This window comes from Thermobia domestica, chromosome 2 (assembly GCF_964235325.1).
Source record: "Thermobia domestica chromosome 2, izTheDome1.hap1.1, whole genome shotgun sequence".
NCBI classification, from domain to species: Eukaryota; Metazoa; Arthropoda; class Insecta; order Zygentoma; family Lepismatidae; genus Thermobia; species Thermobia domestica.
This window is the reverse complement of record NC_137455.1, coordinates 360917420-361058445: the sequence shown is the minus strand read 5'-3', so window position 1 is coordinate 361058445 and position 141026 is coordinate 360917420. Positions and strand designations below refer to the sequence as shown.

The following is a 141026-nucleotide window of genomic DNA, read 5'->3' as shown; positions in this document are numbered from 1 at the left end:
TGGACTTTCTGAACAAGGTTCCAAGCATTTGTAATGCTTGCTTTCATGGACATACTACATGTCCGCATCCAGAGAATTCATCGTACAGCATATTAAACATTTAACATGAGCTTTCACCCTCTACAGTTAAATGGGAATGTGGAAGGACATGGTGACTTTGTGCTAGAACTGTGTACGTGAATGGTTAGTCAGCTACGCGAACAGTGCAGCGAACATACAAGATATATATGATCAATTTAACTTCGCTTTTTTTATTATCTTCATTTAACATGTTGCCAAAAATGATATTTTGATTGATAGTATTTTCTCCTCTCTGAGACTGACAGAGACTATGAACTCATCAACTGAAGAGTAAAGAAATTTGTATAAAATGTTCTTCTATTTTTTTCTAAGGTCAACCAGACCTTAAATAATAAGTTTTCGTCCTCCCTCTTTTAATTTTCTAATATAGTGAAACAAGTGTTGTATATATATATAGCAATATATATCATAGTGTCAGTGTGTTAGTAGTGCACTACATGAGAAGTTTAGTATCAGTGTATTGGCTTTATCATCAACATCCATACTCATATTGATGTTTCATTATCTTGGAAATAAACCGCCATCTCTAAACAGAATTTGTGTTGAAGTCAATTTGCTGCAGGGTGAGTACCTACTGCTAATGAAAATGTTCTGTTTCAGGAGTGTGAGACAAGGAAGCATTTTCCCTTGTTGTGTGTATGTCTGACCAGCTCTCTGAATGAGGCCCAGAGAGAATATTATGCCAAGAGAACCAAACTATCAGTCATGAGTATAGTGAGTTTGTAGTAACAGGCTGCTACCTGTTAATTAAAGTATTTTTTTCCCTTTTGGTATTTCAAAACAACTCACTATAGTAGCATCCTGGCCATGACTGATGTGCAGATAACCCTGAGATCTGTTGTTCTCAATAACTAAAATTTTATGCTCTACCGATTTACTTGTGGCAGTTGCGGCCTTCAGAGGAGAGCACTCTCATCTCCAAGAAGGGAAGTACTTATTCAGATGTTGGTAATTTGCATTTTATGAAATTTTTCGCTGTTATTTTGAATATTCCCAGCAACTCCACCTTATTTACTTAAGTTATTTGTGTTGGTGTTCTTGGTAACCTTGGTTTCGGCTCTGGCTACCTGCACCTCACAATAATTTGTGACGCCCAGCGTGGGGCTGAACTTCACGTGCTGTGTTAGCCACTCACAATATTTGTGGCTACCCAGCTGCAGGGCTTGATATTCAACGCTTTCCTGCCAAGAAACTTGGCGACAGCAGCGTTAAGGGCAATAGAGTATACTTCATATACTCTCTGGTCAGAGTATAATTTAAGTAACTTTTTCGGTATATGTTTTTGTTGTTTCCCTGAAATTTCCAAGAACGACGGTGTCTTGTGTTTTGAATTTATGTTTGTGTTTTGAATGTTCTGTATTACAATTGTATTAGAGAATTCAGGCTCTTGAAGTTAGGGGGGAAATAACCTTTTGTAAAATTATTTTCTTTTGTAAATGGTCGTAACAAGAGCGCAGGCTCGAAAATTAGACAACATGGACCAGCAGTTCGTAAATGAAGATTTCGCTCAGAGAGCTGACAAGCTCTCAGAAGAGTGTAGTATAGTAGAACAGAATGCTAACGAGCGCACGGACAGCGTAGTGGGAGACGCTGACGTGGTGGAAACGGTTCCGCCAGTCACCGGTAGGGAACCGGAAGTGCCGCTGCGGGAGGAAAGGGACGAAGCTACGAAAAATCCGAGTATTGTTAGCCCAGCCGTGAACGAAGGTAGCTCTATGGAAAACATTGGTAGCCTAAATTTAGCAGCCATCCTAAGCGAACTTTTGGAGGGCCAGCGGAAACTAAAGGAAGATTTAGACTTAAAGCTTAAAGAAAATGCGACAAGTTTAGAGAATAAAGTGGTAGAAAATTCAAATAGTTTAGAAAGAAAACTTGAAAGGAAATTTGAGGAAAGCTCTCATAGGCTAGAACAGGCTATAGAGTCAAGCAACGCTCGTCTTGAACTCCAGTTGGAGTCCGTGAGTTCAAGACTTGAGCAGAGTGAGCGGCAGCTAACTGAACGGTTGGAGCTCACCACCGCTGAGTTAAGGGGGGAGATAAATAGTACATGTGAAGAACTGTCTACTCGTGTAGCCGAAACATCAAGTAGGCTAGACGAGGTACAGGAAAATGCGACAAGGATATCCAGACAACTAGAGGAAAATTACACAGATCTTTCTGAAAGTATACAACAGGTCTCGTCTCGTGTCGAACAGACCACTATACAACTTAATAATCAGGTCAGGAGAGTGGAAGTGAGTTTCGCTTCCCAACTAGCCAGGCTCAGGGGGGAAATCGAGCAGGAGATGCCACTTGAGGAAATTCGATCTGAGTGTAACGGTAGCATCCAGCAGATGCAAGATACCGTACAGGATGTATGCACACAACTAGAAAAGAAGATGGAGGAATGGAAGAACTCCATACAGAAGGAAACGAGCGAGGTGATCGAGGGGAGACTCGCAAACATCTCTGTCTCCGCTACCCAAGAACGTCCTCCATCACCGAACAACACCTCGAGTCGCGACTTGCTCGTTTCTCAACCTGGGAACCTCGCTACTGCCCACGAGACAGACCCTGTTCCGTCAACGTCTCGCTCATGTAATCATGAGACGAGGCAAAATATCGCTACTGCATTAGGTCTCATACACAGAGATGTGACTCTATCTGTGTATATGGGAAATGAGACGGAAACCGAGACCTATAATTTTCTTCAAGATCTCGACCGGTACTTCGAGGTCACTGGGGTACCGGACGAGATGAGACTAAGCTTCATTCCTCGAGTTGTCCGGAACACATGTTACCAATGGTTCCAGGTAAAGCGAAGCAAAATTCAAACTTATCTAGATTTTGTCAGTGAATTTAGGAAATGCTACCTAAGTGAAGAGCGGTTGGCTAACTTAAGAGCTAACATTTTAACTTCCCACTTTGACAGCAGAGTGCACAAATCCCCTGCAGAATATCTGTTGGATTTGCTGCACAAAAACAGCATTTTGGAGCCACGCATGTCAGATGCGACGTTATTGAAGGTACTCCCACGGCACTTTCCAAATTGGCTATTTAGGGCAATAGTCTCGTCTCGCCCTAAAACCATTGCTGAACTTTTGAATTTGGTCCAAGAACTGCAGTCGTCGATGACGAATCGTGACCAGTTCTATCAGCAAAACCCGAGGAAAGGGGTCAACATGCTCCAGGTGAGCATAGACAGCGAGGATAATAACCCCTCAGGCCTTAGCGGTAAGCACGGGGCTCGTAAGAAAAACAGAACACGAGATAACCAGCGTCCTTACCAGAGACGTAGACACAACACGAACCAAAACAACCACCAGCGCTCCCCGCCTCGAAATCAGAGCAGCGGAAGTGAGTCAGCTGGCTGGTCACGTGGGGGGAACTCCCACTCCACCCACAACAACGGTCGTGTAGCCCGCGGTAGGAGGGGCGGAATGCGCAGTGCGGATGGACAGCGAGGGAATTCCTTCCATCGAGAAGAGGAGGAAATACAACTTCTCGAACGCTATGACCGTGCGCCCCCTCCTCCCACTCAGAATACAAACAATACCAGGAGTAACCAATCCTCATCTCCTTCTTCAAGGGAATGAGGATTGTCCGCATATACTTGTGACAGCGGTAGGAAGGACACGGTGAGAACTTGTCCAACCGAGTTGACAAAATTACATTCCAAGTATGTGCGACATTTTGAAGATAACGTAGAAAATAAACATGATGATAACTCTTGCGAAACCGCAGTGAAAGAAATTTTTGTAACTGAAGAAGAAAAAGAAGAAGAAGATTGTAATTTATGTTTAGAGATAAAATCAAAGAAGCATTTCAATGAAGGCATGTTTGAAAATAAATTAACCTTACTTAGTAGGAACGGAGAACATATTGATCTAGATAGGGAAATCTATGAAGAAGCGAATGGCATATTTAAGAATTTGTTTGACTCATGTAATGATGCATTACCTGCTAATAACCAGAGATACAAGTGTGTTTGTTTGGAAAAGACGTAAATTGTTTATTGGACACTGGGGCTACTTGCTCTGCAATTTCGAAAGAAATTTGGGACACCGTCTCAAATAGCCACCCCCCACCCGCATTTCTGAGTGCGAAGAATATACGGGTAACGTCCGCTTTTCGTAGTAAATCAGCGACGATCATTGGCCAAACCCTGTTAGTCATTGAGATACAAGGGAAGGAATTTCATACTCTAGGTATTATAATTTCAGGTCTGAACAGATCTTTGATTTTAGGATCCAACTTTTTTACCGAATCTCGTACCGTGTTAGACTATGACACCGGCCTTCTACATCTCAAACATCCTCATGATGTAGAAGTTGCATTTAGATCAGTAGATTGCGAGATTGAGGATCTAGTAGTTCGTTGTTTGGAGTTAAATGGAGAGTGCCAAAAACCATTTAGTATTATGGATGAAGTAGATAATTTTGAGTGTAATTTTTCCCCGTCAGACGAAAGACGGAAGGCCATACGGGTTAGTGCACAGAATGAGCCTAAGACCTGCAGAGATAAGGCAGCTCGTGCCCCAAACTTGGACGATGGAAGATTCCCAAGTGCCCAAGAAATGGCAGTTCACGTATTCCCACCAGAAGAGTGGATGAAAGTGAAAACTCGCGCCTCCATTTCTGAGATAGAGGAGTTTGTATCGAACTACTCAGAGCTCTCAGCCTCCCAAAGAGAGAGTTTGAAAGCTGTGCTTCTCAAGCATCAAGCACTTTTTGATGTCAAGCCAGGTTGCATAGCTAACTACGAGCATGAGATTGGAGTAACGGACGAACGTCCAATCAAGACGAAACTCTATCTTTACCCTAAGAGATTTAGAAACTTAGTATCCAATGAAATTTCAAGATGGGAAGCATGGGGTGTGATTAAGAAACAGCCTACAGCGTATATTAATCCTCTGGTAGTGACACCGAAGAGTGACGGACGTATTCGAGTCTGTATCGATGGCCGAGTTCTGGCCAAAATATCTGGTGATCTTTCTGACAGACCAATGCCACCCCTATCAGTTCTCCAGGACATTTGCGATAATTCTTGGTTTAGCTGCGTCGATGCAACCGAAATGTTTTTACAAATCAAAGTTAAGGAAAGCGACCAAAAATACTTAGGATTCCTACATGAAGGCATATCTTATGTCTTTCAGAAACTTCCGTTTGGGACGAAACAAAGCCTTGCTTCTTGCGTCAGAGCTTTAGATATGCTGATAGGATCTGAAGCTAGAGAGTACTGTGGCGCATATGTTGATGATCTAATTTTGGCCGACAGGAGCTTCAATGATCATATTGTACACCTCGACAGAGTGTTGGGTTTACTCACTGCGGGCGGCCTAACTCTCAGGCTGAAAAGTGCAATTTCGCAAGGAAAAGCTTAAACATACTTGGTTTTTATCTTTCTCAATCCGGTATCGGTAAAGATCCGGAGAAAGTGAAGTCGGTGTTGGATATCAGAACACCCCGGAAAGTAAAGGAACTGCGTTCCTTCATTGGCTACTGCCAGTATTACAGATGCTCCAGCATGAAAACTCAGAAGTTCTCCATCCGTTGTTCCACCTACCGAAGAAGAAGAAGAAATACCGATGCAATAGTGTCACACATTTATGCATCGAACCCCGGACTGGACACATGTGTAAATAGTGTTAGTGCTATTGTGTATTTTAGTGAACTAGTGTATTAGTGTATTTGTGTATGTAGGGGAATTTATGTTGATTCAGGTTTATACAAAGTTAGGGAATCCTGAATTCTCTATATTTAGCTTCGTTTATTGGTATTGCTGTGTATTGTGTTTACTTTTAATTTACCTTGTATGTTTTGTTTTTTTTCCTTTTCACTGTTTTGTGGGATTATTTTTTTCAGGAACAAAAAAATGTGCCCTCTTTATGATCTACGTCCTGTACTAGCAAGTACAGCACCTAGAATCATAGGGGGGAAATACTGTAGAAGGCCAATGCCCTTCTCCATCATCTGCATATCAAAATGCAGATGAGGGGCACATTTACATATCAATATGTAAATAGACCATTTTTGGATACAATTAATTGCTTAAATATTAGCATACTTAGTGAATATTATCTAGGTATTATGAGTAAATTGTGTAAAACACCGAGCGTAGTACAGAAATATTAATACAATATTGTATTATATTGTATTTATTCATTTATGTTTATTTCCTTTATAGGCTAATTATATTGCACTTTTCCGCTTGCATCTAATTACTGGGTCATTGCTTAATGTATAGCATACATGGGGATGAAGGAAGAATGATATAAAATACTCTACGATGGATAAATTAATGGAAGAAATAAGCATATTCTATAGGAATCATGCATTGAGTTTTAGAACCATGAAAGACGGAGCTAGCGCTGACAGAGGATTTTTTCTCTGAGTCTCTCACGACTTCTTGTCGTCTAGTCTTCTATATGTGAGGTCCTCACGACTCACCACTTCAAGAAATCACTAGATGAGGAACTAAATAAGACTCATTATACACAGGAAGGATCCTACGGCCTTCCTTAGTGAATAGACACTGATTTGGAAACAGTGGGTATAGACGCACAACTTCTATTGTGTAAAAAGTTGTAAAATTTTTAGCGTCAACATGTGAGTTTTTGGATTTCTATAGGTGTGATTTTGTGTGCAGCAAACTCTAGCGTCTCTTCCGCCCCCCTCTTCAGCCGGGACCGGTACCGTCAGCGAACGGACCTAGTTTTTTTTCCCAAGATGCAAAGCCAGTTTAAAATGTTTTACTCTATTTTGACTTATTTTTCATGTAAAATATTAATATTAACGTATTACGCTCAATCGTTCTTGGAAATACCGTACAAAATTCCTGATTAATTTTATCAACGTGTATCCCATCCGCACAAGACATTTGGATCTTGTAATTGTCTAAATTAAATATTAACAAAGATGTTTCCTCACTCCCACTCCATACAAACATGGATGCCATTAGTAGCAGACAACTTGAAGGACAGCCGCAGGAAATTGGGCTTATTTTCTGTTACTGGGGAGATGACAGTTTATGTCTACTATATCAACATATTCTATGTATATTTAACTTTATTTCAGTGTATTATAACGTGTAATTTTCCTATTCATAGTGTTGTTATAAGTGAAGATAATTATATTGTTTAAATAACTCTCATAGACTTCTGCTGGGAGCAGAAGGTTCCAAGTTCACCGCAATTTTAAGTACAGCAGCACCTGTCAAAGAGTGCAGGAACAATCTGCAACAAGAAGCGGCTGAACTGGTGGTATTTGCAGAAAGGGCCACCTGGAAGCTCGCCTCAGGCACAAAACCTTTTGTTACAGACTCGAAAGGAAGCGAGTTTCTTCCTTTCTTGGTTTTTGTGCGGTAGATATACTTGTTTTTGGTGGTGAACAAGGAAAGTTCGTTCTCTGATCTGGAAGTGGAAACACGTACAATCATAGTAAGGAAGTCATCTCTACTTCTTTGCTTAACAGTTAGTGATATCCCAGGAACGTGAGGACATTTTCGGTCCCCGTGGATATTCCTGTTGAAATACATCATGTGATGTATTCGGAACTTCGTGTGAGTGATAAACTTTGTCTATACTAATCACTATGGAGTGTGAACTAAAGAACGTGTTCAACAGTGCGCTTATCTAAGCAGTGGAAGCTTAGTCATACAAGTTAACTACAATTTATAATGGAGAGTTACGTTTAATAATAACTAATATTTTTTATCATGCTAACCGTAAACTTGTAGGAGAAGAACTAAAATAGACATCTTGTCTAATACCCGACCTATAGAATGGGGAAACGTTTACACGTCCAGTATGGCAGTGAAAATGTAAAAGTATTATATCTTAGTTGAGATATTTTAAGGCCTGTAACGTCACAAACACAGTGCCCTCCTTGGACTAACTGAACAAGGTTCCAAGCATTTGTAATGCTTGCTTTCATGGACATACCACATGTCCGCATCCAGAGAATTCATCGTACAGCATATCAACATCCATACTCATATTGATGTTTCATTATCTTGGAAATAAACCGCCATCTCTAAACAGAATTTGTGTTGAAGTCAATTTGCTGCAGGGTGAGTACCTACTGCTAATGAAAATGTTCTGTTTCAGGAGTATGAGACAGGGAAGCATTTTCCCTTGTTGTGTGTATGTCTGACCAGCTCTCTGAATGAGGCCCAGAGAGAATATTATTCCAAGAGAACCAAACTATCAGTCATGAGTATAGTGAGTTTGTAGTAACAGGCTGCTACCTGTTAATTAAAGTATTTTTTCCCTTTTGGTATTTCAAAACAACTCACTATAGTAGCATCCTGGCCATGACTGATGTGCAGATAACCATGAGATCTGTTGTTCTCAATAACTAAAATTTTATGCTCTACCGATTTACTTGTGGCAGTTGCGGCCTTCACAGGAGAGCACTCTCATCTCCAAGAAGGGAAGTACTTATTCAGATGTTGGTAATTTGCATTTTATGAAATTTTTCGCTGTTATTTTGAATATTCCCAGGCACTCCACTTTATTTACTTAAGTTATTTGTGTTGGTGTTCTTGGTAACCTTGGTTTCGGCTCTGGCTACCTGCACCTCACAATAATTTGTGGCGCCCAGCGTGGGGCTGAACTTCACGTGCTGTGTTAGCCACTCACAATATTTGTGGCTACCCAGCTGCAGGGCTTGATATTCAACGCTTTTCTGCCAAGAAACTTGGCGACAGCAGCGTTAAGGGCAATAGAGTATACTTCATATACTCTCTGGTCAGAGTATAATTTAAGTAACTTTTTCGGTATATGTTTTTGTTGTTTCCCTGAAATTTCCAAGAACGACGGTGTCTTGTGTTTTGAATTTATGTTTGTGTTTTGAATGTTCTGTATTACAATTGTATTAGAGAATTCAGGCTCTTGAAGTTAGGGGGGAAATAACCTTTTGTAAAATTATTTTCTTTTGTAAATGGTCGTAACAAGAGCGCAGGCTCGAAAATTAGACAACATGGACCAGCAGTTCGTAAATGAAGATTTCGCTCAGAGAGCTGACAAGCTCTCAGAAGAGTGTAGTATAGTAGAACAGAATGCTAACGAGCGCACGGACAGCGTAGTGGGAGACGCTGACGTGGTGGAAACGGTTCCGTCAGTCACCGGTAGGGAACCGGAAGTGCCGCTGCGGGAGGAAAGGGACGAAACTACGAAAAATCCGAGTATTGTTAGCCCAGCCGTGAACGAAGGTAGCTCTATGGAAAACATTGGTAGCCTAAATTTAGCAGCCATCCTAAGCGAACTTTTGGAGGGCCAGCGGAAACTAAAGGAAGATTTAGACTTAAAGCTTAAAGAAAATGCGACAAGTTTAGAGAATAAAGTGGTAGAAAATTCAAATAGTTTAGAAAGAAAACTTGAAAGGAAATTTGAGGAAAGCTCTCATAGGCTAGAACAGGCTATAGAGTCAAGCAACGCTCGTCTTGAACTCCAGTTGGAGTCCGTGAGTTCAAGACTTGAGCAGAGTGAGCGGCAGCTAACTGAACGGTTGGAGCTCACCACCGCTGAGTTAAGGGGGGAGATAAATAGTACATGTGAAGAACTGTCTACTCGTGTAGCCGAAACATCAAGTAGGCTAGACGAGGTACAGGAAAATGCGACAAGGGTATCCAGACAACTAGAGGAAAATTACACAGATCTTTCTGAAAGTATACAACAGGTCTCGTCTCGTGTCGAACAGACCACTATACAACTTAATAATCAGGTCAGGAGAGTGGAAGTGAGTTTCGAGTCCCAACTAGCCAGGCTCAGGGGGGAAATCGAGCAGGAGACGCCACTTGAGGAAATTCGATCTGAGTGTAACGGTAGCATCCAGCAGATGCAAGATACCGTACAGGATGTATGCACACAACTAGAAAAGAAGATGGAGGAATGGAAGAACTCCATACAGAAGGAGACGAGCGAGGTGATCGAGGGGAGACTCGCAAACATCTCTGTCTCCGCTACCCAAGAACGTCCTCCATCACCGAACAACACCTCGAGTCGCGACTTGCTCGTTTCTCAACCTGGGTACCTCGCTACTGCCCACGAGACAGACCCTGTTCCGTCAACGTCTCGCTCATGTAATCATGAGATGAGACAAAATATCGCTACTGCATTAGGTCTCATACACAGAGATGTGACTCTACCTGTGTATATGGGAAATGAGACGGAAACCGAGACCTATAATTTTCTTCAAGATCTCGACCGGTACTTCGAGGTCACTGGGGTACCGGACGAGATGAGACTAAGCTTCATTCCTCGAGCTGTCCGGAACACATGTTACCAATGGTTCCAGGTAAACCGAAGCAAAATTCAAACTTATGAAGATTTTGTCAGTGAATTTAGGAAATGCTACCTAAGTGAAGAGCGGTTGGCTAACTTAAGAGCTAACATTTTAACTTCCCACTTTGACAGCAGAGTGCACAAATTCCCTGCAGAATATCTGTTGGATTTGCTGCACAAAAACAGCATTTTGGAGCCACGCATGTCAGATGCGACGTTATTGAAGGTACTCCCACGGCACTTTCCAAATTGGCTATTTAGGGCAATAGACTCGTCTCGCCCTAAAACCATTGCTGAACTTTTGAATTTGATCCAAGAACTGCAGTCGTCGATGACGAATCGCGACCAGTTCTATCAGCAAAACCCGAGGAAAGGGGTCAACATGCTCCAGGTGAGCATACACAGCGAGGATAATAACCTCTCAGGCCTTAGCGGTAAGCACGGGGCTCGTAAGAAAAACAGAACACGAGATAACCAGCGTCCTTACCAGAGACGTAGACACAACACGAACCAAAACAACCACCAGCGCTCCCCGCCTCGAAATCAGAGCAACGGAAGTGGGTCAGCTGGCTGGTCACGTGGGGGAACTCCCACTCCACCTACAACAACGGTCGTGTAGCCCGCGGTAGGAGGGGCGGAATGCGCAGTGCGGATGGACAGCGAGGGAATTCCTTCCATCGAGAAGAGGAGGAAATACAACTTCTCGAACGCTATGACCGTGCGCCCCCTCCTCCCACTCAGAATACAAACAATACCAGGAGTAACCAATCCTCATCTCCTTCTTCAAGGGAATGAGGATTGTCCGCATATACTTGTGACAGCGGTAGGAAGGACACGGTGAGAACTTGTCCAACCGAGTTGACAAAATTACATTCCAAGTATGTGCGACATTTTGAAGATAACGTAGAAAATAAACATGATGATAACTCTTGCGAAACCGCAGTGAAAGAAATTTTTGTAACTGAAGAAGAAAAAGAAGAAGAAGATTGTAATTTATGTTTAGAGATAAAATCAAAGAAGCATTTCAATGAAGGCATGTTTGAAAATAAATTAACCTTACTTAGTAGGAACGGAGAACATATTGATCTAGATAGGGAAATCTATGAAGAAGCGAATGGCATATTTAAGAATTTGTTTGACTCATGTAATGATGTATTACCTGCTAATAACCAGAGATACAAGTGTGTTTGTTTGGAAAAGACGTAAATTGTTTATTGGACACTGGGGCTACTTGCTCTGCAATTTCGAAAGAAATTTGGGACACCGTCTCAAATAGCCACCCCCCACCCGCATTTCTGAGTGCGAAGAATATACGGGTAACGTCCGCTTTTCGTAGTAAATCAGCGACGATCATTGGCCAAACCCTGTTAGTCATTGAGATACAAGGGAAGGAATTTCATACTCTAGGTATTATAATTTCAGGTCTGAACAGATCTTTGATTTTAGGATCTAACTTTTTTACCGAATCTCGTACCGTGTTAGACTATGACACCGGCCTTCTACATCTCAAACATCCTCATGATGTAGAAGTTGCATTTAGATCAGTAGATTGCGAGATTGAGGATCTAGTAGTTCGTTGTTTGGAGTTAAATGGAGAGTGCCAAAAACCATTTAGTATTATGGATGAAGTAGATAATTTTGAGTGTAATTTTTCCCCGTCAGACGAAAGACGGAAGGCCATACGGGTTAGTGCACAGAATGAGCCTAAGACCTGCAGAGATAAGGCAGCTCGTGCCCCAAACTTGGACGATGGAAGATTCCCAAGTGCCCAAGAAATGGCAGTTCATGTATTCCCACCAGAAGAGTGGATGAAAGTGAAAACTCGCGCCTCCATTTCTGAGATAGAGGAGTTTGTATCGAACTACTCAGAGCTCTCAGCCTCCCAAAGAGAGAGTTTGAAAGCTGTGCTTCTCAAGCATCAAGCACTTTTTGATGTCAAGCCAGGTTGCATAGCTAACTACGAGCATGAGATTGGAGTAACGGACGAACGTCCAATCAAGACAAAACTCTATCCTTACCCTAAGAGATTTAGAAACTTAGTATCCAATGAAATTTCAAGATGGGAAGCATGGGGTGTGATTAAGAAACAGCCTACAGCGTATATTAATCCTCTGGTAGTGACACCGAAGAGTGACGGACGTATTCGAGTCTGTATCGATGGCCGAGCTCTGGCCAAAATATCTGGTGATCTTTCTGACAGACCAATGCCACCCCTATCAGTTCTCCAGGACATTTGCGATAATTCTTGGTTTAGCTGCGTCGATGCAACCGAAATGTTTTTACAAATCAAAGTTAAGGAAAGCGACCAAAAATACTTAGGATTCCTACATGAAGGCATATCTTATGTCTTTCAGAAACTTCCGTTTGGGACGAAACAAAGCCTTGCTTCTTGCGTCAGAGCTTTTGATATGCTGATAGGATCTGAAGCTAGAGAGTACTGCGGCGCATATGTTGATGATCTAATTTTGGCCGACAGGAGCTTCAATGATCATATTGTACACCTCGACAGAGTGTTGGGTTTACTCACTGCGGGCGGCCTAACTCTCAGGCTGAAAAGTGCAATTTCGCAAGGAAAAGCTTAAACATACTTGGTTTTCGTCTTTCTCAATCCGGTATCGGTAAAGATCCGGAGAAAGTGAAGTCGGTGTTTGATTTCAGAACACCCCGGAAAGTAAAGGAACTGCGTTCCTTCATTGGCTACTGCCAGTATTACAGATGCTCCAGCATGAAAACTCAGAAGTTCTCCATCCGTTGTTCCACCTACCGAAGAAGAAGAAGAAATACCGATGCAATAGTGTCACACATTTATGCATCGAACCCCGGACTGGACACATGTGTAAATAGTGTTAGTGCTATTGTGTATTTTAGTGAACTAGTGTATTAGTGTATTTGTGTATGTAGGGGAATTTATGTTGATTCAGGTTTATGCAAAGTTAGGGAATCCTGAATTCTCTATATTTAGCTTCGTTTATTGGTATTGCTGTGTATTGTGTTTACTTTTAATTTACCTTGTATGTTTTGTTTTTTTCCTTTTCACTGTTTTGTGGGATTATTTTTTTCAGGAACAAAAAAATGTGCCCTCTTTATGATCTACGTCCTGTACTAGCAAGTACAGCACCTAGAATCATAGGGGGGAAATACTGTAGAAGGCCAGTGCCGTTCTCCATCATCTGCATATCAAAATGCAGATGAGGGGCATATTTACATATCAATATGTAAATAGACCATTTTTGGATACAATTAATTGCTTAAATATTAGCATACTTAGTGAATATTATCTAGGTATTATGAGTAAATTGTGTAAAACACCGAGCGTAGTACGGAAATATTAATACAATATTGTATTATATTGTATTTATTAATTTATGTTTATTTCCTTTATAGGCTAATTATATTGCACTTTTCCGCTTGCATCTAATTACTGGGTCATTGCTTAATGTATAGCATACATGGGGATGAAGGAAGAATGATATAAAATACTCTACGATGGATAAATTAATGGAAGAAATAAGCATATTCTATAGGAATCATGCATTGAGTTTTAGAACCATGAAAGACGGAGCTAGCGCTGACAGAGGATTTTTTTTCTCTGAGTCTCTCACGACTTCTTGTCGCCTAGTCTTCTATATGTGAGGTCCTCACGACTCACCACTTCAAGAAATCACTAGATGAGGAACTAAATAAGACTCATTATACACAGGAAGGATCCTACGGCCTTCCTTAGTGAATAGACACTGATTTGGAAACAGTGGGTATAGACGCACAACTTCTATTGTGTAAAAAGTTGTAAAATTTTTAGCGTCAACATGTGAGTTTTTGGATTTCTATAGGTGTGATTTTGTGTGCAGCAAGCTCTAGCGTCTCTTCCGCCCCCCTCTTCAGCCGGGACCGGTACCGTCAGCGAACGGACCTAGTTTTTTTCCCAAGATGCAAAGCCAGTTTAAAATGTTTTACTCTATTTTGACTTATTTTTCATGTAAAATATTAATATTAACGTATTACGCTCAATCGTTCTTGGAAATACCGTACAAAATTCCTGATTAATTTTATCAACGTGTATCCCATCCGCACAAGACATTTGGATCTTGTAATTGTCTAAATTAAATATTAACAAAGATGTTTCCTCACTCCCACTCCATACAAACATGGATGCCATTAGTAGCAGACAACTTGAAGGACAGCCGCAGGAAATTGGGCTTATTTTCTGTTACTGGGGAGATGACAGTTTATGTCTACTATATCAACATATTCTATGTATATTTAACTTTATTTCAGTGTATTATAACATGTAATTTTTTTATTCATAGTGTTGTTATAAGTGAAGATAATTATATTGTTTAAATAACTCTCATAGACTTCTGCTGGGAGCAGAAGGTTCCAAGTTCACCGCAATTTTAAGTACAGCAGCACCTGTCAAAGGGTGCAGGAACAATCTGCAACAAGAAGCGGCTGAACTGGTGGTATTTGCAGAAAGGGCCACCCGGAAGCTCGCCTCAGGCACAAAACCTTTTGTTACAGACTCGAAAGGAAGCGAGTTTCTTCCTTTCTTGGTTTTTGTGCGGTAGATATACTTGTTTTTGGTGGTGAACAAGGAAAGTTCGTTCTCTGATCTGGAAGTGGAAACACGTACAATCATAGTAAGGAAGTCATCTCTACTTCTTTGCTTAACAGTTAGTGATATCCCAGGAACGTGAGAACATTTTCGGTCCCCGTGGATATTCCTGTTGAAATACATCATGTGATGTATTCGGAACTTCGTGTGAGTGATAAACTTTGTCTATACTAATCACTATGGAGTGTGAACTAAAGAACGTGTTGAACAGTGCGCTTATCTAAGCAGTGGAAGCTTAGTCATACAAGTTAACTACAATTTATAATGGAGAGTTACGTTTAATAATAACTAATATTTTTTTATCATGCTAACCGTAAACTTGTAGGAGAAGAACTAAAGTAGACATCTTGTCTAATGCCCGACCTATAGATAGGGGAAACGTTTACACGTGCAGTATGGCAGTGAAAATGTAAAAGTATTATATCTCAGTTGAGATATTTTAAGGCCTGTAACGTCACAAACACAGTGCCTTCCTTGGACTTTCTGAACAAGGTTCCAAGCATTTGTAATGCTTGCTTTCATGGACGTGCCACATGTCCGCATCCAGAGAATTCATCGTACAGCATATTAAACATTTAACATGAACTTTCACCCTCTACAGTGAAATGGGAATGTGGAAGGACATGGTGACTTTGTGCTAGAACTGTGTACGTGAATGGTTAGTCAGCTACGCGAACAGTGCAGCGAACATACAAGATATATATGATCAATTTAATTTCGTTTTTTTTATTATCTTCATTTAACATGTTGCCAAAAATGATATTTTGGTTGATAGTATTTTCTCCTCTCTGAGACTGACAGAGACTATGAACTCATCAACTGAGGAGTAAAGAAATTTGTATAAAATGTTCTTCTAATTTTTTCTAAGGTCAACCAGACCTTAAATAATAAGTTTTCGTCCTCCCTCTTTTAATTTTCTAATATAGTGAAACAAGTGTTGTATATATATATATAGCAATATATATCATAGTGTCAGTGTGTTAGTAGTGCACTACATGAGAAGTTTAGTATCAGTGTATTGGAGTTATCATCAACATCCATACTCATATTGATGTTTCATTATCTTGGAAATAAACCGCCATCTCTAAACAGAATTTGTGTTGAAGTCAATTTGCTGCAGGGTGAGTACCTACTGCTAATGAAAATGTTCTGTTTCAGGAGTGTGAGACAAGGAAGCATTTTCCCTTGTTGTGTGTATGTCTGACCAGCTCTCTGAATGAGGCCCAGAGAGAATATTATGCCAAGAGAACCAAACTATCAGTCATGAGTATAGTGAGTTTGTAGTAACAGGCTGCTACCTGTTAATTAAAGTATTTTTTTCCCTTTTGGTATTTCAAAACAACTCACTATAGTAGCATCCTGGCCATGACTGATGTGCAGATAACCCTGAGATCTGTTGTTCTCAATAACTAAAATTTTATGCTCTACCGATTTACTTGTGGCAGTGGCGGCCTTCACAGGAGAGCACTCTCATCTCCAAGAAGGGAAGTACTTATTCAGATGTTGGTAATTTGCATTTTATGAAATTTTTCGCTGTTATTTTGAATATTCCCAGCCACTCCACCTTATTTACTTAAGTTATTTGTGTTGGTGTTCTTGGTAACCTTGGTTTCGGCTCTGGCTACCTGCACCTCACAATAATTTGTCGCGCCCAGCGTGGGGCTGAACATCACGTGCTGTGTTAGCCACTCACAATATTTGTGGCTACCCAGCTGCAGGGCTTGATATTCAACGCTTTTCTGTCAAGAAACTTGGCGACAGCAGCGTTAAGGGCAATAGAGTATACTTCATATACTCTCTGGTCAGAGTATAATTTAAGTAATTTTTCGGTATATGTTTTCGTTGTTTCCCTGAAATTTCCAAGAACGACGGTGTCTTGTGTTTTGAATTTATGTTTGTGTTTTGAATGTTCTGTATTACAATTGTATTAGAGAATTCAGGCTCTTGAAGTTAGAGGGGAAATAACCTTTTGTAAAATTATTTTCTTTTGTAAATGGTCGTAACAAGAGCGCAGGCTCGAAAATTAGACAACATGGACCAGCAGTTCGTAAATGAAGATTTCGCTCAGAGAGCTGACAAGCTCTCAGAAGAGTGTAGTATAGTAGAACAGAATGCTAACGAGCGCACGGACAGCGTAGTGGGAGACGCTGACGTGGTGGAAACGGTTCCGCCAGTCACCGGTAGGGAACCGGAAGTGCCGCTGCGGGAGGAAAGGGACGAAACTACGAAAAATCCGAGTATTGTTAGCCCAGCCGTGAACGAAGGTAGCTCTATGGAAAACATTGGTAGCCTAAATTTAGCAGCCATCCTAAGCGAACTTTTGGAGGGCCAGCGGAAACTAAAGGAAGATTTAGACTTAAAGCTTAAAGAAAATGCGACAAGTTTAGAGAATAAAGTGGTAAAAAATTCAAATAGTTTAGAAAGAAAACTTGAAAGGAAATTTGAGGAAAGCTCTCATAGGCTAGAACAGGCTATAGAGTCAAGCAACGCTCGTCTTGAACTCCAGTTGGAGTCCGTGAGTTCAAGACTTGAGCAGAGTGAGCGGCAGCTAACTGAACGGTTGGAGCTCACCACCGCTGAGTTAAGGGGAGAGATAAATAGTACATGCGAAGAACTGTCTACTCGTGTAGCCGAAACATCAAGTAGGCTAGACGAGGTACAGGAAAATGCGACAAGGGTATCCAGACAACTAGAGGAAAATTAAACAGATCTTTCTGAAAGTGTACAACAGGTCTCGTCTCGTGTCGAACAGACCACTATACAACTTAATAATCAGGTCAGGAGAGTGGAAGTGAGTTTCGCTTCCCAACTAGCCAGGCTCAGGGGGGAAATCGAGCAGGAGACGCCACTTGAGGAAATTCGATCTGAGTGTAACGGTAGCATCCAGCAGATGCAAGATACCGTACAGGATGTATGCACACAACTAGAAAAGAAGATGGAGGAATGGAAGAACTCCATACAGAAGGAGACGAGCGAGGTGATCGAGGGGAGACTCGCAAACATCTCTGTCTCCGCTACCCAAGAACGTCCTCCATCACCGAACAACACCTCGAGTCGCGACTTGCTCGTTTCTCAACCTGGGAACCTCGCTACTGCCCACGAGACAGACCCTGTTCCGTCAACGTCTCGCTCATGTAATCATGAGACGAGACAAAATATCGCTACTGCATTAGGTCTCATACACAGAGATGTGACTCTACCTGTGTATATGGGAAATGAGACGGAAACCGAGACCTATAATTTTCTTCAAGATCTCGACCGGTACTTCGAGGTCACTGGGGTACCGGACGAGATGAGACTAAGCTTCATTCCTCGAGCTGTCCGGAACACATGTTACCAATGGTTCCAGGTAAACCGAAGCAAAATTCAAACTTATGAAGATTTTGTCAGTGAATTTAGGAAATGCTACCTAAGTGAAGAGCGGTTGGCTAACTTAAGAGCTAACATTTTAACTTCCCACTTTGACAGCAGAGTGCACAAATCCCCTGCAGAATATCTGTTGGATTTGCTGCACAAAAACAGCATTTTGGAGCCACGCATGTCAGATGCGACGTTATTGAAGGTACTCCCACGGCACTTTCCAAATTGGCTATTTAGGGCAATAGTCTCGTCTCGCCCTAAAACCATTGCTGAACTTTTGAATTTGGTCCAAGAACTGCAGTCGTCGATGACGAATCGCGACCAGTTCTATCAGCAAAACCCGAGGAAAGGGGTCAACATGCTCCAGGTGAGCATAGACAGCGAGGATAATAACCCCTCAGGCCTTAGCGGTAAGCACGGGGCTCGTAAGAAAAACAGAACACGAGATAACCAGCGTCCTTACCAGAGACGTAGACACAACACGAACCAAAACAACCACCAGCGCTCCCCGCCTCGAAATCAGAGCAACGGAAGTGGGTCAGCTGGCTGGTCACGTGGGGGAACTCCCACTCCACCCACAACAACGGTCGTGTAGCCCGCGGTAGGAGGGGCGGAATGCGCAGTGCGGATGGACAGCGAGGGAATTCCTTCCATCGAGAAGAGGACGAAATACAACTTCTCGAACGCTATGACCGTGCGCCCCCTCCTCCCACTCAGAATACAAACAATACCAGGAGTAACCAATCCTCATCTCCTTCTTCAAGGGAATGAGGATTGTCCGCATATACTTGTGACAGCGGTAGGAAGGACACGGTGAGAACTTGTCCAACCGAGTTGACAAAATTACATTCCAAGTATGTGCGACATTTTGAAGATAACGTAGAAAATAAACATGATGATAACTCTTGCGAAACCGCAGTGAAAGAAATTTTTGTAACTGAAGAAGAAAAAGAAGAAGAAAATTGTAATTTATGTTTAGAGATAAAATCAAAGAAGCATTTCAATGAAGGCATGTTTGAAAATAAATTAACCTTACTTAGTAGGAACGGAGAACATATTGATCTAGATAGGGAAATCTATGAAGAAGCGAATGGCATATTTAAGAATTTGTTTGACTCATGTAATGATGCATTACCTGCTAATAACCAGAGATACAAGTGTGTTTGTTTGGAAAAGACGTAAATTGTTTATTGGACACTGGGGCTACTTGCTCTGCAATTTCGAAAGAAATTTGGGACACCGTCTCAAATAGCCACCCCCCACCCGCATTTCTGAGTGCGAAGAATATACGGGTAACGTCCGCTTTTCGTAGTAAATCAGCGACGATCATTGGCCAAACCCTGTTAGTCATTGAGATACAAGGGAAGGAATTTCATACTCTAGGTATTATAATTTCAGGTCTGAACAGATCTTTGATTTTAGGATCCAACTTTTTTACCGAATCTCGTACCGTGTTAGACTATGACACCGGCCTTCTACATCTCAAACATCCTCATGATGTAGAAGTTGCATTTAGATCAGTAGATTGCGAGATTGAGGATCTAGTAGTTCGTTGTTTGGAGTTAAATGGAGAGTGCCAAAAACCATTTAGTATTATGGATGAAGTAGATAATTTTGAGTGTAATTTTTCCCCGTCAGACGAAAGACGGAAGGCCATACGGGTTAGTGCACAGAATGAGCCTAAGACCTGCAGAGATAAGGCAGCTCGTGCCCCAAACTTGGACGATGGAAGATTCCCAAGTGCCCAAGAAATGGCAGTTCACGTATTCCCACCAGAAGAGTGGATGAAAGTGAAAACTCGCGCCTCCATTTCTGAGATAGAGGAGTTTGTATCGAACTACTCAGAGCTCTCAGCCTCCCAAAGAGAGAGTTTGAAAGCTGTGCTTCTCAAGCATCAAGCACTTTTTGATGTCAAGCCAGGTTGCATAGCTAACTACGAGCATGAGATTGGAGTAACGGACGAACGTCCAATCAAGACAAAACTCTATCCTTACCCTAAGAGATTTAGAAACTTAGTATCCAATGAAATTTCAAGATGGGAAGCATGGGGTGTGATTAAGAAACAGCCTACAGCGTATATTAATCCTCTGGTAGTGACACCGAAGAGTGACGGACGTATTCGAGTCTGTATCGATGGCCGAGCTCTGGCCAAAATATCTGGTGATCTTTCTGACAGACCAATGCCACCCCTATCAGTTCTCCAGGACATTTGCGATAATTCTTGGTTTAGCTGCGTCGATGCAACCGAAATGTTTTTACAAATCAAAGTTAAGGAAAGCGACCAAAAATACTTAGGATTCCTACATGAAGGCATATCTTATGTCTTTCAGAAACTTCCGTTTGGGACGAAACAAAGCCTTGCTTCTTGCGTCAGAGCTTTTGATATGCTGATAGGATCTGAAGCTAGAGAGTACTGCGGCGCATATGTTGATGATCTAATTTTGGCCGACAGGAGCTTCAATGATCATATTGTACACCTCGACAGAGTGTTGGGTTTACTCACTGCGGGCGGCCTAACTCTCAGGCTGAAAAGTGCAATTTCGCAAGGAAAAGCTTAAACATACTTGGTTTTCATCTTTCTCAATCCGGTATCGGTAAAGATCCGGAGAAAGTGAAGTCGGTGTTTGATTTCAGAACACCCCGGAACGTAAAGGAACTGCGTTCCTTCATTGGCTACTGCCAGTATTACAGATGCTCCAGCATGAAAACTCAGAAGTTCTCCATCCGTTGTTCCACCTACCGAAGAAGAAGAAGAAATACCGATGCAATAGTGTCACACATTTATGCATCGAACCCCGGACTGGACACATGTGTAAATAGTGTTAGTGCTATTGTGTATTTTAGTGAACTAGTGTATTAGTGTATTTGTGTATGTAGGGGAATGTATGTTGATTCAGGTTTATATAAAGTTAGGGAATCCTGAATTCTCTATATTTAGCTTCGTTTATTGGTATTGCTGTGTATTGTGTTTACTTTTAATTTACCTTGTATGTTTTGTTTTTTTCCTTTTCACTGTTTTGTGGGATTATTTTTTTTCAGGAACAAAAAAATGTGCCCTCTTTATGATCTACGTCCTGTACTAGCAAGTACAGCACCTAGAATCATAGGGGGGAAATACTATAGAAGGCCAATGCCCTTCTCCATCATCTGCATATCAAAATGCAGATGAGGGGCATATTTACATATCAATATGTAAATAGACCATTTTTGGATACAATTAATTGCTTAAATATTAGCATACTTAGTGAATATTATCTAGGTATTATGAGTAAATTGTGTAAAACACCGAGCGTAGTACGGAAATATTAATACAATATTGTATTATATTGTATTTATTAATTTATGTTTATTTCCTTTATAGGCTAATTATATTGCACTTTTCCGCTTGCATCTAATTACTGGGTCATTGCTTAATGTATAGCATACATGGGGATGAAGGAAGAATGATTTAAAATACTCTACGATGGATAAATTAATGGAAGAAATAAGCATATTCTATAGGAATCATGCATTGAGTTTTAGAACCATGGAAGACGGAGCTAGCGCTGACAGAGGATTTTTTTTCTCTGAGTCTCTCACGACTTCTTGTCGCCTAGTCTTCTATATGTGAGGTCCTCACGACTCACCACTTCAAGAAATCACTAGATGAGGAACTAAATAAGACTCATTATACACAGGAAGGATCCTACGGCCTTCCTTAGTGAATAGACACTGATTTGGAAACAGTGGGTATAGACGCACAACTTCTATTGTGTAAAAAGTTGTAAAATTTTTAGCGTCAACATGTGAGTTTTTGGATTTCTATAGGTGTTATTTTGTGTGCAGCAAGCTCTAGCGTCTCTTCCGCCCCCCTCTTCAGCCGGGACCGGTACCGTCAGCGAACGGACCTAGTTTTTTTCCCAAGATGCAAAGCCAGTTTAAAATGTTTTACTCTATTTTGACTTATTTTTCATGTAAAATATTAATATTAACGTATTACGCTCAATCGTTCTTGGAAATACCGTACAAAATTCCTGATTAATTTTATCAACGTGTATCCCATCCGCACAAGACATTTGGATCTTGTAATTGTCTAAATTAAATATTAACAAAGATGTTTCCTCACTCCCACTCCATACAAACATGGATGCCATTAGTAGCAGACAACTTGAAGGACAGCCGCAGGAAATTGGGCTTATTTTCTGTTACTGGGGAGATGACAGTTTATGTCTACTATATCAACATATTCTATGTATATTTAACTTTATTTCAGTGTATTATAACGTGTAATTTTCCTATTCATAGTGTTGTTATAAGTGAAGATAATTATATTGTTTAAATAACTCTCATAGACTTCTGCTGGGAGCAGAAGGTTCCAAGTTCACCGCAATTTTAAGTACAACAGCACCTGTCAAAGGGTGCAGGAACAATCTGCAACAAGAAGCGGCTGAACTGGTGGTATTTGCAGAAAGGGCCACCCAGAAGCTCGCCTCAGGCACAAAACCTTTTGTTACAGACTCGAAAGGAAGCGAGTTTCTTCCTTTCTTGGTTTTTGTGCGGTAGATATACTTGTTTTTGGTGGTGAACAAGGAAAGTTCGTTCTCTGATCTGGAAGTGGAAACACGTACAATCATAGTAAGGAAGTCATCTCTACTTCTTTGCTTAACAGTTAGTGATATCCCAGGAACATGAGGACATTTTCGGTCCCCGTGGATATTCCTGTTGAAATACATCATGTGATGTATTCGGAACTTCGTGTGAGTGATAAACTTTGTCTATACTAATCACTATGGAGTGTGAACTAAAGAACGTGTTGAACAGTGCGCTTATCTAAGCAGTGGAAGCTTAGTCATACAAGTTAACTACAATTTATAATGGAGAGTTACGTTTAATAATAACTAATATTTTTTTTTATCATGCTAACCGTAAACTTGTAGGAGAAGAACTAAAGTAGACATCTTGTCTAATACCCGACCTATAGAATGGGGAAACGTTTACACGTCCAGTATGGCAGTGAAAATGTAAAAGTATTATATCTCAGTTGAGATATTTTAAGGCCTGTAACGTCACAAACACACTGCCCTCCTTGGACTTTCTGAACAAGGTTCCAAGCATTTGTAATGCTTGCTTTCATGGACATACCACATGTCCGCATCCAGAGAATTCATCGTACAGCATATTAAACATTTAACATGAACTTTCACCCTCTACAGTGAAATGGGAATGTGGAAGGACATGGTGACTTTGTGCTAGAACTGTGTACGTGAATGGTTAGTCAGCTACGCGAACAGTGCAGCGAACATACAAGATATATATGATCAATTTAATTTCGTTTTTTTATTATCTTCATTTAACATGTTGCCAAAAATGATATTTTGGTTGATAGTATTTTCTCCTCTCTGAGACTGACAGAGACTATGAACTCATCAACTGAGGAGTAAAGAAATTTGTATAAAATGTTCTTCTAATTTTTTCTAAGGTCAACCAGACCTTAAATAATAAGTTTTCGTCCTCCCTCTTTTAATTTTCTAATATAGTGAAACAAGTGTTGTATATATATATAACAATATATATCATAGTGTCAGTGTGTTAGTAGTGCACTACATGAGAAGTTTAGTATCAGTGTATTGGAGTTATCATCAACATCCATACTCATATTGATGTTTCATTATCTTGGAAATAAACCGCCATCTCTAAACAGAATTTGTGTTGAAGTCAATTTGCTGCAGGGTGAGTACCTACTGCTAATGAAAATGTTCTGTTTCAGGAGTGTGAGACAAGGAAGCATTTTCCCTTGTTGTGTGTATGTCTGACCAGCTCTCTGAATGAGGCCCAGAGAGAATATTATGCCAAGAGAACCAAACTATCAGTCATGAGTATAGTGAGTTTGTAGTAACAGGCTGCTACCTGTTAATTAAAGTATTTTTTTCCCTTTTGGTATTTCAAAACAACTCACTATAGTAGCATCCTGGCCATGACTGATGTGCAGATAACCCTGAGATCTGTTGTTCTCAATAACTAAAATTTTATGCTCTACCGATTTACTTGTGGCAGTGGCGGCCTTCACAGGAGAGCACTCTCATCTCCAAGAAGGGAAGTACTTATTCAGATGTTGGTAATTTGCATTTTATGAAATTTTTCGCTGTTATTTTGAATATTCCCAGCCACTCCACCTTATTTACTTAAGTTATTTGTGTTGGTGTTCTTGGTAACCTTGGTTTCGGCTCTGGCTACCTGCACCTCACAGTGTCTCCAGGTAAATGGCAACGTTGCATTTTCATTTAACATTGGGTGCATAAAGAGTGTACAGCTCAAGCGGCTCGTCCGATTTATTTTTAGAAAAATCCTTTACTTTAGATTCAAAACATTATATTTGGAGACGGTTTTCCCTGTTACGTTTTGTTGTAACTCTGATTATAACACAGTTACCCTATGTCTGGGGACGTTTGAGACACCCTGTATAGTGTATAACTGAAAAATATTTCATTTTCATGTTTGGGCTACAAATAGTGTAAATCTGTTACTTTTAAAGCTCAACCTCGTTACTTTTTAATCTTCAGATCTGGCAATACTGGTTTGGAGTTTAAATACCTTTTCACTAATAAAGCTATATGAAATGCGAATCTACGTCTTAACGTGAGCTCCGAACCACGTGAGTACAAGTTCCGTGGCAACTATACATTTGAATCGATTAGTATTACAGAAAGAGCCCTAGTCATCAATGAAACAAATCACTAATATTAGAATGAGTAAATTAATTTTATTTTTACATTTATTTATTAACAAACACTACACATAACTAATACATAGGAAATATATCCAGATTCCTTAGTTAACATGTTTATATTCTAGTTACCTTATCCGTAAGTTGCACCATAGTTAAAAATGTTGCACTATTATTTTGGTAAATCATTTTTACAGCATTTTTTAACACACCTGGGCAGTAGTCGCTCTTAACTTGAGAGAAGCCGTGTCTGTAAAAAATTAAATCTTAAACTACAGGCTGAAGTGAGGGGCTTCGGTCAACTTCGGAAAGCTGCGTATACAAGAATGAGAAATACCCTCATGTGTATTTGCGAGCAATATTTTTGAGTTCTCCGTTCTGCACTGTTCATATAGAATTCATATGAACTGGAAATCTTAGAATGCCTAGTATAGCCGAGTAAATTATTCCAGCCTTCTTTTCTTCGATTCTAACTAACTAACTCTATCTCTTATGGAACCCGGAGGTTCAATGCCGCGTTCACAAAAGCTCTCCACTGACTTCTATCCTTAGCTAACTACATCCAGTTTCTACTTTGTACTCCAATCTCTGCGAGATCTATCTTAATATTGTCCTTCCATCTGCACCTAGGTCTTCCTAATGGTCGTTCTCCGATTAGTCTTCCAATCAAGATTTTGAAAGCGTTTCTATTTTCTGCATTCCTAGTTACATGACCTGCACACCTAAGCCTCCTAGACTTGATGACCCTAACAATGTTGGGTAAACCGTATAAATTATGTAGTTTCTGCCATTCCTCCATTCCCGTTCCTCTTGGGTCCGAATATTCGTCTCGAGATCTTGTTCTCAAATACTTTCAGTCTATGTTCTTCACTCAAAGTAAGCGACCATGTTTCGCAACCATACAGAACAACAGACATGATTATTATTTTATATATTTTAAGCTTTCTTCGATTCTAGGTCAAGCATTTAAAAATACTGAAGTACGTGTTGAATTATTTTAAATTAAAAGTGTAAATTCCAAATTTTAAGTCTGGAACCTTAAGGGATTCTGATATATTAGGTATCTATACAACTTTGCTTCCGACGATTTCTATTAGATGGCTTTAGCAATAAGTGGTGGGGGAAAATGAACAGATGTATACGTCATACAATAAGCTTGAGCATTTGTCAACAGAACTCCATCGAAACAATACCGGTAGTCCATTTGTGTCCACATCGTAAAGTTATTCTCGATTTGCAAATGTTAGTTTAAGAGACAAAATCTCGTCATTTGAGAGAAGTTTAAATTTTCTGCTTCAATATGAAGAAATCTGCGGATTCGGAATGAACTTAAGTGGGCGGCTATACAAAGCGTTCCAAAGCGTTTTTATTGCTCATGGTTACGCTTGGAATACGCTGATCATGTATTTAAAAGTGGATGGCTAATCACAGTGCGCTGCAAATGCGAATGCAATAAAAACGAGTAGAAAACGTCATCTGGAGCGTATTTAGTGCGTTTCGGAACAATAGGCAGCCTTCTGTTTAAAAGATGTCTAAAGGAAGGGGAAAAAAGGAGAGACGCGTTACCAGGCAAGGGGATTTTATCAAGAAACAGTTGCTTGGAAGATGCTTTGTGCAGAGTATTGGAACTCTGCTATTATAGACTTAAACCTGCCAAAATAGACCTGGAAACCCTGGCTGGCTCACTGTATAATTTGTAATTCTAGCGAAAGTAAAATTACCGAGTAGCCATCTAGGTTGCGTTCGCTGCGGGGTTGACGCATCAAAAAAGCATTCTCTAGTCTAACCCTAACTCCTGAAGATAATGAAGACTGCGAAGAAATTTGTATTGTAGAACTTTTTCTGCGAAATTGTTGGTTTCTTGTTCTCATTTTTTTTTTACACTGATACATAATAAGATTTGAAACAATAAAATAAAATAAAATAAAATAAAACAAAACCCATTAACGTCGGAATAAATACTAAAAGATTTATTTAAAGTCGAGAAATGAATAAGAAGATTACGTGTTTCTGTTTCATTTAAAAGTTGATACGGCACACACACAAAGGCAAATGATGAAAGCTCGTGTCAACAACATTTCTACGCCATTTTTAAGATAAAGCACGTTGGAATTACAAATACGAGAGACGAGAGATAATGGAAGATTTCACTTCTAAGAACCGTGTTAACAGATTTTTTTTTAAAAAAAAGGAAAAAGAAAGGAAAAGCAGAAAGAAACACAGAGACAAAAAAAAAAAGAGAAAAGGTGTGGAAAAATTCTAATTTAAAATTGTAATGACTTTCGTTAATAAAGAAAGAGAGGGAAACATTATTTTAAGCAGGCTTGCCAACTATTCGACAATTTATTGTGATATTCAATAATTTAAACTTTAATGCTATGCCTACGTATACACTAATGACTTTACGATAATAAGATAATATTAGAACTAGTGGTGGGCACAAAAACCGGTTCTACGGTTTTTCACCGAAACCGGTTTCAGTTTTCTTCAAAACAGGTTCGTTTTTTTTGCCGAAACCAGTTTCGGTTTTTTCCAAAACCGGTTCGGTTTTTTTTTCCAAAATTTGTTCTATTTCTGACTGAATAGTGTTTCGTTGTTCTCGGGAAACCGATTTCGTTTTCACAGAAATAGTTTCATGTGTTTTCCTAAAGTTTAAAGAAAACCTCACCGGTTTTGGTGTAAAACCAAACCGGTTTTCGGGGAAAACTACTGAAACCAGTTTCGATGAAAAACCGAACCGGTTTTGAAGAAAAGCAAAATGTCGGCTTTTCGGGTTTCGGTTTTTCTAGAAACCGGTTTCCGGTTTTTATAAAAACCGGTTTTGCCCATCCCTAGTTAGAACCGACACTTTTCTTCAGCTTTTGAATGTGTAAATAAATTGTAGATGTGAGTTACAGAATTATAAAATACACACTGACACACACTAATTTTTAACAATCATTTCTGCAAAAATAAATCATAATGATTTCAGAATTGGTAAATGGCAATCTTCCATTCATTCCTTAAATTCAATTATATTTTCGAGGAGGTGAAAATATTATTGTTGTTCAGGGTAGTTTTATTAGGGATTGTAAAAAATTGTGAGGACGGTGACGTAAATTTGGAGTTCGAAACTGAAGATTAGGTCTTACTAGATAAGTTTATTATACAGGGTGGCCCAAAAGTAGGTATACAGCCCCGTACTGCTAAACTCATTGCTTTTTATATGATTTCTTATTGTTATCCATCAGGTAGGCTTAGTTTCTTTATCATTTGTTCCCGATGTATTTTTACTTATATCTTAAGCTCGGAACAGCCGAAGCAAATAAACTTATAAGCTAGAATGTTATACGTGATCAATGCAGGGGTGTATACCTACTTTTGGACCACCCTGTATATTATTGCTATTATTAGTAGTATAATATTTGTTTCTACAATTATCGTGTACTTAACGAATATACGATAATTGTTTTATACTACCCGATAATTTTAAAGATGAAAATCGATAATTTGGTTGTTCTAAGGTTGGCAACTCTGATTTTAACACACATCACAAGAATAAGCTACGCATGTCTCCAATGCGAGGGTTATTGTTAATTTCAAACAGGATAAACATCGTGTTTGAGGACTTACTCGGACTTGTCTCGGTTTCTCTTTTTTTACATAATGATTTACTTGGGAAAATGTATAATTTTTCTGTTTTCTCGAGACACGGGTTCGATTCTCCATTTTCTGTCTATGGTGATCAACGTTGAAATCGGAAAGGATTGATTTCTACCACTTTCGGTTTTAGTAGAGTAATACAGGTCGAGCTTGCACCTTTTCTTGAGATGTTGAATTGATTAAAAAGAAAACTCTTATGGCTATCTATTACCGTTTTTGTTCTATGGCGATATCAATGTTAAGACCGGAAACAGTTAATTAGTACTTCTTCAGGTTTGAATAGAGATTTAATAGAGGAAAGGAGACATATTCATGAGACTTTCATTTAATTGTAAAAAAAAAGAAAGAAAAGAAAAAAGAAAAGAAAACTGGTTTTAACCGTTTACTAAACTGTAACAGATAACGCATTTTCATTTCTTAAATATAGCTTATATAGATATAGATAAAGACATAGATAGCAGAAGTCTCAGTTCTTTACATGCGAAGAGTAAGGTTCAATGGGATCTACATTTATGCCCCCCATGTGTGTTGCTGTTTGTAGCATACTTTGAGCACTATCACAGCACTTTCTACACCTGTTTTCTTTCTTTCTATTAAAATATCAAGAAACACTCGATCACGTGTTGAATTAATTTAAATGAAAAGCAGGGCCGTGCCGTGGAAAATCAGCGCCCGGGGCGAGAATATACTACGGCGCCCCCATACATATATTCTAAGCAATTTTCCTACCTTTTTTTCCTTTTTTCTCCCGATAAACCAACTTCGTAACAGCAACTTCTGTGTGAAAGTTGATGCCTAAGGACGTTGAAGGATGATTATATATATATATATATATATATATATATATATATATATATATATCCTATGGCCTATCGAATGGCATGGCCAAAAGAGGTGAGGTATAAAGTAATGTCGTTTCAAGTAATTTTGTTAGTCTCATATCGTTTTACCTCTATGTGCATCAGTATTGGAGCTGGAGGTTGTAGTCAATCTCTTTCACATCTGGTTTTAGTACAGAGATCAGAGCGGAGTTAGAATACATTTTTGGAACGCTTAATTGATTCCAAAGAGTTAATATATCACCTATCGTTTTGGATGTATATAGATCGATGTTGAAACTGGAAAATATAGCGAATTGTATTACTTTAGGTTTTAGTAGAGTTAAAGATGCATGTTTATATGCTTTGCACGCTTAATTGATTGCAGGAAATTGCTTCGAATTATGTATTACTCTTTTTCGCTTTATAGTGATCAACGTTCAACCCTCAAATGGTTGATTTCTATCACTATAGGTTTTAACATCACATTCATCAAGGAACTCAATTGGGCCACGGTGGCTAAGTAGTAGAGTATTTACTTCTGGTGCACCGGGTCCCTGGTTCGAACCCAACCAGCGTCAAGTGAACTTTGTGGTGGACACACACAGTGTGTGTGTGTGTGTGTTTTCTCGAGGTTCTCCCCCAATAGTACTTCGATCTAATCCATATAAAACAAATCAACTTAAAAATATAGGTTCGAATCCAAGAAAGATCATAAGAGATCCCAAATTTACCTATCCATCTTAATAAGAATATCAATCCAAACTGATCATATTTGCGCACAGTGGCGTATTAGCGATTTTGTTGCGAGGGACTATGCTAACTTTATTCCTGGAAATGTGAAAATTTTGTAAGATATTTCACTTATTTACAATAGTAAATAAAATTTCGGGAGGGGGCTTAAGCACAGAACCCTCCCTTAAATATGCCAGTGTTTACACAGAATCTAACCTAGCAACTAACATCCATTTAATACATGCGTCACAATTCCGTAACATTGCGAGTCCGTATCCTTGTAGCCTCATTCCAAAGACAAGCCTCATTCCATACAAGTCTTATTCCCAATATCCACAAGAGGTACTTATTCTCAAGTGAGTCTGCTTAGACGATATTCTAAAAAATAAATAAATAAATAAAAATAAAAATTACTTAATCCCTAATCCTAATCCTAATCCCTAATCCCATCTCGCCTAAAATGGCTGATATTCTTATCTTGGAGACATCAGTGGCTGATAAATCGTTAGACGAGATGGGATGGAACTGTCCTACGAGCGACCGATTCGATCTGTTAACTGCTCTATGAGTCACGATTCGTTCACACTAAGATAATGAAAGAAGATAAGGTTCTCTTTTCAACTTGTTTCATGCTAATGTGATTTAGAACCTAACAAAATATACTGTGAAAAATTTCGCTCCGCCTGAATTTAATACGTGAGAATGCTCTCATTACATTAACAATCTTTTGTACGTTCTTCCTAATATTAGTATATTATATTTTTGAATTAATTTCTGTGAATACACTGACTATATCAAGGGGAGAACCAACTAAATATTTAGAGTAGCTCCGCCTTTGTCTATGATTCTATTATAACTAAAAATTGCATGTTAAAATCATACGGAGCATAAGTTTAGCTTGAATATAAGAAAGAAATCAGAAAGAAGTAGGGGCATCCGAAGAAAATTTTCTAGTGGGGGTCATAGCCTAATCCCATTCCTTCTGCCTAATCTCATATCGCCCAAAATGGCGGTAAGATGCAAGGAGGGAATTTCTGCACTAAAGAGGGAATTTTCTAGTAGCATTTTAATCAGATATTTCATTCAATATTGGAAATCTGTCAACTACAATATAAGTACTATACAACTAGAAAGCACAGCGGGAAGGCAATTTACTGAATTTAGTTCACTTTTGGTTTGTTTTGGGAATACTGGAAGATGATTGGCAGACAGGAGCTAAATCAGAAACAGGGTGTTTCAAAACAACACCACAACTTTTGGGAGCTGATTCCTGACACCAAGTTACGACAAAAAGTATAGACCAACTTGGGTACACAAATGCTTCCTTTTGGCGCTATGGCCAGCCAAAAATATGTTGGAAAATTTTTTAAAAAAGGACACTCATAACTCGAGAACAAAATGTCAAGTCGAAGTCAGGGGTTACGGAATGTCTATTATTTTTAGCCGTAGTTTCCATTAATGCACAACTCGATGTAATACAGGGGCGGCGCAAAGATTTTGAAGAATTCCTTGGATATTTTAACAAACGTTGACTGAGACAAATTAAGGTGGATCACCACCCCGAAATCAGTACATATTTCAGCTCATTCCCTTAACTACTGCGCAATGATACGTTGCACATTATAAATATTGTACTATAAGATAAAGTTATGTTTCAGCTACACCACAAGACACTGATTCATTTGGTTATGTGTCTTGATACCGAAAAATGTAACAAATGAAAGAAAATATTTGATTCGTTTTACAATGAGCACACAAGATGGCACTTACTGTTAGATCTTACTAGAAGTGTTCCGTTTTATGAAATGTTTATTTGAATGTGTAAAGTACTTTAAAAGTAACGACCTTATTGCGAAATAAATATATTGGTTGACCATTTTTCGTATTATGTTTCACATTTTATTTAAATATTAATTTACATTTAAGGAAATGTATTTTGAGAAGAAACTTGCGCAGAACACCATAATGCGTTGTTGCCAAATTTGTACGTTTAATTCCTGGTTTCTAGCGTTGCAGTTCGAGAAGCAGAACTTAGCTGTGAATTGCGGTAAAAATCAAAAACTAATTTCTCCAGTAAGTATCCAAGCAGAATCCCATGATTACTTCTTTTATTATCTGGCACCAGTAGACACTCGACACTACCTGGCAACGCCGCACTATTCAAGCAGTGTTTAGCATAGTACCAAAAACACCTAGTGATCCACCTTAACTTCAATTAAAGGATATTTCAACTAACAAAACTCTTAGAACGGGTCCAAATTATAAGAACATCGTTAGAATTCGAAGAAAGAAAGATACATATATTTGATTGATCTACTTTGTCTCAGTACAGCATTGGCTATCGAGGAAGAATTAAAATTATATGAAGTCCATAATATTTAAATGCCATGCCTTATAGGCTAATGAAGACAGAAAGATCACTCATGGCTGTGTGGGTAGCGTACGCGACTTTGGCATAGGAGACCCAACGGGAGCGCAAGCGGTTTCAGCTCTCACGTTAATCCGTAGCTCCATGTGTCATATAACTTTGCTACCGAAGGGATGCTAAATTCAAATCCGATCCTGGGTTCAAACCCTACTCCTGCCAAGTAAAACTTTGTGGTGGACAAACACCGTGTGCGTGGGTTTTCTCGGGGTTCTCCCGTTTCCTCCCACTTTCTTCATCCCACCATTTCATTCATTACTCATCATCACCGTCTCCTTTAGCCCAGCCGGCATAATCGTGGGACGTAAAAATCAAAAATTTCATTTCATTTTTTCAAATCCGATCCAATAATGAAGACAGATAATAGACGGAAATTAATTATTGGGAAATAATTCGTGAAATGAGAATGTAGCAGAACACCCGGGAAAACAGGATAATCCCGAGAAAACTCGTGGTTACGGTGATATCCAATACAAAACATTTATAGTCTGGAATCGAACGAGGTCCCCGTATCTCTCAGGGATTGTGGGGGGAGGGCATGGTGACTCAGGGGTAAAAAGCTCGCCTCTGGTACGTGGGGGTCCCTGGTTTGATCCCCAACCAAGTAATTTTGTGGTGGACACCATCGTATCGTGTCTGTGGGTGTTCTCGGAATACTCCAATTTCCTTCCACATTCTCATTCTACTATATTTTCCATCATCATTCACTTGCTTTAATCATTGTCTCCCTTACCTAAAGAGTATAATCGTGGATCGTTAAACTGAAATATTTTTATTTCATTTTTGAGAGATTGCTTACAGTACATTGTATTATTGAAATGAAATGAAATTTTGAGTTTTACGTCCCACGGTTATGCCGGTTAGGCTAAAGGAGACGGTGATAATGAGTAATGAATGAAATGGTGGAATGAAGAAAGTGAGAGGAAACGGGAGAACCCCGAGAAAACCCACGCACACGGTGTTTGTCCACCACAAAGTTCACTTGGCGGGAGCAGGGTTTGAACCCGAGACCCCTAGCACCAGAGACATTGTATTATTGTTGCTATTATTTGTAAGGAGGAATGAGTCTATGGCATATGTAAAACACATCTTTGATAAACCTCTTAATGTATAATATGTGAAACATCTCTTTCAATTTTTTTTATATGTGTAACATGTGAATTCCAATTGAGAAATCTTTTGTTTTATAATGTGTAAAATTTCTCTTTGAAAAATATTTTTTTGTTTAACATGTGAAAAATTGCTTTGAGAAGTTCTTTACGTAATAACAGGTGAAACATTTCTTATAATGTTTTATATGCATATCCAGTGGCGTATTTAGGGGGGGAGCTTCCGGGCTTAAGCCCCCCCGAAATCTTACTTACTATAGTAAAGTATATGAAATATCTTGCAGAATTTTCACATTTTCAGGCAAAGCCCCCCCGAAAGTTAGCAAAGCCCCCCCCCCCGAAACAAAATCGTAAATACGCCACTGTGCATATCTATAATATGTAAAGCAAATTCTTTTTGATCTAGGCAATAATGACATAAATTATAATTTGTCAGCGTGTATTTCGAAGACATTACGCCATACACAACAATCATACTGTTCTATCAGTTTATGCCTTTAAGACTTGTGTTCGAAACTTTGAAGCTACTGGTTCTACGCTGAAGAAAAGATATGTGTAGTGTAACAACAGTAGGTATATCTGAAAATATCGCCACCGTAAGAGTGGTATTTGAGCAAAACTCACACTAATCAGGGGGTCGCTATCGTATGTCACTCATCAAATTTTCTGACCATATTATAAATCAAATATTGTACAGTGATCTAAAATTTCACCTCCAAATTTTCGTATCACTCATATACATACCATGTCGAGCCCAAGTTTCAACGGCATGAGGTGATCGAAAAGACATGACTTCGAAACTCACCCTGAGTGATTATGTAATGGTTATCATACTTGAAAAACTCTTCCAGAGGAAAGCCACGTTGTTCTCCAGTCCACTACTCTATTTTGACTAAATGCTTTCGAGTAAACTACAACAACTTGACTGTACCCTGAAGAAAGTGGTGGCAAAATCGCCTGAATTTCTGCCGCACCCTATATGTAATATGTAAAATTTCTCGTTGATAATTCTTTTGTATGTAAAATAGCGGAACATTTCTTAGATGTATGCACTCTAAAGCATGTTTTACGTGTGTTTAGATGTGGTATATGTCCTACCCTTCATAGATCTAGTTTTAAGGCATCTAAATTGCTCTTCCTTGTGTTAGGATTGTGCAGTATACAGGGTGTTTCAAACAACACCGACAACATTTGGGAGGTGATTCCTGACACCAAGATAGGACAAAAAGTATAGACCAACCTAAATGCACAAATGCTTCCTTTCGGATTTATAGGCTGCCGAAAACATGAAAACAATTGAACTTCAAAGGCCCATAGCTCCTAAGCTATGGGACCTACCATACTCAGGTCAAAACTTCACTTAGGAACTAGTATGTGTCCTATTCAAATACCCAAGTTTCAGAATCTTGGGGTACTTCGGCAACAATTTTGATAAAGGTAGTTGGTGAGTACTTCAAATTATATGCCCGTAGCCAAACTCTCTCTATAAAAATTGTTGCGTGAGTACCTTAGGATTTTGAAACATGTATTTTTGGATAACGCACATATTGGTTCCTCAGTGACGTCTTGATCCGACTACGATAGGTCCCATAGTTCTGGAGCTATGGACTTTTATATTTTAATTTTTACATGTTTTCGGCAGCCTATAACTCCGAAAGGAAGCATCTGTGCACCCAGGATGGTCTATACTTTTTGTCTTATTTTGTTGTCAGGAATCATCTTCCAAACGTTGTCGGTGTTGTTTTGAAACACCCTGTATATAGTCACTCTTTTATACATTTCTAGACGAATATAAGCTGCGATATCTCTTAATTTATATTTTAGATGTATAGCATTAATACATACAAGATATTTTTTAAAACTTTTTTTCGGGTTTATGGTGTTAAACATGGCTTTCATATGTTTTTACATCCATTTATATACCTATGCAGGGGCGGATCCAGGATATGATCAAGGGTAGGGCTAAGCCATATTTTGCCGTTTTATCCAGTGTAAAGCAGGATTGAAGCTCATTTTATCCAGTGTATACCTGAGCGTCAAGGGGAGGCTATAGCCCCTATAGCTCCCCTTGGATCCGCCACTGTACCTATGTGTATCTAAAACTACTGTTTCATTTATTCTTTAAATAATACATGATGTCTATCTTCCTTTTACATTTGTAGATATGTGTATTTCAAGTTGTATAATGTTTGAAATATGTTTTAATATACTTTTTAGACGTAGCATCTAAAACTATTAACACGTGTATTTAACGTACAATATCGAAATATAACACATAAATTTCTACAATATAATACCTAAAACATATCATTTATGCATTTTTCTGTATTTAATATACAGAAAACATTTACAAAATAATTTTATCATTTTTTTCACGTATAGTATCTCAGAGGTATGCCTTTAAAATAACTTCTAGAATATACTGTCTAAAATACCAATTTTATACATGTCCCTTTTACGTAATATTTGAAACAATTCTTTTAAACATTGTTTAGATATTTAGTACCTAAAAAATATACTTATGTAAATCTCCTAAACGTACAGGTTTGTTAAATATGTTGTTCTATACACCATAACCCATCCGAAAGGTTTATTGCCTATTCTCTCAAGCGAATTCGGCTTCGATTTCCGACAGGATCATCGCCTCCATTAGCATACAGGACATGAAACTGAAACAATCCGGTATATTGCTGGCCTCTTAATAAATAACTAAATGCATTTAGAGAGAATAGTTGGATCCTGTCCAGCAAGCCAGAGAATACCTCATTTTGTTGTGCCAACTAAAACTTTGAATGCCAAGAAACCTCTTCACGTTCTGACCTTCAACTTTTAAAAGTGGAGTCTTAATAAGTATGGAGGTCAGTAGATAAGGAGAGGTATTTTATATTCTGTTTCTCTGACGTTGGATGTGTGTATAACTCTGTGTGTGTGTGTGTGTTTACATGTGAGGACTACCCAAAGTAGTAGCTGCGAAGCATTAATATGTTAAGAATGTGAACACAGGTAGTGAAGATGTGTTTGTGTGTATTTCAGTCATTAACTCTTAATTTTAGTTCTATCTCGTCATCTTGTTCTTTAATTTGACTGAAACTAACGGACTGCAATTCATCAACTTTCAATTCTGCTTTCTCCATCTCTTATCTTAAGAACTGCATCTGCTCTTCTTTTTCTTTCTTTCTTTTTTAATTCTTTACATTTTTGTTTCTTCTTTTTAACAATTCTGTCAGAGTGAAATTCATTGAGAAACGATGTGTAGTTCCGGAATTAAACAATGTGTTGGCAATGTTACAGATTGACCGACCACCAAGAAAGGGAATAGCAAATGTATGCCAGCACATCTCATGAATGTGTTAAGGAGAAGGCTGGAAGAATATTGTAATGGTGTAGGTTGGATCGTTGGATCGAGATAGCCTTTGCCAAGCACACACACACACACACACAAACTGTAGGTACAATATAAGAAAGAAGCATGTGTATCCGCTACACCCCCATATGCCCACTTCTTCTTTTTCCCGTCTTCCAAATATTTCTCTTTTGAATCATTCATATTCCAAAAACATTTTCTTTCTTCTTCTACATTTTTTTATTCTTCTGATTTCTAGGTCGTATTCGTCTTACCTTCTAAGTTTTCAGGTCAAACGGTAGAATGCAGCAGTATTGACTTAATAATAATATGCCACCAGTAAAAAAACACAAGAAATAGAAAGAATGAAAGAGAAGAAGAATTTATTGACAAATTATGTTTCCTACCAGAACTGGTCAACGGGAAAAGGAACCAGTTTTTATATTTCTTTTTTAAAAAAGTTACAGTCTTCGGATTCGTTTATTGAATTCTTTTGTGATTGCTATAATTCTTCTCCATCACGTTACATATATTGATAGATTACCATTTTTGGTATCCATGAACATCCTCAGACTGCCGCTCATTATAACACCTGTGTATATATTGCCGTAATCCATTCATCCATTGATAATTTCGTGAATGCACTGCTTTGGTTTGTAACTCACAGGGCTCAAAGTGTCTAAACCAGTGTTGAGTAAGTTACTTGTAAAAAATCTAGCGCATTACAAGTCGAGCTTTACTTTCCCTGAAAATATAACTCCGTTATTTGCTTCAGAAAAGTAATTGTTATCCTGCTTTGAAAGTAACGTGTTACTTTTAGGTCCGAAACTTTGAACATGTAAATATATATCGCTACATTGAAATTGACATTGTCTGTTGTTTGTGATCCTATAACGGGAAAATGACTGAACATTCTGAATGAATCTTTGGACACAGTAGCCCTATCTACTTTGACTTACATATTTTTCATTATTTAGTTAAAATTCCGGTAGTTAATATATATATATATATATATATATATATATATATATATATATATATATATATATATATATATAGGTAAAATTCTTAAAAATAGCCTCGTTTGGAGTAGATACTCCGCTACCAACGCAAATTCCTATGCTGCAAAGGCTCCCTGGAAATCAGCTGCCGTGATCTCTTTTAGGAACTCGGCGACAGCCCATTGGATGGCTGGAACACAGGGGCGGATTCAGGACGGACTTCCGGGGAGGGTTGTAGTACTGCTACTTAGAGGTACTTTTAAGAGCTCCAAACTCTGGGATGGGTTTTATTTATATATAAAATAAAAAAAAAAAACGTTCCTCTTCTGGGGGAGGGGATCTCCCCGATATTTTCCCCCTGGATCCGCCACTGCTGGAAGATCGTTGAAACATTGACCATTCAGGCTTCTTTTGAACAAAATAATAATAATAATAATAATAATAATAATAATAATAATAATAATAATAATAATAATAATAATAATAATAATAATAATAATAATAATAAAACTTGTGCGCTCACATCTTTGCTGCAGTAAGGTTGTAACCCCATTTTCGGGTCATGTAGGCGGGCACAACGAAGGGGGTGTGCGGTATGGCTGGAGCGTTGTTGTAGTGAAGCTTGAAGCAATCGGCAGTCTCTAATAGTCATTTCCGTTTGTCTACTCTGTGTAGGTGCGCAAGGACTTCTTTGAAGAAAAGTGCGTTGACAGTTCGACCCGGAGCTGACAAAAACTCAAAAACAGCTTTTGCGCGGTGTCCTCCCACTTGCGACAGTCCTATTAGCGACAGGAACTTATAACGAAATACTTTAGTTTGCATAATATTTACCTGTACCGTGGGCAAAAAGTGTTCATAAATATGTAATATACTTAGTAGAATGTTCATTTTAAATTAACAGAAAAGAAGAATGTTTTTAATATCTGTAAGAGAGATTATTATGGGATAGTTGTGACTACGTACATGTTATGTGTTGACCTAGTCAAGTGAATTTATGTATTTTACGGTCTTAAAAAGAATATTAAGACATATCAAGCAATAAAGGTGAGACTAATAATCTTTAAATATCTGAGTTGATTTTTGCATTGAGAAAAGTAATTATCGCTTCGTAATTTATATGTTACAAAACGAACCAGGTTGACGACGCTTTTCTATAGAGTCGTTATATAAAAATTTGGTTTACCAAACCCGGGACTTTTGAAAATTCAGTTCCCGAAGAAGGAAAGTAGGGCTGAATTTACTTGGATATTACCATTTATGAATACGAACTTAACCGTATTACGAAGCGGTAAGGTCATCAAAAGAAAAATGGATAGTGAAATAGTGCAACAGGAATCTAATACCAGTAATCCAGATGAAATTAGTGCAACGCCAAGTTTGTCATCTGAGGATCGACTTTTGTTAGCTGTGCAACGACAAATTATGCAAATGACGACTGAGATAAAACAAACCATGCAACAGAAGCTCAATGAATCTAACGCAAACATGGAACAAAAGTTCTATGAAGCTAACCAGACCATGGAACAGAAGTTCTATGAAGCTAACCAGACCATGGAACAGAAGTTCTATGAAGCTAACCAGACCATGGAACAGAAGATAGAATTGAAATTCAACGAAGCTAGCAAGGAGTATGAAGAATTAAGTAAACGAATAGAACGGATAGAACTGAAATCAGACGATACGAAACAAACAATCGTCCAGGTGATGAACGACATATCCTCGCAGTTTGAAGAGAAGTTAAAAAGGTTAGCAGATGAATGTCAAGAAAAGCACGATCATCAAAATCATGAAATCTGTGCTGTAAAAAAGGATTTAACGTCAATAGAATCTTCCGTTAAGCATCAAAAGATCCAGTTGGCTACTATGCAGGAAGAAATTAAAATGTTACAGGCTAGAGATAACATTTATTGCAATAATCTGGGCAGTGATCGCTTCGAGTTTCCCCGATCACCGGATATAAATACGCCTTCGCCGGAATCTGAGGAGGATATTATATTAGAGGAAAATTGCCCGAAGATCACTGATGAACGAAATATAAATGGTATCATGACACAGCACGCTACGGACCGGAACAATCACACCACAAGAACAATGAGTGAGAAAAGAAAGGTTAAGTTAAGTGTCAAGATGAGCGAAATCAAAGCCATGAGTAAATTTAGTGGTAAGTGCAATGAAAATGCTAGTTCTTTCTTAGAGAAGTTCCAAGACGAATGTAATATAATGTCTATCGACCGATCACAATACATGAAATTAATACCCCATGTATTACTCCCACCTTGTTCCTTATGGTTTAAGGCAATACGTGATCATATTAGTACATATGAGGAATTTAAAGCGGCATTGATCGCGAATTACGAAAATGACTTTTTGCTGGCAAACAGAGATGCCACTCTTAGAAATCAACATTTCAATCCTCGATTGCACAAATCTATTGTAGAGTTTGTTGTAAATGTCTATAATGAATTAAAGGTTGTTAATCCCTTGCAATCGGAATCAAGAATAATTGCATCGATTCGCAATTTGCTTCCATTTAAATTACAGCAGATCTTATTTTCCACACAGTGTATGAGTTTCAGTCATTTATTAATGCTTGTACAATGCTACGAAACTCAATATCATGCTATGAATCTAACACAACCAGGAATGGGTAAAAATAAGAATAATTCAGATCATTTGGTCCCTATTCGGAATTTGAATATCCGAAGTGTGAATAATAATGAACCGAACCTAAGACGAATATACTCTAGCAATCAAAATGAACAAAATAGACAAGGTTATGTAGGGAATCCGCCTAACCCAATTAATCGTAATAATTCCTATGTTAGACCATATAGTCAAAATAGGTTTAAAAATAGACGAAATATATGGAGAAATTCCACAAACGCAGCGAACTACGTGGATAGAAGTAATGGAAGGATAAGAGATGGCACTTCACATCAAGATCCAGGTATTGAAGTAACTTCTGTACAAAATAACAATACAGGACATAATCATGATTGTGCTGTACAGTGTACCCTATTGGAACCCTACTCGAGTATGAATTTAAACTAATTGCGGCTGATATGGTAGGGGTTAAACCCATGTCAGCTGTAGGTTCTCATGAGCATTTATCTAAAAATTTAAGCGATAATTTCTATGAACATTTATCTTCCAATTTACCGGTTCATGCTAATTATGAAAATGATCTTTCCTATGACGTTTCTGTGAATAACTATTCGGAAATAGCAATTAACAGGTGTCAATATCAATTTATACCTGTTGTAAATCGTTGTTGGTTTGAAGATGATACTGTCAATGATGGTTTTAATATCGAAGAAAATTTTGTATTTTTAAAATCATATAGTACTGCTAAAATACCTATTAAAGTCAATGGATTAAGTACCGAAGCTTTACTCGATACGGGAGCAAACGCCTCTCTATTATCGTATTCATGGTGGAAAGTAATCACTAGTAATTATTCGAATCCTAAGCTACAAAAGGCTGAGAACCTTATTATAGTTGATTTTACCGGTAAACATAAAAAGAGAGTAGCAGGAATTACCCGTGTGTCAATATCTATTCAAGATTTCGAAATATCAATCCCTATTCTGGTTATAAAAGATCTTAACGAGAACTTAATTATGGGCTTAGATTTACTATCCCAATTACGAGTCATGCTTGATTTTAAAAACCAAACATTGACGATACCGGGTATACCTCAGAAAATTGTTCAGAAACTGCTTCCAAAATTAGATAATAGTGCTTGCCAATATAATGATCTGTCTCCTATAGTGAATAATGTTGCTATTAGTGAAAAAGGTGATAAATTAAATGATCAACGATTGGAAAAGACACAAAATTTGATGAATGTAAAGGATGATGTAGTATTTTCTGAACATGTTAAATCTCTCGAAAGCAGCCTTGATTTTGCTGATAATACCGTAATAGCAGACTTTAAGAACATTTTATATAAACATAGAAAGGTCTTTTCAGAACGTCCTGGATGCTGTAAGGATTTTGTTTATTCTTTTAAAGTTAAAACTGATAAACCTATAGTAACCAAGCCTTATATAATTCCATATAGATACAGAGAGAATGTACGTCAACAAATAGCAGATATGTTAAGAGATGGGATCATTAGGCCTTCGAGGAGCGTCCACCTTAATCCATTACATGTTGTTCCAAAGAAAAATGGTTCTCTACGTGTGGTATTAGATTTGAGGCGAACTAACGGTCACATTGATCTGGAACAAGTGAGGTATCCTCCAGTAGAAGAAATACTAGCTTCTTTACAAGGGAACACCGTATTCGGAAATCTAGACCTAGTAATGGCGTATAATCAGGTCGAGTTACACGAAGATTCAAAACCATTTACAGCATTTAGTTTTGAAGGTCACTTGTACGAATACAATCGTGTAGTCTTTGGGCTTATCAATGGTAGTGCAGCATTAGCATCCTGCTTGAACAAAGTTCTAGGTCAAGACTTGCGTAGCAACGTGATAACGTATGCTGATGATATCTTAATCATGGGGAAAAATCCACATGAATATTTGAAGTATTTAGATATAGTTTTAGACAGATTGGAAAGTTCAGGCCTTACTATCAATTTACAGAAATCCAAGTTTTTGCAGAATTCTATAGAATTTCTTGGGTACCAAATTGATGCCTCTGGTTTGCAATTCAGTCAATCTAAAGTTCAAGCCATAGAAGATCTGCCTGCTCCAGTAAATGTGAAACAGACACGACAAATATTAGGACTCTTCAATTGGTTTCGCAAAGCCATCCCGCGATTTGCTGAGATAGCCCAGCCTTTATTTATGATCATAAAGAAGGGTATACCATGGCAATGGGGTCCGATCCAGGAACACAGTTTTAATAAATTGAAGGAGTGCGTAAAACGAAATATCCATTTGAATCACCCCAGATACGACGTTCCTTTTTACGTACAATGTGATGGTTCTCAACTTGGAATCTCTGCAGTACTCTGGCAGCCTAACCCAACTATGCAGGAACCAGCTGTTATACATTGTGCTAGCCGTACTTTAAAGAAAGCTGAAAAGGGATACACTACAACAGAAATTGAACTTTTGGCTGTACGTTTTGCTATACAAAAATTCGCTCCCTATCTGAGCGGATGTCATTTCATAGTACTTACAGACCATAATTCATTGCGATATCTTAATAGCGTACAGGGGTATAATAACAGATTACTTCGCTGGTCGTTAGATCTGCAAGCTTATGATTTCGAAGTGCAACACATTAAAGGAGTGGATAATGGACCCGTAGATACTTTATCACGCCTGTTTCCTGGAGAAGAGCAACATATTTTGTCTATTAATGAATTTAAGATCTTACAAGATGAAATAGCTACCATTTCAATAGAAGATTTAAGAGAACATCAAATGAAGTATCATGAATACCAACAAATCATGGAACATTTATCTTCATGTGGCGATGGATGTAGTTGTCCCAAGCACTGGAATTCCAGATTTAAATTAAATAACGGAATTTTACTCATTAAGGATTTTAAGTTCAAATCTAGGAACAAAATTTGTATTCCACCTACGTTAGCAGCACGCATCTTAAAGGCCTACCATGACGATTTTGGACATTTTGGGTATGTAAAGGTATATGCCTTGATTAATAAATCTTTTTATTGGAAAGGAATGCGGGCTCAGGTCAAAAGTTATATCAATGACTGTATCGAGTGTATGCAAATTAAGCATAATTATCAGGCTATACAAAGACCAATGCTTTCAATAACACCGGAGAGACCACATTCATTCCTATCGATTGATTTATATGGACCGTTACCCAGAGCAGCTACTGGAGAAGTTTATTTGTTAACAACAATGGATATCTTTTCACGATATGTGGTAGCCTACCCCTTGCGCAAAGCAACCTCCGCTGCTATAGTGAATAAAATTCTAAATGTATATATTCCACATTGTGGCCCTATCGAGCATATATTATGCGATAACGGCTCACAATTCAAAAGTGATGTGTTTCTCAAAGCCATGAATAAGGCCAACATTAAAATTCATTTTGTGACTCCGTACCACCCAAGTAGCTCCGTAGTAGAAAATGTACATCGCAATTTCGGTATGTTGTTTCGGCACTTTTGTAAGGATAAACATGCTGAATGGATTAAGCATGTCAACCAAATTACGTACCTTTTGAACCATTCTATATCCGACACTTTAGGTGTGTCTCCTGCTAAGGTACATAATGGCTCTGATGTAATTTTCCCTGTGGAACATCATTTTGGTGTCAAATTAGGAGATTCGACAATTATAGACTCATCCAATTTAGTGAACATGGTTAAGATCCGAAGACACAACAAGTTTTTGAAACGTAATTCGCAAGTAGAGTCTTTACAAGAAGGAAAATATCGGATCAAGGTCAACGATTTAGTTTTCGTTAAACAACATCCGCAGAGTAATATGTTGTTAAAGAAAATCTACAAATTTTGTGACATTTTCTCAGGTCCTTATTTATGTTTTAAGGAGATAAATCCTAAAGTCTTTGAATTGTTAAACGCTAAAACGGGGATGTCAATTGGACTTCGCAACATAGATGAGTTAAAGGTTTGGAAGCCTACTCCGTATACAAAGGAAAAATGGATGCATCTAGTTAAAGAGTTAGTATCACCCAACATTCTTGATCAAATAAATAAGAATGAAAAATAACAATAATAATGAAAAATGTGTTTATTTAATAACAAAAGGGTGTCTTTTGTTTCTGTAAAATAAATTTATTTACTTCCATTTGATTATTCAAACGTAGGTTATGTTTAATTTTTATTCTTTCTTATTAATATGAAGAATCATAATTCAATTTATAATTAGTTAAAGACAAAAATTATTTTATATTAGATTGATTTGTGTTTAATTATCAAAGATTATGTTAAGAATAAGATCCATTCTATAAAATCAATTATTCAATGACTACCTTGAGTGAAATTCTTTTTTCATTTTGGACATCTTAGTGCTACTATGTATACATTGCAATTGCAACATCTAACTTATTTGTTATACAATGCGCCCGAAAAGAACAAATATTATTTGTCATATCATCGTTTGTAATAATGATCGAAACTAGTAATCTTGATAGTTGGTATTTCACCCTCGTTAATTATATTTATAAGCGACGATGTTTTTAATGATAAAGAATAAATAATAATGTAATAAAAGAGAAATATTAATGAAATCAAAGATTTATTGTAAATGTATTTATGTGAATGATAATAACTAATATTTTATATATATATGAGGGTTAACCAAAATGTAATGAAGATATGTACGAGGTGTGATCGAAATATAAAGAACATACGTAATGTACGAACATTAATCTAATCTGACCAGTGGTTCTTGAATATAAAAGCCAAGCCCACTCATGACTTTTATATTCAGTCCCTTTATCGGGCGACATTTTCTATAACGAAATACTTTAGTTTGCATAATATTTACCTGTACCGTGGGCAAAAAGTGTTCATAAATATGTAATATACTTAGTAGAATGTTCATTTTAAATTAACAGAAAAGAAGAATGTTTTTAATATCTGTAAGAGAGATTATTATGGGATAGTTGTGACTACGTACATGTTATGTGTTGACCTAGTCAAGTGAATTTATGTATTTTACGGTCTTAAAAAGAATATTAAGACATATCAAGCAATAAAGGTGAGACTAATAATCTTTAAATATCTGAGTTGATTTTTGCATTGAGAAAAGTAATTATCGCTTCGTAATTTATATGTTACAAAACGAACCAGGTTGACGACGCTTTTCTATAGAGTCGTTATAAACTGTTATCTGTCCTATGAGCGACCGATTCGATCTGTTAACTGCGCTATGAGTCACCGATTCGTTCATACTAAGATAATGGAAGAAGATAAGGTTCTCTCTTCTTTAACTTGTTTCTTCCTAATGTGACTTAGAACCTAACAAAATGTACTATGAAAAATTTCGCTCTACTTGAATTTAATGCGTGAGACTGCTCTCATTACATTAACAATATTTTATACGTTTTTCGCCTATGTCTATGATTCTAATATAATTAAAAAATTCATATTAAAATGATGCGGAGCATAAGTTTAGATTGAATATGTTTATGGCATAAGAAAGAAATCAGAAAGAGATAGGGGCGCCCGAAGAAAATTTTCTAGGGAGGGGCATCTTCATGGTTGCTGTATCACGTCTGGTATATCTGGTATTTAATATACGTGGTTTGCTATATTACGTATACATTTTCGTGAGCCAGGGGAGCGATCCCTGCCTTCCCATCGGGCGCCCATGGAAAGAGGGTGTTCACCACTTGAGGATATCAAAGAAATCTGAAAACACGGTGTATTTGAAGAAATTATTACACAAGTTACAAATCTCTCGCAGGACTTAATAGTTCGTTTATTAATTATAAGGGATTATTTCAGATTGCTATACGACAAGCTTTTATGTATAAGTCAAAACAAGGGAGGAAGACAAATTAAGCAATTAGTTTACGTTTTAGTAGCTTACAATATGGGGGGAAGGTAGTTTAAAGAGTTTGTTTACCTTTTGGATTGTTTAGAGTGAACTGCATCGTAATTGGTGGGATTGGTTGAGAATAGCCAATCAGATGTAAGGGTACTCAAAAGCTGTCTTTTATCATTGACATTTTTTTTTCATTTTATTCACAGTGTCTTAGAAAGTCTAAAAAGTAGATAGTTGGCGAAACAGTTACACGTTTAAGTTTTTCAAAATAAAATATATTACTGTGCTCAGTGAGTAATTATATTTGAATCAAATTAAGTACAGAAAACAGAGCTTTTGAAGAAAGGGGATATTACAACTGGATTTTCAATAATTACATAGGAATACACTTTTCATGGAAATATCCCTGTTGTCTCGTTATTTCATATGTTTTATGTCAAATCTAACTCAAAGTAAGTTTTATTTGCACTCACAGTAGAGGGAAAATATATTTGAGGAACAGTATCACTGGCACGTACATATTTCATACCAAGGTTGTTCGGGCGCTAATAACGCCAGAGGCAAACATATCTTACGAGATGGAATCATATCATCTTCCATCATGTCAATGTAAATGAATCGGTCGCTCATAGGACAGATAACAGTTCCTATCGCTAATAGGACTGTCGCTTCTAGGACTAATTCCTTTTGCGCCACGCGTAATCGTCACTGCGTGAGAGCTCGGACGTGACTGACGTCGAGTACGTTGCTTAGCGTAAACCCTCCACCCCAAATCCCCAGCCGGGGACCACGCTGCTGGCTATAGCCAGCAGAGGCCAATCTTATTATTTTACTGGAATATATATAGATAGATAGATATACAGTAGAACGTCGATAATTCGAACGTCAAAAATCCGAACTCAGTCATTAAAAGCTTTTTACATTTTATCTTAGTGCTAGCGATAATCAAACAATATGGTTGTCCGTCGGCGTTGTGTGAAGTCAGTGTTTTTACAAACACTCATTCATATGTAATTGTTTGTCATACATATTTTTATTTTTATTTTCCCTTTGGCCTATACAAGTTAAGTTTTAAGAGTGAGTTATAAGAACAGGATAATTTAGTGTACGAGCAGGTTCTTCAGAAACATTAAACGTAAGCAGCGATGATATCGTAAATACTGTATGGTACTGTATGACCACGGTATTGACAAAAGAGCATACCGTACAGTATATTTAAGCCGAAATGGCATTTTCTTGGTTATTTTCGAAAATCCGAGCTACTTATGGCCCCAACTAGTTCGGATTTTCTACTTCCTACTCTATATAATATGTTTCACAGTATCGGTCACAAAAATCGAATAACTGAGAGGATTTCTTCGCGAGACCAGTTTTCCAAACGAGTAGCCATTTGTGTTTATTTACAAGAATCGCCGTAGGTGGCAGGTGGCTGAAACTCTGCACAGTTGCCAACTCCATTTATTCACAATCACCACAATAACCGCACACTCCTTATTCCTGAAACATCGGCCTTGTAATCTTAGTTTCTGATTCTCCCTCGTAAAAAGTTTGTAAATTCCATATGTAGTACTGACGGAAGTGTATTGCGAGGAAATATATTGCGGAACTAAATTTATATGACAGTAAGAAAATATCCAAATGTTATTGCATTTTATTTTTGAAGATTTGGTAATGTTAGGCGGACTTGTTCCTTTCATTTCACTTGGAAGTGCTCGTTTTTATAAATGTATTTAAACCACGTGCATTCGTTTATCAGCATCTGGGCATTGTAAATTTTAATCAATGATAGCAAGTATAAAGTCAGTGAGTGGGGTGGCTCAGTGGTAGAGCGTTCACCTCTCATGCCTCGGGTACCTGGTTCGATCCCAGCTTGAGCAAAGTGAACTTTGTATTGGACAAACGTGACGTACTTGAATTTTCTCGCGGTTTTGCCGTTTCCTCCCACGTCATTCATTGCACCATTCCATTCGTTTCTAATTATCACCGTTTCCTTTAGTCTAGCCGACAGAACGTGGGACGTGAAAGAAGCAGATTTCATTTCATTTCATTATAAACTCGGTGGAGGAAATAAGCAAAATCTCGAGAGTAATATAGAAAGACTTTCTTTCATATTTCTGTTTACTTGGGGGAAATCGGTGCTTCCCAATTTTCGGCGTCCACCCGGCGTTGTGAGGCAAAACTGGGGAGTCGCGTGAATAGGGCGAAGCGGCGCAGTTCCACCGTCCAGTAGATTGGACGTAGTTCCACCAATCGCTAACAGATGGCGTGGAGTGGCTCAGGCCCACAAGTCGGTTTTGTTTTGGTTTTGTGATGGTCGTTATAATTAATTTTGATCAGTGCACATCTGGAATTCTTTCCGATTTCTATACATCGAAGAATGTTAACAGCAACTCGTTTGAATATAACTTCTCTGTTTTAAAACGTTCTTTATGGAACAGAAAGGTTATGTAACTCGGGACCTACTGTTTAACGTGGGTTCTGAATCGCGACCGAGTCTTGAACCCGATGCACACAAAGCATGATCTAAGATCAACCCTCATAGTAAATAACATTCCCCACCACAAACTCTCGCCTTCAAGGGAGATCTTTTACCAAGTTCAACCAATAGAATTACCAGCAGCATGTGCGTAACTTATATGTGTGTCTGTTTGGAGAATATGTGTCATAAATAGAAGACAGGTAATAATAGATTCAACCTACTTACAGTGGATTTTTACATAAACTGTACGATTAATAAATCAACAGTCTGTTTCACAGAATAACAACTAATAATTACACTAGTCAACAAGGTTTTTGCCACATGAAAGAAGAATGCTGATCTTTAAGGAACTTTGGCCGCTGAATTCGAATCTGCAATCCGTTTTTCTCTATCACGCACAGTTTTCCCGTGACAGAGGGATTTTCGGGAAATTTCCCCCAAAATTTCCCTTTTTCTTCATTTTTGTACCTCTAGCTCGGGTACCCTTAGGTATATAAACACACAAATTATATTCTAGGTTAGCTTGATTTATACTTAGTAAACCCTGTAAGTTTCATCTGAGTCGCATCATTCTTCATTGAGAAATAAATATATTTCTATAAATATATGCTATGTGTACAGTCCATTTTACCATATACAATAGATGCAGAAAAATCACATGTAACTTCCACGGGAATTACAATATAAGCAAGGTTTATACTTCATTGGATTTTAATGAAACATACTTTACAATGATGTATACACCATGTCCACCATTTTTATAAGAGGGAAATTCTAGAGGGATTTTTCGGGAAATTCCCTAAAAAAGTAGATTTTTTGTCTCATGTCACTGTTCATATAGTGATACAGAAACGGGAATTGCGCCAGATTAATCCTATTGAAAAACTGATCTTTAACTCCAAAAGTATACAAAAAATTTCTTAGTTTCCAAGCCTTTTAAACGTTATTCAAGATAGTAAACAAAAAAAATAATATTGACCTACAAAAACAAATATCAATAACTCACAATGGATCAAATGCACAACTGCTTTACAAAGTATGAAAATAAAACATTTGTACTTACAATTAATTCTTCCTTTTGTAGTGCCAGTCACTTTTTCTAACTAAAAACCAGCAGTAGTCGACCATCATATGAGGATCCCATTTACCTTGATAACGTTGCTCCATTTTTTGAATGTCCTGCTGGAATCGTTCCCCTTGTTCGTCAATTACAGCTCCTAAATTCTCGGGGAAAAATTCCAAGTGGGAATGAAGAAAGTGAATTTTCAGGGACATTCTACATCCTAACCTTTGATAGTTATCCATAAGCTTTTGAACCAATTGACGGTAATTTTCTGCCTTATGATTTCCCAAAAATCCATACACCACTTTACTGAAAGCTCTCCAGGCGGATAGTTCATCATTATTTAACTTTGTCTCAAAGATGTTGTCCTTTAATAGTTTCCGAATTTGGGGCCCGACGAATATCCCCTCTTTTACTTTCGCGTCATTAAGTTTTGGAAACTGACTCCTAAGGTACGCAAATCCTTCTCCATTCTTGTCCATGGCCTTAACAAAGTTTTTCATTAAGCCTAATTTTATATGTAAAGGCGGCAGCAGAATTTTTTTCTGAATTAACTAAGGGAGAATACTTAACATTGTGTTTCCCTGGCATATGTTTCTCTTGGGGGCCATTCTTTTTGAATGTAGTGTGATTCAGTTGCCCTACTGCCCACAAGCAAAGAAAACTTTGGGTTACAAGAGGTATTTTGTAAATCCTCCCCCAAGTCCCAGTAATATAGCAATGACCTTTAAATCACCACAAATTTGCCAACAGTACTTGTTATAATGCATCACAGCTAACAACACAGACAAACTTTCATAAGTTTCCTTCATCTCTACGGAATATGCCATTCGAATTGATGGTTTAGTGTTCCCATTATGTAGCAAAACAGCCTTAAGGCTTGTTTTAGAAGAGTCGATAAACAACCTCCATTCTTCAGGGATGTGTTGGAAACCTAGTGCATCCATTAAACCATCTATATTTGTACATGCAGAGAGGGAATTTTGTATTATATAGTAACCTGAAAATTGTTCATGTCGGTTTCTGAAAGTTGAAATTCTGGTGGTAGGAGCCAGTAAATTCCATTCTTGAAATCTCAATCCGAGCAACTCAGCTTGTTGCTTACTCAGATTTAGATCCCTCAGTAAGTCATTCAGTCTGGACTGGTTAACAAGAAGAGGTGTGTTTTTGGTTGGGCTATAGTTTGGATCAAAGGAAGTTGATGGTTCGGGCAACTCATCTACTTGCTCTTCTGCTGGAGAAGATTCTTCTGACTGTGCGTATGGATCAGGGATTGGGAGTTCAGGTCCATGTGGTATGGGTTTTAGAGCGGATGGAACATTTGGGTACTCAATATTAGATTTTGTTCGTTTAGAATGAATCCAAATTTTTGTTAGACAGAAATAACAGTCTTCAGCATGGTTGGTTGGTTCTCGCCAGACCATTGGCACCGCAAAAGGCATAGCTCGAGTTTTATCGCCACTTTTCCACGTAATAAGAGTAGAATAGCATGTTACACAGCACACATGGGGAGCCCACACTTTGTCTTGATCACCCACATGACACCTAAAATAGCTATAATAAGCTTGTTTTAACGTTTCTGTTAATGCACGGCGCTGACTTTTCACATTATATTTTTCACACACGTAACAGAAAGTGTTCGGTGAGTTTATACACGCACGCCGCGATCTCTTCATAGCGGAAAAAGAAAACACACACGCACACGCACTTACGACCACTTGTCACAGGTAAATCCAAATTAAAACTAAACCTACAATGTGCATGCAGTTATACAACACTTCCTAATCTATTTGCCATGGACCTGACAATTTATCAGTAGAGTCTGATTTTGCGCAGCTTTATTGCATCAGCTAAACACGTGTTGTTGTATAGCTGTATCAATGCAATCACATGCCAGGTGGTAGAAAACCACAGACCTCTTACTCCATGTCGTATATTCTCATTTTTCGTATTTGTGCCTGTATGGGTAAATGAAATTGTGTTTTTTTTTTCTTTCGGTGCAAAGAACGCAACACCACGTCTTAAAATAAGTAGTACAAACTGCATACATGCAGCTATATTTATTTCTCTAGAAATAATAATGCGATTGTTCTGAAACTTGCGAGGTTTCTTAAGTATAAATCAGTTTTATATGGTGTCATTTTTGTATTTATATTTCAAGGGCCAGTGGTATGAACATTTGGAAAAAAGGTATATTTTGAGGGAATTTCTCAGCCCCCTCCCCTTGTTACGCAAAAAACTGTGGGTGATGGAGAAAAACGGATTGCACTTTCGAATTCAGCGACCAAAGTTCCTTTAGGATCAGATGTTTTCTTTCATGTGGCAAAAACCTTGTTTACTAGTGAGCTATTGATTTATTGAATTGATATAAATCTATATTCTGGCGCAATTCCCGCTTCTGTATCACTATATGAACAGTGACATGAGACAAAAAATCTACTTTTTTAGGGAATTTCCCGAAAAATCCCTCTAGAATTTCCCTCTTATAAAAATGGCGGACATGGTGTATACATCACTGTAAAGTATGTTTCATTACAAATGCAATGAAGTATAAACCTTGCTTATATTGTAATTCCCGTGGAAGTTACATGTGATTTTTCTGCATCTATTGTATATGGTAAAATGGACAGTACACATAGCATATATTTATAGAAATATATTTATTTCTCAATGAAGAATGATGCGACTCAGATGAAACTTACAGGGTTTACTAAGTATAAATCAAGCTAACCTAGAATATAACTTGTATGTTTATATGCCTAAGGGTACCCGAGCTAGAGGTACAAAAATGAAGAAAAAGGGAAATTTTGGGGGAAATTTCCCGAAAATCCCTCTGTCACGGGAAAACTGTGCGTGATAAAGAAAAGTGGATTGCAGATTCGAATTCAGCGGTCAAAGTTCCTTTAAGATCAGGTGTTTTCTCTCATGTGGCAGAAAAAAAGTTAAAATTTGTTGACTAGATTACCAAGAAATGCTATACATGAATATCGGAATTCTCCTAGAACAGCTATGTTCGTCCATCTTGATATGAGGGTCGTCCAGAAAGTAAAGAATATTTCGATATGGTTCAGTGGCGGATCCAGGGGAAGGGATTGGGACGATCGCCCCCCCCCCCCCAGCATAGGAAAGTTTTTTTTTTAAATTTTATATATAAATAAACCCCATCCCAGAGTTTGGAGCTCTTTAAAAGTAGCTCCAAGTAACAGTATTACGACCCACCGCTCCCCCAGAAGTCCGTCCTGGATCCGCCCCTGGTATGGTTAAATAAAAAAAAATATTTTTCTATGTAATCGCCATACTTGTCAAGAAACTTATTATAACGTGAAACCAGTGTTTTAATGCCGATGTTATATTCAACTCCCGTCAAAGGTTTGAGCCTGGCTGTCACTGCTTGCTTGAGTTCCTCATCGTTTGTGAACTGTTTTCCATCCAAAAATTTGTGAAAAGATTCGTGTAACGTGCTCAAAGTGAAATGTCTGTTTTCCTAAATTTTTCCTTCGACTTTTTTTTTTTTTTTTTTCAGTTCTTCCGTAACAAGTGATGGCTTCCTACTTTCATCTTCGTCATGCACATTGGTCCTTCCTTGATTAAACATAATGCATCATTTTCTCACTGATTACTCATTCATTGCACTATCACCATAAACATTCTTTATTTGCCTATAAATTTCAATTGGCATAATTTTTTGCGCGTTCAGAAAACGAATGATACTGTGTACTTCACATTTGGCGGGATTTTCGATTGGCGCCGCCAGTTTGAGTCGCTGCAACGTGACCCCACAGCGCACGTTAAGATCGGCTCACACTGAAGTGAAGGAAGGAGCTAATTGCCGCGCACGCCATCGGAGTGGTGCCCCAATGCGTCGCGCGCGGTTGTTCTTTACTTTTTGGATAGCCCTCGCATTATTGCAATCATAACATTCCTTATTCAGTTAACTATATTAGGTTAATTAGCTTCAGTAAGCAATAATTCCTACTAGGTTAGGTGATGATCGAAGTGTCATACCGTCAAACGTAATACACGGAAACAATTTGTTAAACGCGAAATAGTACTTTAGTGATTACTACATAACATGTGGCATACACCATGTGGCGCATCTGTTCCTAGCACAACAAGTATTCGTATCCGAAACATTTTACCATTATTATTGTAATGTTCGCGCAGTGTTGATGCATTAACAAGAACGAATGTCTATCCAACTGTACGTTACCTCATAACTAACAAAACATTCGTTACTATCTTCACAGCCACAGAGTTTTCTTTTTTTTCTTTCTTTCAGCTACTGCCAAATTAATGAAAAACTTTACACCCTATCGTAAACTTCGTATCTCAACACATCTACCAATCAACATGTACCAGGGCAAAAACGTTAAGACATAAAAGGAAATGTTTTTATTTTCCTTTCTTTTTCTTTTTTGGAATCGATTTAGCGTTCCAAGAATTAGTTTCATTTTCTCTGTTAGGACTCTATTCAAACCAGTATAGTAGAAATTAACAATTTTAAGTTTTAACGTTGATTCCTCGCGATAACAGATAACAAGAAACATTTTTTTTTCTATAAGCGAGTAAGTGTCCCAAGAATTTAATTTACCTACATTCTATTCTCTTTTACTAAAATCAGAAAACATCAAAATTTGCTACTATACTTCCGGTTTCAATTAGGGATGGGCAAAACCGCTTTTTAAAAATAAAAACCGAAAACCGGTTTTTAGAAAAACCGAAACCCGAAAACCGACATTTCGATTTTCTCCAAAAACGGTTCGGTTTTCACCGAAACTGGTTTCGGTTAAAATTTTTGGAAAACACTTAAAATTATTTCTGTGGAAACGGATTCGGTTTCCGGAGAACAATGAAACATTATTCTGGTCAGAAGTAGAACAAATTTTGGAAAAAACCGGAACCGGCTTTGAAGAAAACCGAAACCGAACCGGTTTAGGGGAAACCGATAACCGGTTTCGGTTTTTCTAAAAACCAAAAAGCGAATAACCGGTTTTAAGGCCCACCACTAGTTTCAATATACATTCTATAGAGAAGAAACGGTAAGAGATTTGGAGTTTTTTTAATCAGCATCTCAACAAGAGGTTCCATATCATCCGTGGCCCTCTACTCAGACCGGAACTGACAGAAACTAATCATTTCTGGTTTCAATATTAATTGACATAGGAAAACGGTAATACATAGCGACAAGCGTAAATCTGATTTTAACTACTCGCTGAGTAAAACAATGATTTTATTGTAAAAACTATTAACATGCAACAGTTTCGACAACTACTCACTTTGGCTTCATCAGATACTATGAATACACAGGTAGTGACAGATTTAATATAAGATACAACGAAATCTATTAAATCTATTTCTACCTGTGTTTTCATAGTGTCTAATGAAGTCAAAGTGAGTAGTTGTCGAAACTGTAACACGTTAATATTTATTTTACAATCAACGTATTGTTTTGTTCAACGAGTAGGTTAAATCAAACTTAAGTATGTTAAAAGCAAAACCTGTAGAATAGAAAATATTACAGCGACAAGTGGTTTTCTGGAATTGAATTAGTAGTCTCAAGCAGTAGCGTACGCAGGAATTTATTTCGGGGGAGGTCCAACTCAATATCAGGGTATTTTATATTAAAATTCCTAAAATTGCCCCTAAAATTAGGCTAAATTTACACAAAACTCGAAATTGAGGGTGGGTGGGGATCCGGACCCCCAGGACCCACCCCCTAAATATGTCCATGGTCTCAAGAAAAATACCATCTACATCTATAACATTATTTAAGTCGGAAGTGCTAGAAGTTTTCTACCAGAGGAATTACACACACTCGTATGATTTTGTTTTGCTCTACAAGATCAATTGTTTGGTACTTGTCTTTGGATTTTTTTTGTTATTATACTCAATCATATAGAGTTATCATAGCTCCACAGCAGTGGCGGATCTAGCCTGGGGCCGGAGGGACCTAGGCTCTCCCAGTTTTTCGAGTGACAAAAATATTTTAAGCTATTAATTATATATTTTTTAGCAGTTTATAATAATCTCATGATATACTTATCATAGCTGAGGATCTGTCTGGTCCCTCAAGTTTTTACCTTCTAGATTCGCCACTGCTCCACAGAAAGCACACACTAAGCGTATGGCTATTTGAGAATGCCCTTTCGAAGCGTTACCTCCTAGAACGAACGCGACCAAGGTGGCTATTTGGTAACTTTACTTTTCCCAGAGTTATAAATCATACTGTGAACCAGTCAGGGTTTCCAGGTCTTTTTTCTTTTGCCAAGTCCAGGTCTATAATAGCAGAGTTCCAGTACTCTGCACAAAGCATTTTCAAAGCAGGTGCCTAGCAACACGTCTTTCCTTTTTTTTTTTCGCCTTCCTTTCGACATCTTTTAACCAGCAGGCGGTCTATTGTTCCGAAACGCACCAAATACGCTCGAGTTGACGTTTTCTCCGCGTTTTTATTGCTTCCGCGTTTGTGATTAGAAATCCGCATTTAAATACATGATCAGTGTATTCTAAGCGTACTCATGAGCAATAAAAACGCGTTGCGATCGCTTCAAATAGCCAGGTACTAAGGGTCGTTAAAATCGGATTAAATTTTGCTAAATATATTACGGACATGGCAGGCAAAATGGAATACTAAAAGGACGCTTGCTCTGGCATTAACAACTTTATATACATTTTAACAGTATTGTAGGTAATATCCCGGATCCTAGGAAAAAAATCCACTTTCTAACATACAAATTCTTTTGAAAAGTTAAACGAGAATGTAATCCATATGTAGGAGGCGAAAATGTCTAAACGGATGGAAACCTCTATTACATTATTACTCCACCAACTTACCCTAAAGAATAAAAGAAAATCATTACTGGAGTTTCTACAAAGAACTGGAGAGACCGATACGTTATAATTATAGTTCGTTGTAATTACTAAGTATGCTCACTGTGGATTAGACACGTATTGCGTAGAATACGTAGTATGTGATGTGACCTGCTTTCTTGAGCACAGAAAGGAGTTCTCGGCAGCATTCAGAGAAAGATGCCTCTGGTATATCCCGTTCCAGAAGTGGTACACGAAAGAATGGTAATTATTTTTGGTTGCAGAGAGGATCTGGAGGGGGAAGAGAATGGAATCCAGTCTTGAACCTCTTTCCATGTGTTCTTGTGTTTACGTGCCTTTGGACTTCTATATATACAGAGAACCAGCAGCTTGAGTTGCCAACGGCATCACACATAGCTATCTCGTATTACTTGCCTCCCTCATATCCGTCACATTAACCTTGGAAGACCTTCCAGCGCCAGAGGTCAAGTATGTTTGACCATCGCTCCAAAAGCACTACGGCATGTCATGTGAGTACACACTCTCACGTAGTCAAACACACGCACACGTCATGTATGGAGTCTTCCCATTCAAACTATGCAGAGGTGTCAAACAGGTTGAGATGAATTTCCCACGATGTAGGTAAATTTTATGTTAAGAAAAAAGTTTAAAAGCCAAAAGACACGCAGATAAATTTGTCTTTTACTGTAGCTTAGGATAACGGAAGACAAGCGTGCTATTAATGGCATACGTGAAGTTATAATGCACTTCGTTCCTAAAGCAATATACAGAAGTACTCAATTATCTCTCTCCTCCCAGGTTCAATCGTTAGCGCACGTCCCACGTTCGATTCTCGACACTCCCTCAAGAGAATAAGATATGAATTTTCAAGTATAAAATCTCATAGAATCTTTAGAATAGACACTTCGATTAATTTCACACATTCCGAAACTTAGAGTCAAATGGTTGCAGTGAATGGCAGTCTAAGAGCTAATACGAATTTAGAGAATCCAATACTGCAGAGACAGTAGTATTTGAAAAATAAAATATCAGAGAAGCTCTGTTAATTGTAACACTTTTCTATATTTTTAGTTCGAGAAACTCTGTTAATTGTAACACTTTTCTACATTTTTAGTTCGAGAAACTCTGTTAATTGTAACACTTTTCTACATTTTTTGTTCGAGAAGCTCTGTTAATTGTAACACTTTTCTATATTTTTAGTCCGAGAAGCTCTGTTAATTGTAACACTTTTCTATATTTTTAGTCCGAGAAGCTCTGTTAATTGTAACACTTTTCTATATTTTTAGTCCGAGAAGCTCTGTTAATTGTAACACTTTTCTATATTTTTAGTCCGAGAAGCTCTGTTAATTGTAACACTTTTCTATATTTTTTGTTCGAGAAGCTCTGTTAATTGTAACACTTTTCTATATTTTTAGTCCGAGAAGCTCTGTTAATTGTAACACTTTTCTATATTTTTAGTCCGAGAAGCTCTGTTAATTGTAACACTTTTCTATATTTTTAGTCCGAGAAGCTCTGTTAATTGTAACACTTTTCTATATTTTTAGTCCGAGAAGCTCTGTTAATTGTAACACTTTTCTATATTTTTAGTCCGAGAAGCTCTGTTAATTGTAACACTTTTCTATATTTTTAGTCCGAGAAGCTCTGTTAATTGTAACACTTTTCTATATTTTTAGTCCGAGAAGCTCTGTTAATTGTAACACTTTTCTATATTTTTAGTCCGAGAAGCTCTGTTAATTGTAACACTTTTCTATATTTTTAGTCCGAGAAGCTCTGTTAATTGTAACACTTTTCTATATTTTTAGTTCGAGAAGCTCTGTTAATTGTAACACTTTTCTATATTTTTAGTTCGAGAAGCTCTGTTAATTGTAACACTTTTCTATATTTTTAGTTCGAGAAGCTCTGTTAATTGTAACACTTTTCTATATTTTTAGTCCGAGAAGCTCTGTTAATTGTAACACTTTTCTATATTTTTAGTCCGAGAAGCTCTGTTAATTGTAACACTTTTCTACATTTTTAGTCCGAGAAGCTCTGTTAATTGTAACACTTTTCTATATTTTTAGTCCGAGAAGCTCTGTTAATTGTAACACTTTTCTATATTTTTAGTCCGAGAAGCTCTGTTAATTGTAACACTTTTCTATATTTTTAGTCCGAGAAGCTCTGTTAATTGTAACACTTTTCTATATTTTTAGTCCGAGAAGCTCTGTTAATTGTAACACTTTTCTATATTTTTAGTCCGAGAAGCTCTGTTAATTGTAACACTTTTCTATATTTTTAGTCCGAGAAGCTCTGTTAATTGTAACACTTTTCTATATTTTTAGTCCGAGAAGCTCTGTTAATTGTAACACTTTTCTATATTTTTAGTTCGAGAAGCTCTGTTAATTGTAACACTTTTCTATATTTTTAGTCCGAGAAGCTCTGTTAATTGTAACACTTTTCTACATTTTTAGTTCGAGAAGCTCTGTTAATTGTAACACTTTTCTATATTTTTAGTCCGAGAAGCTCTGTTAATTGTAACACTTTTCTATATTTTTAGTCCGAGAAGCTCTGTTAATTGTAACACTTTTCTATATTTTTAGTCCGAGAAGCTCTGTTAATTGTAACACTTTTCTTCATTTTTAGTTCGAGAAGCTCTGTTAATTGTAACACTTTTCTACATTTTTAGTTCGAGAAGCTTTGTTATTTGTAACACTTTTCTTCATTTTTAGTTCGAGAAGCTCTGTTAATTGTAACACTTTTCTATATTTTTAGTCCGAGAAGCTCTGTTAATTGTAACACTTTTCTATATTTTTAGTCCGAGAAGCTCTGTTAATTGTAACACTTTTCTATATTTTTAGTCCGAGAAGCTCTGTTAATTGTAACACTTTTCTATATTTTTAGTTCGAGAAGCTCTGTTAATTGTAACACTTTTCTACATTTTTAGTTCGAGAAGCTCTGTTAATTGTAACACTTTTCTATATTTTTAGTTCGAGAAGCTCTGTTAATTGTAACACTTTTCTATATTTTTAGTTCGAGAAGCTCTGTTAATTGTAACACTTTTCTATATTTTTAGTCCGAGAAGCTCTGTTAATTGTAACATTTTTCTATATTTTTAGTTGGAGAAGCTCTGTTAATTGTAACATTTTTCTATGTTTTTAGTTGGAGAAGCTTTGTTAATTGTAACACTTTTCTATATTTTCAGTCCGAAAAGCTCTGTTAATTGTAACACTTTTCTATATTTTTAATTTGTGAAGCTCTGTTAATTGTAACACTCTTCTATATTTTTAGTCCGAGAAGCTCTGTTAATTGTAACACTTTTCTATATTTTTAGACTACCAAGCTAATAGAAGTATTGGAAGTCTTATAGTCTGTCTTTCCATCCGTTCGTCTTTCGACATGTTTAAGAGCAGGAACGGCAAAATATCCAAAAGCAGTTTTACAGGTTAGAATAGGTTCCATCTATTCCCCTAACCCTCTATTTCAATAAAACTAGCAGAAATTAACGGTTTCCAATTCCTATGTTAATCTAAAACAATAACAAACAGTAAGAAGAATTTTTCTTAAACGTAAAAAGGGAATATTTCAGTTTAAGGTCCTAAGATTATCCTATTAAGGCTAAGGCATACGGATAAGTGAATGATGATAGAATAATTGGTGGAATGAGAATGTATGAGAAACGAGAGTACCCCGAGAAAACTAATGGACACAATGTTGTTCACCACCAAATTTACGTGACCGAGAATCGAACTAGGGACCCCATACACTAGAGATAAGCTCTCTACCAATGAGCCACCACACCTCCTTTTCTGGAATCGATTCAGCCTGAAGAAAATATACCATCTCCACCCTATCTCTCTACTAAAACCGGAAGTGATGCAAATTTACTACTACTACTACTAGTATACTACTTCCGGCGTCAATGTTCTATACATCAATAACGGTTAGATAGGCTATATCGTGAAGTGATCTTCTGGAATCGATTCAACGTTCCAGAAATAGTTAAATCTCCAGCGTTATCCTTCAATCGAAACCGGAAATGGTAGAAATCAGCCGTTTCCAGTTTCAACGTTCATTGTCGTAGAACAAAAATTGGTAATCTAGTAGACAGTTACAATCGCTTTTTTTAAAAATCGATTCACGTCTCAGGGTAAGATACCATCTTCATTTTATATATTTACCAAAAACCGGAAATAATACAAAGTTACTTTTACATCTGGTTTCAATATTGATTTTCATAGAAAAAAGCTGCTAGAGATTTGATTTGATTTAGTGCCCCTTTGAGCAGCAATGCTATATAAGACATGAACCTACAGCTTAACGTGGAATCCGAACCACATGAGCTCCTGCTGGGAATAAAACCCTGGTCTCCTACCCCAAAGATGGTACGCTAACCGCTTAGCCATTGCGGGAGCTCTGCAGAAGATAGCGAGAAATTGTTTGTTGATTTGAACCCAGCGTCCGAAGAATAACTTTTATCTCGACCTTTATTATTGTGTGCAAGGCAAAAGTGGTGGAAATCTACAGTTTCATTTTACAACAGTGATCGCCATAAATTAGAAACGGTAATAGATAGCGAGAAGCATTTTTCTATATGAATTCAGTACCTCTAGAATACAACCCAAGCAGTTTTTTTTTTAAATATATATATATGGATTCAGTACTTCAAGAATATTTTCCATTTCCGACTTCATTGCAAAATTGTAGACCAGTGTTTCCCAACCTTTTTCAACTTGCGGCACACTATGGGTATAACTTGAATTCTCACGGCACACTCATAGATATTATTACGTATTTGTAATTATAACATACCGTGGTATTTTTTTCTGTGATTACTGATCTCCTTCTCATAGAGAAAAAGATTGATCACTGGTTTTCCCCCGTGGTAAATCATTATGCTTATTCTTTTATTGTAATTTAAAAATAGAAAACAATTGCAATGTAATGTTGGACTCAGGTTTTTAAACATACGCTTTCTTTTTCGAAAACTGTATCCAACCTTTCACTAAGAAGGAAGATCACTAAATAACGAACGAACAAACAAATCTCTTGTTCTTTTAAAACACAAATGTAGGTAATTTATATGCATGTTTGGTTTGTCGAAAGGAGTGAATGATATTTTAAAATTTCAAGTTACGAAATAGTGTGCAACAATAAAAAAAAGCAAGAATGGTCATAAAATGATAATAAATACTTTTTCCAACATTAAAAATGTACAGAAAAGTAACGTCTGAAGCTTAAAATTGTAGATTCGTAGTTCAGGTCCATCTATGTCTTGCAATTTGATTGCTATAGAATTAATAATTTTATTTCGATTTCCTCGCGGCACACCAACGGCTCATTCACGGCACACCAGTGTGCCGCGGCACACCGGTTGGGAAACGCTGTTGTAGACAATAGTGGTAGAATTCACTACCACTTCTGGTACTCATATTAACAATAGAGCGAAAAACAGTAATAGCGGTTCGACCAACTGCTTTTAGTATAGATTTGGAATACCAAGAATAGATTTCATCTCAGCTAAATTCTTTTACTGAAACCAAGTAGTACAACTTCCGGTTTAAACATTGATTCCCTACATACTAATAGTACATTGTAAGAGATACGAAGAAACTGTTTTTGGTATAGATCAGGGGCGCAACCACTGGAGGGGTGTCAGTCCCGCAGAACTTTCCAACTCAACATGTATTTGTTCACATTCTCAATTAAACTACATCTTTTACAAGGGAAATGATTGATGTAGCATGAAAATTTATCTTACACGTCATCTGTACTCTTTCTCTTATAAAGAAGGGCACAGTGGCTCAATAGTAGAGCGCTTACCTCTGGTGCATGGGGTCCCTGGTTCGTACCCAGCCAAGTAAGTTTGTAGTGGACATCGTGTCTGTGGGTTTTCTGGGGATGCTTTCGTTTCCTCCCACATTTCATTCCACTAATTCTTCCATCTTCATTCACTTGCTTCAATCATCGTCTTTCTTAGCCTAGAGGAAATAATCGTGGGACGTTAAACTCAAGGATTTAATTTCATTTCGTTTCTTTCTCTTGTAAAAACAATCTATTTTATCATTTTTTCTGAAAATAAACGTGTATTTTACAATTACTTGTCGTCTTTTGGTTTGCACAATAATACCCGTTGAGTACAACATAGATGTATTGGTTTGTCGTATCGGACCCTTCCCCCATTCCTAAGCTTGGACCCCTCCTTACAAAAATTTCTGGGAGCGCGCGTGGTATGGATTCTGTGTGCGATGAAAACGTTCCATTTCTCGCGACATAACGTTTACGTTTTACGGTATAACCGGTATAACCGATATAACTTTATAGCCGTTTCACGATATTAATCCATTCCATTTCTGTATTGCAGCCGGACACCTACTTCCGTGTTTCAATCTTGTATTAGCAAAGTTTCAAAAGCTACCATGGTTTCATAGTTTGAAACAAAACTTATTTTTTGTGTGTATATTAACACATAGGATTCGTTGAGTAGACCTACCACTTGGTATCTACGCTGCGGGAGATTTAAAGAAAAGAAAATGGTAGATGACCCTGAGAAACAAGCTCAAAAAAGAATATTACCCTAATTTTTGTTAACGTTTTACATAACATCTTTTATTAAACATACAAGAGTAATCTATGCAATTTTGTTTATAATGTTGACATTACCAACCGTAAAGACTTTAATTGCTGTTTAGATATCTCTAAAAAAAAATAAAAAAAAAGTATTGTAGAAAAATGTAATCACTTTCGGCACTCAAGCGATATCTGGTGAAGAGTTCTGTAAAGACGAGTTAAATATGTCACGTGATAAAGAAATTGTTCAACCACTTAACGGTAAGTTATTGTTGTTTGTTAATTCAGTAATTAGAACTAATCATGATGTAAAAAAAAACATTAAACAAGATTTGAAAAAAATACGAACAAAATCTTAGTACTAGACAAGGTAAATCATTCAATTTCAAATTTATAGAAGATATTTTTTAAATAGAGGTCAAGCAACGCTAAGGTTTCTCTTCAACCTCCTCTTGTCAAATATGTCCTTTTATTTATTTTTCTTCGTCGTTTTACGGCATGTCTGGCAGGCAATTAAATTATTTCAGAATAATTATTCGGCATTTAATCAGATTCATATTTATTTTGCATAGTCTTTAAATAATTATAAAAAACTAGCAAAATACTTGTTCTTGGCAAGGGGAGAATACGTTTCATTTTGGACATAAAGGGATGAATTTGAATGTAAACGGCATTGAAAGTGTCACTGTTCACCTCAGCGACCCAGAAAACGGTGGATTCGACACTAATATCGGTCATTTTCGATCATTTATACAGATAATATATATTTTCGGGGTCGCTGAGACGACCAGTGACACTTCCAATGCCATTTAAATTCAAGTTCAGCCCTGCAACTTAGGGGCTTATATATATACCCCTCCCTCCCCCCTAAGTTGCGAGGTTGAATTTGGATTTAAACGGCATTGGAAATGTCACTGATTGTCTCAGTGACCCTGAAAACTATGGGTTCAACACTAATATCGGTCATATCTCCCTCCCCTAAGTTGCACCATGAAAGTAAAATGATAAAAACCATTAAAGGATCGAACCTCATCTATGTAGCAAATTTGATAGAGATCGGTTTCATGGTTCACGAGTTATTAAGTTTGATTTATTTTATATATATATCTCCCCTTCCCCGTCCCCTATGTGGTAGAGTCAAAGTGAAATGATAAAAGCCATTTCAGACCCGAACCTTATCTATGTGGAAAATTTGATCGAGATCGGTCTCGTGGCTCAAGAGAGATGAAGTCACAAACATGGTTACTTTCATTCGCCTGTTTAGTTCAAGAGTGGCATAACTCAAAATTCTTATGAAGTCACAAACATGGTTACTTCCATTCACCTGTTTATTTCGAGAGTGACATAACTCAAAATTCCTATGAAGTCACAAACATGGTTACTTTCATTCACCTGTTTATTTCAAGAGTGACATAACTCAAAATTCCTATGAAGTCACAAACATGGTTACTTTCATTCACCTGTTTATTTCAAGAGTGACATAACTCAAAATTCCTAACTTTACAGGAGAAGCGTTTGAAAGTGAAACGCAATTGACATGCCCAGTTTTGGAAGCATGTCTGTGAAATTTTTACCAGAGATAAACATCAAGATTAGCTTTCATTTTCTGCCCATAAGTCAATAAGGGCAATTTTTGAGCTACGTCACTCTTGAAATAAACAGGTAAAGATAGATCAGAAATTCTTAAAAACAGTTTTTGTCAAATTATTAAGATGCTTCTTTGAGAATGAAAATTCTGAAAGCTATATACGTGGTTACTTTACATTGTAACATGCATATTTTTCGCAACATTTCTGCTTATAGAAGAAGAAAACGATTCTGTTATAGATGTCTAGTCTGTTAGTTTCGGCATTGAATAGTCCGAACGACAGGTTAAACAAATTTGTGCCCCAAAATTAAATCTATCTTTGAAATCTTTCTCAAAAAGTGGTTTGGAAACAGAATTTTGATACATTTTCAGAAAAACGTAGTAGATTTTTATGAAGTGCATTACCTATAAACTGGAGAAGCCCTTTAAAAGAAATTAGTATTTGCAATAGATCATGGTTTTCAAACCTTGGTTTGCGTACTACTGGTGATATGCGAGACGCTATTGGTGGTACGTACGACTTACGGTAGTATTTAATTAATATGCTTTTGGTGGTACGCTGATGGAAAAGGTTGAGAAACCCTACAGTATATTAAACTCTAAAATATTAAAGACATAAAGGTTGATAAAATTATTACGACAGAGAAATTTGTTATCATGTTATTTTTCTACATACAAACCTTTGTGCACCACATACTACTCGAGGGACCGGTTGTAGTGGCTCTTGAAGTCGTCTGTTGGAACGCTGTTCAGTTCCACCGTCACGTTCGCTTAAATGTATGCAACATCCTCAAGACATTTGCCCTTTGGAACGGATTTGAGTTTAATGAGAAATATGAAGTCCACTGGGATCAAATCCAAAGAACTTGTCAATCCTTCCCCCCGCCCCCCAAAAATTAATACATACTGGTGTAGGCTGGCATGTTTTCATTACATAAGTGTTTGGCAGAAAGAAGGGTCACAGTTCTTCAATACCCTCATATTTGGCTGATTTGCCATCAGTAGACTTCATGCTCTTCCGTAAGTTCAAATCTGCCCTTAAAGGGAAGCATTTTTAGGATATTACATCCATTCAATCGATTGAGACGGCTGTGCTGAACAGTGTTCCAGAGAAACAGCTTTCCTAAGGCGATCCAGAGTTGTCTTCTGTGAGTTCAAATCTTTCCTTACAGGAGATCGTTTTGAGGATATCGCATCCATTCAATCAAATGAAACGGCTGTGCTGAACAATGTTCCAGAGAAACAACTTTCCTAAGGCGTTCCAGAGTTCTCTTCTGTAAGTTCAAATATGCCCTTACAGAAGATCGTTTTGAGTATATCGCTTCCATTCAATCAAATGAGACGGCTGTGCTGAACAGCATTCCACTGGAACAATTTCCCTAGGGCGTCCCAGAGTGTCTATGATTGGTGCCGAGAATGTGTGGCCAGGGTTGGGTAATTACGCGTAAAAAAGGTTTTCTACGTGACGCGTAAAATACGCGTAAAAACGCGTAATTTACGTAAAATACGTAAAGTATGTAAAAAATTAGAAACAGGTCTACAAATTAAAAGAAAACGTTCTACGCGCTGAGCTTTAAAAAAATTCTTCCTAAAATTATATGGAATCTAGCTGGATTTTGCAAAACTTAATCCGTAAGCATAAACTGGGTATTTTGTATTGGCTTTGTAAAGTAGCATTGTTTGCACGCGTGACTGTTCAAAACCCATTTCATCATGTTTCATGTTTTAAACCCTCTGTAATCGAGAAACGTTTTATGCCAGAGAAGCCGTGGGAGAAACTATTGTGCAATAAAACAACAATGGTAAGCCTTCGTGGTCTCCATTTGTGACGACTTTCTGCAATGTCTGAGAAAAGCATCACGAACAAGTAGAGGAGTTTCTGTTGGAAAATCTCGTTCTTCAGGAGTAACTAGCTACCAGCAATATCGGGGAAAATGTGGAAAATTTGAAGAACTTATGAAGAAGGGAATTACAACACCATGCACATTCTGGTATTTCGCTACTCAGGAACATAAGGAGTTATCGGAATTTGCTATGAAGTTACTGAACATCCTAGCATCTTCAGCGCAAATTGAAAGACTTTTCTCAAATTGGTCCTTTGTCCATAACGTCACAAGGAACCGGCTCAGCTTCGAACGTTCGAAGAAACTACTTCAAATATACTACACCCTCAAATTACAAGACCACAAGTTATGAATATTAGTATGATTAAGAGTATTGTGTTCGAATTGTACTAAACTATAATGGAAATGGCATGTAACATTTTTTTTTTTTTTTTTTTTTTTTTTAGAATTAAAATAATGGCTAAGTTTTAAATGAAATGATATACGCAGTTTTATTGGAACCAAGTGAAATATATTCAGTATTCGAACTAGGAAGAAAGACAAATTGTTTCTTTCCAAAAACAACGAAGAAACAAGTAGTTCAATATTCTGTTGAGTATTTTTTTTAGTTTTGTCTGTTTATTATGAGCATGAAAAATTTCTACATTAAAAGTTCAAATAATAGTCAAGTGCTAAGGGAAGTAATATATTTAGTGTTGTTGGTGGACTTGAAAGAAAAGAGCAAAATAAATGAGTTCATTCCGAAAAATGTAGTATAATGTTCTGTTGGATACTTTTATATTTTTTTCAGTTATGTGTGTTTAAAATGAGAATCTAATAACTTTTACATCGAAAATTCAATATGTCCCAGTGCTAAGTGAAGTGGTGGTATGTATAGTATCGTTGGGACGTGGAAGAAAAACAAATCAGTTTATTCTAAAATTTCATTATTTCAATATTCTGATCAGTACTTTTCGTATCAGTTATGTGTGTGTGTTAGTGTGTAATATGAAGGTGGAATGAGCCTAACAGTCAATCTCTTCTTCTTTTCTAATAGAAGTTTCAAAGTATACTGAAATGTTTCGAGTTTTATATTAAAAGCAGCAAAGTTATAACAATAAATTGTTATAATCAAAAGGTTACTTGATACTTTCAAACATATCCGAACCAACACATTTTTAATGTGTGTGCTTATATGTTGGGTGGTTGTGCTTGGGTGTGGCTAATAGGTGAAAAGTAGTAGTGGGCCGGGGAGGGGCTATCCAAAATTATCTTTTATTACTATGATTTGGCATGAAATCATTACTTTTAAATATAACGTTTAGAAGATAATAATGTTTTAATGCTTAAATAAGAAAACTAAGCTTACAATATAACCAACTATTCAAAATGATCTTAGTTTTAATGAAAGAAATATAGTTTTCTACGTCTGCGTAAAAAACTGGTTTTCTACATGACGTACGGTATATTACTAGTAAATTACGCGTAATTTATGTAAAATACGTAACAAGTAAATTACTTTGCCAACCCTGTGTGTGGCGCTGGAGAGGATGCATGTAGAAAACTATTATGGTAATAAAATTTTCCTTCATTTTTAAGTATATTATTTGGGGATAGTCCTGTGAAGTGCAGATTTAACTACAAAATGTTTTGCATATTAATATTTTAATGCAGTAGGATCTGCATATCAAAATGTAAATTCATATTAATTGCCTTATTAATAGTTAAATTCTTGGCTTATAGTTGTGTAATATTTACATAGTATAGACGGTTTGGGTACAAAACCTCGCGGCCAGAACCTCGCGGACCAAAACCTCGCCTGGCCAAAACCTCGCGGCCCAAAATCTCGCCAGGCCGAAACCTCGCCTGGCCAAAACCTCGCCGCTCAAAACCTCGCGGGACAAAATCTCGCCAGGCCGAAACCTCGCCTGGCCAAAACCTCGCCGCTCAAAACCTCGCGGGACAAAATCTCGCCGGGCGAAAACCCCGTCTGGCCAAAACCTCGCCGCCCAAAACGTCGCGGGCCAAAATCTCGCGGGGCCAAAACCTCGCCTGGCCAAAACCTCGCGGCCCAAAATCTCGCCAGGCCGAAACCTCGCCTGGCCAAAACCTCGCCGCCCAAAACCTCGCGGGACAAAATCTCGCCAGGCCGAAACCTCGCCTGGCCAAAACCTCGCCGCTCAAAACCTCGCGGGACAAAATCTCGCCAGGCCGAAACCTCGCCTGGCCAAAACCTCGCCGCTCAAAACCTCGCGGGACAAAATCTCGCCGGGCGAAAACCCCGTCTGGCCAAAACCTCGCCGCCCAAAACGTCGCGAGCCAAAATCTCGCGGGGCCAAAACCTCGCCTGGCCAAAACCTCGCCTCCCAAAACCTCGCGGCCCAAAATCTCGCCAGGCCGAAACCTCGCCTGGCCAAAACCTCGCCGCCCAAAACCTCGCGGGACAAAATCTCGCCGGGCCAAAACCCCGCCTGGCCAAAACCTCGCCGCCCAAAACGTCGCGGGCCAAAATCTCGCGGGGCCAAAACCTCGCCTGGCCAAAACCTCGCCACTCAAAACCTCGCGGGCCAAAATCTCGCCGGGTCAAAACCTCGCGCCCCAAAATATCGCCATACCCAAAATCTCGCCTGACCAAAATGGAGATGTTCCAACAGATGATAAGAATGACGGTATAAAAGACGCTGTTTCAGAAGAAGTATCACGGGTATTTGACCAAGTCCCTCGATACCATATGAAAATTCTATTTCTGTATTAGAGGATTTCAATGTGAAGGTAGGGCGACAGGATGTTTTTAAACTGGTTATAGGGAAAGAAAGTCTGCATAAGGAAAGTAATGACAACTAACGAGGTTAGTTTCGTGAACTTTGGAACATCCAAAGACTTAAAATTTTAACAAAAATCTAATAATATTTATGAAAATATGAAACAATATATGAGTTTTTACGACGTCCCTTGATTATGTCCTATAGGTTAAAGGAGACGTAGATGACCAGGATGAAGGAAATGATCGATTAAAGAAAGTGGGAGAAACGGGAATAACCCAAGAAAGCTCACGCACACGATGTTTTGTATATTAACATTATTATTATTATTATTATTATTATTATTATTATTATTATTATTATTATTATTATTATTATTATTATTATTATTATTATTATTATTATTTGTAATGTGGAATTGCATATTAGGGAACACATTGGGTAAATTTTAAAGAAAAGTTTCATTCGCGGCGAGGTTTTGGCACGGCGAGATTTTGTCCCGCGAGGTTTTGGGCGGCGAGGTTTTGGCCACGCGAGGTTTTGGCCCGGCGAGATTTTGTCCCGCGAGGTTTTGGCCGGCGAGATTTTGGGCGGCGATGTTTCGGCCGCGAGATTTTGTCCGTATACCAGTATAGACGCCTGACCACAGATGACTGTACGTATCCAGTGATTAATATCAACTTGTTGTTACTTGAAATGTAAAAATATGTAGAATATATTTAAACCTGTTATACAAATATTTAATATTAATTCTTCGGACAACAAAGAGCTAGGAGCAATGATATAACAAGACGATTATATTTATAAAATCATTAGTACTTGAGACCATCTAATTTGATAGAAACTTTTATAGTTTGCTTTATCATTAACCATATTTGAAAAGATGAGAATTTGTAGAAACGTTAGCATTGGATTGGAGGAATAAAGTAACGCAGATGTGTTGATATTTGATAGTCAATTAACTTATTTAATGCTCACCAACAGAGGTGGGAAGGGATTACTAGCTCACGTACCTTCAATACTAATACGAAGGTTAAGTCGTGGGAATGACAATAAGTTGGCAAACTGTTGTTTAGTCGCCATGCTGTCACATGCAGACTATGGTTTCTGAATCTACGTTTCTTACTTACACACTTATGCTTAAAAGAATACTTAAAATACAAAGAGCTTACCTTTTCTCATAGTATGACAGAATGTATTACCTTATCCAGCTACAATGTTTTCTCAAGGACAAAATGTAGCGAGCCTACATTTTTTTTTTTTTATTTACAAACCATGCTCCGTTCATAATTTGTTGCTTTGTTGCTGATACTTGTATGTAGAAAGTTTCAAGTAAGCTACGGGCATCTGAAGTCTTTATTATCAATAGGAAAATACCGAATGGGACAAAAATCAGTTTTTGTCACGTATAGCTCTGATTATTCTTTTCTAAAAGTCTATTTTAATTTTAAAATAAAGATTCCATTGGCAGTGTTTCTCCCAGACATACTTTTTTGGAGGGCGGGGAGGAACACTGCCTCCGGACTTCTAGACCAAAATAATACGACTATAATATAAAAGTAAACACCAGCAGTGGGAGATGTGCCCCTCTAGATACTAAGTGCGCCCCCAGAAATTTTTCGTTTCTCAAAGAAACACTCCACATTGGTTGTTCCTGTTTATGTTCTGTTTATGAAACAACCTGGTGTTTTTGACTGCTACGTAGAAAGAAACAATTTTGTCTCTGGACAACTGGATGTTGTTGTATGATTGTTATTGCATATACCCCCATCAGGATTCTGTCGCCTACAGTCGGAAAATTTGTCCATGCCGACTAGATGCCGCGGTCGGATTGCCGGCGCCGGACACAGGTGTCTTTCAGCGCGATTTTAGACCGCAACGAATATTGCCTTGCCGAGAAGTCGGCAAACAGCCGAAAATGAGCATTAAATGCGTCGGCCGGCATAAGGAGTAGGCAGAGGGTCGGAAAGAGACTTTTCCGACTGTTTTGTCGACTCTGACGGTCGGCAACAGCCGTCAAAGAGTCGGCAAAGGGCTTTCTATTTTACGATTTTCGCCTCGGCAAAAGGTCGGCAACTTTGAACAAGTAGATCGTCATACCGCTGCGGACGGGTGCCGGCAGCCTGGCACCGTCGACAGCAGCAATCCATCTTTCCGACCGCGACTTCCTGATGGGAACATATTATCAATGTAATATTCTAACTTGCTATTAATGTAATTTTTTTCAGAAACCTTCTATTTTCTAGCATCTTTACGTATGAATGTTTGTAAAACTTTGTACTTGTGTATGCGTACTCCAGCCATTCACCTTGTATACTAGAATTTTTTTCTTCAGATGCCGCCACAATGCAGGGGGTGATGAAGAGTTTTGGGTATGGTGTTTTGTACATAGTAACAAAAGGGTTTAAGTGTTAAATATTCTCCTCATTTTCATTTTGTATATACGTATAGTGTTGTATATAGTTATAACCTGTAATCTTTCGAGAACATTATGAGATAAGTGGTTCTTTGTAAAGGAGTACAATTAACGAGGAAATCTGGTGAAAAGCACACACATACAGTACAAATCATTCTATTACAGCTGCGTGGTAGACATCCAAGAAGTTAATTGGAAGGGGTGAATCTATTTAATTTGCAGCACATCGGAGATGCATACTAGTTTTTTGTGATTGATGAAAGCCGAACAATACGAGTAGCAGGCAAGGGCGCCCATCAGGGAGGCAAGATGGGTCGCTCTCCCCCCTAGAGGAAATTGTACTTCGGAATATCGAAAACCCAATAGGATTTTTAGAATAGTTACAGCAAAATTTGAAACTATATTTGAAATTTCGCTTTTTCTTGCCCCCCCCCCCTTGGAAACCATAACATGGGCGACCTTGGTAGCAGGAGAGCGACAAAGGTTGTTCATGAGTTTTTCGAGAAGAGGCAGTTGATGAATTTTTCACGAGAGAGACATTTCGAAAGTCACAGGTCTCTTTACTACGTCTTCATGTTATACTTACCGGTATTAGTCTCACGTTTCTGAACTTCTAAACATTGAACAAAAAAGTGTAGAGGCAGTCAGCTATGATGGAACTGCATAGATCTTCCTTGGAATCTTTACTAGAAATGCAAATTGCATGTTCCGCAATATTAGAACATATATATATATATATATTTTCCTCTTGAAATATAGCATTTTCTAGAGTGAGTTTTGGAAGTAACCTGTGTGTAACTCAGCAATGGACGCGGTAGAAACATTTCCCGAATATGAACAGTAAATAGACCGTACAGTGATGGACAAAGCAGAAGTGTATGCCCTACAGTTATTTTTAACCCTAATCGCGTGTGCAAGAACTTAAACACTTTGAAAGACAGCGGGAAATGATAGTGCCCTACAGAAACGGTACACTATAGTATACAAAAAGGCCCAAAACAAGGTATACAGTCCGTTTTTGTTCGGCTCATGGCATTTTATATCGTTTACTTATTGTTATCCATACAAGTTCCTTTATTATTTAGTCCCTTTATTATTTGTTCCTGAGTTCTTTAGACTTATATCTCAAGCTCGGAATATACCGAAACAAATAAACGTATTATCTTTATAAACTAAAATGTCATACTCGATCAATACAGGGGTGTATACCTATTTTTGGCCACTCTGTATAATGGTGTTAGTAAGAATACCAGTGATTGTTATTTCACGCTACACTAAGTAATTTAGAGCAGAACTCAGCAAGGCTCTTGGTAGTAGCGGGAATTGAGCTATCCTAACAGACCGAAGGTGGGATATTCGATGACCGTCTGGGATCTACAGAAAACGTCGATTCACTCTCAATGAGAAGACTGTGTGACTAAGATCTCAGAGGAATACTTATTGAGATCAGGAACCTAAGGACTATCAACTGGAACTGTAACATAGAATAAAATCAAGTTGAATAAGATAAAATGATTATTATTTTTTGTAAGCTAACTTTTTAATAAGTGGACTTATGTTCCAATTTATTACCGAGTTGCATAATATTGTGAATAATGTGAAATATCCAAGTGGTTATTAGTAATTGTGTGATTTTTTTTTTCATTTTTTATTTCTATCTTTTGGAAAACCCAATAAATTCCAAATTTAACACATCCAGTGGTCTTGGGATTCATTGTTTCTATCTCGATCCAGTAAAGTTAAATTCACAGTGAATATGTGTGTTTCATACTGGAAGAAGTCAATGAACTCGTCAACTTGCTTTGTACGTGCTTTATGGTACGTTTCCATTTTACATGAATCTTGTAGCTGTCATAAAAAAAAAAAAAGAAAAAAGACCTTTCTACCCGATCTTTCTATCTACTGTTTAGATTTTACAAGTGTACAAATGTATGTTGAGATAGGAAGTTTTTGAGGGGTCCGGACCCGGTGGACCCGCCGTGGGTTCGCCCCTGGTACTATATTTTGAAAAGTGTTTACGATGGTATTAAAGGGCATTCTATGATTAAGGGGCTCATTCCTTAAAGATTTGCGTCAACGCAAGGCAAAATTTGCGTTTTAGATTGCGATAATCATCCCAATAGTTATAACTGGCTTTGTTACGTAACTTAAACTTGTTTTCGTTTCGAATTTCTACCTACTTGATCCGATATTCCTATATCTTTCAAACAAAAGTAATATGTTACATCACTTTCCATAGTTTTGTTTATATTATGCAGTATCTATGACAAATTGTCTTTTAGTGTGTCCATTTTAAGAAATATAAGTAAATACTCGTATACCGATCTACCTGTCGCTAAATATTATCTTTTCGAGACAGGGGTAGTCACATGGCGCCAAAGTGCCCCTCCCAAAATAATAGTTTACAAAAGATGCTCACTGAAATCTGGATTGCCCTTTCCGCTGGTCAAGTGGCTAGTGCGTTGGCGCATCTGATACTGGGTTCGGTTCCCGGTAGGAAAGCACAAAAATTTAATATAACAACAATTTACCTTTCATTAAAATTATCAATCTCCTTTAGCCTAATGGGCACCGTGGGATGGGATGTTAAACTAAAATATTCATTTAAAAAAAAAAAAAAAAGATCTGAAGTGTTGGAGAACTTTTGAGTAGTATTGTACATAAGACACGACAAAAGAGGCGTTCTTTAGACATCGAGAGGACGTCAGTTCGGTATAAAGAAATATCTCCAAACATCTTGTGGAAAGAAAACGCCCTCTTATGATCGGAAAACGGATACTTGTTTTTTTTTTTTTTTTTTTTTTTTTTTTGCATGATATCAAAGGACAGTGTTTCAATATCCAATAATTGTCCTCTGACAGAAGATTCTATCGGACTCGAAGGAAAATGCTGTTTACATTTCTATTATCTTCGAAGATTACAGTATGAGCCTAAATGTCCCAGGACATGTACAGACACTTGTTCGACGTCTAGTTGATATGTTAAGCTATATGCTTTGATTTAAGCGTCCCTTTCAGCAGCGAGGCTATATGATAAGTGTAACTAGGCCTACATCTTAACGTGGGATCCGAACCACATGAGTCAAGCCGGAAATCGAACCCGGGTCTCCCACGCCAATAATGAGTATGCTAACCGTTTAGCCACGTGGAAACTTATACCGTAAGGGAAACAATTATGGTTTTACTCGTTTTCGCAGGCTGTAAATTCAAGGTACGCTACTGGCAAATAATTTGTAGCCTTGTAACAGTTATCTTATTGTAAGAACCTGAGGCATAAATAGGCGGTGTCTTTTATTCTTAAATTTCAAATATTTGAGTTTTCTTTTCCAGGATATTTGCTTTGTTTTCAAGAACAATGACGGAACTAGTACAAAGTATATCAAAGAAAATGAATAATGTCTTACTTTTTGTTTTTCGTAACAAGAAGAATAAGTTCCGTAATAGAACAAAATTTCAATTCTATTTAGCGTTATGTAATGACAAGCACAAGCAATAAACTAATTATAAAATACTAAATTTTGTTTGTAAGACTTGAACATGAAATTTGCACTTTGATAACGTTCACGCGGTTTAAAAGGTACAGTTTGTGTTCTACATCCAAAGTTCACGTTATGTTGAATTCAGAATCCAGTAATGAAAGAATTTTGCAAGAGTTGTAAATGCATTGTTTGTTTTTCTGCAAAACTATTTTTTTTTTCATTAGTTCTAGCTACGTAGATTTGTGATAAAGTTTAACGTTTGACATGTCACTAGACACTGCCAACGGAGATAGAAAACATTCGACAACAGGTAAAAATCTATCAATTAAACATTTGTATAATTTATATGTACTTATACGCATAATTTTTGTACTTATCTTTAGATTGTACAAAGCTTGAGAAATCTGAGCAGTAGTATTTCATTATTGAAAACTTAAAAAGATAAATTTGGTTACATGGAATTTAGTGCCTCTTTTCAGCGTCCAGGCTATGTGAAATGTGGACCTACAGTTTAAGATGGAGTGCGAACCACCGTATAGGATTGTCAAGTGGGCGGTATTTTACCGGCCTGGCCGAAAATATTGTTCTTATTTTGATTAAGGCCGGTGACCGGTACAAACTTCTTACCAGTACCTTGGTGACCGGTATTTTGAAATCTGTCATCCAAAGTAAAACATCGAACATCAAAATTCTTCAACAGTGCCTTTATGAATTTCCGTTCTATTATACATTAAGCGATATTTTTTCAATGTATGGCAGTTTTTTTTTTTTTTTTCATTTATTTAGCACAAGAAATTTGGTAACAGAGCGAGAAGTATAATTTGTCATAATTATGCACAATAAATGTAGCGATAAATTTAAATTGTCTATAGATTGTTGGCAAATAATGCTTAGTACAATGTTTGTTGCATTTAGTTTCGTGTCGCTAGTTGCTGTATACAGCCTTTAGAAAAATCATTCATTCCTGAAAGAGGCTTCAACCACTGTTTTGTCTGTTAATGTCAAATCCGGCGCCGGTGTCACCGGAACTGTTTACCTTTGGAAACTTTTACCCTCTAAAAACTTTTACCCTCTGGAAATCTTTACTCCCCTGTCGGTTCCGGATTACTTCAAAAAAGTCAAATGTTACGTTATAAATTGATACCACTCAGTGTTATCTCTCAAGAGAGAACACGGAGTTGTATCAATTTATAGAGTAACATTTGACTTCGTCTTTGAAGTAACCAAAAACAGACAGGGAGGTAGTAATTTCCTAGGGAAATGTTAAACCCTATCAAATTTTCGGATACAAAGTGATCTTGCCCAAAGTGAATGTGTCCGTTAACACGGAGTAGTAACAATTTAGAAAGTAACATTTGACTTTCTCTTTGAAGTAACCAAAACCCGACAGGGGGTATAAATTTCCTAGGGAAATTTTCTCCCCTATGAAATTTTCGGATGTAAAGTCATCTTGCCCAAAGTGAGTGCGTCTGTTAAGAAATACCACGAAGTAGTATCAATTTATAAAATAAAATTTGACTTTGTCTTTGAAGTAACTAGGACGCAAGTGAGGTAATAATTTCCTAGAGAAATTTCCCCCCTATCAAATTTTCGGATTTATATCCATCTTTCCTATAATGAGTGCATACACTGAGAGACCACACTCAATGATATAAAGTTATAACTTGACTTCTGATTTTCCCTTTGAAATAACCAGAATCCAACAAGGGCGTAAAGATTTCCAGGAGGTAAAACTTTCAAAGGGTAAAAAAAATCCCGGTGACGCCGGCACTTCCTCTTTCTAACACCTATGGGGTTAAGAGTACAATAATAGTCCTTTGTTTCACTAATCTAAACATTGTTTGTTTTATTGAAGCAAGACGCTTTGAAAGCGCCCTGATGGAGTTTGCTTTTATTCTCTCCACCTTTCGATTTTGTTGGAACAAAAGATCCAATATACATATCAATCAAAATAATTTTTTGTACGCCTTATATCTGGAGAACTACATATAGTGTAGCCAAACCCAAACTATCACTTAACTCAGTATTATGTGCTTATTCCGTAGAAAATACGAAAACTCGATTTAGGGGTCGTTCAAAAATTTTGGGGCCCCCTGATCTAAAACCTAATTATTGGTCAAGATCGCAAACTTTGATGCATTTTTTGATCACTCCTAAATTCTTAGCCAAATTGCTATCTTTTGATTCATTTTTTTCGGATTATTCCTAAAATTCTTGTTTCTCTTTTGTTTCAATGTTGAATCTTAGTCCTATATCATAGGGAATTTTCAGACGTTGCCGGTAACTTTTTTCCCAGAGTTGGCAACCCTACGGCCGTATTGCGTTCAAATTTTAAAAGCCGTCCCACTCAGTGTTGCCAACCTATGTGGAAAATCCCATTTTGTTGGATTTAGGACGTTAATTTCTTTAAAAAGGTATAATGGTGAATTCTGCTCGAAATGGACAGCATTTATGTGGAATTTTTCATACTTCACCAACACCAACAAAATTCGCTATGGTCGATAAGTAAACTAAGTCTTCAATAAGTTTGAAAGCAGTTTGGACTGTCAAATTTTGTTATCTAAAATGCATGCCATTATATAAGTAAATTTATATAATGATTTGGTATCCTGAAGAAAAAACACAGAGGAATGTGAATTGTGCTCTGGTGTTTAAAAAAAAAAAGAATAAAAGGAAATAATTAAAGGAAGAAAATAGAAAAGCAAACGAGTAACAACCAACTTCTGAAACGTTCCACATGCAATAACTGAAGATTCATCAGTATAGAATGTAGTTATTCTATTATAATTATGTTGGGTAGAAGGTGATGGTTAAAGACGTGATGGTAACTCAAAATTCTAGCAACAGAATGTATCTGTTTTCGTCAATAGTTTCAATTCTTTCTTTCAAATAAGAAAAATTCTTATTTCTAAACTATCCTTAATCGTAAAATATCGAAGCTTACTGATAAATAACACATATATTGTAGAGATAATTAGTGTCATGGAGTAGCTCCATTTTTCATAATCTTTTAAATTTTTGTAATTAATGTAACGTGAGAGATTTTTTTTAAAAAAAATTGAATTTCTAGCTTTCAAGATGGGATTTTGTAAAGTTTCAGGTTGGCATCATTGCTCCAACTGGGAATCGAACACGTCGATCCGTACACCAAAGCTTGACTACTAGGAAGGGCTATTTCACAGGTGGAATTGGATATTTGGAACAATTAAATTTGTAGTGTACTGACAATATTTCAATCATGAACAATGATGAATTCTGTGGTTAGTACAGACCTAACTCGCTCTCAAATTTGTGAAATCTGTATTTACCCATAGTTTATACGGTTTACCCAACATTGTTAGGGTCGTCAAGTCTAGGAGGCTTAGGTGGGCAGGTCATGTAGCTAGAATGGAAGAAAGTAGAAACGCTTTCAAAGTCTTGACTGGTAGACCCATAGGAAAACGACCATTAGGTAGACCTAGGCGCAGATGGGAGGACAATATTAAGATGGATCTCGCAGAGATAGGAATACAAAGTAGAAACTGGACCCAATTAGCTAAGGATAGAAGTCAGTGGAGAGCTTTTGTAAACGCGGTACTGAACCTCCGGGTTCCATAGGCCATAGAGTTAGTTAGTTAGTTAGTATTTACCCATAAGACATTCATTAAGTCGACCTTTTAAGTTAACATTTTATTTAACTTGAAACTAGGCCGTATTGAAGCAATGTTATTCCTAAGCGGTTAATATCAAATGTACGTACCTCTGCATGCATTCGAATGTGTAAGTAATCTTTTCTTTCTTATAAATCCTTTCAAAACACTTCTTTTAAAAATCGATATTATGCTTCGGAAGGCTAATGAACCAAACTAAGGAAGGAAGAGAATTTGCCCATTTAAAAAACTTCTCTAAGAAGTTCTCAATTGTTTGTTAAGAAACTGCCGAATTGTTCGTTACGAAACTGTCGAATTGTTTTGAAGAAACTGCCGAATTGTTCGGTAGGAAGTGCAAAACTTAGCAGTGTCCCATCTTGTTGCATATAGACCTCATTGCTGATGCATAATCTCCCAAGAACAAAAATATCTGTGGCATGTTCATATATATACGTCGCCATTCACCTGTCTTCCTCAAAGAAAAATGAACGAAAGAGTGATCTATTGAAACTATGCAACACTCACTGACCCAGTGTATGCACCATGAACTAATATGAATTTCCATCCTTTCAAACTCGGCACTTGTGCCCGTTCAGTTACTCGAAACAAAACGTGACCCCATCCGAGAAAGAAAGCCACCATCACGTTGTATCCATACACGTAACTATTGATTCACAAAACCCCATTCTTACATCAGTCTTCGTTTACCAGATCGAGTACAAAATTTAATTAGCCACTTCATCTTCTTGAGTACAATCAAGTGTAACGTTAATGCCAGAATTTCGTTCCGGTATTAGTCGTTAATCCAATGATTTGCCCAACATTAGTCAATTGTTCCGGCGTTAGTCATTGGACTCTTTGGGCAACATTTTCATTGGACTCTTTTCCATCCTCTTCTTACTATCTGAATAACATTATCACTTGTTCGTGGCAAATCACATGATCATTAGTGTAAGCGAGTAACGTGGCAAAAACAAAATTTTAAACTTTCCTCCTCTTCATCCCCAAATTTTGGATGCATAAACATAATAGTTGAAATTTTATTGGACTTTACGTTCCTGCAAGACTTAAGTACTTCCTACAGCAAGATATTGTAGTACTCATGTAATAAATTGGTATGTCTTTTGTTGAAACTTTTGAAGTAACAAGTGCTTATACTGTGCCTATTGCCCACTCAGTTTTGATGTATGTTCTATTTTAAATTATCTCATTTTTTTCTGTAGAAAATTAGGAAAAGCAGAACATTTATCTTTATAGTGTTTGTTTCCCCACAACTAAGCTGAAAGCCCACAAAAAAAATTACGTGTGCGTATTTTCCTTTACTGTATAAAGAAAATATATACTCTATATTTTGTACCACACTAAATTGTCGATTATATATATATATATATATATATATATATATATATATATATATATATATATATATATATATATATATATATATATATATATATATATATATATATATATCTGCAGGTAGCAAAAAGTTGGAAGCATAGTTCTATAAATTTTCAATCTTTTAGTTCAAACAGATTAAATTTAACATGGATAAATGTCAAAAACTGTGCATACTTTCCCAAATTACTGTAATTCTTAATTTTTTTTTCTTTTTAGGCAAAGAAAAGTCAACGGAACCAGCGGACTTCGAAACAGCAATAAGTCATGTGGGTACGTATTTAGAATGCATGTATACAGGGTGTCCAATATACAACGAAACCCGGAGTTTGGGATAGTAGAACTTTTGAACCTGAAGTTATACACAAATTATTGTTAAACCAAAATGAGGCCTTGTTCATGCATATATTTTTAAGCTAGGAAGCAACGATTGAAGTACACTGGGAACCACACAGTGTTGCCATATGTAACCGAAGGTGTAAATCCATTTTTTTTTTTTTTTTTTGCAAAAGCTGTAAATTGACTCATAACTCATACGTACGGACGTTCTGTCGTTAATTTTTAGTTTGTTTAGTTGCAGTAGCTTCGAAACTATGGAGCAGAAAAATATTTTTTCATTTCCACCGATAACTAATCGGATGAGGCCTCTGTAAGGGGGAACTAGGGAAATGGAAGTTTTCATAAATTAACACTGAATTGGCAACCCTGCAGATGTTTCAGTGCATAAAAAGATGTGTTAAAGATCTGTCTACATTATGCAATTCCTGAAAACAATGAAAAACCAACTTTGAAATCATCATGATAAAAGTTTTACATACATGCGCCCGGCAGCACTGCTTTTCATTTCTATGGAGCTATTTAAAGCAAGAGGTATACAAGAACAATTCTCGAACTATTCAAAACCTGGAAACGAACATTAGCAGTGCCATTGAGAACATTAGCACTTCTAATCTTCGAAAAGTTGCTGCCAACGTGGTGAAACGTGTGAACCAGTGTTTGAATCAAAATAGGGGACGCTCCATGCATTCGCTGTAAAGCTGGTAACTCATTTCTGATAGTAGCAGTGTTGCCGGGTGCATGTAAGTAAACGTTTTATCATGATAATTTCAAAGTTTGTTTTTCATTGTTTTTAGGAATTGCATAATGTAGACAGATCCTTAGACATCTTTTGATGAACTGAAACATCAGCAAAGTTGCCAATTCAGAGTGTTCATTTATGAAAACCACGATTTCCCTAGTTGCTCTTACAGAAGCCTCATCCGATTAGCTATCGGTGGAAATGAAAAATTACTTTTTTCTGCTCCATAGTTTCCAAGCTACTCCAACTAAACAAACTGAAAATTAACGACAGAGCATCCATACGTATGAGTTATGAGTCAATTTACATGTTTTTTTAAATGGATTTACACCTTCGGTTGCATCTGTCAACATTGTGTGGTTCCCAGTGTACTTCAGTCGTTACTTCCTAGTTTAAAAATATATGCATGAACAAGGCTTCATTTTGGTATAACCATTATTCGTGTATCACTTCAGGTTCAAAAGTTCTACTATCCCCAACTCCGGGTTGCATTGTGTATTGGATACCCTGTATATTATAGTAATTCAAACCATATAGAACGATGATCATGCCTGTTGTTCTGCATGGTTCGAAACATGATCGCTTAATCTGACGGAAGAATGCAGACTGAAAGACGGGGTTTGAGAACAATATCCCCAGACGAATATTCAGACTCCAATGGAACGGGAATGGGAAAATGCTGGAAACCTCATAACGAGGAACTGCATAATTTATACCGTTTACCAAACATTGTTACGGTTATCAAGTCGAGGGGGCTCAGGTGAGCAGGTCATGTAGACAGAATGGAAGAAACTAGGAACGGCTTGAAAGTCTTAACTGGAAGTCCAATCGGAAAACGACCATAAGGAAGACCTAGGCACAGATGGGAGGACAATATTACGATTGATCTCACAGAATTAGAAATACAAAGTAGAAACTGGATGCAGTTCCCTAAGGACAGAAGTTCAATGAAGAGTTTTTGTGAACGCAGCATTGAACCTCAGGGTTCCATAGGCCACAGAGTTCGTTAGTTAGTAATTCAGACCAAGGAAATAACCTTATATCATTTCCTTTGTTTGTTTGTTCAAGTTTATCTTTACTTTGCAGCACTGACATTATATCAGACGTAAGTCTATAGTTTAAGATGGGATAATATTCATCGTAATGCTTTCAACATTCTACTAGAGGAAATCGATCACAAGCCCACGCAAACATGATACTATTCTATATAGATGTAGGAAAAAGTATAGTCGTGTGTTCCTTTAACTTTGTGTCTGTTTCACTTTACAAGATGAGATCAGAAATGTATTGCTCTCACTATAATAGAGATGCTATAATAATGTAAAAATTTGCGCAATGATATGTTGGCATCTTAGTAACAATTGAGCTAAGTTTTGTCTTTATAGGGTCTGTTGAATTGATGTTACATCTAGAAAGCTAGGCGGCAGCAGCATGTTAGGGGAAATTGAATACCAAGATGGGATAATGTTTCTCCAGCTTTAAGGAAAAATAGGCAGAAGCGATACATGAATAGATGGCAACTATGCATGGTGGGAAATACACATTTATGAAATAGTGAAACGGTGAAAGAGAAAATTTAAGGACAGTCGCACAAGTCTCCAAGATGTCTCAAAAGAACCGATCCCCTAACGGCTACAAACTAAAGCGGGGTAGCAAAAGTTGATTAACTAGGTTTAAGATATGCATGCGACTATCATGTATTTGACTACGATGATGAGCAGAGGATCGGTTCGAAGCATACAGTATGACATTCTATATACGAAAAAAGCAGCAGTAAGGTGGGTTACCAGGCTGTTTAAACTTCTTTTAGGAATGTGCACAAAACAGTTTGGACCTATCACTATGGATGAATACTGAGTGTGTGTATTTGACTGTGGAAACAAAGAAATCAGTAAGACATACCTCAAACACTCCCACCCTTAAAAGGCTAGAGTCCAGCATTCATTTAGCAAGATCATGTTCATGTTTTGGAACCAAAAAAGTGTGAGCTTGATCAGGGGCGGACTGGCCCACCCTGCTACCCTGCAAATGCAGGGTGGGCCCCCAAATAGATGGGCCCCCTCCACCAATTTTAAAAAGATGTGCTCAATTAAACCTACCAGCATCAAAAATATGGCAGGGTAACTCCTGCAAACTTGTGTTTTGCATAAAAAAGACGTAAAGTTAAACTTTCATGAATAGACCTTATTCTTCTTCACATTTATCAACTTGAAAAGGTTCCGTCTATGAGACAATCAGGCCCTAAAACATTGCCGGGGTTGTGATACAGCAGCTGTTAAAAACGAGCACGTTAACTACTACTTTTTTTCAATATAAGAAACACAGTAGATTTCAGGCTGTTATTGGATTTGGATACCATTTCCTACTCCGGTCCTTTTACAAGCCGGCGAGTGGCGGTTTTAAAGAAACAATAGTTTCGTAGATATTGTTATTGTGGAAAGTGGAGGTGGAGCCGGAACGCTTTTGAACTGCATTGTCCTCAGACCAAGTTTCGAAGAAAGAAATCGGATCAGGCTTCGTTGTTTTTTATTTCAGTGCGGTAAAGCGAAAAGAAATTAATCGCCACTATCAATGATTGTTTTATACAAACCCCAAACAATTACTATGAAGTTGCTGCCCTCGGCTCGTGTTTTATTTGTATATTACATCGAAGAGCAAATCCAATAGCAGCAATTCAATTATTGGAACACCAGTTACGTGTCGTTTGTCGTGGAAGACAGATGTGATTGTGTCAGTATGGATGGTAGGAGTGATTGTAAGATTACTATAAAGAAAAAATATAAAAGTGGTGCTAAAAAGAGAGAACACAAACGAAGATGTGATTTACAAAAAGCTGCATCTGACCCAAAACAACGTAGGCTATTTGAATCTGTGAAGCCTCAAGAAACAAATGAGCGTGATGTGACTCATTCGAGTACTGCAGGACAGTTGCCAGGTATTTTTTTGCTTTTCTGTCTAAGGTGTTTATAAATTATAATATATACACCACGTCTTTGGATGATTTTAGTCAATTGTAGCTTATATTTTATGGCTATTTTTACTTGAAGTTACACAACTTTAACAGGCGAACACAAAATTAACTGAACTGTTTGCTGCCGCGTAGTGCTTTCAAACGGGTCAGGTCAGGCTTTCATGGGGTCGAGTCAAGCCTGCTTGAGACACGGGTCGGGTCAGGTCACCTAAGCTAGGGTCAGGGCTGCTCTAGCCACGGGTCGGCTCGGGTCAACTTTCTTGTGCGCCGTTTCGGCTAAATCCTTCTCGGGTCAAGAGGGTCGGGTCGAGTTGAACGTCGACCCGACCCGACTCATGACCCGAATAGGTTTTAGCCGAAACGACGCATAAGAAAGTTGACCCAAGCCGACCCGTGGCTAGAGCAGTCTGACCCGACCTGTGACCCAAGGAGGTTCGACTCGAGCCCTGACCCGATGAAGCCTGATGTGACCCGTTTGAGAGCACTAGCTGCCGGCACTGGGCTCAGTAAGCGTTGGTGTAACTACTAAAAGTGCTGAACACTTATGCTGTCAGTCAAATCAGTGTGTATATCGTGTAAATGTTAACTTCCCTTTTAGTTATTTAAAGTAAATTTAAAATAAAAGTGTAGTAAAATGTAAAAATTATTTGTGATGTGCAAAGTAGGTATTCATATAAAAAGAGAAGTTGGGGCCAGCCGAGGAATGGGCGGACTACACTAGACGATAGACGATATCTAATCTTTCTGCGACATGAAGATATGATATTATGACTTACTTATGTCAAGGAAAATCTTGCGTTTCGAAATCTATCGCAAATTTACCTCCAATCGCATTCTTTGTGTTGCATTGAGGCCACAAAGTTACAGCTTTTTCAAGTTTCCAACACTGACGACATGTCTGTTGTCTCACCTGACACGCTTGGGGGGGGGGGGGGTGCTAAGAGCGGGGCGTACACTGAGAAAAAAATTTGTAGGTGGCATACTTAAAAAGATAGGTTACATGCGTAATTCCTGTAGTTTTCGGACTTAACGTACAACAGACGTATAACTGAAAACGCATGTTTTATAATACTTTCCGCATAAGATTTCCATCTATACGTACTTTCCGTATGAAATAATATAGGCAGACAGGATCTCACATACAAATGGACGTATATAATATATAGCTGAGGAATGTAACATAAGTATCTGCATGTGATATACGGAAGACTGTTAGATGTAGGACATCCTGCAACGGCATGATGTAATATGTAAGGACAGTGCGTAAGTACCATATGCATAACGTATGCTCCATACTGACTTCTGTAGTAAGCAAGAGGATTCCGTATATTTGTACAATATACCGCTGTCCGGAAAACGGATTTTTCTCAGTGTACTTCCTCGAGATTATACAGCAATATTTAGACGAGTTTGTGTATGTGGGATACAACATTTTCTTCTCGCCAAAAAGACAGGTACAGAGAGAGATTGCGGCAGATTCGCGAGCAGACTCCCGACTGAAGTAAGTGGTATTATTTACGTATCAAGAGGGAGGGGAGCCCCAGATCAGCTATGACAAAATACGGATCTTCGTTAAGTTGCAGGTTGCAGGTTTGCAGGTTTGGTTACTTAAAAAAAAGTTTCAAATATGTTATTTTACATGAAAACGCAATAAAAATTGCCTCAATTTATGGGTTCGAAGATGGACTTTCATATGTAATACATATGAAGACTGCCAAGTACATTTTTTACATTTTTATACAGTGGGCCCTCATTACAGTTTAGCAGGGTGGGCCCTATGGTTGCCAGTCCGCCCCTGAGCTTGATTGATAATTAACCAAATCGGGTTACATTCACAGGAATATATTATGAGATGCTATCAAAGCAAGGAGACGTGGCTTGTTCACGAAAGGTATGTTGCTCCTAGCAGACTGGCACACCAAATAGCAGATACACTTACTTCTGAGAGCCAATGTATCCATGAACTTCCCTACCCATCATACTCATCCAATCTATTTCAGTCCGATTACTTCTTCTTCCCAAACATTATATAAATAACATTTTGGGGCAGGCGTAATGAGGAGGAGGAGATAATTAATTCGGTGGAAAATAGTTTTACTTCTGACTGTATATTTTTATGTAGGTTGTATTAACGAACCAAACAACATATATGTTGTAATATGAGATGAATATGTAAAGATGGACGCGTGCGTGGACCAAATATCATATTCCCAGCTCATCTCTATCGTGGTGAGGGTAAGAACTTTCTCGCTTTTCCTCATTGCCCACACATTACGTTACTTTTTCACTTAAACCTTACTAAGAGTCTCCTTTCATTGGACTTCAAATCAGTCATGGGTCTTGAAGTTCTATATTATGTAGTCTAAAATGCACCTATTATAAGTCTTGTGTTCACAACATGACTTTAGTGTCCAATATCTAAGGGTATATGATTCGCAGCGGGTCAAGCATAATGCCATCTGAAAGTTAACGGTTGAAGCTAGGAATTGTAAAAACTGTTGGATTCTTATAATCAGTCGTAAGGTATTGCACTGTGAAAGTGAATGCACTTTCCGTAAAATTGTGCTACATTTTATAATTTTATTACGATAAAGACCGAAATGCGGCACTCTCCCATGAAGAAATTTGTGCTGTGTATGAGAAAGATACTTTAGAGAAAGCAACAACTAAAAGACGGTTCAGTACTTTTATTTTGGAAATTTCGATGTCGAATATGCTCCTCGCAGTGCTCGACCAATCACAACAAAAGACGAGAAAAATCGGTATGTAAGCAGTCACGCAAATTACCTAAATATCCATGACCAAAGAGTGTTAAAATATTTTGAGACAGCTGGCTATAAAAAGAGATGCTCAACTTTTGGGTGCCACATGATTTGACTTATAAACAGTTACTCGATCGAATTTTTATCTGGGAATCTTTGCTAAACCACAACGAACTTGAGTCATTTCTGAAGCTGTTAATCACGAGAGATGAAAAATGGATAATCCACGATAATAATGTCGAAAAAGTATCATGGCTAAAACTAGCAAGAGCTGCACAGTCTGTGGCAAAGCCCACATCGACGCCCATGAATGTTTTGTTTGCTCGAATTGGAAGGCCATTGTGCATTATGAGCTGCTGCCAAGGGATAAGCGATAGACTCGAATCTGTATTGTCACAATTAGTGTAGTGCACCTAGCAATTCAAAAGAAACGGCCGGAACTGGTCAATAAAAGGGTGCCATATACCCCGCTGACAACAGCAGAACTCATTTATCTTTATCGACCCATCATAAATTGAGAGAATTTGACTTGAAGGTTTTAATATATCCACCATATAGCCCCAGACCATGCGCCGTCAGACTATCATTTGTTTCGGTCCCTGCAGAACTCTCTAAATGATGTAAAGTTAGTTTCAAAACAGGACTGAAAATCAAATGTCGCAATTCTTTGACCAGAAACCACGGAGATTATGGTGTTTCCGAAGAAATGACAGGAGGTTATCGAAGAAAACGAAGTATATGTGCTTTCCGTGTGAATAGTAGTTTTGGCGTGTGCTCACTATCCTTAAACGCGTCTGCTCCCAATCAAGACCATTAGCTTTGCCCTGCCCTGACTCGGTTAAATAGCATTCGTGCTTTCTAATGGACGCCTAACAACTAGTGAAATTATTATACTTTTCCAAAAATTATTTCAAGTGGTGTGCCAAAACTTGACCTGTACGTTATATATACACGCTTACCTTTATATTCAAGACTTTGCGGGGGAATTCTACAACTTTTGTGGAGGAAAGTTTAATCCCTTAGCATAGTATCTGGATAAAATACTGTAATCAGTGTTATGAAACTGTTTTATTAAGTAATATTATAGACGTACCTGTTATAGACGTGGTGTTTTGAAGTTCCAATTAATATATTTGCAGGGCTAGAAAAATCTACTTGCATGCATTCCAGTGGCGAGTACTTTTTTTTTTTTTTTTTTTTTTTTTTTTACATTTGGCGAGTAAGGTCCGATTAAACACTGTGGCTGCAAAATGCAAAATAGTAGATTTTTTTTTTTTTTTTTTTTTTTTTTTGGCTGTTTAGTGCTTGCAAGCAAGATTTTTCAAGCCCTTTATATTTGGTATTACATTTCACTGAATACTCAATAGATGACAGGCAAATTGACTTATTTCTGTTTTTCATTATGGTAACTCTTGCGCTAAAGAAGCTCACTGTTCACTGACGAAAAGAAAGACTTTTATTCAAAGCTTAATAATCATCAGTGTAGTTCAAATCAGTCAAGGTTAATGAAGTGTTGTCAACCTCACTTGAAAGCTCTTCATTTCAGCTGTCAAGTAAACCAATTTATTTGTTTATATTTTCAGCCTAACCTGTGATTTCGTTATTGTCTTCTACAATGGCTGAAGTACGTAAGATTGACCGAGGTTAAGATGTGAACGCTAATTATGAAATTTACGTATAGATTTTATGTTATCTGTTCACCAAAATTCTCTCTCTCTCTCTTTTTTTTTTTTTAAGTATTTTTGATTAAATATGGCAAATCTTTGGTTTTAGGTTTAACGGTACGGCTATACCGACATTTTCCTGTCTCATCCTACCCTTTTTAATTTTCCTATTTCGAATCAGCCTTCATCCTTCATATGGGTGTATATTTATGTCAAGATTAGCGTTCAACTTTCCTCATTCAGAGGCAAATCAGGGGTAGCAGCAAAAACATTCAAAAGAGTTCTCTGCTGCTCAGGCAGCAACTGCATACTTACAGAAAAGTGAATACCCGCAAACGTTACTGAACTTCCTATTTTAAATGTCACTGAACAAAGAGAACTGCTGTGTGTGAAGTAGCTAATGATCATCTTGTCCATTTGATCGCCTACTGCACAAAAAAATCTTGATTCAGCATGCGGTATTTCCAGTACATTTGAAATAATGTATTTGTTTTGCTTTTCCATCCTGTTGGAGAAAAAGGAAAGGATGAAATAGGAGAATGTCGATATAATCGTACCCTCAGATTTATCAATTATCCCAGTAAATCAAAGTAAAATCATTGCATTATGCAAACTGATACTTTCAGTTGTATTTCTTTCATATAAATGGTTGTTCTGCATTTTCCGTCCATCAATAGATTTTCCTTTTAAGGAAAACAGACACCAGAATAGTATTTGTCGTAAATGATCAATGAAACTCACTTAGAATTATGATAAACCATAACGAGCTTAATGCACATACAAAATATGGTGTTTAGGCTTTTTGTTCCAGAATAATGTACCATTCAAATTGTGGTTTAGACTTTGAAATTTCGAAGAGGATAAAGTTGTCCATGCGATTGTGTTCCCAAGGAACTTGCATGCAAAACATTGCCCTAACTGAAAACTCACTGGGTTCGATTCCCGGTGGAAGCACTCGGTTCAAAAAGTAAAAAGCCATCCTGAATGAGCTTTTCCTGGGTTTTCCTCATTCACACCAGGCAAATGCCAGGGTGGTACCTAACTTATAGGTCCCAGGTCGTTTCCTTCCTTCCCCAACCCTTTCTTCCTTCTGTTGTTCCGGATAGTGTGATCGCCGAGAAAACATCATCCCTCATAAGTGATGGGCTAAATGCTATAGATGCCGAACATCCAGAAATCTAAATCCTAAATCTTAAATCCTGAAAAACTCATCACTGAAATAAGTACAAGATAAATACTTAAAACAGCCCATATCCGATTCATGAAAAAATCTATGACGTAGGAGTATTTACATATATTTTCCGTTTGTTAAAATTTTGTTTCTATATATTTGAAATATCTATTATTGTGATAGTAGTATAAAGGGTAGGGGGAGGAAAAATGAAAGGAAACTCCACCTACACACCAGCCGTCAGAAGAACTAAAGTGGGGAATTTAGCTCGCAATACAGGTACTGAATTCGGACGGCTGTCCTTTGAAGAAAAATATCATTGGGGATATTAGAGTAATTTACGAAGAAATTCTATGAAAAGAAGAGAGACAGGGTTTGGAATAGGATTATCAGTTAGGAATGGTGTACCTTCATTATGACGTCCGGGCGTGAGTTGGTTCCTCTCTGGTCTCTTGGTGTCTCGCTCACTCTCTATGGATCAGGTCCTGGACTACTGGCAAGATACTGCGGGCATTTGCCAGTTCATAGAAGGAATCCGAAACTAACTTCAACTCCGAACCGTTACTCCCGGCTTCAAATCTGTATCGCTACTCTCCCAGACGGAAGTAACCGGGGCTATTTAAGGAGAGCCCCCAGGCTCTTCAACTATTCTCGTTGACATAAAAAGCGAGTCCCAGACGTCATAGGAGGTGTGGTTTTAGGTGTTGGGAGGAGTCAGGAAGGTGTCTCTCGTAACTTTATTACAAGGTAAAGAAAACAATTACAATAAACACATAATATCCATAAATTGCTGATACAGCAAAACAACAATCAGTTGGCTGTTGACAGTTCTGGACGCAAGTTCATTAGACGCATATTTCTTGTTAGAAATTATACTCGTCTCTGTCCTTCTTAGGAATACACTGAAACTCCACTAAACACACATAAAATTAACAGAAACATGTCGCCAACATCATTGTCCGCATAAATCAATGAATCATTAACAACAGTTTTTGTGAACCCATGCAAAGACACACTGATTCCTTTACAGTAGTATTCAATGCTAAGGTTTATATTTCCCAGTATACTTTACGTTATTTACATTTATGAGCAGAGCCGGCTCTACCATGTGTGCATCACGTGCAATTGCACGAGATGACAAGTTTCGAGAAGCGGCAAAATTTATCATAACTATATTGTAATGTACCACGTGATTATGTATACGAACAATAGAGTGTGCTCTTGTTTGTAAACAATACCACATGAATTTACTACACACCAAGTGGGATAACTACGAGCAGCAGACAACAAACCACTGGCACCTTCTACGAATCACGTAATAGCAAGACAGCAGCAGTGCTACCGCCATCTTGGAGGCCTATAAATTCAACAGCAACCAACGGACCAGTACCAGTTCTTTGGTGTCCCTCCAACTACTTGCTTAGGAGCATTAAGAGTACCTAACCCCACAGCCTTTATAGATATGCCACATTGATTTGACACCTACTCTTTCGTTCAAAGCGCTGCTATCGGCTGAAGGAACTCTCGCTTAGCAACAGCTGAACCCTTACTGGCTCAACGCATGGGTGTGAGCTTTAGTTCGCATTTTTGCCGCGGATCAAGATATTTTGGCAGCACTATAGTCTGCTTCGGGAGTCTTGGCTATTCCTTTCCTCCTTGCTTAGCCTGCTTCTGGGCTCTGTGACTTCTAGTACCCTCGCTGCATGCTTCGGAGTATTAGGGTTTCCTTCGCCACTCTGCTTAGCCTACTTCGAGGCTCTGTGACTTCTAACACCCTCGCTGCATGCTTCGGAGTATTAGGGTTTCCTTCGCCACTCTGCTTAGCCTACTTCGAGGGTCTGTGACTTCTAACACCCTCGCTGCATGCTTCGGAATATTAGGGTTTCCTTCGCCACTCTGCTTAGCCTACTTCGAGGCTCTATAAAAATCCTGTCCTTGGCCACACGGTCAAAAACTACCAAGTTCAACCTTTAAAAAAATACTATTGTAGTATCTTTTGCAAATACTGTTATATTGTAATTTTTTATTAAAAAAAAACATTAATAAAAATCAATTCGAAACCTTGTTTAATTACCTAGCTCTACCTAGGAACAACTTTTACAATATTATTTTTTTAAAAATAATTATTGTTGGAAACATACTTCAAGATGTTAGTTAAATTTACTAAGCTGGTCTTCCATTTGAATACAACATTCATAAATCACTTTTAGGTAGCATTAGTTTAAGGTCACATGGGCAGTGCTAAAGCAAATGGTCAAACAAATCCCAACAGAAATTACTTAACTGTTGTAAGAACTCAATTCTCGAACAGTAGCGAACATCTATTCCATTTAGTTAGTTATCATAGTTTTGGTATGAAAACTAGTCTTGTCTTTGTCACAAACAAGTTCTTTATCATTGAAGATGGAAACATTTTTTTTTAACAGATGGAGAAGGAAAATCAAAAAATAAAGATAAAAGAGCTAGTTGCACTAGAATTGCAAATTCATATATTGAGATTGAAACTCAATATTGAATTCTATAAAACCGATTATTATCTTTCCTCTGCATGTGTGTTTGCTATATCTTTCACTAGCATAATACATATGTTATTATTTAAAGAAAAAACAGACAAAACAAGATTGTTTTTGTAGAATTGGGGCGTTTCTGAGTGCAAGTGCACTTTTCGTCCCCGTCGTTTTTCATGATAGAGTAACATATTTAAAATCATGGCTTTGAGGATGTGTTCTTTCTGGAGAAAGGGGAGAGGCAAATTGCCTAGGTCCGGCCTTGCTTGTATGTGTGAAACAATAAGTTGCAAGACTCGTTATTAAGAACATAAGGAACCGTGGAACTGACAGTCTGGCAGTAGAACCGTGGAACCGTAAACTGATGTTCTCAGTTCTGCTGTGTGCAAGTTTTTGAGAAAAGTGTTAGGATCGTATTTGGGTATTATGCCTTGTAGGGTAACCCTTACACATTCATTCGCTTTGCTGAAATATGCATTTTTGGATGGCATATGTGAAACTTCCTTTCGCTGACAATGACCGCCACTCCATGTTTTCTAGTTTCTTGAAATAATGTTTTCTGCACTGTAGTTTTGTTTTTCATGCATTTCAACAGCCCTAGCTCTGAAACTATTCACTTGTACCGATATGTCCATAGGAACATTTTTTCTTATTTTGATATGGGAAATCATTTTTTACAGTTTATCGATATAGTTCATTAACATCTTGTATATTTAGAGCCTAGGAGCTAATAATATTATGTTACTCCTACTGATTAACAGTAACACGATTAAGTATACGAATGTCAATAAATCAGAAAGGGAAGAATGAGATATATCTAAAGACAACAGTGTAAGATGCAACTATTTCTACTACTAGTACTAATAATAATAATAATAATAATAATAATGTTTTTCAAGTTACTCCATTGGTATTTGTGTTTGGTTCGTAAAGTTAGGAGATTAACCAGAGATATGTGTATAATAATGTAATTAAAAGATTGAGAGAGAGGGGGGAAACAGAGAGAGAGGAGAAATATGACCGAGTTAGGGTTGCCATATTTCAAAAATGAAAATCCGGAACGCTACTAAATTACAAGAATCTTTGAAACGCTTAAAATGAAAAGAAGTGTTATATACTGTAGGGTCAACTAATTTACTTTCTTCCATCAGATAGAGTTGTTCAAGCATTACATAATCACATTTTTAGTCATTTTAGTAGACCTTCTCCCTAGTTAAGCAAACAAACGTAAACAGATGATTTACCTCCTCCTCCTAGTAAGATTTTTCTTTTCTCTCTCAGGATTTGTTATGTTTCGTGGCTTTCAGAATCTATTTAGCTCATTCAAGACGTGATGTTTGCTTTCACTCGTTTTGTCTGTTTGTGTTTTATCCGGTTTTTTTTTTTTTTTTTTTTTTTTTGAAAGTAATATGCAGATTGAAACAGAGTACTAAAGATAACCATAAGATTGAGCAGTAAAACCTTTTGTCCCTGGACCAATGAAATGAATGCTTCCTTCGATGTTAAAGTAGTTAAATCGAACTAAGTTAAGTTGAACTTAATAAAATTTATGTATAAAGTTTCTTTTTTCAGCTTTTGAATTGTCATACTTAGAAGTTGCAGAGAATAATTGTATAATTAATCCTGTGAAAAACGCTAACTGTAATATTCCCTTTCTTTCTTCTTCGCTGAAATCCGGGACATTTAAGAATCCCGAGAAATATTTTCGAGACGCCGTTACGCAGATCTCAATTCCGTGACGGTCCCAGATTTTCCTGGACGAATGCCAACCCTAGACTGAATTGTTTAATTTTAGAAAGACTACGGGCACAACTCTTTGGAAAGAAGTCAACATTACAACATTTTTTAATGTAACGACAAAAAAAAAAAAAAAAAAAAAAAAAAAAAAAACACATAAAATAAAGATAAATGAGATCAAATTAATGAACTAAGTCTACTTCAAAAGTGTTTGTTTTTCTTCAATAACGTCAGAAATTTAGAGAGAAATATCAGCCACGTGAACACCTTTCCAAAGTTATTTTTAATTCATACTAAAGCCCGTTAGAATGGAGAGCCGAGCTTGAAGTTCCCATAAAGCCTCCCATTAAATCCAGATTCGACAAATAACATCGGTCCTGACGTCCCATTAAATATTTCAACAAACCAATTGATGCATTAGTGGTAGAGTTTAACCCTAGTGTGAAGGGTCTTGTTTCAATGGTAAGGTATAACCCTTGTGATATAGTTTAACCTCAATGTGAAAGGTCTTGCTTCAGTGGTGAGGCTTAACTCTTGTGGTAGAGCTTAACCCTAGTGTGAAGGGTCTTGCTTCATTGATGAGGCTTAACCCTTGTGATAGAGCTTAACCCTAGTGCGAAAGGTCTTGCTTCAGTGGTGAGTCTTAACCTTTGTGTTAGAGTTTAACCCTAGTGTGAAGGGTCTTGCTTCAGTGGTGAGACTTAACTCTTGTGATAGAGCTTAACCCTAGTGCGAAAGGTCTTGCTTCAGTGGTGAGTCTTAACCTTTGTGTTAGAGTTTAACCCTAGTGTGAAGGGTCTTGCTTCAGTGGTGAGGCTTAACTCTTGTGATAGAGCTTAACCCTAGTGCGAAAAGTCTTGCTTCAGTGGTGAGGCTTAACCTTTGTGTTAGAGTTTAACCCTAGTGTGAAGGGTCTTGCTTCATTGATGAGACTTAACTCTTGTGATAGAGCTTAACCCTAGTGCGAAAAGTCTTGCTTCAGTGGTGAGGCTTAACCTTTGTGTTAGAGTTTAACCCTAGTGTGAAGGGTCTTGCTTCAGTGGTGAGACTTAACTCTTGTGATAGAGCTTAACCCTAGTGCGAAAGGTCTTGCTTCAGTGGTGAGGCTTAACCTTTGTGTTAGAGTTTAACCCTAGTGTGAAGGGTCTTGCTTCAGTGGTGAGACTTAACTCTTGTGATAGAGCTTAACCCTAGTGCGAAAGGTCTTGCTTCAGTGGTGAGGCTTAACCTTTGTGTTAGAGTTTAACCCTAGTGTGAAGGGTCTTGCTTCAGTGGTGAGACTTAACTCTTGTGATAGAGCTTAACCCTAGTGCGAAAGGTCTTGCTTCAGTGGTGAGGCTTAACCTTTGTGTTAGAGTTTAACCCTAGTGTGAAGGGTCTTGCTTCAGTGGTGAGACTTAACTCTTGTGATAGAGCTTAACCCTAGTGCGAAAGGTCTTGCTTCAGTGGTGAGGCTTAACCTTTGTGTAAGAGTTTAACCCTAGTGTGAAGGGTCTTGCTTCAGTGGTGAGACTTAACTCTTGTGATAGAGCTTAACCCTAGTGCGAAAGGTCTTGCTTCAGTGGTGAGGCTTAACCTTTGTGTTAGAGTTTAACCCTAGTGTGAAGGGTCTTGCTTCAGTGGTGAGGCTTAACTCTTGTGATAGAGCTTAACCCTAGTGTGAAGGGTCTTGCTTCAGTGGTGAGGCTTAACCTTTGTGTTAGAGTTTAACCCTAGTGTGAAGGGTCTTGCTTCAGTGGTGAGACTTAACTCTTGTGATAGAGCTTAACCCTAGTGCGAAAAGTCTTGCTTCAGTGGTGAGGCTTAACCTTTGTGTTAGAGTTTAACCCTAGTGTGAAGGGTCTTGCTTCAGTGGTGAGACTTAACTCTTGTGATAGAGCTTAACCCTAGTGCGAAAGGTCTTGCTTCAGTGGTGAGGCTTAACCTTTGTGTTAGAGTTTAACCCTAGTGTGAAGGGTCTTGCTTCAGTGGTGAGACTTAACTCTTGTGATAGAGCTTAACCCTAGTGCGAAAGGTCTTGCTTCAGTGGTGAGGCTTAACCTTTGTGTTAGAGTTTAACCCTAGTGTGAAGGGTCTTGCTTCAGTGGTGAGGCTTAACTCTTGTGATAGAGCTTAACCCTAGTGCGAAAGGTCTTGCTTCAGTGGTGAGGCTTAACCTTTGTGTTAGAGTTTAACCCTAGTGTGAAGGGTCTTGCTTCAGTGGTGAGACTTAACTCTTGTGATAGAGCTTAACCCTAGTGCGAAAGGTCTTGCTTCAGTGGTGAGGCTTAACCTTTGTGTTAGAGTTTAACCCTAGTGTGAAGGGTCTTGCTTCAGTGGTGAGACTTAACTCTTGTGATAGAGCTTAACCCTAGTGCGAAAGGTCTTGCTTCAGTGGTGAGGCTTAACCTTTGTGTTAGAGTTTAACCCTAGTGTGAAGGGTCTTGCTTCAGTGGTGAGACTTAACTCTTGTGATAGAGCTTAACCCTAGTGCGAAAGGTCTTGCTTCAGTGGTGAGGCTTAACCTTTGTGTAAGAGTTTAACCCTAGTGTGAAGGGTCTTGCTTCAGTGGTGAGGCTTAACTCTTGTGATAGAGCTTAACCCTAGTGCGAAAGGTCTTGCTTCAGTGGTGAGGCTTAACCTTTGTGTTAGAGTTTAACCCTAGTGTGAAGGGTCTTGCTTCAGTGGTGAGACTTAACTCTTGTGATAGAGCTTAACCCTAGTGCGAAAGGTCTTGCTTCAGTGGTGAGGCTTAACCTTTGTGTTAGAGTTTAACCCTAGTGTGAAGGGTCTTGCTTCAGTGGTGAGGCTTAACTCTTGTGATAGAGCTTAACCCTAGTGCGAAGGGTCTTGCTTCAGTGGTGAGGCTTAACCTTTGTGTTAGAGTTTAACCCTAGTGTGAAGGGTCTTGCTTCAGTGGTGAGACTTAACTCTTGTGATAGAGCTTAACCCTAGTGCGAAAGGTCTTGCTTCAGTGGTGAGGCTTAACCTTTGTGTTAGAGTTTAACCCTAGTGTGAAGGGTCTTGCTTCAGTGGTGAGACTTAACTCTTGTGATAGAGCTTAACCCTAGTGCGAAAGGTCTTGCTTCAGTGGTGAGGCTTAACCTTTGTGTTAGAGTTTAACCCTAGTGTGAAGGGTCTTGCTTCAGTGGTGAGGCTTAACTCTTGTGATAGAGCTTAACCCTAGTGCGAAAGGTCTTGCTTCAGTGGTGAGGCTTAACCTTTGTGTTAGAGTTTAACCCTAGTGTGAAGGGTCTTGCTTCAGTGGTGAGACTTAACTCTTGTGATAGAGCTTAACCCTAGTGCGAAAGGTCTTGCTTCAGTAGTGAGGCTTAACCTTAGTGTTAGAGTTTAACCCTAGTGTAAAGGGTGTTGCTTCAGTGGTGAAGCTTAACCCTTGAGGTAGAGTTTAGCTCTAATGCTTATAATTTTCTTATATTTTAATAACATGTTATTGTTATCAGAAACCAAAATTCATGTTCCACATAGAGCAACGAGACCCCGTAATGGCATATTCCATCTCTCAGCCCAAAGGACTAATGCATTGGATGTATATATTGCCTGTCAGAAAAAATGTGTATATTGTATAATAAGATGCCACAAGGACACCCAGATACGAGAGATATTTTAAGTTATAAACACAATTTGCATTCTATATAAATTTGCTGTATCCTGTATATCGTGCTATCTGTATTTAACGTACATTTTGCTTTTTTTTTTTTATTATTTTATTATATGTGTATTTTAGAGTGTATTACGATACAATTGAGATTATATTATTATGTTATTATATTTGTATTTTAAAGTGTATTACCATACAATGATGGAAAACTGTAATTAGGCATTTGCCTGTTGTTTTTCCGAAATAAATAAATAAATATTTGTTTGGACCATTTTCGTATAAAGCATGCTTTCTATCATTTCCACTTACTAATCACCAAAGGTAGAAGTAAAAATGTAAGAAATGAGGAAAATCATAAACTATAGTGTACGCGTAAGATTTAATAAGCATAAGTGTACATAAACGCACTATAAACATTACATTAAACATAAAACATTGTCATTAGATTTTGTTTTCAACTCACGTTGAATATACATATACGATTTGTAAGATGTCTGTATAATACGACTTCTTATATCTTGTAGGGTACGGGAAATTCCATGTGGCGCTCTTATTTACAAGTGGAGGATTCTTCATATCCACAGCAGTTGAGGTTCTCTGTACAGCGTATCTTCTGCCTTCAGCCCAATGTGACTTAGAAATGAGCTCACAAGATAAAGGGGTACTCAACGCAGCACCATTTGTGGGTAATGTATACTTTTAGAATAATGACATTTCTGGTAGCAGCAATTAATCCCTGTTCAGCGTAAGCTCTAAACTCCAATAAACAAAATATTTGTATCCTTCCGCTTGTCACAAATACGATTGGCTAGTGATGAATCACTCCCACTCCTAACGGGGAGGAGCAAATTATACACGTGGATTTTGACAATACTGTCTCGTGTTGTCCAAATACTTACAGCAGCAGCAGAAAAGAAAGAAAAAACCTCGAAAGATTAAAAAAAAAACTATTTGAATTTCGCTCGTAAACATTTGTTGCTTAGTGAGTAAAGGTTTGCCTTGTTGGTGTTTCACCACAACACTCACGGAACCGGGATTCATGCCAGTCACCTTTAAGACTTTAAAAGCAGAACACCCGTCCACAGTTGAGTTGGCGCCATAATTACTGCTCATGCTTAGTGTTAATTTCTATTGTTTCATTAGCCACACTCGATTGCAGTATTATTAGATAATCCGTATTATATTTTTGTCATTTATAATAATATAGCAGTTTTATATGAAGCTTCATAGTAAAAGTAATAATCCAATCACACAAACTATTTTGCGGAGGAGTACAAACGTCGGTAGGACAACAGCAAATCAGCGAGATTTAATTTCACGTGGTTTTGTTTATCGCAGTTTAGAGCTTACGCCGAACAATGTTTAAGTATTTTAACTTTTGTCCTCATAGTATACTTCAAGTCTAAAATCGAAACAAGTTTATTTTGCATTAATTTTTACAATTAGTTTATTATTTTGTACAAAAAAATATGGCCACTCAAAATGTATATTTTCACTATCATTACAAATCATTAAACACTTTGACCATATAATTTTTACACAAAATGCTAATACTATGATTGAAAAAAAATCACTGAAAGATAATTTTGTTTCAAGATCGGACTTTGAACAAAATAGGGCTGTAAAGTTTTAAAATATACATAAACGGGAAATAAATAGAAAATCCATTGTAACTGACAGCTTTAAAGTGAGAGTAAACGTTCTACTTTCTACAAATTATAGCAGCATGTAAGGCTCTATTATCGTCAACAAATAGCAACATGTTAGGCTCTATTATCGTCAATAAATGCTAGAACATAAGGCTCTATTATCGTGAAAAGATGGCAACAAGTAAGGCTCTATTATCGTAATAGGTAGCAGCACATGAAGCTCTATTTTCGTCAACAAATGGTAGCACGTAAGACTCCATTATCGCCAGCAGATGGTATTACATAAGGTTCTATTATCGTGGAAAGAAGGCAGCATGTACTGTTGCTTCTCGCTAACGCTTTTTATTCTGTGACAATAAAATAAATAAACCCAGAAATGGTTGATTTGTTCCACTTTCGGTTTGAATAGGAGTTAAGAAATATATTATATATATTCTTAGAACACCATATTGATTTTGAAAACCTATCCCTTATTATATTTGCTCTATGTAGACTTTTAATCTAAGCTCATGTCCACCCGCAATAGCTTCATTATCAAATCACCAGATGAGAAATTAGTTTATAAAATTCTCAACCGCTGTAGCTATGAAGTCTTCGGCTTAACAACTGCTATGATACGGTTAATTGACAAGCAGCCACCACCTCCACGGAAACCGCCCACCTTGTCCGTTGTTATACGTGGTGTGGACCCGTCGATCCCAGATGACGAGGTTACAGAAGAGCTTAAACAGGAAGGTCATATCATTACTAAATGTATACGTATTAAAAACAATATGGGACCGACTTACATGGTGCGTGTTCTTACCTCGCATTAAGAAACCATTGATGAACTACTAACTTTGGGGGCGTTCATCTCCAAACGTAGACACCGGGTTGAGGCATCTCGTACTCCCCAACCTCTCCCGCTTCGATGCGAAAAATGTCAGGAATATAATTCGCATCCGAGATCTAAATGTCCAAATTAACCGACATGCGAATTTTGTTCCGGGCCTCACTATACTAAGGTCTGCCCAAATACACAACAACCACCTAAATGCAATAGATGTCCTGAGCAACATCCCATGTTCAGCTACAAAATGCAAATCCAGACCACCAGCTGATGAGACTAAGCCTCAACTTCTTGTGTCTATCAGACCACCCGAAACTAAATCTTCTGAATCTCCGCCTATTACCTAAGTGTACCAACCTATCACTATCGAACAGCTTCTTGCATTTTTCACTGTAGTAATGCAGAATATTCATCCATTTCAACGACAATATGTACTCCAACAAATCCAACTTGCAGCTCTGGTAACTCTTCATGTTACCTTTAACGCTACATATTCAGGTCCATATGCTTACTTCCATGCTACTGCCGCTCAACCTAGCTCTTAAAAATCTCATTCACTCCACAACCGCTCATTATGGCTTTACTTTTCTTGTTTCTTAACATACGATCTATTCGATCCCACAAACCGGTGTTCGAACAGCTATTACTAGAAGACCATATCAACGCATTTCTTCTAAATGAAACCCATCTGAAGCCATTCCAAAACTGCAAATTTTCCCGCTTTACACTGCTCAGGGCTGACAGTACTATCCTCATGTGCCGTACAAACGGTGGAGTCGCCGTTGGTTTTTCTCCCACAATCGCTCATCGCCAACATTCTCTGCCAACACGAAATCTACCGGAATATGTAATCACTACTCTATATCATAAAGAATTATATGTAACTTTGGCTACCATTTATATCCGTCCTGGACACTCCATTCCTCTAAAAGGGGGGCGGAGGGCTCAGTGGTAGAGCGTTCACCTCCGGTGCTTGGGGTCCCTGTTTCGATCCTAGCTCGCGCTCTGTGGACTTTGTGGTGGACAAACACCGTGCTCGTGGGTTTTCTCGGGGCTCTCCCGTTTCCTCCCCTTTCACTCATTTCCCATTATCACCGTCTCCTTTAGCCTAATAGGAATACCGTGGGACGTTAAACTTAAAGATTTCATTTCATTTTCATTTTTCCATTCCTCTCAATTTCTTTCAAGATATTTCAGACACTTTCCGTACCTACATCATCATGGCGGATATCAATTTTCATAGCCGAACGGCTCGCCAGAAGTAGCAATTTATCGATTTCATTGCAATAGAAACAACCGGCACATTCCATAATCTGCCTTATCCTACACGACCGATTTCCGACACTACTCCAGATGTCATTACTCCTGCCAATCTCTCCGCACGTTGTAATCTCACAGTTTTAGATCCGCTTGATAGTGATCACGTTCCCGCCAAACTATCACTCGCATCTTCATTTCGTCCATCACCACAACTAGCTCCCGTCATTCGTACAACATTACGCTTTAATACAGCCAATTGGACGGGATATTGTACCTATCTCAATAGCACTTCTGAAAGCCCAGCTCTAACAGAAACGGAGGAAGACCTTTATAATTCTCTGGATACAATAACCTCAGCACTCCAAGACGCAACCAGCCGTTTTATACCAACTACTACATCCCGTGGTTTTCATCCAACGCTACCGCCCAATTATTTACCACTTATCAGACACTCACGAACACTCTACAGAGATTACAAACATACCGGAAATCCAGTGTCATTGCGCTTACATCGCCAATTTCAGCGAACAGTCCACAAATATGTTAAAGCATATAAACTCTGTCAGTGGTCAAAAGCCTGCAATACTTTGGCTGATACTGCACATCCATCCAGATACTGGCACCGTTTTCATATGCTTACCGGTCGCAAGAACTCTGTTGCTTATCCTTTAATAGATAATGAACAACCTCTTCAGACAGATAAAGAAAAAACAGACGCCTTCGCAACCTATCTGCAGTCTATCTTTACGCCAGCCGAAGCTTCCATTTCTCGGAGACATTCCACACATAGGTTTTACATCAATTCACCGGAACTACAACCAGACATGAATCATACTTTGCCCAATCATCCTATCACTGTAACAGATATCTGCTCCGTCACAGCTCGTGAACGTAACACTACTCTTGGTCTGGATTCACTCACATACCGCCATGTCAAAGAAGCACCTGTCATCTTACTACAACTTCTAGCAACTATTTTTACTTTCCTTCTCCGCACAGGTTATCTTCCCGCCCAGTAGAAGACTTCCAAAACACTCATGTTTGCTAAACCTCACAAACCTCTCAATACCGTGTCATCCTACCGGCCTATTCAATTAACTCCAACTTTCGGCAAAATTCTGGAATGCATACTGGTCAATCGACTTCAATCGACTTCATACTCACTTAACGGCAAAATTTACTTTCTTTGCTTCAAGCAGGTTTCCGACCAGGCTATAGTAGTAACGAACAGTTACTTCACTTAACCAACATGATCACTAATCATTATAATTTCTCAAAGCCTTCCTGTTTAGTTTTATTCGATATTGAAAAGGCATTTGATAAAGTATGGCACATGAGACTTCTTTACAAACTTCTCTCTTTCCGTCTTCCTATCACATACCTCTGGTTCATCTATAACTTTCTTACTAACCGTCTGGCTTATGTCTACATCAATTCCAGTATATCTTATCCTATTTATTCATAGTGGCGTCCCCCAAGGCTCAGCCTTATCACCACTTCTATATTTGCTCTATGTCACTGACATGCCGTCATTACCTGCAAATGTTCACACTTTCCAGTATGCCGATGACACGGCTTCCTTGGCATTAGCTTCGACCATCTCCCAAATAAACACTGCGTTGAATGAAGCCATTCGTCGGTTTAGCAACTGGTGTCGGGAATGGCGCTTTACCAAAACCCAGGCAATAGTCTTTATCCCACCAGAACGTCGATCAAAAGTTCATCGAAACCCAGCTCGTCTTCCCCTTACAGTAAACGATGCTAACATACACCACTCGAAAACAGCGACCTACCTGGGTATCACATTTTATCACCATCTTACTTGGTGTACCCTCGCTTGGTGTACTACACCTCGCTTCGGTCGTAAACAAAGCCAAAAACAGACTGAATTTACTTAAAAGTCTCACTGGTACAACGTGGGGTCTCCGTTCCCCTACACTTATCAACACGTATAAAGTTTTCCTCCGTTCTGTTCTTACTTATGGCTTCACCGCATGGATGTCAGCAAGCGCAAAACAATACGAAAAGCTCTTAATAATGGGAAGAATGCTCTCCGCCTAGTATACCGCATCAAATTACCGAGTCCAACCCGTGAACTATACGATCGCATTACCTTCCCGCACCTTCTCTACCACCTCGAAGCCTTTCGACTTAAATATATCAACCAAATGCTATGACACTGAACATGCTCTTTTCTTTGAAACAGTTTATAACGACGCTCCCTATACACAAAATCACCGCCATGCACCTGCCCCTCTCTCATTGCTTTTCTCACTGGATAAATATTCTGTTCCTCCAGATCATCCCGACTATGACCTCACCCGCATGCTCAGCACGTCAACCATCCCGGTGCATATATCACCTTCATACCATGTTCAGTAAATCCGCTTGTTACTAACAGGGCCTCCTTACGTATTTCATCCCGTCCAGAGACACTTCTGGACAGAAAATAACCCAGCATTCACAGCACCTCATTCTCATTTCATTTCGCAAATTACTCCTAAACAGCATATCCATTCCTGGCCTCTGAACTGTCTAAGCTGATAATAAAGAAATGCTTATCGATACTAAATAAAGTTAATTAATGTCTCTTTGCCCAGCTAAAAAATTCTTTCTATTGCACGATTATACGCAATCTCTTTCTCTAGTAGAGGGTACAGCCCTCGCAATGGGTGCTAGCTACTTCGAAGCTAGTTAACCAAAAAAATATATTTTTAAAACCGCAAGTTGTACTTACTTCTCCTACTTCCTGTTTCAGTAGAAAGTTACGGATGGACGTGCATGACAAATAGCCAAGGCTGGAAATCTGTATCGGAAAATGGCCTTGATGAACGTATAAACAATGTGGTTCGTGAAAGAGGTAGAAATGGTTTATGAAATGCCTGATCTTGGAATTTTACGGAACTCAGCATCCGATTTTTGAAATCGAATTACATCACGTACTTTACACTTCGCGGACGCTTCGATTGCGGCCGGTGTATTTTCACGCTCGCTACTCCGCAATGATTGAATGGCAGAGACTGTCTTTTGGTATGAGTGATGTTCGAATGTTAATCAAAAGATTTCGCTAATTCTTTTTCTTCTAGAATATAAACAATTAATAGCTTAAAAGAGGTAGTTTATATGTACTTAATTATATTCTGCTTGACTGTGAATAAATACTTGTGAACTACATATATGTAATTACAACCTTATTTCCACTTAATAGTGAGTGTTAATGGTAGAAAGCTTTATGTGGGTTGGCAGTAAATCTTCAATATTGGACAGGGCTCAGTGAGGTAGCGGAGCATCACTTCTTAACTACTGTATTAGGGATGAACATTACCCACAGTCAAAGTGTCGCTAGTATAGTAACATTAAGCAGATACTGAAGTGACCGTATTAAGGTTTTCATTGAGATATAGCCCACAGATGGTGACCACCCTTTTCGTCAAAGGACATTTCGTCCAGAGACATTTAGTCGAAACACATTTTGTCCAAAGGACAATTGATCCAAAGGACATTTAGTCCAAAAGGACATTTCGTCCAAAAGACAATTGGTCCAAATGACATTTCGTCCAAAGACATTTAGTCCAAATGACATTTCGTCCAAAAGACAATTGGTCCAAAGGACATTTCGTCCAAAGACATTTGGTTCAAAGGACATTTCGTCCAAAAAAATTGGTCCAAATGACATTTCATCCAAAAGACAATTGGTCCAAAGAACATTTCATCCAAAAGACAATTGGTCCAAGGGACATTTCGTCCAGGGATGTTTAGTTCAAAGCACATTTCGTCCAAAGGACATTTGGTCCGGTAACGCTTGTGGGTCCGGGGTGTGTTTCTATTAGAAAAATAAAAAAGTGTTGCCTATATCATTATGACTCAGTAGCTTCTTATTTCTAAAGAAAATTTGAAATAGAGATTTATTCCGCAATTTTCATTTCCATAGAACAAATATATGCGGAGATATTCAGAAAAACGTAAACGCCTGAAAACAAAATGGCCGAACAACAGGAATGGGCGAAAGGTTGGAGTGTGAAGTATGTTGCTGCAATAACTGCTAACATGACATCTAAAATTTTAATGTTGTTAATGAAATAGTTTTAAAATAAATACCGGTAACTAAAATTAATGGAGTTTAAATTCGAATATGTCAAATATTATGCATTCAAACCCTTGTCTTAGTAAAGTGAAAAATAATGTGTGTCAAGTTTCTTTGAAGAAATACTGAGAATAGAAAAATACACATTTGTGAAATGTATTCTTTTTACCGTTAATAATACTCTTAAACAGTCACATTCTTGGCTACAACATTGTGATAAGTGATTGAGAAATATAAGATGAAACTTGGAACATTTCTTGTAGAATATAGGTATCTTTTCAGGTTAACCACAAGTCTGGTTTCTATTCGTAGACTATTGATAATGTGTAACTTCGGCAGACGTTTCTACATAGTTAGTGAGTTGTATGACAAACCAGAATTGTTCACTTTTACTGTATTTTTATTTCAGTGTTACTCCTTATGCAAATACAGTATATACTTTGGCTTTAATATTAATTTTTTCGGTACAGTAGAGTACATTTAAGATATTCATTGCAAAGTCTCAAACCAAATAGAAGATTCACATGACCATGCGAAGGCAATGTTGTCTTCAAACGAAGAGTAAGTTTGCTTTTCAAAGGGTTGTTTATCATTTCGGGAGTAGGTGAATTCCTTAACCAACGAAGCTACAAGTGCATTTCTAAAATTATTAATGAAAGCAAAGAAAGGTGACCATTTTCTATTCAGGCGTTTACGTTTTTCTGAATATCTCAGCATATACTTGTTCTATCGAAATGAAAATTGCGGAATGAATCTCTATTTCAAATTTTCTTTAGAAATAAGAAGCTATTGAATCATAATGTTATAGGCGTCACTTTTACTCTTCTAATAGAAACAAACCCCGGACCCCCAAGCGTTACCGGACCAAATGTCCTTTGGACGAAATGTGCTTTCAACTATACATCCCTGGACGAAATGGTTCTTGGACCAATTGTCTTCTGGACGAAGTATCCTTTGAACCAAATGTCTTTTGGACGAAATGTCCCTTGGACCAATTGTCTCTTGGACGAAATGTTCTTTGGACCAAATGTCTCTTGGACGAATGTCTTTTGGAACAAATTGTCTTTTGGACGAAATGTCCTTTGGACCAATTGTCTTTTGGACGAAATGTCCTTTGGACAGAATGTCTTTGAACGAAATGTCCTTTGGACCAATTGTATTTTGGACGAAATGTCCTTTGGACCAATTGTATTTTGGACGAAATGTCCTTTGGACCAATTGTCTTTTGGACGAAATGTCCTTTGGACCAATTGTCTTTTGGACGGAATGTCCTTTGGACCAAATGTCCCTGGATCAAATATGTTTGGACTAAATGTCTCTGGACGAAATGTCCTTTGGACGAAATATCTTTGGACGAAACGACTCCCAACCCCACGTATATGAGAAATGTATGAGAAACTTAACTTTTGTTCCTTATTGTATAATGAAATAAAATAATTCAGTTTAACGTCCCACGATTATGCCTTTTAGCTAAGAGAGACGGATTATTAAGGCAAGTGAATGATGATGGAAAAATTGTTGGCATAAGAATGCGGGAGGAAACAGGAGCACCACGAAAAAACCTATGAGCACGATGTTGTCTACTACAAACGTACAAAGCCGGGGATCAAACCAGACTCCACACACCAAATGTATGCGCTCTACCACTGAGCTACCTTGCTCTCCTGTAATATTGTGTAAAGATGACAAGACATATATTAATCGAAGATCATATCAAGCTAAACAAAGTAGGATGTTTGAGGATAATGCGTAATTTTCTAATTTTTATGGCAATAAAGAAGTATGTCATTCGTAGCCAATAAGAATGAACAGTTTTTATTCAATTGCAACAAATTATTATTATTATTATTATTATTATTATTATTATTATTATTATTATTATTAATAATAATAATAAAGTGCTATGTTAATTAATAGTAATTTTTATGTATTCTTGTTCGTTTCCTCGGTAGAAACGGTACGGTTCGTTTCCCTGGTACTACACTGTGAAAAATCTGTTCTCCGGACAGTGGTATACTGTACAAATATACGGAATCCTCTTGCTTAGTACAGAAATCAGTAGGGAGTATACGTTATCTGTATGCTACATAGGCACTGCTCTTCGATGTTACATCATGCCGTTGCAGAATGTCTGATATCTAACAGTCTTTTTTATATTACATACATATATGTATGCTATCTTCGTCAGCTATAGGTTATATACGTCCATTTGTATGAGATCCTGACCGCGTATATTGTTTGATACGGAAAGTACGTATAGATGAAACAGTTATACGAAAAGTATTATAAAACATGCATTTTCAGTTATACGTCTGGTGTACGTTAAGTCCAAAAACTACAGGAATTACGCATGTAACCTATCTTTTTAAGTATGCCACCTGCATTTTTAGTTCTCAGTGTACTATTCTAGTAGTAGTAACGCTAATACTACTTGTAATGAGATTCTAATCTTCAATTTAGAAAATAAACTGACTCGCTATTATAAGTACTACTCTGTTTGTTCATAGGATCTCTTATTGGCTCGTACATCTGGGGAGCGATTGCAGATTCCTGGGGTCGAAAGAAGACACTCATTACTGCTCTTTTAATGGACGCTGCTATTGGTATAGGTGCAAGTTTCTCACAAGGATTTTGGATATTGGCGGTGCTACGGTTTTTCACTGGACTCACGTACGTTAAGGTCATAAATATTTATATACTATATTTACCTGTATGTATGAGGGTGCTTGAGGAACTAAGGCAAGAATAATTACAGTCCGCTTAACTGAATAAGACCGTTTTTACTTTTAGCAGATCGATAGTTTAAATAACATAAAATTCTTAGTTTAACGTTCTATTGTATGATCCTTTAGGCTAACGTTTCACCGCCCATCACAGCGTACGAATGTACAAAACCGTAGAACACAATCTACATAATGTTAGCTAGGCGAATAAATCGAAGGTAGTGGCTAAGCAGACGGTAATAAATAGTGAATTGTTCCTTTCGTGCATAAACTGCTGCGAGTATGTACAGAGACGTGGCAGCATCGCAGCCCTGTTATTGGTTAACAGCTTTTAAATTGAGCTCAGAGCACCGCCTTCAAACGCCATAAACGTTGTCCTTTAGTATAATTAAAGGATGTGCACTTTGTATAATACTATTACAAACAAAAGATTCTATATTATATATCTTCGCTGAACTTGTAAAACGATGCGTCGAGTATATAATTTAGGATATAAGGGGAAATTTTATGAATTGTAACATCTGCTGGAAATTAGCAACATCTGCTGAAAATGAGCAACGTCTGCTGGGAATTAGCAACATCTGCTGGAAATTAGCAATATGTGAACACGTGTTGTGTACAGTTGCAATTAATAAATCAAAAAAAGACAAATGAAATGAAATGAAATCTTTTCGTTTAAAAGCCCACAATTATGCATTTTAAGCTAAGGGAGAAGGATGACTAATGCAAATGAATAACGATGGAAGAATTGGTGGAATGAGAACGTGGAAGAAAAGAGGAATATGGCCCGAGAAAACTCACGGACACGATGTTGTCCATCGCAAACTTATTTCGACGGGGATCGAACCAGGATCCCAACGCAAGAGAGGTAAGCACTCTACCATTCAGCCACCGTGCCCCCCGTTCCCTCTTAGAACGTAAGGACTCCGGTTTTCAACATAGTGGATAAGATCAAATCACAGCCTGAATCAATGTCAAGATGGTTTTCGAATATTCTAAAAAAATGAAGTAATTGTACGAAATTTTGTTAATGACTCGTTTTCGTTTAATTTTTAGTAGTTGTATTAGTAATAGTTTAAATCTGTGTTTCTCAAAGTGTGGGTCGCGACCCATTGGTGGGCCGCGAGAAGTATTTCCTTTTAATTGTGAAAATTTTATTTTGATGCAGAAACATATGTTGTAAAGTAAGCGCCATTCAGGAAATGAAAATTGAAAGCGTTTGTTAATGGGGTGCAAAGTAAGTGGTTACTCAGAACCCTGCCCTGCTGTACAATCAGTAGAGATGCTGGGTTAAGAAGGAAAGAGAATGGCTGAGTCAAAATCTCTCACGAGGTAGGGCATTGCGTTGAAAATAGTGTTAGCTCTGTGTTACCTTTATATGAAAAAAATAGAAATATAATTTACAAAATTTAGTTGATTTGAAATACCACCACAGAAGTAGGTGCACCACAAAGTACTTTTTAATATTTAATGTGGGTCGCGGTAACAACAAGTTTGAGAACCACTGGTTTAAATTTTAGTAATTAACAGAGATAAGCACTCTACCAGTGAGTCATCTTGCCCTCATCCCCCTCCTGGCTTGTTTTCGTGGTATAACCAGATCAGACTATAAGTATTAATGGTCATCCTCTTAGTTCCGGAAGTCCATTTTCACCCTGATCGCAGTTACTTTTTTTTTTGTCGGTTAATTTATACTTTCAGCATTTCTTTGTAATTCGTAAACTGAAGAAGTACTAAATATACAAATCAATATGTTTACAAAAAATAATTTCTTATCAATTTTTTTTGTGCAACACGAATTTTAATTATTGTGTTATTTGTTTTCAGAATTAATTCCGCCGTGAGCGTGGTTTATCCATATCTAAGCGAATTTCACTCGAACAAACACAGACCGACAGTGTTGTGTTACCTAGAGTCGTTCTGGGCTTCTGGGTTGCTAATTCTCCCAGGTGAGTACTAATCTTTCATACGCCATTCATAATTGAAAACCAATTTCATGGCGGTTATCTCTGTATACACAGGGATTGTTTCCGATTCAATATTAAACAATCCAGGAATGTTGTGGTTCTGTAGTCTGATTTATAATATTGGTAGAAAACATCTGTATTGGAGGAATTTTGATGAATCTTACGAAAGTTTTATGAACGGCAGTTACTCATTACGAAAAACATAAATTGGTAACAGATTCTTCATTAGGATAAATTTTTCATGCCTACTTTAGAAGAAAAGCAACAAAAACTAAATTTTATAGAGATAAAAGGTATTTTGTTCTTTATCTATAATAATTGATAATTTTATTGTGTTGAAACTGATTTGTTATTTATGTACTGCATACATACATTGCTAAAACCTAAAATAGTCTTGCAATCTACCTTAAATGTGACCGTTTACGGGACGCAAAAGGCAGTTACAGACCTAGCGGAGGCATATTAAACGAAGACCTTTGTCTGGGATGCGAACCCCAAACCATTCTCATATATGAAATTACTGAAGGGCCTTGACATCCACGCAGTCGCTCCAAGAACTATTGTAAATTAATGCATGTCTGGGGGCGTAGAAAACATAGCTCAGAATTGACTATAAACATGGAACTTCAAGTTCAGAGATAAAGATAATTTAGAACTAGAATTTAATAATCTGTTGTTTAGATAATAAGAATCATAATTAAATAATTACAGAGCATTTCAAGAACTGGTATGACTTTTAAGACTAGGCTAGACCAAGGGCGCCGATTTCTCTCTAATTTTTTTTGGGGGGGGGGCATTCAGATGCAGAAGGTATATATATGAGAATTTTAAGACAAATTGCATTCAAATTATGCCAAATATTATATATTCATAAATACACTAGGGGGCCCACATGAGCTTTGAGGGGCCCGGGCCACCCGCCCCCCCAGGATAGGCGACCTTGGGCTAGACAATATATGATTACTTACTTTTTGGTAATGGTGACTAACAGGACCTCTGACTGACAGAATGACGGCGTAGAAATTACTAACGATGAATAATCTGGCCAACAGAACCCCGGAGTCAAAATAGTACTTCTTTTCCCGAAGGAGAGTCCGGCAGTATTTATATGATTTTTTCCGTCATGTCAACATTCTTGGACATTCTTTGTGAACCTTCCTAGTTTTAAAAGTCATAACCGGTCATTTGCATTGCAGAAGTCAAGACATTCAAAATTTTTCGTTGGATTATAAATCCTAAAGAATATTCGAAGTCCCTCTACTTCATATATTGCCTACTTTATATACATTTTCCTATTTCAATTAAATAATTTGTTTCATTAAATTGAGGTACACACACTTAAAAAAAGCCAAGTCCAGATTTAAGGAGTAAGCGAGGATAATATGCTTTCTGTTGGGAACACCATGACAACACGATGTACTACGTCAGAAAGTGACAGCGGTGCTAACTGTTTCCATAGGAATTATTAGTGCTCTTACTGACATACGTCGCCACAGGAAATAACGGTGTTTCACCCAGTATTACGATTGACTCCACCTTGTTCTCATGGTGTTCCCAAACAGAAAGCATATTATCCTTAAGTTTGGACTTGGCTTTTTTCAGTGCAATAACACACACACACACACACACACACACACATATATATATATATATATATATATATATATATATATATATATATATATGGGCGGATCCAGGATATGATCAAGGGAGGGGCTAAACCATATTTTGCCGTTTTATCCAGTGTAAAGCAAGATTGAAGCCCATTTAATACAGTGTATATCTAAGCGTCAAGAGGGGCTATAGCCCCTATAGCACCCCCTTGAATCCGCCACTGTATATATATATATATACTTCTTCTTAGCTGGGGTCGGCTATTCGGTACGCTATTCTCCACCTGTTTCTATCTTGTCATATCCGCTGTAGCCATATCATACCATACCATATACCGTACCATATCATTCTCAACACGCTCTTCCCACTTCTTATTTCGCCGGTCTCGGGCTCGTTTTCAATTAGCTCTATAGTACCCACTCGGTAATCTACGTATTCCAAAGGTCTTCTTCTTACATGCCCAGACTATCTCAGTCTACTTTCTTGCAGTTTTTCTACTACTGGTCGTCCTCAGTAATTGCCACAACGGGATTTGAACCCGGGTCTCTGCGATAGAAGTTTGCTTTACCATTACGCTACAGATGGTGTGTTTTTAAGTAACTACCGTTTTGAAAGTCGGGCGCTCCAGCGCTTCAGTCAGTATTGCGCGCATACACAGTGTACCTACATTTGTTGGCAAACAACGGACTCCATTACGGAAATAATCGACCGAGTTTATGTTTGTTTGTAAAGTAGTAAATATGCCTCCGCCGATTGAAAATCCCGCTGACTTTGAAATACACTCTGCGATTCGTTTCCTTAGCTCTAAAGGCATGAAAGTGGCTGAAATCATTCCCAGAGCTAGTGAAATGTATGGATAAAACATTGTGAGCGGTGGAATGGGTTAGAGCTTTTAAAGATGGCCATACGAATGTTCATGATGACTAATGAAATGGGCGACGTTGTGTCATCATTGAAGACTTGGTGCAGAAAGTTGAGGACTTCGTCGTTCTCTGGTAAGTTTCTTCCAGTTACAAGAAGAAGGAGCTGGGTGGTCAGCACCACGACAACGATGGTGAATCAAAACTTTAATTTTGCAGTGGCTGTCAAATCAGGTTGAAGATTTCTATGAGGATGGTATTCAAAAGCTTGTACGGTACCATAAATGCCTTAATATTGGTGGAAACTATGTAGAAAAGTGGGTTATATGGTACACGCATTCCTGCAACAACGAAATTGTTACGATAAGTATACTGTTTTTTCTTTAACATTTTTAAACGGTACTTTTTTAATGAAACGTGCCTCGTATACGAGGGAGGATCAGATTTCGTTGTTATCTGGCCGTCGTTATCTAAGTTTATAAGGCCGATATTTCTGGAGTTTCGTCTGTTATAGAGAAATGAGGAATTTGTAGTAGCTTTAATACATAAAGTTGGCAGCTAATTAGAGTTTCAGCCACTCGCCATTTATGGCGCTAGTTGTAGGTAAACACAAATAGCTACTCGTTTGGAAAACTGGTCTCGCGAAGAAGTACGCTCAGTTATTCGATTTCTGTAGGCAAAACATGTAACCGGTAACTGGTAGAGGTTTATGGAGACACCGTAATGTCTCGTCAGCATGTCGCAGAATGTTGTAGAAAAGTTTACGGCTGGTAGAGAAAACGTCACCGACGTGGAGCGCAGTGACCGATCCAGCCAAACATCAACAGATTTGAACACTTCTCGCTTGAATGAACTGCTTCTGGACAACAGAAGGATAACATTACGGCATCTGATAGCAGAATTCGGAATGTCATTCGGAAGCGTTAGTCACATTGTGCACGATATTCTTCAGACGAGGAGGTGAAACTCTTCGTGGCAACGTGGCTGAATACGCAAGGACAGGATTTTTACTAGGAGGGAATTTTCAAACTCATGCCATGATAAGACAAGTGTATCAACCGATATGGAGATTATGTCAAAAAATAACCTAATGTATACACAATTTGTTCGCTGTATTAGTTGTATGAAATAATACAGGGTGCGGCACGTAAAACCGGCCCGCAAAGTGAACACATAAAATGAAATGTAATGTATTGAATATGATTAACTACAACACATAAATGAAATGTAATGTATTGAATATGACTACTCACCTTCACAGCAGCCTTCACAGCAGGTGCTGAAACTGTCCTCCGCCCACTTCAAAACACATGTGAGCACGATTGAGGAGATTCATATATACCCTTGTCAGTTATTGTGTTGTAATGCTATTGGTGACATCCTGGATCCTGGTCTTGAGTTCTTCAATTGTGTGTGGATTTGTTTCGTATACTCTTCCCTTTAACAGTCCCCATAAGTAAAAGTCACACGTGTACAAGTCTGGTGACCGAGGAGGCCACAGGCCTTTGCTAATTGTCCTCTTTGGTGTAAACATCTCATGCACAAGGGGCAATGATGCAGCTGATGTGTGGCATGTTGCACCGTCCTGCTGAAAGTAACATAACTGACGCTCCTCTTCGGTCAAGTGTGTATAAAACTCCTCCAGGATTCCCATATACACGTCACTGTTCACTGTCGTCTCAAAGAATATGGGCCCAATAACGCGTGTGGCGGAAATGGCACACCAAACACCAATCTTCTCTTCATGCAAGGGTACCTGGTGGATTGCGTGTGGATTTTCTGTCGACCAATACCGGTTGTTTTGGGAATTTACGTACCCAGACAGGTGCAACCACGCCTCGTCACTCATGATGAGCATTAGTGGATCAAAGAAACCACTGGCAACATTGCTCAACAGCCATGAACAGAAATGCACCCTCTTCTGCAGGTCAGGCTCCTTCAGTTCTTGTACAACACTTATCCGGTACGGTTTTAACTTCAGTCCCCTTAAAACACATCTGCAACTTCTCTCACTCGCATGAACCTGTTGACTCAATCTCCTGGTTGACTTTCGAGGACTTCTTGTCATTATCTCCTCCACCTGCATCTTTAATTCAGGTGTGCAGACAGATGGTCGTCTGTTCCTGGGAGCATTTTGAACCGATCCTGTACGCCGCCATTTTTTTTTATCAATTCCTGAATGGTGCTTTTTGCTGGCAAAGAACGTCCTAGAAATTTCTCCCGAAACAAATTCTTTGTTTTCACAAAAGATCCAGTGAGAATGAACCATTCAACAATGGCAACACGCTCGGGTATCGAATACGGCATTATCACACACTGACACTCACCCGGCTTAACACAACGAGGCCTTTTATCAACTGGTTTCGACAAGTTTCACTGGCTGCGGCTGCAAGTGACTGCTGCAGGTCACGTAAGTCGACCCGACCTCGACACGTCATCTCTTGGTAGAAAGGTAGATTATTTAAGTGTTGCCAAAAACACAATATACCAGAATATTACGACGGACCGGTTTTAAATGCCGCACGCTGTATATACACGCTTCATTACATGTATTGTAACGTTACTTTCCGATCAACCCTCGTATATACGGTTAAACTTAATGTCAAATTCACCCTTGTGAGTTCGTAACACCTAGTTTGTTATTAATATTATCATAATAAAGCCATGATAAATATAAAATTCTACTTACGCCGGGGGTCCTGCTCTCTTCCATGAAGCAAAATCTAAAATGACTCTGCGCTATTATCATAGTAAAGCCATGATAAATATAAAATTCTACTTACGTCGGAGGTCCTGCTCTCTTCCGTGAAGCAAAATCTAAAATGACTCTGCGCTATTATCATAGTAAAGCCATGATAAATATAAAATTCTACTTACGTCGGAGGTCCTACTCTCTTCCGTGAAGCAAAATCTAAAATGACTCTGTGCTATTATCATAGTAAAGCCATGATAAATATAAAATTCTACTTACGTCGGAGGTCCTGCTTTCTTCCGTGAAGCAAAATCTAAAATGACTCTGCGCTATTATCATAGTAAAGCCATGATAAATATAAAATTCTACTTACGTCGGAGGTCCTGCTCTCTTCCGTGAAGCAAAATCTAAAATGACTCTGCGCTATTATCATAGTAAAGCCATGATAAATATAAAATTCTACTTACGTCGGAGGTCCTGCTCTCTTCCGTGAAGCAAAATCTAAAATGACTCTGCGCTATTATCATAGTAAAGCCATGATAAATATAAAATTCTACTTACGTCGGAGGTCCTGCTCTCTTCGGTGAAGCAAAATCTAAAATGACTCTGCGCTATATAAACACAGTTAAGTATAGTAAATCACATCGTAGGAATTTGTCTTTTCTTAATAATTACATACTCACACATGTTCTCCCGGCAGTGACTCATATACTTCTTTAAACGAGTTATTAAGGAGAAAAACAACATTGTCAGTAAATAAATAGGGGAAGAGACATTAGTTAAGACATTGTATTCTTAGGGGCATGAAAAATCAGGAGGGCAAGAAAGATAGATACTACAATACTGTACGATATTGAAACGGATTGTTGATACATCAAGATGACTACTGGATGAAGGTTCTTATTACCTGCTAAAGGTGGGAGAATGCTATGTTTTCTTTATTTTCAAAGAATTTGAGCTAAGTAGTTAGTCATTCGGTCAGGGAGAACCGGGTTCGATTTACGGTAGAAGTTCCTATGATACGGTTTTCCACATTAAGATGCACGTTTCACATAAGCTCTTAAGTTGACAAGTGAAGTTAAATTCAAATCAATCCCAATTACGTACTCAAAAATAACACTTTGCACAATGTTCGACTAAACTTCAATCATTATGTTAATTTACTAAAATCTCTCAATATTAACTATGAAATTACACCTATGGAATGATGTGACTAAATACGATAAGCACCTATGTAACTATTGCTTGGCTTTGAATTACATAGAAGTTTTGCCTCAGTTTAAATTAAACGGAGATGAAAATCGAGCGTTTTTAGAAGAAAAATTCGTAGATTCCGACGACTACAGGTGGTTTTCCTGGCGCTGCTCTAGCCAGTGCAGGAGAATGGCAATCCTAGAAAATCCGTGTTGTGATGGAGAATTTCTGCAATGTGTAATATCCATACTCAGTGACGTAACTACGGGAGGGGAAGGGGGAACGGGACTTGAGCCCCGGACGCCAGATTGGATGAGCGCAAAACTGGGCAAATATTTATTTTCACTATAAGGCAAAGAAACGAGTTTTAGAAAACTAAAGATCTTTAAAAAAAATACATTAGAAACTTAATACAGCAACAACAACTCACCAACCTTAGGATTGTATTAAAAGAGCATAAGTTAGCTTCAAAGCTATCTTTTGAGGACATTGTAAAAACATTTGCAGCTCAAAGAGCAGCAAAGTTAAATTTCAGTTTCAGCTTTTTGTGTTTTCATTTAACTTATATCGATTTAATAGATTTGCAAAATGTCCGAGTTTCACTGTTTGTTATAATTAAATATTCTATTCTAAAGCAACAGACTGTTAATTCATTATACACATACGCACATCCCGATATAATTCCAAAAACATTGTAATTTGTAGTTATTAAGATAAGACTATAAGAATATGTCAAGCATGCTACTTTGAAATCAAGTTTTACCACTTGAAGAAAAATTGGAATAGGAGAATTACTATGTGATGCCAATATCAGGTGTAGTCAGGGAGCGTTTTGGTTTGGTTGGTCAGGGGGTGGGGCACTAGGGCGAGTTGTTGCCCCGGGAGACAACTAGCCTTAGTCACGTCGCTGTCCGTACTCACGTAACCATAAGTGTTTGTATGAATGATTATTTCAAGTGGTTGCCTGAAGGGAATGACTCCCCTCTGGTGCTACGAAATTTCCCCCGGGGCAAATTTCCAATCGTGCTTAATAAAGGTAACCACTATCTTCGCAGTACTACTGTAAGTCCTTGCGTATTGAAATCTCGCCCACCCCTGGGAGAAAATGTCCCAAGTCATCACTTTTCTACATGGGTGCTCCAAGGAGGTAAGGGCCCCTGGTACACGAAAATGTATAATAAGATTTTACACGTATATTAAATATGTATATTTAATATATACATGTTTATATTACCACGTATATTAAATACTAGACGTAATATAACAACCAGGGAGATGGTCCCCCATAGAAAATTTTCTTCGGGCGCCCATGCTGGTCTCTGTCCTGGACGTGGTGATGGGAGGCACACATGATTTACAACTATTTGCGGCTGCACTGATTGGTTCTGGTTAAGCAAATTTTTGTGCAGCGTGGTGAAAACAAAGTGTGATTAGAGATTCCTGCTAAATTTCGCGTCTCAGGATTCTCTGGACTAAAAATCAACCTTCTTTTCCTCTTTCGTAATGTAATAATTACGAACTGATAAGATTTCCATTGTACAATGTTTTCAAAATATGTCTAATATTTAAGGTGTCAATAAAATTCTCGTACATATATATATTGCCTGTTGGCAACAATTTTATATATTTTGAATTAATTACATTACATGGCTTTAAATTTAGTTTAATTACAAAACAATAGATAGTGGTATCACAAATTGACATAACTTCGAGTCTAGTGATCAGTGTCTTGCAGTTTGATTGACATTGGTATGGAAATAAAATTGTCTGCTGTTGCAGTAAAAGGTATTTACATCTTCATAGTTGCATATAGTAGGGTAATATGAGATAAATATCTAAAATAGACATCACGGCCATGACTATTTGATCATTTCATTTCGTATGAAGGTAATAAATAATATAGTAGTAGTGTTCTTTATTTAATTCAAAATTCTAAATCTTCCTTATTTATTTTGGAGGTATTGCATGGTTGATAATTCCACGAGATTGGGAATATAGATCTCCAAGTTTCACCTACAATTCATGGCGGATCTTTGTGGCTGTATGTACTCTTCCTGGCCTTCTGACTGCCGCAGCTCTGTCAGCCTTCCCAGAATCGCCAAGGTTTCTCATGTCTAAAGGTCGCCTCGATGAAGCATTGGCAATCTTCCGAAGGATGTATGCTGTTAACAGTGGAAAACAAAGAGATTCATATCCTGTAAGGATCACTGCATTATTTATTTGAATAATTATAAACCAACTAGATACATTTATAGTTCTAACAGTTACCAAATTCTGATTAGTCTCTCTTGGTATTTTCCTTCATTTCTAAATGGCCAATGGATGACGTATGATCGTCCTTTTGCAATATGAGGAGTAATAGAGAGAAGAACACAATGAGGAGGTAGGAGAAGGGATAAGGTGGAAGAATGGAATGAGAAAGCAAGGTTGCCAACCATACGATAGTTTATCGTGATGTACGATAATCTAAGCCTTAATGCTATATACGATAATGGGCTTGCGATAATAGGTGAATATACGATAATTTTAGAACGCCCACTTTCTTGTAGTTTTTGAATGTACAAATAAATTATAGATGTGTATTAAATAATTATAAAATATACACGCTAAGCCTATAAACAATCATTCTCCATGAAATAAATCAATAATGATGTCAAAATTGGTAATTAGCAACACCGCATCATTTTTTTAAAAAAAAAAATCAATTATCTTTACGAGCAGGTGAAAATGTTGTTCAGAGTAGTGTTAATGATAAAAAAAATTGTGAGAACAGTGACACCGCTTTCAAGCTCTAAACTGAAGATTACGAGATAAGTTTATTATATATTATTGCTATTATTAGTAGCATTATCCTTATTTCTAAAGTTATAATGTGCATAGCGAATATACGATAATTTGAAAAACGAAAATCGATAATTTTGTTCTTTGAGGTTGACAACTATGTAAGGAAGGTTTTGACAGTTTCCGTGTAGTCAAGGCTATACGAGTAGTATATGCACAAAACCATGAATTACATCAGTGGTTCTCAACTTGGGCGTTAATACCTCCCACCCCACAAGGAGCGTTCTCGTTTCCGATAGGGACGCTGAAACAAAAAATGGTAATTGGGGGACGATAAATAATTCAGGGGGCATTTGAGATTTCATATTTTATTATTCTTTCTTCTTGTTGGACGTAAACGCATTTTACAAATTATCAAGAGTTTAGATTATATTTTACAAATAACAACAACAATAATAATAATTAGGATTTTGGGGGTTAGTACCCCTGAAATTCCGATTTTTCTGTAAATTTAATCTAATTTTATGGGTAATTTTACAAATTTTAATATAATTTACCCTCATGTTGAATTTGGCTTTCTTTCCACCGAAATAAATCCCTGTGAACATACCTGTTTGTTGCTGTATTGTTATAATAATGGAAACACTGTGTCTTTCTGCACTCATATGAAGAAATAATACATCGTTGAGGGGGGAGGGGCGTCCGAACAATCGGAAAGTGAGTTGGTAGTAGAGCGGTGTTTTGAGAAGTAAACAAAGCAATAGTCTGAAATCGTTCATTCTTTTGTGTTATATGTATTCTGTGAAGTTTTATTTCTATTAATTAGAATAATTTACAGATCATAGATAGATTTATACAGGGAGTTTCAAAACAACACCGACAACGTTGGGGGGAGGGATTCCTGACACCAAGATAAGACGAAATGTATAGACCAACCTGGGTGCAGAAATCTGTCATTTCGGAGTTATAGGCTGCCGAAAACATGAAAAAAAAAAAAAAAAAAAAAAAAAAAGAACTTTAAAAGTCTATAGGTATAGTTCCAACACTATGGAAAACTACTTTAGTCGGGTCAATACTTTATTTAGGAACTAGTGTGTTGCCTATCCACACACTATTCATATTTCAGAATCCTGCGGTACTTTCGCAACAATTTTTATAAAGGCAGTTGGTGAGTACTTCAATTATATGCCCGTAGCCAAAGTGCATCCATAAAACTGTATGAATTTTGAAACATGTATTTTTGGATAGCGCACATATTAGTTCCTCAGTCAAATCTTGACCCGACTATGGTAGGTCCCATAGTTTTGGAGCTATGGGCCTTTAAAGTTCATTTTTTTTTCATGTTTTCGGCAGCCTATAACTCCGAAAGGAAGCATTTGTGCACCCAGGTTTGTCTTGTAGTTTTTGTCTTATCTTGGTGTAAGGAATCACCTGTTATTTTCATTGTTATTGAGTATCCCTATTCTGCCTTTTTTTCAGATCCTGGAACTAAGTTCTTTTTTTTTTTTTAAATAAATTTCGACCTGGAAATGTTTCTTCCAAGTTTTTCGATCTTCAACTTCGTCTTTTAACTCCCAATATTTTCTTCTATTTTCCAAATCATCGATCAGTTGTGTTCTTCTTCTTCCTATTCCTCACTTTCCTTCCTTCTTTCCTTCTATGGCAGTATGAAGAAGCAATATGTGTCCAATCCAATTGGCCTTTCTTCAAAGGATGCTGGCTAGACACGTCCTCTGCTCTCCTATTCGTTTTGAAACATCTTCGTTTGTACCCTCTCTGTCCATTTTATCTTCTCCATTTTCTTGCAATACTATATTTCGAAGATCTCTAAATATATCTTCTCTAACTTCCGTAGTGTCCAAGCGTCTGAACCATTCAGCCCAATGCTCCACATATAGCATTTGACCAACTTTTTCCATAGTCCAATATTGAGTCTGCTAGTTAAGCGTGATCTTTTCTTATTAAATTCTTCTTTGGCTCTAGCAATTCTTGACCTGATGTCTTTGGTGCACTAAGCGTCTCTTGTCAAAATACTTCCCAGATACTTGAAATTATCGACCTGTTCAAGTTCTCTTTGTTCTACTCTGACCCATGTTTGCACTGGATATTGTCCTGACTTTCGATTTTTCGCTGTTGATTTCCATTTCATAAAGTTTACCAGTGTCAACTATTTTGTCAATCATCTCCTGTAGTCCTTCTTCGGTTCTAGCTATTCCTTCAATGTTACTGCCTGCTACCTCAATTCCCTTCTGCTACACATGTAGAAGGCATCGTACACCGAACAGCATGTCATTCTGTGTCCATGTACTGCAAGGACAGCCATAATGGCATAGATGTTGACTTCTCTTGTGTCATAGTCCTTCCCGAGAAAAGGATCCTTTATTTTGGTGAAGTCCTTAAAAATATTGTTGTTCCATTGTGCCCAGGCGCCAATTCAATCTTGATCCAAGCACGTTATTCATCTCATCGAAAAATATTGTTATAGTGCTTCCACTCTCCTCTTCTACTTCACGTCACTCCTACTTTTGACTTAATAAACACACAGTTGTTATTACTCGCCACACTTCACCGCTTTACACTCCCTTATCAGCTACGAAGTAGTGTTCGTAATCTCCTGATACAGCAAGCCACTACAAAAAATGAAATGAAATCTTTAAGTTTAACGTCCCACGTTATGTCGGTTAGGCTAAGGGAGGCGGTGATAATGAGAAATGAGTGAAATGGTGGAATGAAGAAAGTGAGAGGAAACGGGAGAACCCCGAGAAACCCCACGAGCACGGTGTTTGTCCACCACAAAGTACACACGGCGCGAGCTGGGATCGAACCAGGGACCCCAAGCACCAGAGGTGAACGCTCTATCACTGAGCCACCGCGCCCCCGCGCAAGCCACTACACTTACAAAATAGTAAGTCCTTTGATACCGTAAGACATTATATTGGCGTATGCAGAAGGACTGATGTGAAATGCGACTGGAAGGTTGGGAAACGGCATTTTTCGTTCGTTTGGGTGTCGAATATAACTTCACACACAGTAATAAAAATTTATACTAATAATACTAATACCATTACTATTACTATTAGTATTATTAGTATTAGTATTATAATACTAATACTAATAATAATTAAAAAAATTATAGTATAATTTATAATCTATTTAGTCGTAACAACTAAACCAAACAGATTTCGCATTGGGAAGGCTGTAGCTACATTTCAAATAAAATTATTTACAAACCAAAATGAAAACGGGAGTGTTTTGGGGGTGGTTCGCCCCAAAACTTATCCTTTTTTTCTAGAATTTCGGCTTTTGCCCCCGTGGCACCCCTGAATTTGAAAAAAATATCATGAATGCCACAAAAAATTAAACTAGAGACGCTAGACAACAAAATACTTTTTACTTCATGTCTCTATGCACAATAGAAGTGACCCTATACGCTTTTGTTTCATACACTATATAGACTATTAAAAATTATTTAAATGGTCCGCGGAATCGCGAAGCATACTGGGTGTTGGTGGAGGTATCTAGGAAAATTTCGTAGGTAAATTTAGCAAAAATGGGAAAGGGATTTCTTCGATAAAAAATGAAAATCAAGGGAAATTCTCCCACTGACTGATTGACAAATATAAACGCTTAAATTTTTATTTGTTCTTCGGCAATAAACCAATACAATAGCAATTATATATAGGGTGCGGAAAAAGTCCCGGAACGGTCCAATATCTCGCGAAATATACAGATCAGCAAAACAAAAATAACATGTGTTACATAGTTTTGAAAAAGCTATCCACTGATACCTAACGCAACCCCCTATCCCCACCCCCTTCGGGGATACAGGGAGTAACTTTAAAATTTTAAATGTAAACCCCCAATTTTTATATACTTTGCGAGATATTGGACAGTTCCGGGATTTTTTCCGCACCCTGTACATACACACACAAACACACACACACACACACACACACACACATATATATATATATATATATATATATATATATATATATATATATATATATATATGTGTGTGTGTGTGTGTGTGTGTTTGTGTGTGTGTGTGTGTGTATGTGTTTGTGTGTGTGGGTGCGTGCGTGTATGTCTGTTCAAAGTAGCGTAGTTTGCACCCACTGTAGGCTAGGTGTATTTGTGTGTGTATATTTTTGTAAAATAAAATAAAGGAAAAAGTGAAGAAAAAAGAAGTAGCAAAAAGCAATTGAACTAACCAAATGTGGTTTGTACTTCCTTTAAGGTTAATGTAAAGGGACAATTTTTGCCCATAGATGTCACTACAATCTTCGTATTTCTCCCATGTATTTTTTTTTTTTTTTTTTTACTTTTCACGAAGATTTACAATTTCTTTTAAAAATTTCAACCTAGAGAGTTCAAATTTTTAGAGAAGGAACTTCATAACCTATCAAAGGGAACATTCCCTGCCGATTTTTTATTTAGAATTTTCTTTATTCTTGAAACAATTCCATTTTTCAAGATTTAGATAGCCATTTTAACAATCAAGCAATTTCAACATTGAACAAAATTCTAAATAAAAAATCGACACAGATTATTGCCTTCGATAGATTATGAAGCTTCTTTTCTAAAAATTTGAAGTCTTTAGGTTGAAATTTGTAAGACAAATCGTGAATTTTCGTGAAAGGAAAAAAATATATGGGGGAGATACGAAGACTGTAGTGTCATCTATCGGCAAAACTTGTCCCTTTAAACCAACCTTAATATAGGTAAATTAATCTTATCACATAACTTTTGTCATAGGTATATTAGACACTTAACAAACTAGGGAAAATTTGATAAGAAAAGTGAAAATTGTGTGTCAATTGAGGGAAATTTTCTTAAGGAAACCTACAAACACTGCTACGGAGATTTTGTAGTGGTGAGACACAGCCCTCTGATGTGAGAACAGTCTTTCCACTACTATACCTTTTATCCAATCTATGATTATTACGTATTTAGTACTTTATTACGATATTTTCTTTCGATATTTTCTACTTCTTCTAGATTTATTATAGTTCAAATTAATTATTAAATCGTTCCTCTACTTCTTTCAGATAACAGAACTTCAAATCGAAAAATTAGAAGATGACGATGAATCTTCAAAAAATGTCGATCAAAAGACAACGCTCTTAAGTACATTACGAAACATTGCAATTCAAACAAAATCTTTATTCCTGCCACCGCTTGTTACGAAGACTTTAGTTATATTTTTGACGCTGTTTGCTCTACAATTTGGGTAAGAAGATATTACTCATTAAAAAAAAGTATTGAATATAAACATCGAGAACAGACGACAAGTGACAACCATGTTAACGAAGACGATGTCCCAGTATCCCGACTAGACCCATGATTGTCAGACCCAGTTTCCCGATTAGACCCATCACCTGCCAGATACAGTGTCCCGATTAGACCCATCACCTGTTAGACCCAGTATCCCAATTAGACCCATGATCTCTCAGACTCAGTGTCCCGATTAGACCCATGATCTGTCAGACCCGGTGTCTCGACTAGGCCCATCACATGCCAGACCCAGTGTCCCGATTAGACCCATGATCTGTCAGACCCAGTGTCCCGATTAGACCCATGACCTGTTAGACTCAGTGTCCTGATTAGACCCATCACCTGTCAGACCCAATGTTGTGATTAGACCCATCACCTGTCAGGCCCGGTGTCCCGATTAGACCCATGATCTGTTAGACCCGGTGTCTCGATTAGGCCAATCACCTGTCAGACCTGGTGTCTCGATTAGACCCATCACCTGTCAGACCCAGTGACCTGATTAGACCCATGATCTGTCAGACAAAGTGTCACGATTAGATCCATGACCTGTCTGGCCCGGTGTTCCGATTAGACCTACGACCTGCCAGACTCGATGTCCCAATTAGACCTATGATCCAGACAGACCCGGTGTTCCGATTAGACCTCTAACCCGTTGTGATTCGGACAAACTCATAACCCAGAATATCTCGTATAGACTCAGAGACGACGAAACGTTGTACTACACAATCAATAGAACTAGAAAATATTAAAATATTAGGATAAAGTTGTACTACACAATCAATAGAACTAGAAAAGATTAAAATGTTAGGATAAAGTTGTAACAGATCATGAGAAAAAAATTAAAAATACCTATGTTGGTAGTGATAAGTGAATGTGACTAACTGATATAAATACTTATTGTTCCAAATATCGAGATACTTAAAACTGATGTAGTGGACACCCGGGTTCAATTCCCGGTAGGAGCTCATTTGGTTCAGATTCCATGTTAATTAGTAAGTCTCGTCTCATATAGCCTCGTTGCTGATAGGGACGTTGAACTCAAACTCAACTCAACTCAAAATTGAAAATTTATTAGAATATTTCATTGTCCTTAATGTTGACCACGAGATGATATGAGAAAAGAAATATTTTTCTCGTATCGTCACGTCTCGTAAATTTTGTAGAACTCTCATTTCTTTTTGATTCTGGAAAAAACTTTTATTTTGTTTCATCCCGTATTGTAAATTTATGAACAAAATTTGCAATTGCAATTCACATGCTTTTAAACAATTGTATATTAATACACTAATAGAAAACGTTAGACATCACTCACGAGAGAAACATGTAATTTCTTTCCTTTTTTCTGTTATTCTCACGTTATTTTACTCTAATGCTGTTGCCATGAGAGTCGTGACATACACACACACACAGAGCAAGAAAAAATTGAATGTAGATTTAGTGGAGAGAAAGAGAGAGAAAAGGATCATATCAGGCCATGGGTCTTTGACTGCTTACAGGTCATAGGTCAGGAAGTTGCTAACATGTTCCACCTCTCTGGAACACAAGTTAAGGTCTATTCGAAAGGAAAGTCATGAAGAATAGTTTTGGAGTCACGAGAAAATGAATCAATGAATAAGTTTAGTCTACATAGCAAATGGCGACAAAGTGTAGTGGACGAGTGAGCTGCCAAGAAAAGGAAGTTTAAGGAGGGTATATGTGCGGATGGGCTTGGTAGATGCGGCGATCTGGTGATAGTCCGCTGTTTGAGCCTCTCTCTCATAGATTGCCAGCAGATGATCTATAGGTGTGTAGAGGCGACGAGGAAAGGTAGGAGTCTGATCTAAAAGACCCGCAATAATTGGATGAGAATTCGTAATGTGGTGTACGATATAACGTGTTCGGAGACGATAAAGGTGAGTAAGGAGAAACTGCATTGACGTTTGTTTATAGACAAGTGCAGTTGGTGTTCGAGGTGGCAGTAAAAAGGCTATTCGAATAGCTCGGCGTTCCAGTATCTGGAGGCGGTCATCAAAATTGCATAATATGGATTCTACAGTCGCTGGCCGTATATGAGTTATTACATTAAGATGCCAAAATAAGCTGGACACTTACCTCAAATGATAAACTTGAGTGTGGCGTATAGAAGGCTCGACGAAATGCTCGAGTGAAATAACATAAAGATACATAACTATAAGCTGTAGCATTACAAATATAAGCTGTCCAAAATTTCGATGATACTGCTCCCTCTTTAGTTTGTAACACCCAATAGACGTGGTATTGTTGTTTTCGTTTAATATCTTATTTATGTAGGCTAATAATGTGACGTGGTGCCATTGGAAAAACATAACTTTATATTGAGTAGATTGTAACTTTATCTGGCGGTATTGTATTGTAGTCTATATTATGCAGAATAATTCTCCCTGTAGATATTTTGAGTTCTTTTTCTACTAGTTTAATGTTACAAGTATGTTTGAAGGTAAATGGTGCACTCCGCATATACGAAAAGGCTGTTCATCTAGTTCTTAGGTTAAAGAATTAATTGTAGTTCGGAATTCTCACTGCAGGATGTGCAACATCTCATGATATTATAGTAACTACGTTGTCACTCATCCAAGCCCAAACAGCGTTACGTGAGGCGTGAAAGCGTTTGATACCTGTCGGATTGTGAAATGAGTGATCGAAATTAACTGAGAATTTATGTCAAATTTTGTTTCTAACTTGCGAAAATGGTTACAGAGAGTCCGAAATGTTGCAAGTAGCATTTGATGATACACCAACGAGTCGTACAACAAACTTTCAAAGGTTTGTACATTTCCAAAGTAGAAGAATGTCCTTCCAGGATTATTCCCATGTTTATAACCCGTCCTTTAGTTGGAGTGAGGAAACAATTGCTAATTGCGCTTGTGAAATCTGATGGCCGACTGTTTACGTGTAGAATTGCGAAAATGTTAAACATTTTTCTTGGCTCATGTCATTACGCGAAGATCAAGGAATGTGGTGTGTACCGAAACTTTAACACAGGAGCAGAAGGATCTTCGTGTTAGCATCAGCAGGGAAGTAGAGAAAGTAGGCACTAACAATCCGTCATACCTGGCCAGTCTCACCACATAGAGGGTGAACAATGAATTTACGTATGCGACACTGAAACCAAATTAATGTCCTCCCAATGGAAGTCGCTGGATACCCTAGTCCCAAAAAGATCAGACAAAATCCGATTCCGGGTGAAAGTATTACTGAGAGTCATTATTTTGTTTTTACGTGTTTGGAACAGTGTATTACGAAATTTTTCCACATGGCTAAATTTTCGATAAGGAGATAGGTCTACACAGCTGTGTTACAACGGTTACGCGATTACATTCGTCGTAATCGACTAGACAACTGAGGATGTGAACAGTGGTGTCCAATTTCTCTGCTCCCCCCAAAAAACCTCTCCGCCTTTACTTGCCATATCTAGCTCAGTGTTACTTTTTCCTGTGTTCTGCATCGAAAATCAACGAAAATCCGATGATGCAACTCCGACGTATTCTACAACAAGCATCCAGAACTGCTTCCAAGAAGAGCGACAACGTTGAAATCGGTGAGTTGTGTGCATTCAGTCGGAAATTACTTCGAAAGAGACAAGCACAAATAGAGGATAAGTCGTCTCTATGAATATTTTTTACAGCATCTGTCCGGGAATTAAATGAGCAACCTTTATATATCGTGTGTAATACAACAACCCAGACGCGTCTACTTCATAATAGTAAGTGAGCTTGTCAGTGTTATAAGCAGAAACGTAGTGAACTTTCGACACACAAAACTGACATGTATATTACATTTTCTTGCAGCTACTTTGGGTTTGGCCTGTGGTTTCCTGAATTGTTCAACAGATTTCAAGAATTCTACAGCCTTTATCCAAACAAGACTGCATCCGTTTGTGAAGTAGCCATGTTGAAGGACGAGTCGGCAGAAGAACCGGCAGAGTGCAATGACGAGATCGAGCAGCAAGTTTTCTTGAATTCTCTATTTGTTGGAGTGACGTGTCTCCCTACGGCACTTGTTACTGGCCTCGTTGTGAGGATAATAGGCAGGAAAGCATGTGTTGGTAAGTATCCTTCCTACGTTGTCTATATTTATATCGAAGTCACATTAAACTGTCATAAACTCATTTGGACATTATTTTGGCTGTGTGCGGCTCAAGCAATTTAATTTTCTTTTATTTTAAAAGGATTGTCACTTGCAAGCAGACTACGTTTCCCTGTGTGCGTTTTCGCGCTCAGAGGATGCAGACGACTGACTATGCCTTGGCCAGTGCTTCTTTAGCCAATCACAGCTCTGTCCGCTCTTACGTCATCCAGCACGAGAAATTCACGCGAACAGCGAGAACTAAAGAGATTTGGCGGATTGATTGTGATCCATTTGTGCGTATTGATTGTGATTTGCATGTTATGTTCTCAAGCCTCGTGGTAATCAATTTATGTGCAAGGTACTGAAAATAATTCTTACTTATTGTTTGTGGTGTTTATTATCTTTCGAAAAATATGATGCTGGATCTTTAGTGTGTAAGCATATTTAAGGTTGTATTTGGAATCTTTGCTTATGTGTAGTTGGCGTTAAAAGGAGCTATTACTTGTAATAAATTGTTTCATCGCCAACGCTCGGGCAAAACATTCTAGGTACGACTATCTAATGTAATGTTAGCTCTCTTAGGATTATCATCTTATGGAGTAAACGTTACAAAACTATGATTTCTAGTATTAGTTAAGCGAATTGTAATTTTAATCCTTAACTACTACGGTGATATTGAGTAGGATTTAGGGGGTTTTAGGATTTAGATTTTTGGACTTTCGGCATATTAGCCCGCCACGTATGAGGGATGACGTCCCTCGGCGAGCATACTATCCGGGGAAAGGGAAGGAAGAAGGCGGCCTGGGACCTATAAGTTCAGTACCACCCCGGCATTTGCCTGGTGTGAATGAGAAAAACCTAGGAAAACCTCATTCAGGATGGCTGGCCTAAAAAAACGTTCTAAACGTTTTCGACCGAGTGGGTGATTTCAAGTATCTCTAGTAAATATCATAGTGAAATCTGAGATACTCCAAGTATTAATGAACTCCATACTGTGCCTAATTTAATTTGTACTCACTTATATACGTAATGGGCTTATGGAGACACATTTGCATTGCATACAAAAACTTCTAGCACAGCATGTTGCAAAGTAAAAGTTAACAGACTTCTCAAGTAGAATTGGTCACTGAAGCCACTGGCTTGAAGATAAGACTTCATAGGCTTTGTACAGAATCATGTTTGGCCTTGTATTAAAAGCTTGACTAATACGTGATGCTAAATTCTGTATTTAGTAACACGTAAGTGAAGTTAGCAACTATTTATATGGAAGAAGGCGACTTATTCGCAGGGTTATCCAAACATAACTAGAAAAATCAATGAAAGAGAGAATAGGAGTCTGTTACCTAGATTTCTCCCAATGTGTTTGAACAATCCTACGAAAAATTCGAGGTTGGTCTCTTTCGATATAAATCGTTGTTAACCCCACTCACGTGTCTCTACAGTCTACTTAAATACAATTTGTCCTTTCTGAGATTTGCTTTCCTCTGTTTTTCCCTTCTTGCACGTTGTCATAACGATCAGGCAAGAAGAACTGTTTCTATGGGAACAGTACGTTCAACCAATTATAATGGCTAATTTCTCTTGCTCTGCAATGGTAAACATACCACCTTTCCGCACGTTGCCAATTTGAATGTAAACAAATGCACATTGTTTTAGTCGGATGTCAACTTGAGTAGTGCACCTGCTGGTTATTGAGAGCATTCTTTTTAGTTCTCTTTTGTGTCATTTAATTTTATAAAACTGAGATTTACTTACAGTGAATAATTTCGTGTTTCAATACTAGGGATGGCCAGAACCGGTTCCTGGTGGAACCGGTTTTCGGGTCTGAGCGGACCCGGTTCTTCGGATCCAGATCTGGAACCGGTTCTCAAGATCCGGTTCTGGAACCGGGTTTTCGGATCCAGGTCTGGAACCGGTTCTTCGGATCCAGATCTGGAGCCGGTTCCCAACATCCGGTTCTGGAACGGGTTTTCGGATCCAGATCTGAAACCGGTCCCGGAACCGGTTCTGAAAACCGGATCTTCAAGAACCGGTTCCTCGCAGACCCGGTTAAGCTGTAACCGAAAATTTGTGACCATCCATACGCTAAACCCGAGCTGCTGGCAGGCTGTGAACAGTGTGCTAGATGAAATGGTGGAATCGACAGGCAGGTGCCCAGGCGGCAGCTGCTTGTCTTATTTGGCTAAATAAACTGGGTAACTGGCAAACTCATTTTGTAAACAGGCAAACTGGCCAACTCATTTGGCTAAACACCCACTGGTGTTTTTTTTCTGGGGGCACAAGCGGGTCTGGGCGGGGAGAGCACAAGCGCATGCTCCTCTTTGCAGCGTTTTAAAGGTGAACTTTGTGCCTCCTTTAGGGTCTTTGGGGGCTTTCGGATCAAGGTCTGGAACCGGTTCCTAAGATCCGGTTCTGGAACTGGGTTTTCAGATCCAGACCTGGAACCGGTTCCTAAGATCCGGTTCTGGAACCGGGTTTTCGGATCCAGATCTGGAACCGGTTCTGGAAATCGGATCTCTTAGAACCGGTTCCGCCGGAACCGGAACTTTGGGGCCATCCATATTCAATACCGGACGCAAAAGCTGGCAACACAGCATTGAGCACCACGTGTACGCAGCGACCTGTCAGAAAAGAAAAGTAGTATCAATTGCAGTATAGATATGGAAGTTAACATCAGGCATTAGTCAAGCTCTTAATACAACGTTAAAAATGACTCTGCTTAAGGCACTATATGTCCATGGCTTAGCGATTGAGCCAGACTCCGACTTTCAGAAAATTTGTTTAGGAGCAACTTGAGGAAAATTCATTCTCTTTAATCATTTTTATGAAATGATATTAAATTGCCATTTAATGATGCAAGGAAGCAACTTAGAAGTTATTATGTATTAATTGATAAATATTTCAATTATTACTTAAAAGTTCGTTGAACAGGATGTCTATCGGTCACGAAAGTCACGAATGTCACGAAAAAGTCAGGAAATGAGAAAACTGTCATAAAAGTCAAGAAAAAGTCACGAAATTTTGGGACACGATTTTTTTATCTGTACAAATATACGTACAGACTGGAAAAATTTTGTCCTACAAAACATCAAAATTCACCACCAAAGATGTCTATGGTCGGCTTTAGACGCTACAAAATCGCTAGCAAATCGCATGCATGAAAATTCGTCCCAGTTCGCATGCAACTTTGCTCTTGAGAATACTCCGAAATTTTATTGTTTGATAAAGAAAAGGTCACGAAAAAGTCACGAAAATTCATTTTGGAATTTTAGTAGACACCCTGTATGAAAGGTGTATGTTGAGTACCTATAATATTATGCCAAAATAATCTTAAATTTGTTCAACCATAGTTTATGGTATATGATATGGTATAATATTACTGAGCTAGTTACTTTAGAGACGAAACTGAAAACATGCTTTTACAAGTATATTCAGCTCCCTAAAGTTATATTTACATTTGTTCCTCTACTTCCTAGGCAGGATTAATCTAAGTTACTTTAGAGAAGAAACTGAAAACATGCTTTTACAAGTATATTCAGCTCCCTAAAGTTATATTTACATTTGTTCCTCTACTTCCTAGGCAGGATTAATCTAAGTTACTTTAGAGAAGAAACTGAAAACATGCTTTTACAAGTATATTCAGCTCCCTAAAGTTATATTTACATTTGTTCCTCTACCTCCTAGGCAGGATTAATCTAAGTTACTTTAGAGAAGAAACTGAAAACATGCTTTTACAAGTATTTATTCAGCTCCCTAAAGTTATATTTACATTTGTTCCTCTACCTCCTAGGCAGGATTAATCTAAGTTACTTTAGAGAAGAAACTGAAAACATGCTTTTACAAGTATATTCAGCTCCCTAAAGTTATATTTACATTTGTTCCTCTACTTCCTAGGCAGGATTAATCTAAGTTACTTTAGAGAAGAAACTGAAAACATGCTTTTACAAGTATATTCAGCTCCCTAAAGCTATATTTACATTTGTTCCTCTACCTCCTAGGCAGGATTAATCTAAGTTACTTTAGAGAAGAAACTGAAAACATGCTTTTACAAGTATTTATTCAGCTCCCTAAAGTTATATTTACATTTGTTCCTCTACCTCCTAGGCAGGATTAATCTAAGTTACTTTAGAGAAGAAACTGAAAACATGCTTTTACAAGTATTTATTCATCTCCCTTAAGTTATATTTACATTTGTTCCTCTACCTCCTAGGCAGGATTAATCGAAGTTACTTTAGAGAAGAAATTGAAAACATGCTTTTACAAGTATTTATTCAGCTCCCTTAAGTTATATTTACATTTGTTCCTATATCTCCCAGGCAGGATTAATCTAAAATACTGTATTTGAGGTACATCGACGTGCGTTTATTAACATGAAATTCCTTGATGCTGGTTTGTATTAAGTGAAATTCGAGAATCCTCTCCGTTTAACATATTCAAATCATCATCATTTCTTTTATAATACTTTGTACTTATGATTGGCTTAGTTATTACCAGTTGTTTAAACAGTACTTTTGAAATTTATTTGTGATCAGAAACATTCGTCATTGCTCTTCTATACTAGGGTTTGAATTTCAGAAATTTAAATTTGTGTTTCGAAGAAAGAGTTTTTTATTCTTTTTAATTCTAGCAAGTTCAAACTTGAGACAACAATTTCTTACTCCAAAAGCCCGAAGGATGTCCTACGTTTTTCTAAAACGCTAATTCTTTGCTGGGAGGGAAAGGCACATTTCTGTTTGATGTATGAATAAAAGCTCCCTTGACTTCAAGGTTGACTACATAATTGCCCCTATCAGCCCTCCCATCTGGTATAATGGTTAGTGCTCGTATTTTCGATTACGTTGATTCCCGGTGGGACGGCATTCAACTCATTAAAGTGGTTCGGATTCCACGTTCAACTTAGCTATCCTCAATGCTGAAAACGAATCCTAAACCACAACGAGCAAACAAAATACTAAATAACTTCATTTTCAGGTTGCTCAAATCCAGTTTTCGTTGATTGAATGTTGAGGAGAGAAAAGTGTAAAATTAGAGCTGCATTTGCGTGCTTGATAAGGTCTGTATCTATCCATTGGATAATTCAGAACCAATCCACGTTGGCTGCGTAAATTTCTACCCTCGTTTCAGTGTCATTCAGGGTTTCGGTCAGATTCTGTAAAATGGCTACCTGAAGAAACCTGGAAGGGTAAGATAGTGTCTGATGAAGCCAAAGTGTTAGTTGGCGAAACTGTAACACTGTATGTAGTTTTTTATGTGAATATATTGTTTTGCTCAGCAAATAGTTTGTTTATGTTTAGGTAAGGGTCAGTGAAAGAGTTTGGTGCCGATGTCTGGTGAAGTATGGAGGCCTGCTTTCATAAAGCCCTTGGAGCTCTTATGGTCTATTCCAAACGGGGTTGGGGAAGGAGATAGTTTAACTTTTACTCAAATGTACAACTATAGGTTTAATAAATTTAATTTTAATTATTATTATCATGAGTTTGTAAAATTTATCTTTAGTAAGAAAGACCTGTATCTGATATTAAATTTCTTCTACTTATAGTGGGTGGCTTAATCATTGGAGGTTTCTGTATAGTTGGATGTTATTTTGTGACTTCTGCCACTCAAAATGTTATACTAACCTGTGCGTTTGAAGCTCTAAACGCCGTTTCATGGAGCGTTATGTTTACGATTATCGTTGATCTCTTCCCAACACAATTGAGGTAAGCAATTTGCTCTTCCTTTACTGTTGTTATTGCTTTAAATGACATTCGTACAATCTGAAGGTTCTATTACAGACGATAAAAAAATTACGGAGTTTTGATTAGGCACTCATATTTCGAGTGAGCAAAAGTGATCTTATAACAATAAATTTATTTATATTAATGCGCGTCTGTCCGTTTCAAATTATAGTTCCTATAATATACTACTACTAGTGAGTAATGATTATTGGATTGTACGTACTTTTCTTTAAGATTTTTCAATTAGACATATTGTATGTGGTTGAACTCGGTCAAGAGTAAGGGATATATTCAATCCCAAATTTAGAACTTTGGCACACAATTAACAGAATCGTAAAGGGAATTTTTTTACAGATAGCCTTCTTATAAATTATCTGATTTTGACGAAGTATGTCATGCGATTTCTTTGACGCTTCCCATTTCTTCCTATCGGTTGAATTTGAGATTACTCAGGATAAGCTGGAATGTTTAGAAAATATCGCTTCCAAAGTAACATTCATTAAAACAAATATATATCTCTTGCTTTAATATGTAAGTACTAAGTTTCGGGTCGGTATAACTCTGTCCTGGACGGAAATCGTAAATCCTGCTGCTTAAAAGAAAAAAAATGTAGTTTTCGTATGTCAGACATTTTATTGTAATTCATCTTTATTGCTGTCTTGCAGGATTGTTTCAAGCTTCCGTAAAGTTCTTTAGCTCTCCGTTCGATATGCTTTTGTTCATCTGATTCATACGAGAGCATTTCCAAAAATTTGCTGTCTAACTCTGAAATATCGTCATGACACGTAATGCCATTTATGAAGAAAATAATACTGTATATCAGTTTCAAGTGTGTAGCTGTATCAGCTCGTTCGAGGCAATCATTGGAATTAATCTCTGTTCGATGATTTTGCATACTGAATGGCAACGCTTCAGTTCACACCGCTATCGTTTCCAATGCTAGTGAATATCTGGCTTCGAGATTTAGGAGTCAATCCTACATCCTATATTTAAAAATGCAACCTTGACAAGAACAACCATGAAGACTGGAACCAAGGATCTTATAAAATAGAGGATCTGCTCTTACAACAAAATCTTGAAGCCATACATCACAGTTTCGCCACCCCTACTCTGCCCACTCCGCCCAATAGGATCGCAATGTTTTGAGCCAACAATCATGGCGGAAACGAAAGTAGCCAATCAGACGATGGCAGAAATGAGAGTAGCCAATCAGACGTGCCGATGCTCGGTTGCTTTTTGGCTTCACCAATTTAATAGGATGAAGATACATATGGGCAGATCCTCTATTTATAACATCCTTGACTGGAACATTGTCATACAGAATACGAGAAGGATTCAAATGACTGCCTCTAACAAACTAATGCAGCTAGACACTTGAAACTGATGTCCGTGAATCTGACCCACCCACATCTGCACTAATTTTAAAACATATGTCAAAAGTTACTGTTCAATTAGTACCGACAACCTATAATGTAAAAAATGTGCTGTTACACAAACGTCAAAAAACAAAAAATAATAAATAAATAAATAAATAAAATAAAAAATAAAATCCGGGTCGGGCTAGGTTAAAATTAGTGCCAATGTAGGTGGAGCCATTTTTACGTGAAGATAGCCTCAGCCCCTTTTAAAAATGCAACACTAATTTTGTAAACTATGCCAAAAATTAGTACTAAATTAGCGCTGACGATACCACATAAAAACATCAGTACTATTTATATCATCATAAATATTTTCTTTGATGATTCCGCCATTAAAATTCTTGAATATATATTGGCCTTCAGATAATAGCACCAATTTCCTTTCCATGCGGTATCGTCAGCACTAACTTAACATTAATGTTGTGTATGGGTTTTATCTCAATTGATTGAGTGGATGGGGCTAGCGTGAACCTAGTCCCACCAGAATCTTTTCTGTTTTTTGACGTCTATATAACGGCGAAAATTTTTAAACATTGTCAGGACTAATCAGGCACTAATTTTTGGCATATATTTTAAAATTAGTGCAGTTGTGGGGGGATCAAGTTTACGGACATTTGAATCTGATACATTATTTTAGACATTGATGGTATATTTATTATTATTATTATTATTATTATTATTATTATTATTATTATTATTATTATTATTATTATTATTATTATTATTAGTTGCAACCAGTAGATTCACAGCTGACACAAACTATGCCATTAAAAATGATCTGAAAAGTTAAGGAGTTGACTTCGAATGATGCTTAAGAGTTTTGCTCTTAAAAAAAAAAAATATATATATATATATATATATATATATATATATATATATATATATATATATATATATATATATATATATATATATATATAAATGAATAAATTTATAGTTAAGAAGTTTTTAATTTATTACATTTTTAAGACAATACAGTATACTATCCGTTGTAAAATTTAAACAATAACCTAAAATATAGGTTAAAACGAGATTTCTAATCATGTTTCCAATTTATTTCCTTAATTTCTCATTTACAACATCTTTAACTTAATTTTAACCCTACTCTATTCTTTACAATGCTTAACTTGTAACTAGATCCTGTTTAGTGATTTTAAAAAATATTTTAATCATACTTCCTTTATAAATAGTTCATATTAATACTTTTAATTTTATTTTCCAGAGCTTTAGCAACATCCCTGTCCATATCTCTAAGTTTTATAGGCGCTTTCTCAAGTAATATAGTGTTTGGCATGCTTCTGGACATAAACTGTGCCGTGCCAATCTTCCTAGTGGCAAGCTTTAATATTAGTGAGTATACAGTTATAAATTTGACGATTTTCTATAATTTTAAAAACAAATAAAGTTAGGAACAATGGCGGCTTATTTATAAGTTGATTTGCAGGGACCAGCCACCGTAGAAATACTATGATTCTGGTACCGGTAATGGTCTCCAGAATATTTATTATAGTTGAAGAGAGCTGAAAGATTAATGTAAGTTTCGACTTCTAAGAACAGCAATACCAGATGAAGAAACCATTTTATTATGTTAAGCTGTAGTTTAATATTTTTTTTCATTTCCTCAAAGAAAAAGGAATGAAACTGATGAAAAACTGCAATTTGAAATAGAACAAAATTTAAACTACAATAAAAACTGGATATTGATATACAACAAAAACTGCGTATTGAAATACAACAAAAATTTAAATACAACAAATACTGTATATTGAAGTACAACAAAAATTCGAATATAGCAAAAACTGCATATTAAAATAAAACAAAAATTCGTATACATCAAAACTGCATATTGAAATACAATAAAAATCAAATGCAACAAAAACTGCATATTGAAATACAAAAGATTCAAATGCAACACAAAACTGCACACTGAAATAAACAAAAATTAAAACTTCGTATTGAAATACAACAAAAATTCAAATTCAACAAAAACTGCATATTGAAATATAACAAAAATTCAAATGCAACAGAGATTGCATATTTAAATATTAAAAAAATAAATGAAACAAAAATTGTATATTGAAATACAACAAAAATTCAAATGGAACAAAAACTGTCCATTGAAATACAACAAAAATTCAAATACAACAAAAGAACTTAATATTAAAATATAATTATAAATTAAGGCTACACACATATGTGTACACAACTGTAAGCAACAATAATCATAAAACTTATTACAAAAAGGAAATTACGAAGGTCATTGACAAAACAGAACATAAAAGGTAGTGGTGTTATGAAATAGATTTAGAACGCCTGCATTACATATAACAATTTTGTTTTATATAACAATTAATGAAAAAATATAACATGTAAATTTTTTAACGGATTTCTTTTCTTCTTTAAACAAAAATTTACTTATTTAAATTAAATAAATGTGTTGTTTGGTGTTCCATCCAAATGTTTTTATTTATTTTATTTAATTACAGATATTTCCTTGATAATTATGTAGAACATTTAAGATATTTGCTTGCTTTATTTAAAAGGATTTAAATAAAATTATTAAATATGAATAATGAAGTCCTTCTCATAAAGTGACAACACGAAACAATTTATCTTTTTGGGTTACGTTAGGTGAAGAAATTTATTTGGAAGTTTGGCGTATTTATATCTACAAGCTAAACAATATGGTAGCACCTTCCGCTAAGATTTATTTTCAATTATTTCGTGTTAACAATAGAAGCATGAAAAGCTGTGTTATGTACAGGGCTACATGTTACAAGGTAAAAAAGCAAAACAAAACAAAAGTCATGAAATTATGATTTTTATCTTACTGTGCACATTTAAACACCTGCAACATATTATTATTATAAGTTATTGAACAATTTTTCATTTCCTGAATATATATATATATATATATATATATATATATATATATATATATATATATATATATATATATATATATATATATAAATTATCCCCAAGTAACTGCCATTAAAGTAACGGTTTAGTCACCAGATATTATTATTATTATTATAATACATGCATAACAATAATTTATAAACATGTATTTGAAAAGTATGCCTCTCTGAGTTAAAAATAGGTTTTAAAACATTGAAAAATTAGTAGTTATGTGTCTGTTTTTTTTATTTTCTCACTGTTATTATTATTATTACTATTATTATTATAGTATGCGGCTTACTTTGTCTCACACTGCCAACGTCAACACCAGCCTCATCATCTTCGCCGAAGGAGGTCGAGGAGCTGAAGCTTTGAAACGTTCCTTTTCATATAAATCTTCAAAATAAGAAATTCACAAATTCTCCCACAATTTCTCACGTAAATAACAGAATTAGATACGCAGTCTACAATGATGTGAATAATGTGATTTTTTAAATAGAGAACTGAGTGCTGTGTATAAAACTTTGTAATTTATGTAATAATGTGCTGCGTCCTTGAATAAAACTCGACTTAAAACTTTTCTTTCCAAGTTGTACAATTATTTCTACAATATCAAATGCAGCCCTGTTCAACTATCACACTCGGTCACCAACTCTGGTACTACACACTGCGATTTTGTTGGACTCCAACAACATTTTAAATATATATATACTATGCATTAACTTTATGAGGAGGTCTTAGCTGTAGTATGTATATAAGATTGTACACTTCTCCTGTATCTCATAGCGTGTGATGAAGCCAAAGAGTTAGTTGGTGAAACTTTAATACGTATTTAATTTTTAGTGAAAATATATGGTTTTGTTCAGATCTATAAAAATAAATAAAAGTTAAAAACTCTTGAATCATCCGACGGATCTCGATCAAATTTTCAAGTTAGATAAAGTTTAAACTGAGATAATTTGTGTCATATCAATTTGATGGTGTAACTTAAAGGTGTTGTAAGGAAGAGACATTTAAGTGATCGAAAATGACAGATATTAGTGTCGAATCCATAGTGTTTGCCCTGTTTGGGAAAAAATGAAATGAATTTTTTGAGTTTTACGTCCCACGGTTATGCCGGTTAGGCTAAAGGAGACGGTGATGACGAGTAATGAATGAGATGGTGGAATGAAAAAGTGGGACGAAACGGGAACCCCGAGAAAAACCACGCACACGGTGTTTGTCCACCCCATAGTATTTGGGGTTGCTAAGATGAACAGTAATACTTTTAATGCCGTTTAAATCCAAATTCAGCCCCGTAACTTGATGGAGGGTGAGAAATATAAAAATGATCGAAATGACCAATATCAGTGTCGAATTCATAGTTTTTGGAGTCGCTGAGATGAACGATGACACTTCCGATGCCGTGCGCCGCAACATAGGGAGGGGAGGAAATATGTAAAAATCTTCGAAAATGACCGAGAGCCCTGTCAAAGAGCTCTTTAGTAATAGTAAAAAGTGACTGACTAACGGAACATGTTACTATTTTATCTTAATTTAACCCAGCGAAACGGGTAATTGATGCTTGCTTTGGTACTTCTTCAGTGTTGCTTATCGAGAGAACTTATTTCTTTCTTTTATCTTTTCTGTCATTTGTATTGCCTAGATTTCTGATGGAGGCAGCAAGCAGATTGTTGTAAGAAGCTCCCATAAGGAGAGGGAAGGTTTGAATTTTATTCGTTCTCTTCGTGCCGTTTATATTCTTACGACTAACTTATGTTACAAGTACCAGGATTTCCTATCGTATATTACATTATATATATCTGCACGAAAGCAAAGAAAGCACATATATTTGTAAATAAGAAGCATTTTTTTATTTATGTGAAACACATGCTTATACTACTTTGCAAGGTGTTTCAGTGGTAAATCGCTTACCTCTGGTGAGTAGGGTCCC

The 141026-nt window shown here is 37.5% G+C and overlaps 1 protein-coding gene across 2 annotated transcripts; it reads left to right on the top strand.

Annotated features, from left to right (window-relative positions):
- The first annotated feature begins 63641 nt into the window (after positions 1 to 63641).
- On the top strand, positions 63642 to 139657 carry LOC145679887 (synaptic vesicle glycoprotein 2B-like). Of its 2 annotated transcripts, none has more exons than XM_081750404.1 (11): positions 63642 to 63717; positions 80770 to 80823; positions 98566 to 98727; positions 108371 to 108533; positions 110414 to 110535; positions 118872 to 119110; positions 124746 to 124927; positions 128778 to 129034; positions 134597 to 134756; positions 137415 to 137542; positions 139383 to 139657. In XM_081750404.1, exons 1-11 carry the CDS (start codon positions 63681 to 63683, stop codon positions 139466 to 139468), a joined length of 1590 nt encoding a protein of 529 aa, XP_081606530.1. In that variant the 5' UTR covers positions 63642 to 63680; the 3' UTR covers positions 139469 to 139657. The 2 variants fall into 2 exon arrangements, with proteins under 2 accessions (XP_081606530.1, XP_081606529.1); XM_081750403.1 differs by lacking the exon at positions 63642 to 63717 and adding an exon at positions 75670 to 75833.
- Positions 139658 to 141026: the final 1369 nt, after the last annotated feature.

Bases quoted from the DNA above. Each gene is read 5' to 3' on its own strand.
- LOC145679887 (XM_081750403.1), top strand. From the start codon at position 75,788: ATGTCACTAGACACTGCCAACGGAGATAGAAAACATTCGACAACAG. The intron at 98,728-108,370 runs GTAATGTATACT...GTTTGTTCATAG, and splicing joins CAACGCAGCACCATTTGTGG to GATCTCTTATTGGCTCGTAC. The intron at 137,543-139,382 runs GTGAGTATACAG...TTATTATTATAG, and splicing joins AGTGGCAAGCTTTAATATTA to TATGCGGCTTACTTTGTCTC.